The sequence below is a fragment of the Lotus japonicus genome, chromosome 2 (assembly GCF_012489685.1).
Source record: "Lotus japonicus ecotype B-129 chromosome 2, LjGifu_v1.2".
NCBI classification, from domain to species: Eukaryota; Viridiplantae; Streptophyta; class Magnoliopsida; order Fabales; family Fabaceae; genus Lotus; species Lotus japonicus.
Window position 1 is genome coordinate 14,133,993 of NC_080042.1, and position 144,179 is coordinate 14,278,171.

Sequence of the window (144,179 nt, forward strand, 5' to 3'; positions counted from 1 at the left end):
ACAAGAAAAATAAAAGAAAGATAAGAGAGGGAGAGAGAGCTCACGCAAATGCAGAGGAGAGGAGAGCTCTTGGTGTGAAGAAATGAGAGGGGGAAATGCTCTATTTATAGTGAGGGGTGAGAGCCAAGCATTAAATGCTTTTCTTTCTCCCCAAGGAGAAGCCCAAACCCACGAAATACTCAGCCCATATTAGGGTTTCTAGAGCTTTCCAAGCTCCCCATATTCAGCCCTCAAATTTAGGTTTATTTCCTAATTAAACCCTTAAGAAAATAGCATTTAAATCACTAATCATTTAAAATAAATAAATCTGAATCACAAGGGTTTTCAATCAGATTTGGAGAGATCCCTGAAAGTTTTAAAAAAATTAGAAATCAATCCCCCATCAATTAGAAAGTCAAAGAATCAAATCCCCAATATCTCTCCTTCATAAAACCTAGCTAAAAAAGGAAATTATTTGCAAAAGTATTTTATTTTCTTCCTCTACTAGGTTTGGCCGACCACACACACCTCATGCTCATATTTTTCACCAATTTTTTTTTAAAATAATAATTTAAATAAAAACCTCAAAATAATTAATGCATTAAATGCACCATTTCCCTCCTAAATGCATCAAAACTTCAAATTTTAAAAATAAAAATCTTTATCAATGATTTTGGCTCCAAAAATTCGTGCTTCAGCTCCATGATGCCTCAAAATATTTTTCAGAATTAATTTTGATTTTAAACCATAGGTTAAAATTATTTAAATGCATTTTATTTAAATAAAACCCCATTTTATTTAAATAAAACCAAGGAATATTCTCTCCTAGAATATTCTTAAAATCATGCCCAGCACCTCCCCATAAGGTGCGGCCCACGAAATCGTCATCGTCGACTCGATTCGCCAACTCATCGCTGCTGTCGGGTCGATTTTGACCTAAAAGTCGCCGTCGCCGAACCCTAGCAATATTATAGTCAAAATGTTCGTATCGTCGCGCTCATCAACGTCTAGAGGTTTCTAGGACTTAATATTGCTTCTAACAATTAATCACATTTTTAAAAGGCATAATATCACATATAGCACAAGTAATTCACAGAATATTATTTAATATTATTATTAAAATAGTATGCCCTAAAACCGGGTCTTACATTGGGCGCTTGGTTTGCTGTTTTATTTCTGCGACATAAAATTAAGACTCTAGGTTTGACTTTAGAGCCTTAAGAACAAAGAGAAAGAGAATTAATAATGTGGTGACTCGCTTGCAAGTGAAATTAATTAATTAGCGGACATAGGTCAGGTAGACTATGGTCCATGAAAACGATGGTACCTTGCACGCGAGGGAGTTATATGGGTTGACTGCGGTCTCCCGTGAACCTTGTGGGCCGGTGTGGCTTCACGTGATTTGGTTGACTGCGGTCACCGTGAACTTTTGTGGATCATTGCGGCTCCACGTGAATTGGTTGACTGCGGTCACCGTGATAACCGTACCTCTACGGAAGCACGAAGATGGCCATGGAAGGTTTGGTGGGTTGTGTGAAGTGAGGTTCCGTTCGATGATCTACTAACTATAGGAACCCTTATGTGAAACGATTAATTATTTAATTTGGAAGTTGAAATATTTATCTTGCTATGTGTTTTTCTTTTAGACCTGACCCTGCTTTTTGTGTTATGTGTTATTTGGGGGGGGGGGGGGTAGATGACGTCCACGACGACGACGCACGTCCATCACTAGACACTGAGACTTGATAGTCAGCTTGACGATCGGGCCTGGAGAGCCGACTCCTCCGGGATTCGAAAAGTCTATGTCGGGGATGTGAGTTTCATGGGGATGGACAGGGACGGAAACTTGGTGGAGGTCCGAGCGATTGAAGGGGGAGTCATTGATATGCCCTATCCGCCTGCTAGATTCCACCAACTTGAGGACGAGGGTTCGTGCTCGAACTCTCCGCAGAGGATTGCAGGAGGGGAGGTTTCTTCACGGGCGTTCGAGGCACCAGATTGGTGGGCACGCCTTGGCGACTTTCCAGCTCCGCCTCTCGAGTCCCTTCCAGTTCCTGCTGAGCCTATGGATGTTTTTGCTCCACGGTATGTTGCAGCAGCTGATGCACCTAGGGATGCCGAGACGGAGGGGCGTGGAGATGCACCGGAGGTCAGGGCTCCTGTGAAGAAGCGCCAGCGACAGTGCGGTTGGCTCGACGAGTGACTGATATTGCCATGCTGGGGGATGACTGTTCGTGGTGTTGAACTATCTTGATCAGTTTTGTTTTCCGGGTTTTGATGTATTGTTGACATAGGGCTTTAGCCCAAGGATTCATTTATGTATTTGATTATTCTTCCGTTTATTTATGAGTTATTTTATTCAGTAAAACATGTCTTATTTATTCCGCAGATTTATATCGTAAAGGTTTTCAAGAGCTTCGTAATAATTGAACTTTTGTCATTAATTCAAGATTAATAAGTGAATCGACGAAAACTCTTTACGAAAATTGGTTTATTAATTACTGTGTAACACTCGAGAAATCGGGACGTTACAAAACCTACAAGTGACTAACAATACACTGACTTAGCTCACACTAAGATTCACTCTCTTAGTCTTCTCTAGGATCCGATCAACCTTGATCTCCTAAAGGTAAACTAAACAACTGTTTAAAAGATATTGTTTACAAAGAGATTGCTTCTGAAAAGCTTACAGTAAACACAATGAATTCGATGAAGAAAGATTGCTTAGAAGATTTGAATATTGCTTGCGCGTATAAGTTTCTTCAACAGCATCATTCAGTCTTCAGCCTCTATATATACTCCAAGGATTAGGGTTTGAACATTGCATGGGAATGCTACCAATGGAGGGCAGATCTGGGATTTCCAGCTTCTACCGTGGCTGAGAATGTTAGGTTAGGTCGTCAGGATAGTACACTTGCTTTTGTACTTTGGATAGTGACGTGACCTTTAACCTTGTTGACTTCTGATCAGAGGAATGCTTCCTGTTGGAACTTGTGAAGCTTGTTGATCAGAGTCAGAGGGAAGCATGGATCCTCTGACCGTTGTATCTTCTGATTCTGAACTCAGAGGAGAAGTACTTGGTCTTCAGAGCCAGTTTGCTTCTGGACTTCAGAGACTACACTTTTCAGCTTCTGGATCTTCAGAGTCTTCTAAACCATCAGAGCTTCTGACCTTCAGAGTGTCTGGGTTATCAGAACGTCTGGATCTTCAGAACTTCAAGTGAGTTGAGTCCACATCAGAGCTTGACTATCTTCAGATCTTCTGAAGCTTTTTTACTGTTCAGTTTGAACATAGATGTAAGACCTGGATTTTCAGAACAAGCTAGTTTCCGACTCACGCGTAGAATCAGTGTAAGCGTGACAGGAGTTTGACATTTGAGGAAGATTAATGAAGAAGAAAGTTCAGGAATTGCTTGAGGAATGTTGCGTAGTTGTTTTCGGAGTTAGTGCGAGTCGTCTGCACACTTGCCTTAGGGCGAGCGTGTCCAGAATAGACTATTTCGCTCTTAAAGCAACGTTTTGAGTGAGATTTCGAACTCTCGGAAAATTTAAAGATTCTCTTTATTTTTCCATCGACCAGCGTTTCATTTCGGAACTCTGGACTGTACGCACGATAGGTTTCACTTTTCGGATGTCCGCCGACGCTAATTTCTTTGCTTCGAAACCCTATTTTCGAGCAATGGATGAAGACTTTTTCTATTCGGGACTTCTAACGAAGATTCCGTCCGCGTTGCCAGACTTGTTTCGACGTTTCCAATCTTTCTTCAGTTGGAAGTTTTGTCGTTTGAGCATCACAGCAAAAAGTAGTTTTTCGGGGCAGATTAACCGACACCGCTTTTGAGTTTTTCGATATCGTTTTTCCCAAATCCTAGATATTTGTTTTGAGTTCTGGAATTCCGACGCCAGAATCTCTCTTAGAATTTCTCGGTGATCGTGCTGCAAAAATCGGAATCGCGAAATTTTCATTTTCCCGCGATTTCACCCGCCTATAAATAGCGCGAAAAAGCAAAATCCTCTCATTTTCTTTCCATTTGTGGCTGATTTCGTGGGGAGCAAGGGGGGAGGGGATTTCCGCGAAAACTTGACCAATCTTCGTGCAGTTCGTCCCTACTTCTAGGTATCGAGGTAACTATCATGAATCCTGCCTCTGATTTCTGTTTCTGCTGAGTTTCTGAAGTCGTTTCTGTGCTCTAAGTTTTGAGCTTTTTCTAAAATTGTCCGATTTCTCTGATTTCTCGCTTGGGTTATGTTCCTTATGTTCCCCTGAGTCTAAAACCTCTGTCAGTAAACTCTGATTGCGATTCAGTTGTCCAGGATCTGAAAAATTGACTCAAAACTCTTTTTGTCTCACATTTCGAAACTTTATTGTCGAAAAGACTTAATCTGACTTCGTGCCTTTAGGATTTGTTGTCACGGATATCATGAGGATCGTTGCTGTCAAATTTGTTTTCAGAACTGATAACTTTGAAGTTTTGAGCCTTTATTTTGGACCAAAATGCCCCTGCGTAGTCGTATTTCGGCCCGATTGTCCGAAAATTGTTCTGACAGTTTCTTTGCCTTAGTTTTACCCTAAAACTACCTTGTAAACTGATTTGATCGAAGAAAAAGAGCCGAAGCCCTTTTCTCCTTATGGCCGTGGGTTTTTCCTAAGGGGAGGGGAGTTTTTCGTTTTCGAAAACTTGTCCTTTCGTACCCGTTTGTCGTATTCTGAAGCTTTGATGCTTTGTCTATCGTTTATGTATTGTATTGCGATCGAACTAATCGATTTTGTGTGGATTCTGCTTTGTTTTTCCTCCGAGGTTCAGTTGAAGGAACTTTGGAAGTTTCAAGGCATTCCTGTGAAGGAGATTTGATTTGCGAAGCTGGATCTGCTCGAGGTTAGGGCAACTTACTATATATTAGCTATGAATGCATGATAGGCGTCGATCAATTCGACTTACGCTTTACTTTGATGTTGATTATGTTGATGAACTGATGTTGTGATGTTGTGCTTTGTTGGATTGTGCGTTTTGACGCGACTTCGGAGTGGAGATTCATTGATCTGGTGATCTTTGATGTTTCGGGTTGGATGAACAACCCTAGGCAAGTCCAAATGTGGGGTTTGAGACTTAGCCATATGTTGGAATTCTTAGACTTTCTCCGGGAAATGTGTTTTGGGTGGTTGATCTTTGAAAACTTAGAATGATAGAGCTTTGAAAAACTAAAGACTTGGGAAACTTAGACTTTGAGAAATAAACTCATAACTTGACTAATTCGAATTGAAACAATTTTTATTAACGTTTAAGCATAGGAGAACTGAAGGGGAAGATATTTACGAAAGACGGGGAAAAGTCGACCTTTGCTGAGAGTTATCGGAATTGGGGAAAGCCACTAAGGTGAGCTATGGTGATGATTGAAGTCACCGAGTACTTAGTACTCTTGGGGAGTGTTGTGGAGCCGTGTTGTATTGACCGACACCTAGTGCTCTTGTTGTTTGGGCTGTGTTGTACTGACCGACACTAGACCCTCGTGTTTTCTTGTTGGAGTTGTGTTGTATTGACCGACACTTACTCCGAGTTGTGTTGTATTGACCGACACTAACTCATTGGGTTTGGTTGAGATTGGGTTGTGAGCTAGACACTTTCGTGGTAAGGGCGATTCGTTGTTTGGCTAACCACGTTGCATTCAATCGGGTGAATAACGGGAATGGTTCACCTGTGCATATCATGGTGAATAACGGGAATGGTTCACCTTGCATTAATGATGAATAACGGGAATGGTTCATCATTCGGTGAATAACGGGAATGGTTCACCAAGGATGAATAACGGGAATGGTTCATCCAGGATGGATTTCATCCAGGATGGATAACGGGAATGGTCCATCCATAGTGAAAATGCTTCACTTGTGGCGAACGGGAACGCGTCACAAATCCGGATACATATTGTGCATTTCACGCATACATTCATGCTGACTGAGATTGTGTGCTGTTTGTTTATTGAAGCAATGTTAGAGCCATAACATGCTAGGATTGTTTATATGTATATATATCAACATATATCTATACCCCATATCACATGTTGAGTGTATATCTACTTATTGCTGTGAGTTGACCCTAGCGCCTTGGCTTTGTTTGTATGTTTGTGTTTGGGCGGTCGGCCTGCTGCCAGATGTCGATGGCCGACTGGTGTTCGATGGTCTCTCCCTCGGGGGGGATCAGGTATGAGCTTGTGGATCGGGATGCCCCCACCGCTTGGGTGATCGATGTTGTGGGTCATCGAGCGACGTACCGGGGAAGGGTCATGGAGGACCGGACTGACGAGTGTGAACATCTGACGAAAGAAGTTCTACAACGCATGGAGCTGAGCTTCAACTTGCCGTCTTCAGTTCGCCGAGGACTCGGATGTGTGAGCAGTTATGGGTTGGTAGAGTTAGGCAGGCGTCATATTTGTGTAGAGCTCTGATTCGTTTTGCTTTTGGGACGGGGTAGGTTCCCGACGCATGGCTTTTGTGTGGTTCTCTTATTGAGGGATCACAGTGAGTCAGTCGGACTATAGGGGTCTTTGCTTAGGCCATTTTGAGGCCGACTTTCTCCCAGTGGATTGTAATTATAACCTTTTCACTCACACTTCTGGATCTGTAACTATTTGCCTACGGGCACACTACTTTGGAGTCACTGCGAGTGCGCGTGACATGGGAGTGCAGCTGAGGCTGTACATGTGTAAATATTTGTGTGTTGGTTGGGTTTTGTCTTTATTTTCTATTGCTTGATTTAAAAGGTATCAAACGAAAAAATTACCTGTTTTCAGCGTAAAGTCTATTTTTGGTTACTAAAGTGACACCTGGAAATCGGGGTGTTACAATAGAGATTGCGAAAGCGTTGCTAGGGTCACTCTTTAAGCAAAGTGCTTCTGATTTGTGTGAGATTATATCAAGGTCAGAGCCTGTCAAGAACACACTCAGAAAACACATTAGAGTACCATAATTATTCATACTAAAACGTTAACTTGTAATCATCAAAACATAGAGTTGTACTACAAGATCAAAACTTGATCTTACAGCAAGAGGGTCTGTGTCGAAAAGACTGTCAAGCTTCTCGCTAGACACATGAGATGAAGATCTGGTTCGTGAGGAAGTAGAACCCTCTTTAGCTTGGGGCGAGGGTCCAACAGTAGCAGAATCCTGTTTGGCCTTGGGAAGAGGGCTAGCTTGAGTCGAGGTCTGAATATGGACATTAACAACAACTGTCCTTGGAGGAGGCATTGCAATGATCACTTGATCAGGATGAACCGTCTGGGGCACTTCCTCCCCATCATGCCGAATTTCGACATGAGGTACATTCTCTCCGAGAATAGCTGAAGTTGTATCTGGGGATTCCTGTGGAAGAAAATCAGTAAGATTAGCTCGAGCCTCGTTAGTAAAATAAGGCTTACAACCAGGATGTAGCCAAGCAATTGGCTTTGAATTAAAATGGAACATCATATTGTCCCACACAGAAACTATCTCATTGGAGTCCAAACTACTCGAAGAATCCAAGCTACTTGAAGAGCTTGATGACCCGAGATTTAAGGTTATTTTCTAGTTTATTTGCATGCATTTTAATATATTATCTGAGATATTTTAGTCATTTTAGGATACTTTTGGCTTATTTCATGCATTTTAATGTTTTTATTTGGTTTTAGTATTTTTCTACATTTTATATTATTTTTAGTGATATTATTATGATTTATTTACTTTAATTTAGTATTAGATAATTTTATTTTAAGGTGTTATCTTATTTTTATCTCTTATCTATTTTTATTTGCTTTATTTTAGTGGAAGATAGAGAAAATTCGGAATTAAAATATAATTCTGGAGGCTGGAATCATGCGAAGCGCAAGTTCACGAGCTTACCATGCACCTGCTCTGGGATCGAGACACGTGGCGGACTCTAGAATTGGAATCGCAGGATCACGCGAGTGCACGGCTTTACGATGGGCGCGTCCGCGCTGAATCATCTGCTGCATTAGAAAAGACTAAATAGGCACAGAACACGAAAATCACTATAAAATCAGTTTTTAACCTATTTTTTGAGGAACCTTTTCATCTTTCTTTTCTCATAAACCTAATAAAAAACCTTTGAGAGACTAGGAGGCAATTTCTTCGTGGAGAGGAAGGTTAGGCCCTTGAGGGCCGGTGTCAGGGCCATAGAGGAGGTGACAGCTTCTCCGGACGTCCATGGCTCCGTTCTATTTTGGGTTTTGCTTTTCTCTTTACTTATTTTTGTGTTTTGACTCTCTTTTGATATTTGGAATGATGTTAGTTTGATTTTACTCTTACTCGAAACATCTTTATGCAATTATAAGTATGAATTTTCATTATTTGGTGTTTCTCTCTATGTTTAATGCTTCATTTGGTTAATTTGTGATTTAAAGAGTTTATATTCATTCATAAATAGATTGAGAAATTGATATGAGTTAATGTAGCTTAGTTCATAGAAAGGGGAAAAACACCTATGATTTAGGTTTAATAATTCTCTTTGCGCGTTCATGTATTTTTTACCAATATAATGATTTTTAGGATTTACATGACAATTGAGAAGTTGATGCAAATTTAGTTAATGAGAGAAACCACTATTGCATCAGTCATCTTAAGAAAGGAATGTCTAAGGTAGGGTTGAGGTTTTCTAGGCGACAATATGAGACATTAACTCTTAGGTATGAATATCATGAGTTGGGAAAGAGATCTATACCGCGTGACAAGTCGGGATACTCACCTCTCTAGGGTAGGATTATCTAGTAGGAACTATTAGGATTTCTCGAGTGATAGTCAGGGATTCTATCCACTAGGACATGAACTTCTTAGGTTAGGAACAGAGCTTGGGAATGTCTTATCGAGTATGTATGTGCAATAATGCTCCTTTTATGATCACTAGGGCTTAAGGAATTAAGGCTAGGTTCTTAATTGGTAGATTCACTTAGCTAAGGAATTAGTAGGTGAATAGCTCTTATCGGCATCTTAAATGCTAATTTCATCTTATAAAACTATATTGGTTGAGAATAAGTTGTTGGACTAGGCGAGACCCCAGGGTCCCTCGCCCAGGAGCGCTGGCCTCAGGCGAGGGGCACCCCTGAGACTTGGGCCTCCCTCCCCGAGGCCCAACTGGCCCATTAACGTACATTAGAGGTGCCAAGCCCAACTCCGTACCTATAAATAGGGGATGGTTACCAAATGTAAGGGACTCTTGGCTCATTTGTGAAATAACAAGATTGAAATTCAGTTATCCTTTCTCTCTCTAGCGATTAGAACCTCTTTCTCTAAGCATTCACATCACTTTCCCCACACTTTGGGTTCTATGCCCCTATTCTATGTTCTTGGATAGAACATTTGGCGCCGTCTGTGGGGATCGGTAGATTTCGATTCCCGGACTACGTGGGTCGTGATTCGGTTGAGAGGAGCTCGATTTTCTGTGCGATTTTCTTCAGTTTTCAAGATTTTCCGTTTGCATTCTTCGGTTCACTAGCGAAGCTCGATGGAAACGCGTCGTAGACGACGTGATGAGGATCAAGAGCGACGGCACGCTTCGCCACCGCGTCGCGTGAGAGGTAGGCCGCGACGCGAGCAAGTTCATCGTGAAGAAACGGATCGATTAACTCCTCCTCGTCCGCCACCGCCTCCGCCTCCACCTTCTCCGACGCCTCCGCTACCTTCTCCACCTTCCTCGCCGGAGCAGCAGAGGACGCCGGTGAATTCACCTCCGGCTTCGGGAGAAGAGACTCAGGCACCGATCTCTAGTCAAGATTGGAGGCACTTGATTCGAAGTGTCGATGACATACCCCAACGAAATGATTACTTACAAGAACAACTGGAGTACTATCATTTTGAGCAGCAGGACGAGGGGGAGCGCGAGGCAAAGGCCGTGGCTGAGTTCGAGCCGTTCTCGGCGGTAGTGAGGGAAGTTGCAATTCCGGATAATATGAAGAATATTGTCCTCGAGACATACAGTGGGAAGGCTGATCCCAAGGAGCACTTGCTATATTTTAACACGAAGATGGTAATCAGTGCCGCTTCCGATGCTGTAAAGTGCAGCATGTTTCCGGCTACATTCAAGGGAACTGCCATGGCATGGTTCACAACCCTACCCCGAGGATCAATCACGAATTTCCGTGACTTCTCATCCAAGTTCCTCGTCCAGTTTTCAGCAACTGAAACCTAGCAAGTGACAATTGAGGATTCGTACAATGTGCGCCAGTCCGAGAGCGAGACTCTGAAGCAGTATGTGAAACGATTTAGCGTCGCATCGGTGAAGCTTGAGGAGTCAGAGCCAAATGCCTGCGCCTGTGCCTTCAAGAACGGTTTGCAGCCTGGAAAACTGAATTGAAAATTAAGTCGCAAGCCCGCCCGGTCAATGGCGGAGATTCGAGCGTGGGCAAACACCTACATACTTGACGAGGAGGATGATGCTTTTAAGCGAAGGCGCGCGAAGGTAGAGAAAGATGGCGATCAGAGGGATGCATCGCCAGAGGACAAGCCGAGTAGGAGAAAGCGAAAGGAAGCAAGAGACAAGACAGGAAGGTGCGTGCGAGTGAAAAAGTGCCGAGGGAACCGTTGTACCCCAAAAAGGAAAATTTCGAGCGTCGCCGACCTTGGCATCAAGCCGATTCTTGCCGGCGAGAGGAGTCAGGGAAGAGTTTGAGTGCGCATCTGACAGAGCTGCTGCGTGAGGTTAAGGCAACACACGCAGTTGAGGAAGGCGAGAAAGAGACAGGCCCGCCCCGGGCAGCGTTAGATAAGACCAAGTGGTGCGAATACCACCGCTCAGTAGGACATGACACTGGGGACTGTTTTACTCTGAAGAACGAGATCAAGAGGCTTATCCGAGCGGGGCGTTCACAGTTGAGTGATCGTGGTGATCGCTGGAGCGGAGAGAAGCAAAGAGCAAACTGGTATCATGGGGCCCACCAGCAAGATGATCGTAAGCGAGAGGATCGCTGCCGTACCCCAAACGCTGACAAAATGGAAACACTGGCCACACAGAAAAAGGGGGCGGAGGAGACCTTCAATAAGGACCTTGAGCTCTCGGTTGGGACGATAAATACGATTGCAGGTTGTTTCTGTGGAGGCGGGGAAACGGCTTCGGCGAGGAGAAGACACGTCAGGGAGTAACGTCGGTACAGCAATATGAGACCCCTTTCGGCTTCCAGTATCCAGATATCGTGATATCGTCGACAGATTTTGAAGGAATAAAGACGCACAAGGATGATCCGGTGGTTGTCATGATAAGGATAAACAGCTTCAATGTGCGACGAGTTCTTCTGGAGCAGGGAAGCTCTGCTGACATCATTTATGGGGATGCGTTTGACCAACTGAGATTAACGGATAAAGATATGATGCCTTACACAGGGACATTGGTAGGTTTCTCGGGCAAGCAAGTATGGGTACGAGGGTATATAGATTTGGACACAATCTTTGGTGTCGACGAGAACGGCAAACTTCTTCGCTTAAGGTACCTAGTGTTGCAGGTTGTGGCTTCATACAATGTCACCATTGGGAGGAACACACTCAATCGCCTTTGCGCTGTAATTTCGACAGCACACTAGGCGGTGAAATACCCGCTAATGAGTGGTAGAGTGGGGAAGATCGTGGTGGACCAGAGAAGGGCGAGAGAGTGCTACAACAACTGTCTTAGCATGTACTAGAAGAAAGGAGCCGGCGAGGGACACAGGTGCCACGAAGTTGAGATTTTAAAAGACAAACGAGAAGGGTTGAGCGAGCAGCGACAAAGGACAGAACAGGTCGTTGACAGGAAGGTAAAAAGGCAACGAGACAGTTAGAGTCAAGGCAAGCAAGGTGACAAGGCAGGAAGGAATGGGCAGTTTACAGACATTCTGGCAGAGGAGAGCTGGGCAGGAATTATTGATGACTTGGAAAGGTATAAATTCAGTAGGAGGGTGCTGGCGATCGAGCCCAGGCTCACACCCGGACAGGAACGGCGATTGGAGAAGTTGGTAGAGGACAATTTTGACCTCTTCAGCTGGAGTACAAAGGATGTGACACTATGGGAACTTCCGCGGTTCAGGACACCAGCTCTTTCGAGCAAGGGACCGAACGAGCAGAAGGGGAAAGCGGCGATGAGCCGGGAAATGGACCCAGGACTTCTACAGCGCCAAGATTGCAAGCAAAGGGGAAATGAGGTGCTCGGGCGGTCCCGTGAAAAGCAAAAGGCGGGGAAAGAAGGCCCGACATACCACAGCGAGAATAAGGGGAAGGCTAAGGCGAAGCAGTGGCAGTCGGCGAGAACAATGATCCTTGAAAACAAAAAAGCCAAATGGAATGAACAAGAGAGTGAATCAGAGGCGCGCTGGCGAGAAAGTCAACTCCGCAACAATGGTGAGTGGGTAGCGAGTACGTCAGGCACGGAGGGCCAGGTGCTGGGCGTAATACTTTGACGTGGAGCCTTAGAAGCTTGGTGACAGGGGCGAGGATGCGGCCGAGGAACCACATCAGAAGGAATAGGACCAAAAATAAAGATGCACTCTTTTTCTCCATCTCGGGAGTTCTTTAATGAGGCATCCCTGAATGTAAAAAAAATCTTTTACGAATGAAATACAAAAGGATATTCACCAGCAATACTCCTAACTCAAACTGCAAAGATACGGTCGCCCGGTGGGAAAAATTCCCCGAAGGTGGTGATGACCCTATTTTAGTAGTGTTTTTAGGGTCATTTCTTTGTTTGTTTTAAGTCTTTTTGTTGAGTCTCATGTAGTGTTTCATGCATTCTCATGCACTTTTATCTTTCTTTGAGTCTTTCTTTTGTTTTGGTAATTTTGTAGTTTTATAGGGACTTTTCTTGCATTTTAAGTAAGTTTAGGACTTGCATGATTTTCTTATGTTATTTGAGGGTTCTCTTTGCTAACAAAGCTCTTTGAGCTTCTGGATATTTTCCTTGGCTTGTTGGTTAAGTTTGCAGATCAGAAACTGAAGGAGAAGGAAGGCCAAGAAGCATGGAATTGAAGGAGGACTTAAAGATGCTTGAAGAGGAGTTACAAAGAAGCTAAAAAGTATTTCCAGCGAAGCTTGAGCGCCTAGGCGCTGGGAATTGGCGCCTAGGCGCCAATTGCCTTCCAGAGGCATGTTTTTGCCATGGAATTGGCGCTCAGGCGCTCTGAATTGGCGCTAGAGCGCCCAGACTCGTGTTTTATGTCTATAAATAAGGTTTTAGCAATTTCTTGAGGGAGTTAGTCATTTTACTCATTTTGGGTCAAGTTTGAGAGCTGATGAGAACCTTGGGGCTGTAGGAAGGCTTCCAACTTGTATTTTTCTAAGGTTCTTATTACATTTTCTGTATGAATTCACTGGCCATGAATAGCTAGTTCCCTTTTTTGCTTTGGGTTAAGAGGTTCTATGAAGTTTTAGTTTGTTAAATCCTATCTCTATGCATGAGTTCTTGATTTAATCATGTATTTCAATTCCATTATGCATGTTTAGCTTTGGTGCACCCTTGCTATAGGCTAGATTATAATCAAACAGGAGTATGTTATGATTTACGGACATGAATTGAAATAGATTCTTCTATACTTGCTTCTAGGAATAGAGTGAGGGTAAGGTTTTGTTGGCCTGAACATATTTGCTTAAAAACCTCTTATGAATGATTAAGTACACAAGGAATTGGGCTTAACTTTCAGTTTGAGAGAATTACTTTTGTGAGTAATCAACTAGTAAGTACATAGGCTAAAGCAACAAGAGAGAAATCAAGATGTCACATGCATAGGATAGGTGAACTAAAGTGGATTAGATGATCAACAACCCAAGGCAATTATCCATCGATTGTTAATTCCAACATTTTCAACATTGCTCTTTTGCAAAATCATTGTTACCAACAACCAAAACCAATTTCTGAATTTTACTGTTTTAAGAACTTGCAAACTTTAGACTTAAATCCACAGTTCTCACTCGCAATCCCTGTGGTTCGATATTTTAAAACCCGGAGGTTTCTGTACACTTGCAGATTTACCAATAAGTTTTTGGCGCCGTTGCCGAGGATTGTTTGTGGTTTTCGGTTTAAGTTGAAGTTTTTGTTTGTTTGTGTTACTAAGCATTGTATTGAATAGGTGTTACTAACCTTTTCTCTGTTTTTGTGATTTCAGTTTATGCAAGGTAGACTTGGCACGGATCCATTGGTGTTTTGTTTGTGGTTTTCGGTTTAAGTTGAAGAGTTTGTTTGTTTGTGTTACTAAGCATTGTATTGAATAGGTGTTACTAACCTTTTCTCTGTTTTTGTGATTTCAGTTTATGCAAGGTAGACTTAGCACGGATCCATTGGTGTTTGATCCGGAGCCAGAGCGTGCTCTCCATCGTCGTCGAGCTCAGCAAAGAGCTGCTGAGATAGCCGCCAAGGCTGTTTATATGACGGAGGAGGAATTGCAAGCCCACATTGAAGAAAGGGTGCAAGAGGCTATTGCTCAAAGACTTCAAGAGCAAGAAGCGAAGAATGCCAATCGTTCTCTTAGAGATCTCACCTCGGCTGCCATGAGCTACGATTATCCGGGCAGCATAGTTTCCCCCGATGGCATGGGAATTTTTTTGCTGAGGCCGGCATTCATCAACTTGGTGAGCCAAAATCAGTATGGTGGAGGTGCTCTTGAAGATCCTCATGCACACATGGAGCGGTTCATCCGCAATTGCAACACCTATAGAGTTCAAAATGTTTCAGGGGACACCATCCGCTTGAGTTTGTTTCCTTTCTCTTTGAGGGACACTGCTGAAGAGTGGTTGAATTCACAGCCCCAAGGTAGCATTACATTTTGGGAAGATCTAGCCGAGAAATTCACCACAAGATTTGTTCCAAGAGCCCTCTTAAGAAAGCTCAAGAATGACATCATGACGTTTGCTCAATCCACCGATGAAAATCTCTATGAAGCTTGGGGGAGGTTCAAAAAGCTCTTGAGGAGGTGTCCTCAACACAACCTCACCCAAGCTGAACAAGTGGCAAAGTTCTATGATGGTCTTCAATATTCTTCGAGGTTTGGCTTGGATGCGGCCTCAAATGGAGAGTTCGATGCCCTACTTCCACAAGTTGGGTACGAGTTGATTGGAAAAATGCCAATAAGAGCCATGAACTCTAGTAATGAGCGCCAAGCCCGAAGAGGAGTCCTTGAGGTTGAAGCCTATGATCAGATCATGGCCTCCAATAACTCTCCAAGCAAATGAATGAAATTCAAAATCAAATAAAGACAACCAAGGTGATTGGTGGTCGAGTTGCCAAAGTGGAGTGTGTGACTTGTGGAGGGCCTCATGACAGTGAAGAATGCACCGAGACTAGACCGGAGGAGGAAGTGAAGGCCATGGGTCAAGCTCGGAATGACCCGTTTTCAAATACTTACAATCCAGGATGGAGGAACGACCCCAACTTATCTTGGAGGCAAAGCAACAATGGGCAAGGAAGTAGCTTTCAAAGGAAATTTCCTAGTCAAGGGTTCCAAGGCCAAAGCTCAAGACAACCTCAAGAGCAAGGAGAAGTTGAAGGTGGTGGTAGCAAGAAAAGCTTAGAGGAGTTGGTGGAAACTTTCATCAACCGAACGGAGAACAATTACAAGAACCAAGAGGCGGCTATCAAGAATCTTGAGAATCAATTTGGCCAGCTGGCCAAGCAAATAGCCGAGAGACCTCAAGGTAAGTTTCCTTCCGACACTATCCCCAATCCTAAGCAAGAAAATGCCTCTGTTGTGACCACTAGAAGTGGGAGAGTGATGAATGAATTGAAGAAAAAAAAAGAGGGAGAAAAGAGAGAGGAGATAGTTGAGGGGGAAGTAGTTGTGCCTATCAAGTCGAGAGAGATAATTGATCTTACTCCTGAAACTAGCAAGGTTCTGTTTCCTAAAGCATTGGATAAGAAGAGCTTAGATAAAAAGTTTTCAAAATTTGTTGATGTTTTCAAAAAGCTCCACATTAGTATTCCTTTTGCCGATGCTTTGGAACAAATGCCTATATATGTTAAGTTTATGAAGGATATTCTGCATAAGAGAAGAAGGTTGAAGGGAGTAGATGAGACAGTGTTGTTAATGGAGGAATGTAGTGCCATTTTGCAGCAGAAAATGCCAAAGAAAAGAAGAGACCCCGGAAGTTTCACTATTTCGGTGGAAATTGAAGGCATGGCGGATGTGGAAGCCTTGTGTGACCTAGGAGCGAGCATCAATTTGATGCCACTCACCATGTTTGAGAGGCTGAACCTAAGAGAAGTTACCCCAACCATGCTCTCCTTGCAAATGGCGGATCGATCCCTCAAGACTCCATATGGGATTGTGGAGGATGTCATGGTGAGGGTGGACAAGTATGTGTTCCCCGTGGATTTTGTTGTGCTCGATATGGAGGAGGATGTGAAGATTCCTCTCATTCTTGGTCGACCTTTCTTAGCTACAGGTAGAGCTAAGATTGACGTTGACAAGGGTCACCTCATTCTCCGTGTTGGTAATGAAAAGGTACGATTTTCTGTTTTTAATCCCATGATTGAGACTAACCATGATAACGATTTTGTTTGTGATGTGATTAGAAGCAAATTGAAGGTTCCAGAAGAGACCCCCAAAGCTAATGAAAAAGTTGATGAGTTCCATCCGGCTCTCATCAAGCTTGTTAGTGGTAAAAAGTATGGGGGGTCTAAGTACGAGAACTTGCATGCTCACATGGTCAAGTTTACCCAAGCTAGCTCCCTTGCTAAGATTGAGGGTGTTTCAAGTGATGAAGTGAAGATTAAACTCTTCCCTCATTCTTTGACAAGGGAAGCTAGGGCTTGGTTTGATGAGCAAAAGGACATTGCCTCATGGGAGGATTTACTTCAGAGGTTTTGTGCAAGGTGAAAATTGATCAATGGTAAGGAATTTCCTTCCTAACACCATAGGAAGGAGAGTCCACCTAGGACTAAAACCTAGGGCTAAATGGGAGACAACCCATTCTTTTTCTTTTTCTCTTTTCCTCTTTTATTAGTGTAGCATTTTAGGTGTTTAAATTCAAAAAAAAAAAAGGAAATTTTTCTGAAAAAACTGGGCTGAACGCCTAGGCGCCAATTCACCAGCGCCTAGGCGCCAATTAGTTACAGAGGCACTGCCTCTGGAACCACTACCTCTGGAACTGGCACGAGCGCCTGAGCGCTCCACTCGAGCGCGCGAGCGCTCTTGGTGCGTGTTTGAGCCATATTTTGGGTTTTAAAACCCCAACTTTTCATTTTCCCAATCTTAACTCTCATTTCTTCATAAAAAACGCACCCCACACTCTCCATATCCCATTTCTACTTCTCATTTCTCACTTGCACACACTTGGGCTCTCTCATTTGCTTCCAAGTTTTGCATTGCATCAAGCTCATTCCACTTGCACCCACTGATAAGCGCATAATTGATGCACTTTACATGTGTCTTTCTAAGCTTCATTATATACATTTTTGTGCTTAATTGTTATGACTTAGCCATGTTTTGACCATTAGTGCTTATTTGGATTATTCATGGAAAAGTGCTTAATTCTACACTTTTAGTTTCTGTGACTGTTTTGCTAGAACAGGTTGAACCTGGAGCTACAAATATCCAAATTGGGCGAATAATATGTCGTTGGAAAGCTAACTCGAATCCCTACAACTTTCATGTTCAGCATAATTCAAGAATCAGCCTCAAACTAGGTCAGAGTGTCCTTGCAAAGTTGCTGTCGCTAATTCTGCGAGTCTGAAACAGTCTGCACTAAAATGATCATATCTTGGGCTACAGAACTCCGAATTAGGATCCGATTGAAGGCCTGCGAAGCTGACTTAAAGTGCTACAACTCTCATGTTTACCTCAATTGAAGATTCAGACTTCTTGTGGGACCCGCGAATGCCTGATTGTTCAGCAGCTTACTCCTTTATGTGGGCCCGATTTTGTGAAAAGATTTAGATAACAAAGATTGTTACTTGATGAACAAGTTTATTTATTAGTATAAATAAGTGAGTTTAGGCTTTTGTTAGACCTCACCACCTCACCACCTCACCACATCTCACCATCACCTCCTCCCCTCTCATATCTTTCCCTCTTTTCTAATATGAGTTGCTTAACTCCCTAGTTAGTCTTAAGATTTTTAATATTCTCGTGTTTGCAAACTTGAGGTTCTGTTCTTAATGCAAATTCCTTCTTTATTAATTCTCTTCATCTCTATTTCTGATCTAGGGTTTGCTTAATTCCGTAGTTTTAGAAATAAGAGTTGATGCATGCTCGCTTAGTTCATGCACTACACCAGAAAAGGACTTTTACAGCGCCCCTATTACAGCGGTTAAGGTTGCAGCCGCTGTAAAAACGAAAACACGGAGCGGAATACAGCCTTTTATAGCGGTTGTTTTATGAACCGCTGTAAAAATCTTGATATTTAACAGCGGTTATGTAAAGAAACCGCTTTTAATAACAAAGTTCCACTTTTTACAGCGCTTACTAGCAAACCGCTGTAAATATCCACTGTTTAAAGAAAATCCTGTGGAAGAAATGTTCCATACGGGATTCGAACCCAATACCTTTAAAAATTTTATGACTCTTTTTCCACTGGGCTGGAGTGATATGTTGGTAACTCAAAGCAATTTATATATATATTATTCCTTACTGATTTCGTTAATTTACAGCCCCACTAACTTTACCAATCCCGTAACCGCAAGCCCTTAATTTTTATTAGTTCAGTTCCTCTCTCAAAGCTTGCTCGTACCTCCACCGTCCCTTCCGCGGCCGCCGCCGTTCCTGCTGCGTCGATGCCGCTCTTGTTTTGTGTCTCTTCGTCCATGTAGTTCGTTGCCCTGTCCTCATAAGGTAATTTTTCTCGTGCATTCCTTATTCTTCTCTTATCCTTATTCTCATGCTCTCATCGCCTTTCTGATTCAGCCACCAGCACCATTTCGCCGCTCATGGGTCTCTCAAAGGAACAACTTCTAGCACGGTTACAGGTTCGGTTCTCTCATCCAACTGGGTATTTTCATCTTTGATCAGTGCCTCTGTTATTCATTCCAAATAGACATGAACATAAGGAGATTTTCACAATTGGAACATCCTTACATTGCTGCTTGCAAAATTGTTGGCTTTATGTGTTATCCTAATGAATGTAGTGTACTGATTACTTAGTTTGTGCATGTTTGGATATACTGAAGATTTTCAGGCTGTAGGGAGAATGGGTTATAGGAGAAGCTACTCCTAGTAGCTTTTGTAGAAGCATAATTGATTCTAGAAGATCTGAATGAGAATCCAAACAATAACTTGCCATTAGGTTAGTAGCTTTCACGTGTTTCAGTTACAGTTTCTGCTACTCCATAGGTTAGTTGCCAGGGCACTGCTGCACTCATATTCATAAGAGTCAGTTTCTGCACTCAGTGTAATTTTTTATCTTTCGATTTTGATTTGATGGTATCTACACTACTCAGTCCTCCATGGTTAAGGACAAGCAAATTAGTTACACTTCTGGTATCATCATTGCTGCACCAGCAGTGATTCTATTGGATCCATTGCCGATTCCTGCTAGCTCGTTCTACATGACGGCCGCTAGGCTTTAGATGCAGAAGCATTGGGAGCTCTAATATCAACTTGAAAGGATTTAATAATAAGTAATTTGATTTAGTGGTTTGTACAATATACAAGGTCTAATATTCATAGCCTGTCGTACGTAATTTTAATTAATTAGAATCAGGAAAAAGGGAATGAAAATCTGTCCTTATTAGCAATATCTCGATGATATTTACAGAAGAGAAACAAAACAACGAAATGTTCAATCCTAAAATAGTGTCATGCATTTACAACATCCATATATTAGTTGCCTCGGCACTGCATTTGTATTAATGAGAGTCAGCTTCTCTGATCAGTGTAAATTTCTCTGAATCGAAGACAATTGTTTTCTCTCAATTCATCTTTCTTTGAGTTGATTTGATTATGCAATTTGAGTTACCCCTAGATTCAGCAGTAATTTTATTTATGCATGTTACTTCATGCTTGAGACTAATTGCTTCAATATATCTTGTCTTGTTTCCCCAGAAGCTTCAAATTGAATTTTCCCAGTATGAGCATCCAGTTGTTTTGACTGTTGAAGCCCAGGTAAAAAGCCTTTGAGTAATAATATATCTTGTATCTTGTATATCATGTTCATTGTTTTAATGATTTTACTTTTATGATTCGTTGTCCATTTTCCTTCAGGCAAAATATGTTGGAAATTTAGAGGGTGGCTTGAGTAAAAATTTATTTTTGAAGGTACGTTGAGATAAAGGCATTCCTCTTGGTGCATTCCTCTCCCCTTGACTAGTCAAATTTATTTTGGGGATGGTTTTTCTGATTGTCTTTTAGGACTGGCTTTTGTTTTATTTTCCTTGCTTGGGGTGTCTACTAGGGTAAATCAATGGTGGGAAAGCGTTCCATTCCCCACTTCTGCAGTGGTTGTTGTGTGTGGATCAATTTACTTGGTCTGTCTTCTGGTTGGATATGATTCCTTCACTGAGATATTCTTCTTGCCTTCTGCTGTTGTGTCACGGTTTCAAGGTATATCATTTTTCTTTCCAGCTCCATTACTATTGTTCAGTCAATGTAGATAATTGTTTGGGTATGCTTATAGTGGACTAATTGCTGCCTGTTTGAAGCAGTAGGCTCTTGTAGTTGTTTTAATCGGCTGATCCTCGGGTTATTATTCATAGATTTGGACATGTTTTAGTTGCATATTCCATGTTCTCATAGCACTGCTGGTGACATACAATCCTTTTGTTAAATTTGATTACCTCATGAATGAGTGTGTGATTGGTTTCTCAGGAGTATTTTCCATGATTGTTATAGAGACTAGCCTGAGTGGAGTTCAATCCAGGAGGTTGGGAATTCACCACTTTTGAAAAATGCAATTTAATTTGTTCATATTAATCACCTTTTTTCCTTTAAGATAATTTGGTAGAAACGATGTCCTGGCAGCACTTCAAGATGCTGAAATAGTAGTATTTTTAACAAGTTTTCATAGATTATGCTAATTATTTTGCTGATGTTCTCTCTGAAATGGGAGACTTGAAATTCTGTTTTATTAATGCACCTTCGGTGACCTGTTCCCTTTGCAATGATTTTGTTTGCTTGTTCTACTTAAAACACACTATACATTTGATATATGTGCTATGTTTCACAATGTGAATCTTTGAGGGTTTGCTAATATACTAACGTATTCTATTGATTCTGCAGTGTGTTTGGGTTGTTTAATGTGCCTCCCAAGTGGTGAGTTTGGTTTTTTATAATATTGTATTATTAATTTTATCTTGATCATTCCCTTTATGATAATGCTAATTGAACATATTATGTTGTAGGTATTCATTCTTTTTGTTGGTAGCATTCCAGCTTCTCATGCAAAATGTCTCACTACTTGGACACCTTTGTGGCATTTTATCTGGGTTTGCATGTCAGATTTCACTCCTTTTGCCTCCCTTCTTTTCATTTTCTAACTTTGCCAATATTTGAGCAATTGACCTCAAGTTTTATATTGGGTTGCTTAATGTTCCAGATACATATGGCTTGTTTAATTTCCTCATACCTAGGACATCTTTTTATTCATCCACTGAAGCCTCTTCCTTGCTTGTAAGTATCTTTCTGGAATTGGCTTTGGTACTGCACAAAGATGAGAAAACTTGCATTTGATTGCTTTCTATATCCTCTTGCTGTTATCATTAGACTTGATTCATATACATATCAAATCACATTTATAAATTGTACTTTTGATCTGTTTATAAACATGTCTATTTATTTACATGAAGTTTTCTATAGAACAGACTACAGAGATATCTGAGTTCACAACATCCATTTAGTCGTCTTTATTATTTTGCTTTTGTAGTGCCCTTGTCAGACTAATAGTGTTGATTGCGGATATTATGTGATGAAGTCACTCACCATCAACTTGTGATCCCAATGAGGGTAAGAAACTTTAATCTGCGTTTGCATTGGATTTTAAAAGCTCCAATTGTAACTTAACTCTATTTTTATGCTGTTTTGTAGTATTTTGAAGATTGTGAGTTCGTTTTCTATAATCAAGAGCAATTGCGTGAAGTTAAAGATGAGTGGGCCGCTTATGTAGTTAACAAATTTTTTTAGTAGTTAATCTATTAGATGTTGATATTATGCACTTTAGAAATTGTTTTAGATTTATGATGCTTTTGAAAATTTTATATATTTTAATATTTATTGGTATTGATACGGTGTAGAAAAAATGTTGATCTTATGGCTGAATAGGTGGGAAAATTCAGGGGCTGAAAAAAGAACTGTGAATAGTAAACTCAATTACAGCGGTTAAAGTTCAGAAACCGCTGTAAAAGAATATCCATTTACAGCGGTTACGCAAAAGAACCGCTGTTGTAGGCTAGTAATTACAGCGGTTAAACCTAAAAACCGCTGTAAATAATGCGTCTTTTACAGCGGTTAGAACCGCTGTTAAGGCTTTTACAGCGGCGAGATCTACAGTGGTTCTGGACCGCTGAAAACCGCTGTAAAAGGCTATTTTTAACCGCTGTTAAAGACCATTTTTGGTGTAGTGATGTTAGTTCGTAACTGTTTCTTAATCGCTTAGTTTAGGAAACTGTGAATTGATTTTCGCTTAGTTAATCAACTCTCACGAATTAGGGAAACAATGAGGAAGAATTAATCTTTTGTAACCAATGAAGGTTTGTTGCACTTGAATGTTATAATCCGATGACTAACACTTTCTTTTATCTGATTAAATCTCTTTTAAGTTTTGTTTGTTACTTTACAATCAAATCAATCAAACCCCCTTTTTAATTGCTTTGTTTTACTCTATTATCAATTAATACCTCACCGAGTCCTTGTGAGATCGATCCTGGATCCTGGTGTTCAACACCTTGTACTGCATTCAAAGCAGAATACTTTGGCACGCACCCGCGACAGTGCGTTCGTCAAATTGGTGCCGTTGCTGGGGACTTTGGTGATTATTAATTGTTTTTAGAGTATTTTTATTTTTATTTTTTTGTTTTATTTTCGTTTTTATAAAAAAAAACAAAAAAAAAGGGCTAGCGGTTAGGATTAGATTTTTTTTATATTAGATTTTTTTATTTAATAGATTGTTGGTTGTTTTTATTTTATATCTCTTGTATCTATATCTTACATATCTATCTTATATCTTCTATCTCAATCGCTTATCTTTTAATTCTCTTTCATATCTTCTATTTTTATATCACTATCATCTCTTTTATTTCTCTATCTTTCCTCTCTTTTATTTTAGTTTGCTATTTTTTCTATCTACTTTCCCTTCATTATTATTCTTATTATTATTATTACTAGATTATTTTTTGTTACTAACATTTTTTTTCCCTGTCAGATCTCGTTTAATTGTTTTTTTTTCCTAACATTTTTTTTTCTTCGTTACTTCGTTACTTTCTTATTTTCATTTTTTTTTCTTTGGTATTATTAGGTTCCTTTTATTCACGTTTTTGTTTTCTTAGTTAGGTTTTTGTTTTTTTTACTATCCTTTTGTTTTTTTTAGTAACTGAACACAAGTGTTAGTTGTGGAGTTTTTTTTGCAGTGATGGAAGCTAAACTTGATAAGCTAGAAGCCAGACTCGACGAGATACAATTTTCTGTTACACAAATGTTGCTCAAGAGCTATCAACAACAGTTTGAGTCACCTCAATGTTATCCACAAGAGAATTTTGAAAATATTTGGTGTGACCCACCTTGCTATCATCCACAAGGGCAATTCCAGCAGCCTATTTATTCACCACCATGCTACTATCCGCAGGAGGAATTTCAATATCCCTTTCATGATCCACATCATTCACAAGAGGAATTTCATCAACCTTGGAATGATCCACCCCAATTTTTGGAAGACCTTTCAAAGCAATATGAAGCAAACCAAGCCCAGTTTCAACAACCTCGACACGAGGAACCTTCCATATTGCAAGAAATTCAAGACATGTTGAACCAAATGTCTGCAAATCTCAATGCAAATGCTAATCAACACCTGCAAGATACTGCGAATTTACAAGCTCCAGTTAACAAGCTAGTTGCACACGCTCCCACATTGCAACATGAAGCTGATGCAAAGATTGATGATGAAGTTAATCCTTGTGTTGATACTCATCTTGATGCTAACACTGATGGTTCTGGTGATGTTAACGAGTTTGAAGTCGATGTTGCTTCTGATGCTGATTCTAATGATGAAGACAACAAACAAGAAAAACATCTCCCTCTTCCACATAGAACTTATGAGAGTGAGAAGATGTATCCTAGTGAAGAAGAAAATAAGTTGTTGGATGATTTCAAGAAGTGTTTTGCAGTGGATGAAGTTAAAAAGATGGATGTAGAACATGGATCTAAGTTAGCAATATTTCCACATAAGCCGCTTTTAGTTAATCTAGACATTTTTGAAAAAGTCGTGCTTATTGGAGAGTTTGTTGATTGCAAGAAGTCAACCTCAATGGAGGAATATTTTTCGAAACCTCTACCGAAACCTCAAGACAAAGTATTGATTGTTGAATGTACTGATTTTTCATTTACTCTTATTTCAGGTTGGGCAGATGCTCGAAAAAAGTTTTCACTCAAACTGAACATTGTCATGAGTCATGCTAAAGGTGCTAGAAAACAGTTTGAGTTTGTTAAGATTGTTGCAGATGAGATCCCTCCAAAGCCACCTGACTTGTGGATTGTTGCTGTTGTGCCTCAAGACTATGAGCTTCCTCTTAATGCAAGACCTCCACCGGACCCAGGTGATAGCAGATTCAGAGCATTACCAGGTTTCATGCGTCGCCAGCTTCCTTGATCCCTGGTTTTTCCTAACCTTTCTCTTTTATTACACTTGTCTAATTTATTTGATGATTTGTGTCTCACATTGTGGACAATGTATGATTTAAGTGTGGGGGTGGAAATCTTATTTAGGAGTAGTAGAACCTCAGTTAGGATAGTTTGCAATTTTATTTTAATTTATTTGCTTTGTTTTTATTCTTTTCAATAAAATAGTTCACACTTTTTCAATGAGTTTTAGAGATGCTGAGTTTGTGAGCAATGTAACCACTTTTCTGTTAAGTTTCATGTCTCTTTTGGATGAAGTTGCTTGCATTTTGAGTTCATCGTGATTTGCATTGAGAACTGATTTGTTGGATTCATTGTGTTATATGCTTGCCATGTGAGACTACCTTGTGAGATTTTGGACCAAACACTTGAATGGTAATATCTTTGCCATGATTCTCTTTTTTCTTGTGTGATTTCCTCATGTTTATATGCACTGCAGAACTTGACTTGATTCTGACTCAAATTGTTGTTCATTTTCATACTTTGATGTGATAAGGCATTCTTTTTCAATAAGCTATTGGCCGAAAAAGCTTACCTTGCATGTTTTAACCTTTGTTTTAACCCCTTTGAGCCTAATATCTCTATTCTTTTGTAGCTCATTACAAGCCTAAGTGAAAAACAATGATGATACCTTAACCTTAGGGAATGTAAGAGCTTTGGAATTATTTTGAGAATTAGTATTCAATAACTGTGGGGGTGAATTATTTGAATGCATGGTCTAATTTGCTCAAAAGAGGTACCTTCCTTGTGGATAAATTGTAAGCAAGCTGAAAAAAAGTTGAAAGAAAAAAATTGGAAATGCTGAAAAAGAAAGAAAAAAAGAGAAGTTACAAAGTGAAGGAAGGTACTAAAGAAAGAAAAGGAATTGGAAGTTAAAAAAATGAAGTTGTAAAAGGAAGAATGTGTTAATTCTTTGGGTTGTGAGTAAGTTTAATTTGATTTTTCCCCATTGCTCTTATTTTTCCTAAGGTCTTAACTCTGAATATCTTTCATAAATCCTTCCTTGACCTTAGCCTCATTACAACCTTCAAAAGTCCTTTGATCTTTGTATGCATTTGTTCAATTTAATTGGTTTGTTAGAATCTTGTCAAGCCTATGATAGATGCATGTTTTCATGAGATAATGAGAGTTGCTTAAGCATGATTAAACACAAGTCCAAACACTTGAGAGTAGAGAGTATAACACTTGCATCCAACTTTGACGTTCAATTTGAAATTTCTTGTTGGCCTGGAATGTAGGTGATGGAATCTAATTTGTCTAATCTTTGTGGAAAATGAAGTGGTTGTTTTCTTGCTCATAAATCTGAATTTCTACCTCTCAAAGATATGTGTGAGCTGAGTTTTTATGTTTTAGGAAGTACTTGTTATCATAATTGATTTTTTGAATCTTCTTTGAAGTTAAGTTTTGCCCAGGAGTGCAAAAGGTTAAGTGTGGGGGTATTTGATAAGCGCATAATTGATGCACTTTACATGTGTCTTTCTAAGCTTCATTATATACATTTTTGTGCTTAATTGTTATGACTTAGCCATGTTTTGACCATTAGTGCTTATTTGGATTATTCATGGAAAAGTGCTTAATTCTACACTTTTAGTTTCTGTGACTGTTTTTCTAGAACAGGTTGAACCTGGAGCTAAAAATATCCAAATTGGGCGAATAATATGTCGTTGGAAAGCTAACTCGAATCCCTACAACTTTCATGTTCAGCATAATTCAAGAATCAGCCTCAAACTTGGTCAGAATGTCCTTGAAAAGTTGCTGTCGCTAATTCTGCGAGTCTGAAACAGTCTGCACTAAAATGATCATATCTTGGGCTACAGAACTCTGAATTAGGATCCGATTGAAGGTCCGCGAAGCTGACTTAAGGTGCTACAACTCTCATGTTTACCTCAATAGAAGATTCAGACTTCTTGTGGGACCCGCGAATGCCTGATTGTTCAGCAGCTTACTCCTTTATGTGGGCCCGATTTTGTGAAGATTTAGAAAAGATTTAGATAACAAAGATTGTTACTTGATGAACAAGTTTATTTATTAGTATAAATAAGTGAGTTTAGGCTTTTGTTAGACCTCACCACCTCACCACATCTCACCATCACCTCCTCCCCTCTCATATCTTTCCCTCTTTTCTAATATGAGTTGCTTAACTCCCTAGTTAGTCTTAGGATTTTTAATATTCTCGTGTTTGCAAACTTGAGGTTCTGTTCTTAATGCAAATTCCTTCTTTATTAATTCTCTTCATCTCTATTTCTGATCTAGGGTTTGCTTAATTCCGTAGTTTTAGAAATAAGAGTTGATGCATGCTCGCTTAGTTCATGTTAGTTCGTAACTGTTTCTTAATCGCTTAGTTTAGGAAACTGTGAATTGATTTTCGCTTAGTTAATCAACTCTCACGAATTAGGGAAACAATGAGGAAGAATTAATCTTTTGTATCCAATGAAGGTTTGTTGCACTTGAATGTTATAATCCGATGACTAACACTTTCTTTTATCTGATTAAATCTCTTTTAAGTTTTGTTTGTTACTTTACAATCAAATCAATCAAACCCCCTTTTTAATTGCTTTGTTTTACTCTATTATCAATTAATACCTCACTGAGTCCTTGTGAGATCGATCCTGGATCCTGGTGTTCAACACCTTGTACTGCATTCAAAGCAGAATACTTTGGCACGCACCCGCGACAGTGCGTTCGTCACCCACTCACTCTCAAGTCAAGGTAAGTTCCATCTTCCACTTCCCTTCATCATAGTTCATGGGTTTGGTAATGCATGCTTCTTTTGGGTTAGGGTGAGTGATTTCTTGTTACTGCAAGTTGGGTGTGGGTTGTTTGTGTTCATAGTGGGTTGATTTTGTGCTTAATTAGAAAGGGGTTGTGAATTTGTGAGAGTTGGGTAGTTAGGATTTTGTGGTTTAGTGTAGTTTAGTTTTTGCTTACTAGGTGTTTGTTAGAATGCCTCAATGAGTTCTTTTAGTCGATTTTTCGCAATTGCTTCTGTGGTTGTCTATTTCTCTTTGCCAAAATCACTATGAGGCTTGTTGAGTGTTCTTAGGTAGTTTAATTTTTACTTTTGTACAAAGTTTCTCCTCTTAATTTCTTTATGTTTTTGAACTAACGTTACTAACATTTGTGGCTTGTGGATGTGCTAACAATTGTGCAAATGCTTACAAAAAGAGCAAGGACCAACACAAGAGCTGCAGCTTCTTCCTCCACCTCCCGGAGCTTTGATCGCTCCCGCTTCCTATCATTGACTAAGGAGGAGTTTTACCGCTCTCACCTAGCATACAAGGAGTGTGTGAAGGAGCGGGGAGTTCTTTATCGGGAGGAAATGAGAGACCTCTTGGGCATGCAAGAAGCCATGGAGAAAAGGAGGTGGAAAAATTGGGTCAACCCCATTCCCTTTGCTTGTGAGGTCATGGTGAGGAAGTTCTATGCGAACACCTACTCTGACAATCAAGAGGATAGGTCCAGGTCACCGGTGAACTCATCTTGGTTTAGGGGGGATGTGATTGAGTACCATCCTTCAATCATTCGAGAGAATCTTGGTCTCCTCACGGAGGACCAAGAGAAGGAGCGCTTCCCCGAGAAGGCCACCTATCATGAGCTCTTAAAGGAGAAGTCACCAGAGATCTTAGAAGACATGAAGGCAGTGCTTGTTAGGCCTGGGCGGGAATGGGAAGCAGTTGATGATGAGATTATTTTTGTGAGGACGAAGGATATGACACCGTTGGCCAGAGTTTGGGCTGAATTTTTGCAGGATTCCCTCTTTCCTAGCTCTAACAAATCTGAAGTTAAAGAGGTTGTAATGGTTGTCATCTACTTCATTGTGAGAGGCCATCCTATGGACGTGGCCACCATCATTTCTGCTAGGATTTATTCCCTCTACAATGGGAGTAAAGATAAGCATCGTCCCGTTTTTCCTCATTTGATTTGTTCCCTAATTCATGCAGTGAGGGACAAGGCTAGGAGGCCAGTCTATGTTATTGAGAAGAGGTTGTCGGTTGCACCTCAACTCAGTAAGGAGAGGATCACTCAGGTTTATCAAGAGTGGATGGCAAGAATGCCTCAAGAGGAAGAAGAGGAAGAGGATCCTGAGGAGCCATTGGAAGAAGAAGAAGATGAAGAAGAAGAAGAGGAGGAGGAAGAAGAAGAACAGAATGATGAGGTGGTGAACGAGATGGTTACTCCACCGCGTGCTGACCCTTCATGGAGGCCGCTTTCGGGCGAATGTTTTTGAGGCAAGATCGCCTACACAGGGATCTTGACCTCCATTGGAGGGGAGGTAGCACATCAGACCCCAGGTACAATGGCCCCATGGATTTCAATACCTTGAAGCAGGGGATGATAGATTTGAGCTTAATGCATGATGCCGGTGTTCATCCGGATTATGGTGATGGAAGGGGTGACCATGACCCCATGGAGTGACTATGTTGAGGTATTCCTACTCTTAGTTTAGGTCATGCATCTTTGGCATATATTTCAATTTGTAGATTTTTTTTTTCTTTTTATCATGCATTGTTTAGTTAGTTTTATTTTTCTTCGGTCTTTTACTTCCCTATACTCACATGCTTTTAGCTATAGTTTTGCTTCCCTACTTGTGCTGTTTTTGAAAATGCTTTTGTGAATACTTGTTGTTGTTTATGGGGATGAGTGATTGCATGTTTGGGGAAGAGAGGAGGAGACTTCGGTCTTCCGGGTGTTTCTTGAGAAAGGAGTCGGTGTGAGTCCGTTAAGGGTCTATCTTTAACCCATCACTTTAAAAATTCTCTAGAGGATCCTGACTCACTTGCAATTCTTGGTTCTTCATTAATTTCACTCATAGTATGCTTTTTGATTCTTGCTTCATTCTTGAGACTTATAGGATTTCTTGAGATTCTGAATTTGTTGGTTGAACATTATCCTTAGTTGTCCCATTTGAGCTTAATTGGAGAATTTGTTGTAGCCAAAAGATTGGAACGGATGTTTGGTTGGAATATTGGGGAGTGATGGTCCTTGATATATTTGTATGGAGCTGAAAAATTGGGAAATAATATCTTGCCCCAAGGAAGAAGTTATTGAAAAAGAAAGAAAAAGAACTCCTAAATGAAAGTTGGAGTTGGAAAAGAAAGAAAAAAAAAAGAGAAAAATTGAAAAGGGGGTGCAAGAGACTTGTGCTAAAATGTTTGTTGTGAAAAGCTTCGGGGTTATTAGAAGAGGACCACACTCAATGTGCTTTGAAGCCTAGATTTTCCTTAGGGACCAACCACCATCATGTTTTACCAAGCCAACGTTTCAACCCTTTTGAAAGTCTCTTTGAATATTTGCATGTTTGATCTTTGTTGCTATTGAGTGAATGACATTCAGGGCCTATGAACTTGCTTGTGTGCTCAGTGCACTAAATTAACATCTCATCCTAGGATTTTTAGATCTATATGCTTCCCTTGAATGGACTCTACACTCTTCTCTTTTCAAAAGATGCATGAAGTAGGTTGTTGGGTCTTTATCTTGGAACTAGCTGTGATTACTTTGTCCCCCTGTTTTTGTGAAGTATTCCTTGTTGAGAGCACTTGTTTGGGAGCATTTCTTGCGCTTGAGGGTAAGCGAGTGTTATTTACGCTCGAGGGCGAGCTGCCGTTGAGTACAGTGGTGTGATGACCCTATTTTAGTAGTGTTTTTAGGGTCATTTCTTTGTTTATTTTAAGTCTTTTTGTTGAGTCTCATGTAGTGTTTCATGCATTCTCATGCATTTTTATCTTTCTTTGAGTCTTTATTTTGTTTTGGTAATTTTGTAGTTTTATAGGGACTTTTCTTGCATTTTAAGTAAGTTTAGGACTTGCATGATTTTCTTATGTTATTTGAGGGCTCTCTTTGCTAACAAAGCTCTTTGAGCTTCTGGATATTTTCCTTGGCTTGATGGTTAAGTTTGCAGATCAGAAACTGAAAGAGAAGGAAGGCCAAGAAGCATGGAATTGAAGGAGGACTTAAAGATGCTTGAAGAGGAGTTACAAAGAAGCTAAAAAGTCTTTCCAACGAAGCTTGAGGGCCTAGGCGCTGGGAATTGGCGCCTAGGCGCTAGTTACATTTTCTGAGCCTCCTTGAATTGGCGCCCAAGCGCTGGGAATTGGCGCCTAGGCGCCAATTTCCTTCTAGAGGCATGTTTTTGCCATGGAATTGGCGCTCAGGCGCTCTGAATTGGCGCCTGAGCGCCGAGACTCGTGTTTTATGTCTATAAATAAGGTTTTAGCCAATTTCTTGAGGGAGTTAGTCATTTTACTTATTTTGGGTCAAGTTTGAGAGCTGAGAAGAACCTTGGGGTTGTAGGAAGGCTTCCAACTTGTATTTTTCTCAGGTTCTTATTACATTTTCTGTATGAATTCACTAGCCATGAGTGGCTAGTTCCCTTTTTTGCTTTGGGTTAAGAGATTCTATGAAGTTTTAGTTTGTTAAATCCTATCTCTATGCATGAGTTCTTGATTTAATCTTGTATTTCAATTCCATTATGCAAGTTTAGCTTTGGTGCACCCTTGCTATAGGATAGATTATAATCAAACGGGAGTTTGTTATGATTTAGGGACATGAATTGAAATAGATTCTTCTATACTTGCTTCTAGGAATAGAGTGAGGGTAGGGTTTTGTTGGCCTGAACATATTTGCTTAAAAACCTCATATGAATGATTAAGTACACAAGGAATTGGGCTTAACTTTCAGTTTGAGAGAATTACTTTTGTGAGGAATCAACTAGTAAGTACATAGGCTAAAGCAACAAGAGAGAAATCAAGATGTCACATGCATAGGATAGGTGAACTAAAGTGGATTAGATGATCAACAACCCAAGGCAATTTTCCATCGATTGTTAATTCCAACATTTTCAACATTGCTCTTTTGCAAAATCATTGTTACCAACAACCAAAACCAATTTCTGAATTTTACTGTTTTAAGAACTTGCGAACTTTAGATTTAAATCCACAATTCTCACTCACAATCCCTGTGGTTCAATATTTTAAAACCCGGAGGTTTCTGTACATGATTACCCTATTTTAGTAGTATTTTTAGGGTCATTTCTTTGTTAGTTTTTAGTCTTTTTGTTGAGTCTCATGTAGTGTTTCATGCATTTTTATCTTTTTTTGTGTTTTTACTTTGTTTTGGTAATTTCATAGTTTTATAGGGACCTTTCTTGCATTTTAAGTAAGTTTAGGACTTGCATATCTTTTCTACTTGAATTGAGGGTCTTTTATGCTAATAAACTCTTGGAGATCCTAGATATTTTCCTTGCTTTGTTCCCAAGCAGCTTGGTCTGAAAACTGATGAAGAAAGAAGGTCAAGAGGCTTGGAGAATTGAAGGGAGGCATAAAGAGGAGTTAAGAAGAAGTTCAAGAAGCTTTCTAGCATGTAGAGAGCGCTCAGGCGCTCGTGTTGAGCGCCTGAGCGCCAATTGATTCCTAGTTTCTGTCATGCTAGAAAGGAATTGGCGCCTGAGCGCTCCTGTTGAGCGCCTGAGCGCCAATTACCTCCAGAAGCTGCTTTTTCCACTTGGAATTGGCGCTCAGGCGTGCTTAATTGGCGCCTGAGCGCCCAGACTCGACCTGTTTGCCTATAAATAAGCTTTTTGTCATTTCTTTTGTAACTTTTGTCATTTCTTTACATTCCTAAATAAGTTAGAAGTAAGGTTAGGCTCAGGAGCTTGAGGAGAAGCATTCTCCAAGTCCATGTTCCAGGTTTTATCCTTCTTTTCTTGTATGGATTCTATAGCCATGCTGGGCTAAATCCCTTTTGCTTTGGGTTCTTTGTAAGACTTATGATGTTTTACTCTTAATTCCTATTTCTATTCATGAATCCTCTAGTAAACCCTTGAATCTCATATCCATGCTTTTGAAGGTGCGAAAAAAACTAGAAAGAGGGGTTTGAATAGAGTTTTTGAATAAAAGATTTACTTTTGAACTTTTTCAAAACTCAAGGATAAGAACTAGGTGCTGAAAGATATGAAGTAAAGCACGCAAGTATTTTATCCTGGTTCACTTGAGATAAAAGCTCAAGCTAATCCAGTCCACCCGTGAAGGTGATTTCTTCCTTCTTCTGATGAAGGCAATTCACTAAAATCAATGAGTGTTACAACTGCACTTTGCAACCTGCTAAGTGACTAACAATACACTGATTTTCTTACTAGTATCCTCTTAAGAAGCTGATCTACCGATCCTCTTAAGACTAGCTAAACACTGAATCAACCTTGATTCAGTCCTCTCAAGATCCGACCAACCTTGGTCTCTTAAGGAACTTTACAAAGTATTGTAAAAGGTTTCGGGTTTACAAGAATTGCTTCTAAAAAGCTAATGGTAAACTCAGATGTTTAAGAACAGTGAAGAAATAATGCTAAGAGATGATTCGAATAATTTGAATGGTTTCAGCAAAGTTTCTTAACTTCTTTCTTCCAACTTCAGTCCTTATATACTCCAAGACAAATGACATAGTCGTTGCTAGGGTTTTGTCCGTTGGAGTGGCAATCTAGTGAAATCAGACTGCTAGACTGAACGAGGTAGGTGGCGGGCAGGCTAGGACTGTACGGTGTGTACTATGACAGCGACCTGTCCTTTCACCAGCTGACTTCTGATTTGGTGTGCTTCAGATGGACGTTGGTGAAGCTTCTGATCAGTGTCAGACGGAAGCTTGGATGCTCTGACCTTGCAACTTCTGCTTCTGGACAAGTTCCTCAGAACTTCTGAACGCCAGAGCTAGAATAGCTTGGGTCTTCAGAGCCAACTTCTTGCAGGTCTTCAGAACTTGAGTCTTCTACTTCTGGATCGTTCCGTTGGAACATCTGGTCTTCAGAACTTCTGACTCCAGTTCTTTAGTACCTCTTGAGAGCTTCTATCTTCAGAACTTCTGAAGGATTTGCCACTGTTCTGAACGAGCATGGTAAGCTTTTCAACTCTCTTTTGGCTACTCTTGGGTCTTCGTCTTCTGATTGAATTGGCTTTGGTCAGAATCAGAACCTGTTAGTCACAACTACAAGAGACAAACGTTAGAGTACCATAATTGTTCATCCTCAAAAACCTTAAATGTAATCATCAAAATATAGAGATGCAACCACTGATCAAACCTTGATCTTACAGCTTTATGGTTCAAGTTAGAACATGTGCTAGATTTATACTTTTCTATAATAGAACGGAAGTTTGTTATAGATTAGGGACTTGTTGTGGGATTACCTCTTCTATGCTTGCTACTAGAAATAGAGGAAGGGTTGGGGTTTGTTGGCCTGAATTGCATGCTTAATGCCTTTAGCAAATGTTTAGGTTATCAAGGAATTGTGCTTATCTTTTGGCTTGAGAGGATTGTCTATGCGAGGCATCGATAGATGATTGATTAGGCTAGAACATCAAGGAGAGACTCAGAGTTTTGTGGATAGAATAGGTTGATTAGAACTGAGTTAGTCAAGCAAGAACCCAAGGCATTCTCACCATTGATTATCACACACTTATCTTTGTTAGCTTTCTAATTAAGTATCACAACAATCAATCAACCTTTAAAACTGAATTTTACTCGCTTTCCTACCGTGAACTCGAGGCTTAAACTGAATTGCCACACCAATTCCCTGTGGTTCGATAAATTTAAAACCAGGTGAATTTCGTACACTTGCGGATTGACCAATAAGTTTTTGGCGCCGTTGCCGGGGAATTGTTTGTGGTTTTTTTGTTTAAGTTTTTAGTTTGTGGTTTTATTTTTTGTTTTTATCTTTGTCTAGAATTGGTGCTACTAATCTTTCTTTGTTTTAGTGTCACACTTTCAGGTTAGTCTCACGGGAGACACCGCCATGGGTGGCAATATGACGGAGGAAGAGATGCAAGCCCACATTGAGGCAAGAGTCCAAGAGGGAATCACCCTCCGGTTACGAGTTCAAGAAGTTGAGAATGCTAACCGGTCTCTACGAGAACTCACTTCAGTTACTATGAGTTATGATTATCCCGGGAGCATTGTCTTTCCCGAGGGAGTGGGAAACCTTGAGTTGAGACCGGCATTCATGAACTTGGTGAGCCAAAACCAATATGGTGGAGGTACTTTGGAAGATCCACATGCTCACATGGAGAGGTTCATCCAAAATTGTAACACTTACCGGGCGAACAATGTTCCGACGGATGCAATTCGGTTGAGCTTGTTTCCATTTTCTTTGAAGGATGCAGCGGAGGAATGGCTGAATTCACAACCTCAAGGGAGTATCACTACTTGGGAAGACCTAGCAGAAAAATTCACAACAAGGTTCTTCCCGAGAGCTCTTTTGAGGAAGCTGAAAAAAGACATCATGAATTTTGTGCAAACCGCTGAAGAGAATCTCCATGAAGCTTGGGAGCGCTTCAAGAAGCTCTTGAGGAAATGCCCTCAACACAATCTCACCCAAGCTGAATTGGTTGCAACGTTTTATGATGGTCTACAATACCCTTGGAGGTTTGGTTTGGACGCGGCTTCTAATGGGGAGTTTGATGCTCTTCCCCCACAAGCGGGGTATGACTTGATAGAAAAGATGGCAGCTGTTGGTAAATCCGAAAGTGTACGGAATCCACCCGGTTTTAAATATCGAACCACAGGGATTGTGAGTGAATAGATTCAGTTTAAGTCTTGAGTATGAAGGTTTGTTTTATTGAATCAAGGATATGTCAAAGTAGCAAAGATAAAATAAACAAAAACTCAGAAAAGAACATGCTTTGGGTTCTTGCTCAACTAGTCAATTTAAGCACATCATTCTATGCACATGTTCTCATGGATCTCTCCTTGATGATATAGCCTAGTTACTCACTTATTGATTCCTCACATAAGCAATTCTCTCATACTAAAAGATAAGCCCAATTCCTTGTGTACTTAGTCATTTATATGAGGTTTTAGATCATGCAATTTCAGGCCATCAAACCCCAACCCTTCCTCTATTCCTAGTAGCAAGTATAGAAGGGGTAATCCCAAATCGGTTCCCTAATCTATAACAAACTTCCGTTCTGATTATAGAATAGTATAAAGCAAGCATGCATACAAGCTTAGATTGAAATTCAGAAAATGGGATTCAAGGGAAGAAGAAGAATATGTGGGAAAGAACTTAAGATTATAACTTAAAGATGAAAAGTCTTACACGAAAACCAAAGCATAAGAAGAGAGATTAGCCAAGCATGGCAAGAGCCATGCTTGGCTAAGAACCTGAATTACAAGCTTGGAAGCCTTCTCTCACTCTCCTAGATGATCCTCTACCTCTGAACTTTACAAAGTATGAAAAGACTACAAAAGAAAATGACTAAAATCCTATTTATAGGCAAAATTCCCGAGTCTGGGCTGTTCTGGGCGCTCAGGCGCCAATTCAGAGCGCCTGAGCGCCAATTCCATCCTGAAAACATGCTCTCTGGAGCTAATTGGCGCCTACCCAGCGCCTGCCAACGCCTAGGCGCTCCAGCTCGCTTGGAAAAGACTCTTTGGCTTCTGTAACTCCTCTTTCAATCCTCTTTAAGTTCTCCATCAATTCCATGCTTCTTGGCCTTCTTTCTCCTTCAGTTTCTGCTCTCCAAACCTAACCAACAAGTCAAGGAAGATTCTAGAAGCTCCAAGAGCTCATTAGCACAAGAGGTCCTTCATAAAACAAAAGAAAATCATGCAAGTCCTAAACTTAACTTAAAATGCAAGGAAACTCCCTATAAAACTACAAAATTACCAAAACAAAATAAAGACTAAAGAAAAGATAAAAATGCATGAGAATGCATGAAACACTACATGAGACTCAAGAAAAAGACCTAAAACTAACAAAGAAAAACCCTAAAAACATCATATAAACCCGGGTCATCAGCAGCGAGAGTAATGAACTCTGAAAATGATCGCCAAACCCGAAGGAGTGTGTTTGAAGTTGAAGCTTATGACAAGCTCTTGGCCTCCAACAAGGAACTTTCTGAACGAATGGCGGAGATTCAAAATCACATAAAGGTTACCAAGGTGGTCGGTGCTAGTGTAGCCAAAGTGGAGTGTGTGACTCGTGGAGGGCCTCATGTTAGTGATTTTTGTACTATGCCTAATCAAGGTTTCCGAGGTCAAAGCTCTGGACTTTTTCACCAAGTCCAAGAACAAGTTGGTGAAAATGGTGGCAAGAAGAGCTTAGAGGAACTATTGGAGAGCTTCATCAACTGCACGGTGAGCAATTAAAAGAGCCAAGAGGTGGCTATAAAGAACTTGGAGAACCAACTTGGCCAGCTAGCCAAGAAAATAGCCGAAAGGCCTCAAGGTAAATTTCCTTCCGATACTATCCCCAATCCTGAACAAGAAAGTGGTTCTGCTATGACTACTAGAAGTGGTAGAGTGTTGAATGGGTTAGAAAAGAAAGCAGAGGGAGAAAAAAGTGATAAGATAGTTGTGGAGGAAGTGAGTGTTCCTATTAAAACTAGAGTGATGAATGATCCTATTCCTGAGCTCAGCAAAGTTCCATTTCCTAAAGCATTGGCTAAAAAGAATTTGGATAAAAAGTTTTCAAAATTTTTGGAAGTTTTTAAGAAACTCCATATCGATATCCCTTTTTCCGATGCTTTGGAACAAATGCCTATCTATGCTAAGTTCATGAAGGACATTTTAAATAAGAGAAGGAAGTTGAGTGAGGTTGATGAAACTATCATGATGACCGAGGAGTGTAGTGCCATTTTGCAAAGAAAAATGCCTAAGAAGAGAAGGGATCTTGGGAGTTTTACTGTCCCAGAGGAGATTGAGGGTTTGACTGTAGTTGTAGCCTTGTGCGACTTAGAAGCGAGCATTAACTTGATGCCGCTTAGCATGTTTAGGAGGTTGGACTTAGGTGAGGTCACCCTGACCATGCTCTCATTACAAATGGCGGATAGATCCTTGAAAACCCCATATGGGATTGTTGAGGATGTGATGGTGAAGGTGGACAGGTACGTGTTCCCCGTGGACTTTGTGGGGTGCTGGACATGGAGGAGGATGAAAGATTCCTCTCATTCTAGGTCGACCCTTCTTAGCCACTGGCAGGGCCCCGAGTTGGTATGGACAAGGTAAGATTTTCGGTTTTCAATCCTAATTTGCAAACTAACCTTAATGATGATTTTGTTTGTGATATGATCAAAAGCTTGTCCAGGTCATCAAAGGAGACCCCCAATATAAGTGAAAATGATGTTGAGCTTAATCAAGCTCTCATCAAGCTTGTTAGTGAAAACAAGTATGGGGGGTCTAAAGATGAGAATTTCCAAGCCCACATGGCCCGGCTCACACTAGCTAGTAACCTTGTAAAGATGGAACGTGTGTCTAGTGATGAGCTCAAGATGAAGCTCTTTCCTCATTCCTTGAAGGGGGGAGCAAGGATTTGGTATGATGGTTTAGATGATACCCTCTCTTGGGAGGAGTAGTTCCAAAAGTTTTGTGCAAGGTTCCTACCTTGCACATGTGGAAGGAAGATTGATGGTAAGGAATTTCCTTCCTAACACCAAATGAAGGAGAGTCCACCTAGGACTATAACTTTCGGCTGCTTGGGAGACAACCCAAGTCTTGTTTTATTTGTCTTGCTTGTTTGTTGCATTTTGCAGGGAATAAGACATGGATTCTGGAGTAGGAGGTGTGTCTAAGGCCTCCATGGTAACTTGCAAAGGAGGTTGACTCTTTCCCTTAGTTTAGCCCATGCATTTTTGCATATTTTTCTTTTGTAGCCTTTATTTTTCTTTTATTCATGCATTGTTTTGTTAGAGTCGTTTTCGGGTCTTTACTTCCCTATACTCACATGTTTTTGCCCGTAGTTATGCTCTCAAACGTCTTGCTGGTTTTGAAAATGCTTTTATGAATATTTTTGTTGTCTTTTGGGGATGAGTGATTGCATGTTTGGGGAAGAGAGGAGGAGACTTCGGTCTTCCAAGTGTTTCTTAAGGATAGAGTTGGTATGAGTCCATAAGGGTCCATCTTTGACCCTTCACCATATAATTTCCCTGGAGGATCCTGACTCACTTGTACTTCTTGGTTCTGTATTGATTTCACTCTTTGCATGCTCTGTGATATCTACACTATTCTTGAGACTTGTAGGTTTTTGAGCTTCAGAGTTGTTGGTTTGAACATTTGTCCCTAGTTGTCCCTTTTGAGCCTATTGAAGATTTTTTTGTTAGCTAAATGATTGGGATGGATGATAGGTTGGATTTTGGGGAGTGTTGGTCCTTGCATTGTGTTGGAGCTAGTAATTAAAGTTGGAAATATCTCTTTCCCCAAGTGTAAAAAAAGAAGAAAAAGAAAAAGAAAAGAACTCCTAATCAAGAGACTTGTGCTTATCATGTTTGTTTATTGAAAGCTCCGGGGTTACTTAATTTGGACCAGACTCAAGGTGCTTGAAGCTTTAAACTTCCTTAGGGACCAACCACCTTGTACTTCACCAGGCCAACATTTCAACCCTTTGAAGTATCATTGAATTTGTGCATGTTTGATCTTGGTTGCTCTTGAGTGAATGATATCCAGAACCTATGAACTGCTTGTGTGCTCAGTGTGTAACGCCCCGATTTCTCGAGTGTCACACAGTAACCAAAACGACGTGAATTTTCGTCGTTTTATTAATTGATCTTCAATTAGTGACAAAAGTCGTAGAGTCTTCTCAACTTTAACGACAAATAATAAACATAGCGTCCCTTCGGCCTCATATTTCTTTACGAATGATCAAGTCTAGGGTTCCTATTTTGATTCAACATGGTAAAACTCTAAGCAAAGCATCCTCAATAAACATGGTTTTCAAGCACAAAGGTGCAGCAACATACACTTTCACATATCTCACACACAAACATGCAATATCACAACTTTCTCATGGATTTCATGGTAAAGAAAAACCCTAGCAACTACCCGTTTCCTAGACCAGCCCATACCTTGAATCCTTGTTCTGAAAAAGAGAAAAGAATGCAGGCTAGAACTTGGTCCCTTGCTTTCCAAGTCTCCTTCCTCCTCCCTCGCGGTCTCACTCTCTTTCTCGCGAACAACCTCCCTCTCTCGCGCAACTCGACCGGCGGTGGTGGCTTAGGGGACGGCGGCTCCTCCTTCTCTATCTCGGCTTCTCTCTCTTTTCCCCTCTGTGTTCTTACGTGACTGAGGTGTGGGTGCTGTTCTGTTTCTGAATGAGAGGAAAAATAAGGGTTTCCCCCCCCCCTACATCCCATGCAACCCGCGGCCACACATAACAAGTGGGCTAGGGTTTTCCTTCTTTTCACTTAAGTCCAAACCCATATCTACATTGACCCACTAATCAAACACTTAATCACGTCTGAACCTACTTAAAACTCAAACCCTTTTTAGTAAATTTACAGGCAAACTCGGAATTAAAAGAAAAAACAATTCACTTAATTCGCTGGCACTTTACAGCCAGAACCACGGTCACTAAAACGCAAATAGCTCGAGCTACAGAGGTCGGAATGACCTGATTCTACTTAGAGAATTTTCTTAACTTAACGGGCTACAACTCTCAAGAAGAAAATTTTCCCAAATGAGGTCGTTAAGACCCTTTACAAATTCACACAAGTTGACAGCCAGAATCTGCCAAAACTCAAACTTTGTCAAAACTTCCCTTTTCATTCAATTTTTCCACTTGAATAGTATAAAATGAGTTTAGGGCCTTACAATACCACCCTCCTTAAAATAGGTCTTCGAAACTGCTATAGGAAGACACACCACACTTCCATTGCGCACTCTGATACTCTCCACAAATTTCTCAGTCATCTCGACGCATAGGTTATTGTCCTTAGTCTCATCTTTCTGGTCTTCACATGACATCTCTAGTGGTCTGGTCCCGCATCATTTTCACAAAGGGAATACGTCTCTTCTTAACGTTCTTGTCACAGTCCAACACCAATTATCATTCCGATCACCATTTTCCAATATCAAGTTGATCAGGCTCAATATCCAAAAGATGGCAATTAGAAAAATAATTGGTAAGGATGTTCGACTTACTCACATTAGCCTATCTATAACATAGACACTCGTCACAGAACCTTACGAAATTCTTCCGTAAGAACACGACCCGGACTGCCTCATTGCAGTCACACTAAAACAACAAAAGTTTAAGTCAAACAGGTGTTATGCTCATGCCGGTACACGCTGGTCAACGTCCCGTCCAGGTGATCCAGATGTAATATTAACAGCTCAGACACGGGAAAACAAACTTTCCGGACACCGAGCTCAAAGGTTCCATCCACCAATTCACACGTTCGGTAGTTCCATCCACCACCTAGTCCATTCGACGGTTCCATCCACCATCTGGTTTGTCCGATCTATGGTTCCATCCACCATATACGATCGTCGGTTCCATCCACCAATCTCGTTTTCCTGATGGTTCCATCCACCATCTCGGTCTGACCAATGGTTCCATCCACCATTCCTGCTTCACCGATGGTTCCATCCACATCTCATCGACCTTGATGGTTCCATCCACCATCTTGATCGATGCACTCCGTTCACTGTCTCCATCCGCCATCTCATCGACCTTGATGGTTCCATCCAACATCTGGATCGACGCACTCTGTTCACTGGCTCCATCCGCCATCTCATCGACCTTGATAGTTCCATCCACCATCTCGATCGACGCACTCTGTTCACTGGCTCCATCTGCCTTCCTTTCTTAGCTCATGGTTCCATCCGCCATCTTTGCTTAGTGAGGAAAAATCAAGAGCGTATCACAATCACACAAAACACCACAAAAACGTAAGGAAGACATTGACTCGGTCATTGTTCTCCCCCGCCTCTATGACTCAATAATGAGCCTTTAGCACACCAAATCACATCACACACATAAATCACAAACCATTCACAAAATGAAATAATACCAAATATTATTTATTTTACCAAGTCTGACACAAAGTCTCGATGTGGTCAGGCGTGTCCCACTTGCAGCGTTCATTCCAACCTCAATCTTTGGTAAGCGACAACCCTTAATTAAAACATCCTTTCAATCCCTCACTTTTCTTCGAACTTACGAGTAGCGTCAGCACGCATCCCAAAACCTGGGAGACGTCATGCAAGTTCACCTCAAGGGTGACATACAAGGCAACAACAACCCTTAGATATCTAGCAATTATCTTCAAATAGACCTAGATATCACGCTCGTACTAGGGCACTAGGCGCCAAATCCAAATCCAATTGATCAACAGTTTATAAGCTAATCATCATCTCAATACCTAACAATCCTTACGTCATCTCTTGTTTCGGAACTATCCTCATTCAGACCTTAAATCAATCTTTCACTTATCCACAAGTCAAATTATAGCTTATTTTTAAGTCTGAAATCTCTGCATAACTCAGAATTCATTCCCTTCAAGATCTAACCATATACTGTGCCTCAAGGGACTTAGCCCAACTTTCGCTCCTTAGATTTTAATCTTCAAAGGTTCAACGGCTATCATCACAACTAAAACCATTAAATCTCTTATTCATACATGTCTCTCAACTCTCAGGGACAATCTTAACCCCTAAGGTTTTAATCCAGCTTAGTAAATCTCACTTAGTAATCCAAGCACATTTCTCACTACTAGAAAAAAGACTTTTCACATCGGGGTTTTCACATCGGTTAATCAATTACCTGATGTAAAAGATGACGCGGTGGCAATATTGAAATTATCGTGAAGTTTTATGATAGTTTTCACATCAGTTAGGAATATGTCTGATGCGAAAAGTAATTAGGAAACACTTTTTACAACGGTTGTTAGAATAAGCGACGTGAAAGCTAAATGCGGTGGCATTTTTGAAATTTTAATGAAGTACTTTTTACATCGGTTATAATATAAGCGATGTAAAAAGCTCATCTTTTCTTAAGTTTTCACATCGGTTATATTATAACCGATGTGAAAAGTCTCAGTTTTTTGAGTTTTGACATCGGTTTTGTTATAACTGTTGTGAAAGATCACCTTTTTTTTAATTTTTACACAGGATACAAAGATCAGTATTCGTTCAAAGTGCTTTCTTCCTCTTTCACCGTTGAAAACCTAAGTCGCCTACGCTCTTGCTCCTCTTTCGCCGTTGCTTGCCGTCGCTCGCCGTCGCTTGCCGTCGCTCGTGCGTTGTGCAGGTCCTGTTTCGCCGTTGTTCGCCGTCGCTAGCTCACCGTTCACCTCACTCTCATTCTCTCTCAGTCTCGCCGTTGTTCCGCAGTCGCTCGTCGTCGCTCGTGCAGCTCTGTGGTCCACTTTGATTCCTCACTGGTATAAATGAATAAATTGAAAGTAAGTTCTGATATGCATGTTTTTTTTATATGCATATATTGTAGGAATAATTATTGCTTAAGTGGAGTTGAGTTCGATTCAGTTATAGAAGTACCACTTTATTTCTACAGATTCGTTGTCCATTAGATTTTTGACTCTCTTTTGGTTGTTTTAAATTACAATGCATTGGGTTTCTATTATATAATATACTTTGGCTTGGCAGTATAATTTTGAAGGCAAGTGAGGCTTGGTTAAATTTGGGGAGGTAATAGCAGTAGCAGGGCCATATGTGCATCTCCGGATTGGTCTATACACTTGTTCTGAATGGAATTATGGGTAAGTTTAGATCTTTTGCATGTATGTTTTTTACTTAGAGGTTAAGTATCATAGCTAATCCAGGGCTTCAATTTTATTTTCTTCTGAGCAGTGGTTCCCTTATTTACTATTGTTCTTAAGCAGGGCTTCAATTTTATTCCAGGTTTACCCTGAGGGTAAGGTGTATAATTTTATATTCTTCTCTCTTGTCCCAAATACTGGTGTGTACCATGCATCTTTCCATGAATTTAAGATTCTTTTCAATGTGAGGGCGAGGGTGGTTCCTGATGAATCTAAGTTAATTCCAATGAATGGACTGTATCTTAAAAACTCAGCTAAGCTTGAATTGACAGTGGGAGAATGTGACTTTTTTTTTATCTCAAATGGCTACATCATTGCAAGAGGTGGTGTATGTGTTATTGATGTGGTTGTATCTCATTCATTCTGTTCATACAGCTTTGTAAGAAAATTTCAGTATCTCTTCAGCTCTATTGTTATGCCTCAAAGTCTTAAAATCTCAATTCATCTTAGGCCTCCTGTTGTCTACTATTAATAAAGTCTATTTTATTAGCCATTATTACTCTTCCCAACACTTGGCAGTAATTCTTCTTTAGGTAGAAAGAAAAGATTCCCCAATTTCCAATGACAGTTCTGCAATTGGTTCATGTCATTATTTTGTACATTTCACTTGGATGGTTGGATCAAGCACATGTTCTCCTTGATGTAATGCATCTAGATGGAGTTAAAACTGATTCAGCTTAACCAAGCTTGGTCCCCAGTACATACAATTTTACATTTCCCTATTATTTATTTTCTTGTCTAGAAAACATGAATATGTATAATGCTTTGACGTCACCAGATATGGACAGGGATAACTTAGAAAGAAGGGAAGATTATGGAGAACACTATAAATCAGTGATGAGCCTTAGCATGTTAGTCCTTTGTGAATAAAGAAAAAAAAATAAGCGTATGAAAAACTATTTTGATAATTGAGTTGGAGCACATTTCTCCAACAAACTATTTCCTTCTGCGTGTATGAAAAATCTTTGTGGGAGTCATATTTCTTCTGATCACATATCTGTGCAATTCATTCTGAACTGTGGTGGGGAGCATCTTTCTTGAAGTTTTTGTCTGACTTTCTTAGTGGGACTGTAACACATACTCTTATTTCACTCCATGCTTTTCACTGGATGTGGATGGTCAATGTGCTCTATGCTAGATATTGGGGCACTCATTCTAAGGATTATGAGAAGTAATGTGTTAAATTACAAGCTAGAACGATATTTCTAACAGGAACTGTCCCTCTTCAATGAAAAAGTTAGGAATTATTTTGGAAAAATTAATTAAGCATCTGAGGCAGAATCCATGCCCAATAGATACCAATGAAGATACCAATGAAGTTATGTCTGACTCACAAAGTTTTCCTTTTTTGTAGTTGATCATGGTTGTCTTTGTGGTTCCCAAGTCTGACAAGTTCGTCACTTTCCGATTGAAGGTTGAGCCAAAGGTCGTAAGAAAGTTATATAGACAATGATTTTAGTTGTTTATAGCTGTTTTAACCTTCCTCTTATTTGTTCTGTCATTCTGTTTTTGATGCAGCTATATTGGCCAGTGAATGAGCAATTTTGTGATTGGTGGAAAAAGAAGTTCGTCAATGGAAAAGTGGTGGTTAGGGACCCTGAAGGAAACTCTAAGTTAATTACGAGTGAAGAACTTGAATGGGAAGCATGTTTTCTATGATGGGATTCTGATGTTTATTAATTACTACGGTATTGGACAAGCATGCCATTGCTGATCCTGTAAGTGGTTTTTTCAAACCATTTAATTATTTCACACATCATGGAATAGCAAGGGTCTCAGCTTAAGACTAAAACTGCTACTGAACAATTTGTTTCTTTTGGGTCAAATATGTTTTTAGTCCCTGTAAAATAGATGTGAATTGAACTTGTATGATTTGAATGATTATGATACAGCAAGGTTGGCTCTTCATGGCATCGAGGCGGACATGCCATTGGCTGAATCAGAAGATGATGATGATTTTCACATATCAGAAGGAGGAGTTTTTAACTCTTTATCCTAGGAAGGATCTGAAAGAGCTCAATGAGACTGAGGAGGTTGTTTTAACTTAATCACTCTTAGTTTGTAGTTGATTATTTCCAATTAAATTGAAAGTTTATTATCAATTCATATCACTATTCACAGTTTATTACGAGTTCATTCTTTCATGTAGGATGGTGTGTTTACGGTTGTAGCACGAGTTACTGGCCTTGCTAAAGGGGAGAAGTGGTGGTACTCTGCATGCAGTTGCCACAAGGCAGTAACAATTGAGGATGGAACATTTTACTGTTCTGGTTGCTGCAAACCTGTACTGTCTGTAACTCTTAGGTGATGCATAGCACGGGTCACAATCCTAGTAAAGACTAAAGGAACATAAAGAACAAAGGGTATTGATAGTCTTTTTCTGCTGAAAATTCTGTTGTCTCCAATTATTGTTGCTGTTTGTGAGAGCTCAAGAGTATTGATAGTCTTTTTCTTTTGGATTTAAATTGAGAATAAGTTAAAGTCATCATAGTATTGATAGTCTTGTTTCTTTGCTTTTGTTTTTATCTTACCTTTCTTTTGCTGGCAGTGTTGTGTCATTTGTTTTCTAGTTTAGATAGTCTTTTTCTTTTGGCTTTGTGATGCCTTCTTATAGCGACTCCCTTTGCTTTTGTTTTTATCTTACCTTTCTTTTGATACTTTGCAGAAGCTTGGCACCTGTTGTGGAAAGGTACTTAGCTTGAGTTGAAAAAACAGTAGCAGCTGAGTTGAAAGGTACTTTGCAGAAGCTTACCTATCTAATATTCACTTTAAAACTATTTTAGGTTGTCTTTGAGCATGTCTTGAACATTGAAGTGTGATATTTTTCTGGTTGGATGGAGTAAATATTTTCAATGTAAGAGAGGTGTGTGATCAGAGCTCAAGGGTAGTTGGTTTCTGGGAATTCTTTTCCATGATATATTGTATTCTGTTAGAGTATGCAATATACTTAGTCATTACAAGCTGATAATTTATGATGTGAATAGACTCTTAGTGGGTTAGTTTCTGTACTCAGGCTCTAACTAATTCTATTTCTGTTAAAGAGCTCAACTTGTACAGGGATTTATATACCCTCATTCAAACAACTTATAGATAGGTAGTTCCTTACTGTCCTATATGACAGAACCTTTAATTACAGTGAAGAAAATGATAGTGTTTAGATTCAGTGATTAATTTTCCATTATTGTGTCACTAGATTGTCTTAGCCTGTAACATTCCTGATATTGTGTCACTGTGTTAGTTTTCCAGATATTAGTTGGCTCTTGTGCTAACCTTTTCTTCTCATTTTCCAGATATTACTTGGCTCTTGTGTCACTAGATTGTTGATCTCTGTATTTATTGCATCTGTTTATAGGGTTCAAAGTTGCTCACCTCCGCTGCTCTCCTAATTTATGCTTATGGTGCTGGTGGCTTTCCTGCTTGGGGCATTAATTTGCTGAACTGTTGCTGTTTTGCTGAATTGTTGCTGTTTAACTATTTTGTCCTAATTTCATGAGCAGTTGCTGTTTAAGTACATTTAAAGAACTAGAATTGCTGAATTGTTCTAGTTCTTTTAGGCTATTATGTTTTCTTTTTTGCTGGGACCTTGGATGTTTAACTCACTTGAGAGAGTGTGTTCTCAAGATCTCTTTTTATGTTAATAAATTTTCATTAAAAAAATATGTATATTCAGGTCAAATTCGTGTGGAAAAAAAAAAAGAAAAAAAAATTGTTGAGCATTCACATCGGTTTTCAGTCTAACCGATGTGAAAAGTATACTTTTCACATCGGTTTTTTGTCTAACCGATGTAAAAAGTATACACATTTCACATCGGTTTTTTGTCTAACCGATGTGAAAAGTATACATTTCACATCGGTTGGCTGACAGAACCGATGTGAAAAGTATACTTTTCACATCGGTTGGCTGACAGAACCGATGTGAAAAGTGTACATTTCACATCAGTTGGCTGACTGAACCGATGTGAAAGGTACCTTTCACACCTTTCACATCGGTTATAAACCCGATGTGAAAAGGTTAGGAGATACCACATCAACATTGTTTACATCGGATAAAAACCGATGTTAAAACTCAAAAATACCCGATGTGAAAACTAGTTTTTCTAGTAGTGTCTCTTAAATCCATATCAACACTCTCATGTATTCAACTTATGCTAAAACTTTCTCTATCTAACTTGATCACTATCACACCAATCAACTTCTTAATCTCTCAATCCAATTCTAACAAACTTTAAGTCCTACACAATTAGGACAAGAATTTATGGACTTAAAATCTAAACCTTCACCGAGTATGCACCAATAATGTCCTCTAATTCTTCAACACTTTTTAGATGAATATTCATTTCTTAGCACCACGACAACTTCACAAAGGGATCAAATACCTAACAAAACTCATCTCTCAGATTTGACCAACATCTATCAATTCTTATCAACCTTTCTATCATGGCCCATCACCAGCTATAATTCTGTATATCACCCCCCCTTCAATATTAAGTCGATTAGGCTTAATATGTCGAAGATGAAAATTTAGAAAAAACCACTGGAAAGGTCAATGAGTCCCTATCATCTAGTAGTCACATAAATTGAGGTCTTATCCAATCGATTCAATTTCTAGTACTTCAACCTAAAAATATATGTACCCTTGACATCTCATCTCTGGAATTCATATGTCATTCCACTAAGATCCATCCTTAGCTTCTACCTTCGCCTTTTGACACGTCAAACACGTTGATACATACTCGACTACTCGTTTCTTCATCCCAGGCCACCAGAAATGAAGTTTTAAGTCTTGATACATCTCCGTCATTCCCGGATGAATACTCAATCTACTCTTATGACCCTCATCCAAGATCAACATCCTCAAAATATCTTGACATAGAGTCAAACACTTAATCTCAAGTATCATGATAAGCCAATCTGCAAGTATACAGATTTGCCCGTAGTAATATAAAAGATATCGTACCCAAGGGATTGTGTTCAATTATCGATTCAGACTAATTCTATGATTTAGTATGCAAAAGTAAAATAAGATTGGGGGATTTGATTTAATTGTTCAACTGCAGGGAAAAATGAGAAAGCTAATAGAATTTGTGAAACTTAATTTGGAAAAATAGCACCTGGGTTAGCTTCGCCAATTATCACTTATGCCTAATCAAACTTGTTTGTGTGAAATAAAAATTACTCTCTATGGTGATCTAGCCTAAATTCTGAACTTGCTAATTCCTTAAACAAGACAGACTTTTAATATGAATATTAAGTCTGTTTTACGAGCACCAAAACCAACAGATTAAAGATAAAGTTATAATTCCGGCCACCACTATTAACTCCTACCCTCATTCCTAAGGTCGTAGAGAAAAGTTAATAAATTCCGTTCCCTTAAATCCCTAATTTCTAATCACTCTTCCAAGTCTCACAGAAATTAGTAAGGTATTTGCTTGCAATCAAATAAAATTATAAGTGAAACGGAATTCATAAATCATAATAGAAATCCTACACACAACCAAAGTACAAATTAAAGCATAAGATCCAAAGGACTAGGCATCCCAAGTGCTAAAAGAGAATTAGTTCCTCATAGACATGAGGAATAATTCAAAATCTAAGAAGAAACACATAGAAGATCAAAAAAAACCTGGAAAAATTCCTTCAAGAACCAAAATTTGGTCTCTGGCTTACTCAAATTCGTCCAAGGGTGCAACGAACCTCAAAAATTAGGTTTAAAACGCTATTTATAGTGTTTTTCACGTTCTGGTGGGGCTGAGATCCAGTGTGGCGGGGTGCAGCGTAAGAACATGCACCCTCGCAATTCCTGGCGTTTGATTCCAATCCGTTGGTGCACATGTGTGACGTACACTGTAACAGCATGTGCGCGCAGCAGCTAATCAGAGCCACGTTTTTGTCCTTTTCTCCGCTGGGAATAATCCGGTGCGGTTGCACGCGCGGTAAACTAAAATGGCACGGAATCTGGCGCGTTAATTCCAGCAAGTTGACAAGTGGCGCGATCGCGCCGCAAGTGCATTGTAAATTCGCGCGGTCGCGCGGCACACGATTCCAGCCTCCAGAATTTTTTTTTTAATTCCTTCTCTATCTTTTCCAAATCTTTCCCTAAAACAACAATAAAAATAAAATAAAATCATTAGAAGATAATAACAGAAAATAAATAAAATATAAAAATACTTATAATCCTAATAAATCCATAAAAATCATATATAAACTATAAAAATAACTAAAACATATTTAAAATATTAAAATGCATGAATTACTTCTAATGTGTCCTAAAATGACCAAAACATCCTAAAAAATATTTAAACTAAATGACAATAAACTAGGAAAATAGCTCTAAATCCCGGGTCATCACACCACTATACCCAACGACAGCTTGTCCTCAAGCGTAAACTTAAGGTTGCTTGTCCTCAAGCTCAAGAACAGAATTCCAAGTAAGATGCTAGTATACACATTTTCACAAGAGATACATGAGATGAGTTCCTTAAAAGTTCATGCAGAGAATGAAGCTTTAAAAATCGAGTGACCTTTAGTAAGTGCAAACAAGAAATATAGAAAATGCCAAGATGTGGGGTTTTACATTTTATTCCTAATTCCCCAACCCCATATTGAGAATCCACTAATGATGGCCACCAGTTTTATTTTATTCAGAGCACACACATGTTCTTTTCTTTCTTTTCAATTTTTTTTTCTTTCTCTACCCGTCACAGTTATTACCAACTCAGGGTGTAATTCTGTTCTCTTCTTTTTTGGCAAGGTCAGGATATGATTGGGGGTATGCTTAGTGGTGCAAATACTTCTCATTCCCTTACTCACATCCTTTCCCACTTTTAGCACTTCAGCTTTACTCTCACATGTGTGCCCCCTTTTTTTTTTAACCTCACAGCCAAAAAGAGTGTAGACTCAATATAAAGATTAAAAGGAAAACTACATCTTATGCATTATTCCCACTAACCTGACATCTTAATAACCTCACTGCACTTTTCCAAAATTCACTTAAGTCTTTATCACTTAACTCTCCACATGTTCCTCAAGTTTCACTCACACTCATGCATCAAACACTTTTCATTAAAATAACTAGCATCAAACCAAGAATAAATATTAAAAATACCAACAAGCATTATTCAAGCATAAAAGTGTGATTACCAGGAATTCAAGGCATGTGCATACTAGTGTGTGCAACTAAATAACTAAATTCTAAATGCATGTTCAGAAAATTAAATGAGATATGAGTGATTTAGTAAAACTCCCTGTACTCAGGTTAGGTGCAAAAAGTGATAGCACCAGGACACTGTCAGCTAGGCCCTCCAGCTCAATTAATTCCTGTAAAGTCACTTAGTCCTTGCAAAAATGAGCACACAAATCAAAATACCACAACATAACTCAATTAATTCAATGAGACACTATGACTCAACATAAAATAAAGACTCAAACTAAAAGGAAAATCTTTTTGATTTTTTTTTTATTTTTTTTATTTTTTAATACTTGGGTTGTCTCCCAAAAAGCACAATTTTATAGTCTTTGTTAGACTCTCCTCCCTATTCAGTTGGGAGGGTCAAGTTGCAGAGTTGTCTTACCTCTGAATATCTCTCCCCCATGGTAGAGTTTCAACCTCTGTCCATTGACAGTGAAATTATACTTTGAGGTTGGGTTTTCAATCTCAACAGCACCATGGGGAGAGACCTTAGTAACCACGTATGGTCCTGACCAACGAGACTTGAGCTTACCAGGGAACAATCTTAACCTAGAGTTATACAACAACACTTGTTGCCCAGGCTCAAACTCTCGCTTGGTGATCTTTTTGTCATGCCAAATTTTCGTTTTCTCTTTGTAGATTCTAGCATTCTCATAAGCTTGAAGCCTAAACTCATCTAATTCATTAATTTGTAAAAGCCTTTTCTCGCTAGCATCTTTCAAATCAAAGTTCAAAAGCTTAATGGCCCAATAGGCTTTATGTTCCAATTCAACAGGTAGGTGACAAGACTTCCCATATACCAGTTGGTAAGGTGAGGTTCCAATAGGTGTCTTAAACGCAGTGCGGTAAGCCCAAAGTGTGTCATCCAATTTTCTAGACCAATCTTTTCTAGATGACCCTACCACTTTTTCTAGAATTCTTTTGAGCTCTCTACTGGAAACTTCCACTTGCCCACTGGTTTGGGGGTGATAGGGGGTAGCAACTTTATGTTTCACACCGTATTTTTCCAAAAGGGAATCAAAAGCTTTGTTGCAGAAATGTGTACCCCCATCACTGATTATAGCTCTAGGCACTCCAAACCTTGTGAATATATTTTTCTTTAGAAAATTGACAACAACCTTGGCATCATTTGTTGAAAGTGCGGTTTCCTCAACCCATTTTGAAACATAATCAACAGCAACAAGAATGTACTGGCATCCATATGAAGGTGGGAAAGGTCCCATGAAATCAATGCCCCAAACGTCAAACAACTGAATTTCCAAAATGTTATTTAGGGGCATCTCATTCTTCCTAGATATGTTGCCAGTCCTTTGGCATCTATCACAACTTTCAACAAACTTCCTGCTGTCCTTGAATATGGAGGGCCAATAGAATCCGCTTTGTAAAATTTTTGCTGCGGTTCTCTCTCCACTAAAATGGCTCCCATACTCAGAACTATGGCAGTGCCACAGAATCTGCTCAACCTCTTCCTCTGGAACACATTTTCGAAGTACTCCATCAGAGCACTGTTTAAAAAGATAAGGTTCGTCCCAGAGGTAGTATTTAGCATCATGCAAGAACTTTTTCTTTTGTTGCCAGGTTAACTCAGATGGCAACACATCAGCAGCTTTAAAATTGGCAAAGTGAACATACCAGGGGAGTGTGTCGGATGCATTGAGAGCAACCAAATGCTCGTCTGGGAATTCTTCTTTGACTGGCACAATGCTGGAATTATCACCTTCCAACCTGGATAGGTGATCAGCCACTCCATTGTCTTTGCCTCTTCTATCTATGATCTCCCAGTCAAACTCTTGTAAGAGTAGGACCCATCTGATTAACCTCGGCTTGGAATCCTGTTTAGAAAATAAATGCCTCAAAGCGGCATGGTTAGTATGCACAATAATTTTAGAACCAATAATATATGACCGGAATTTCTCACAAGCAAACACCACAGGTAATAACTCTTTTTCTGTTGTAGCATAATTTTTTTGTGCTTCATTCAAAATCTTACTGGCATAATATATGGTATAAAGCACTCTCTCTTTCCTTTGACACAAAACAGCACCAAGAGCAATATCACTTGCATCACACATTATTTCAAATGGCAGAGACCAGTCAGGCGCCACAACCACAGGTGCCGTGACCAGTTTCTCTTTAATCAGTTTAAATGCACTCAAACACGCTTCATCAAAAATAAAAGGAGAGTCCTTCTCAAGAAGATTAGTCATAGGCTTGGAAATTTTAGAAAAATCTTTTATGAATCGCCTATAAAATCCTGCATGTCCAAGGAAACTCCGAACACTTTTCACATTTGTGGGCGGAGGTAGTTTCTCTATTACTTCAATTTTTGCTTTATCTACCTCTAGCCCATCCTCAGACACACGGTGTCCAAGAACAATCCCATCTCTAACCATGAACTGACACTTTTCCCAATTCAAAACAAGGTTAGTCTCTTGACACCTCTTTAAAACTAATGCTAAATTTTCCAAACAGCCATCAAATGTTGGACCAAACACAGAGAAATCATCCATAAAAATTTCAATGCAATGCTCAATTAAATCAGAAAAAATAGAAAACATGCATCTTTGAAATGTGGCGGGTGCATTACACAACCCAAAAGGCATTCTCTTGTAAGCAAAGACTCCATATGGACAAGTGAAAGCTGTTTTTTCTTGATCCTCAGGGGCAACACAAATTTGATTATATCCAGAATAACCATCAAGAAAACAATAATATTTGTGCCCCGATAATTTATCAAGCATCTGATCAATAAAAGGGAGAGGAAAGTGGTCCTTCCGGGTGGCTGAATTGAGCCTCCGGTAATTGACACACACACGCCAACCCGTCACTTGACGAGTGGGGATCAATTCGTTATTCTCATTGGGAACAACTGTGATTCCTCCTTTCTTGGGAACCACTTGCACAGGACTAACCCATGCACTATCAGAAATCGGATATATGATACCCGTATCAAGCAATTTAAGAACTTCTTTTCTGACAACATCTTTCATGACAGGGTTAAGTCTTCTTTGGGGTTGGACCACAGGTTTATATTCATTTTCCATCAGAATTTTATGCATGCAAATCGTGGGACTAATCCCCTTTATGTCACTGATGGTCCAACCTAAGGCAGATTTATATTCTCTCAAAACTCTTAACAACTTCTCTTCCTCTAAAGGAGAAAGAGAACTACTTACAATCACAGGTTTTGTCTCTCCCTCCTCAAGATAAGCATATTTGAGGGTATGAGGTAGAGGTTTCAGTTCCAATTTTTCAGATTTAATCGGAGTCTCCTCATCTTTTTTTAATTCCTCTCTCCAAACACTCCTAAGCGAGAGAGATGAGACTGACTCCAATTGGTTCATAGTTTCAATAACAGATTCTATATCACATTCAGGTAAGCTAGTTGACTCAAATCCTTCCATGATTACAGCTTCTAAAGGGTCTTTCATAGAAATCCTCACAAATTCCTCTCAAACAAACTCATCCACTACCTCAACACTAAAGATATTCTCATCATTCCTATGTTTCAACGACTCAAAAACATTAAACCTCACTTTTTCTTCTCCTACTTTCAAAGAAAGAATTCCCTTCCTCACATTAATTTTTGCATTACCAGTTGCTAAAAAGGGTCTTCCTAGGATGAGAGGTATTCTAGTATCTTCTTCCATATCTAATATGACAAAATCCACAGGGAAAATAAATTTGTCTACCCTAACAAGAACATCCTCTATGATCCCATAAGGAGTTTTGAGTGACCTATCAGCTAGTTGTAGGTTGATCATGGTAGGAGTGACCTCTCCTAAACCCAACCTCTCAAACATGGTGAGAGGTGAAGGTATGAAAAACGGTAGAAAGGGGGGGTTTGAATAACGTTTTCAGTATAAAACTTCCACCTTAAAGATTTTGACAAATCTTTCGAGAACTTAAGTGCTAAAGATAAGAGATAGAAAAGCACACAAGGAGTTTATCCTGGTTCACTTGATAAATCACTCAAGCTACTCCAGTCCACCCGTTAAGGTGATTTCTTCCTTCTTAGAATGAAGGCAATCCACTAATCAGGTAAGAGTTACAACTGCACTTGAAACCTACAAGTGACTAACAATTACACTGACTTATCTCACACTAAGATTCACTCTCTTAGTCTTCTCTAGGATCCGATCAGCCTTGATCTCCTAAAGGAACTAAACAAACTGTTTATCAAAGAATTGTTTACAAGAGATTTGCTTCTAAAAAGCTAATAGTAAACTCAATGAATTTCAGATGAAAGAAAACTTAGAAGATTTTGAATATGTCTTGCGCGTATGTGAATGCTTCTTCTAGCCGTTTCTTTCAGTCTTCAACCTCTTTATATACTCCAAGGATTAGGGTTGAGCGTTGCATGTGAAATGCTACCGTTGGAGGGCAGTTCTGGAAAATCCAGCTTCTGCTGTGTCTGAGACTGTTAGGTAGGTCGTCAGGAGGGTACAGTTGCTTTTGTACTTGGATAGCGACGCGACCTTTAAACCTAGGAGACTTCTGATCAGGGGAATGCTTCATATTGGAACTTGTGAAGCCGGTTGATCAGAGTCAGAGGGAAAGCACAGATCCTCTGACCAATGTATCTTCTGATTCTGAACTCAGAGGGAAGAACATGGCCTTCAGAGTTTCTTGCTTCTGGACTTCAGAGTTTCCACTATTCAGCTTCTGCAACTTCAGAGTCTTCTATACCATCAGAACATCTGAACCTTCAGTGTTTCTTGGTTATCAGAACTTCTGGATCTTCAGAGCTTCTAGTGACTGAGTCCACATCAGAGTTTGTATAACTTCAGAACTTCTGAAGCTTTTCCACTGTTCATACTGAACATGGTGAATGCGAAAGCGTTGCTTGGTTCACTCTTTAAGCACAGTGCTTCTGATTTGTGTGAGATTGAATAGAGGTCAGAGCCTGTAAATAGCACACTCAGAAAAACACGTTAGAGTACCACAATTGTTCATATCAAAAGGTTAACTTGTAATCATCAAAACATAGAGTTGTACTACTAGATCAAAACTTGATCTTACAATCTCCCCCTTTTTGATGATGACAAAACTAAGATTTTTGATGAACAATTCTTAAACATTAAACTGAATTCACTCAGAGTTTAGAGATATAGAATAATACTTATCCTGATGTGAACAGTTTATCTTGCTCATTCTGAATTCAAGTCACTGCTTGATTCTGAGCTTAGCTCCCCCTGAATCTAATACTTGATGAAAACGTTAGTAAAGTCTAGATTCTGAGCTAAATGATATAAGAGTTCAGAGTGAAAAACTTATGACATAGATGAAAATCGAGTAATCAGAGCGCATAAGTAATCAGAGTCACGGACAAGGTATCAGAGTCTTAGGTATCAGAGTCAACTTAGAATCTCTTCAGAAGAAGTGAAATGTATTCCTTGTATTTGCCCAGTGACACATCTATGGTCATGAAGGTGGAACTCTTAAATTCTCCAAAAGAAAAAATAAATCACACTAACACATCTTACACATCAAAAACTGGGTTTACTCCCCCTTTTTGTCATAAGCAAAAAGCTTGGAGTGTGAAAAACTTAGCTTGAAGTACAAGGTACTCCCCCTTAGAGAAGGTCTAAGTTTAAAGAAAATGAAAACGATGCAAGAATCAGAGTTAGGCGAAATAAATAGAAGAGTTAATGCAAGAGAAGAACGTTTACCACCGGTCAAGTGAGTAAAGAGAAGGGTCAGTTACCAAGAACTTAACCTCGAAAAACCGTAGGAGCATTAACTTTCAGAGAGAAAGTGAAACCTATATAAAGCGTTGGAGAGAAAGGTAAGCTTCACACCTCGAACAATCTTCAGTAAAAAAAAAAATGGCATCATACATCGTAGCACTAGAAGAGCTGAGGAAGAAGGCCTTTGAGGAGGACTTGTTCCTGAACATCAGGCATCCAGAGGGTACAACGACCATCGCGGAGCTGACACGGACACTGCTGGAGGAGGACCTGCGTCCAGAGTTGAAGAGAGACCTGAGGGAATTTCTTGCCTTCGTTGAGGAGGTGCAAGAACTCAGCCGGCTTGAACTCAAGCTGCTGGAAGAAAAAGAGAGTTTGGAAGAGAAGCTCAATACCGCAGAAGAGATTCTGGAGAGGGATGAGCTAAAGGACAGGCTCAACAACATCCAGTATGCACTGGAGCGTCTGGAGAAGGATAGGTCAGAGCAGCGCCAGGAGTGCAGAAGAATGAGGAGGGATCCTCCATTCTAGACTTTAGGGAAAGAGTGTATGATGTAAACATAAAGATATGATTAATAAAAAGATTTTTGCAAACATATGTGACACAAATATATATATATATATGCATAGATAATCACCAACGAACAAAGGAGAAGAAGTAAATAAAAAGAAACAGAGTTTAACAAAAAAAATAAAACAACGTTAAAGAAAAAGAAAAAACGAAGAGATCCTAAAACTAAGGTTTATCAGTTCGTCTCAGAAGTTCCATCATCATGTGCTTCATCTCAATCAGCATGGATTCATGAATGTCAAGACGCTGTTCCATGATGTCGAGTCTGGAGGAGCTTGACTGAGCAGAACCGGAAGGAACATTCTGAGCAGCTTGAGAATCTGGAATGGAAGCAGAAGCAGCAGGAGTAAACACAACTGGTGCAAGTGCTTGGCATCTAAGAGCTTCAGCCTTAGCTTCAAGTCGCTCTGCCTCTAGTCGGGCTTGTTCAGCTTGAGCTGCTGCTTGACGTGCAGCTGCTTCTGCTTGAGCTTTCTTTCTCTTGGCTTCTTCAATAGCTTCAAGAAGCTTATGTCTCTGTTCTTGTTCATGAAGAGCCACCCTTCGAGCAAACCTTTGCTTTGCAGCCTCAATGCTCTGACTTCCCTCTGCATGCAGGAGCTGCATCATAATTGGAACTTGAGCCACTAGCCAAGTGCCCAGATTGTTCCACTCATCAGCCACACGTTCAGCATTCTCACTGAGGTCAGTCTGACCGTGCACATTGCGTAGCATCAAAGAAGCTTCATGATAGAAAGTATTGATGCACTCAGAGAGAGATGTGGGTCGGAGGTGAGTGTAAGGAATTATGGAGAGGTTGGTTTCAGGAGAGGCTGGGTGGTTGCTGCTGTGAGCTTCAGAGGCACCTTGTGGAGAACCAATGTTAAACGTTTGAGCATTGGGTTCAGAGGTTCCAAGGTGAGGTTCTGAAGTTTCAACCAGAGGATGGAGTGATCTAACCGAGGATTGGTTAGACACTGATTGTTCGGGTTCAGGTTCTGGTTGAATAGGCTCTTGTTGGTCAGGGGCAGGGTGAGCTTGTTGAGCCAAAGGGTCTGCCTCTTGTAAAGGATTGGCCAAGATAGGTTCATCTGGGTCAACTAGACGTTCAGGTCTAGGGCCAGGATATCTCCTAGGGCTTGGACAAGTGAGGTAATACTCTTCTAAGGTAGACACCTTTTCTTTTCTGACCTCCATGAATTTTCTAATGGATTCAGAGTTATTGGAGGGAGAAGAATCAGCAACATTGGTTGGGAAGGATACAGGTGTATAGGCGGTGGAAGAGTCTGTATCCGTGGGTTTGACAGCCAGACGTTCTGATGCTCTTGGGACAGAGTGATCAGAGGTTCTGGGTTCAGGTTCTGTGTGGGTAGGCTCTGGTTGTGCATGAATGATGGGTTCAGAAGATAATGGGTTGTACGGAATGGTAATGGGAGAGGTAGGTTCTTCTGACCTAGAGGGTTGGTTCTGAAGCAAATTCCAGAGAGGTGCTTCAGTAGGGGAAGGTTGAAAGAATGAAGATCTTGGGGAATGTGGTGGAGAGGTGGTTTGTGCAGCTGGTTGGGATTCAGGAATAGGAGTGAGGGGATTTGAGGAGTGTTTGAGCATGGCAGATATAGGGAGTGCATCAAATAAATTCAAATCATTATCAGAAGCAAGTGCAGGCTTACTTGAATGTGCTGATGATCTAGTCACTCTGGCAGGAGGTTCAGTCCTTCTGACCACTTCAGCAGCTGGTTCCACCCGAGTAGGCTTCACCACGATTCTGACCTGCTTCTTCTTCTTCTTAGGAGGACCATCCTCATTATCACTATCATCACCATCATCAGGCTTTCTCTTCTTCTTTTTGACCAGAGGGACATCTGATTCCTCAGAAGATTCTTCTAGGACCATCTTCCTCTGAACTGTCTTCTTGGGAGGAGAAGGAAACTCTGGAGCTGGCGGTAGTCTGCTGACGAAATCATCAAGATCAATTTCGAATCCTTGAGCCCTTAGGTCTTCAACATAGCACCTGATGGCGTCAGGATTGTCTGCCTGTGTCCACAGAGGGTAGTCATTCAGAGGCATCCTTCTGCTTCTGATCTCAGAAGATGTGTCTTCATGAGCAGGGGCGATTTTCTTCTGGACCAAACCCATCTTCTTCAGAGAATTTGCAGTGAAGACATCACTGACAATGGTGCTCAGATCCTCTACACATCCAGCATTGACCAGATCTTGCACCAGGTTGCTTTCAATGAGAAAGTCTGAGAGCAGTCTCCCAAAGGGGATATACTTGATTGCTGACTTGATGGAGGCAGAGGTACGAGACTTCCGGATACATTCCTTCAAGTAGGAGAACAGGAAGTAGGGAAGGCAGATCTTCTTCTGGTCTTGGATGAAGAACAACATCACCTTCTGGTTGAAGTTGATGTAGTCTGGTGAACTGCCCTTTGGTCTCTGGTTTATGCAGTGGAGCAGAATTTTGTGCCAGATCCTGAGCTTGGGATGAAGGTCCATCACCTTGTAATTCGTCTTGCTCGGTTTGTAACTGGTGTACAGGGCCTGGTTGATTGTATCCTTGGTGCTGGGTTTCAGCTTCGATTCCGTGAGGTGGAAACGATACCCAAAAGCAGTGTCTGCACCCAGCAGATTCACGAAGGACTTCTCAGTGATGATGATCTTTCTTCCAAGAATGTGAGATACCACCTGAGTATCATCGCAGTCGGCGTGCTTCCAGAATTCCTTTACCAGTTTCTCATACACCGGTCCTCGAAGTCTGTTGATGTAATTTCCCCAACCTTGAGCTTGGACTTCAGGACGAAGATCATACCCATTTGTAGCCAGGTTGTCGAGGTCGAATCTCCATTCTGCCAGGACTTGGAGTTCCTCAGGAGCAAATACGCAGTGAACGGCACAGCCCCGTTCTGCAATTGGAACAATCTGCTCTTGAGCTTGACCTTGATCTTGTGTCGGATTCTCAGGGCCCCTTTGACCCGTTGCTAGACCAACTACCATGTGAGGGAACTGGGGTGCATCTGCAGTAGCTCTTCTGATTTGTCTCACCATTTTTGAAGCGGTTGAAGGTTTGAGGTAGAAGATGAAGGTTGAAAGATGAAGAGAGATCGAGAGAGAAAACGAGGATAAGCGGTTTCGAAAAAGCAGAGAGAACGAGAGTAAAAACCGGAAGTGAAAGAGATCGTGTGTGTATAGTGGGTTTTGGCAAATAACCGTTGTTGATTCAAAAAGCACTTTAAGATCAACGGTTGAAAATTAAAGATAGATAGTAACAGTAAAATACACAAATCACACACAGGAGAGAAGCATATCTACACGCAATCATAACAGACTGTCACACGGGCACAAGGAACTATGCATCAGAAATACTGACACACGTGTTGTTGTCTCAGCTTCAGAGTCAGTACCAGTGGGTACACACACTCTGATTGAGTTACCTTCTGGACTAGACATCTTCTGATCAAGAAGTATCATAGTCAGAGGTTCTGATCCATCTTCACTCTGGACAAAAGTCCATGTTTAGATTTTTCAGAATAAAATTAAATCTATCCTCTGCTAAGGGCTTTGTAAAGATATCTGCCCATTGATGGTCAGTATCAACAAACTTCAGAAGAAGTACGCCCTTCTGTACATAATCTCTAATAAAGTGATACTTTACCTCAATGTGCTTTGCCCTTGAATGCAGGATAGGATTCTTACTCAATGAGATTGCAGCAGTGTTATCACAATAGATTGGGATATTGCTCTCAAGGATCTGATAATCCTCCAGCTGATGTTTCATCCAGAGCATCTGAGTGCTGCATATTGCTGCTGAGATATATTCTGCCTCTGCAGTTGATAGTGCAATGGTTGATTGCCTCTTGCTTGCCTATGAGACTAGATTGCTTCCCAGAAATTGACAATTTCCAGAAGTACTTTTTCTCTCTGTTCTATCTCCAGCATAATCAGCATCACAATAACCTGAAAGCTTATACTCTGATGTTTTCTTATACATCAAGCCAAGGTTAGTGGTGCCTTTCAAATACCTTAGGATCCTCTTAACAACAGTTAAGTGGGTTTCCCTTGGATCTGATTGGAATCGAGCACATAAATGAACACTAAATAATATGTCTGGCCTAGATGCAGTTAAGTATAGAAGTGAACCTATCATGCCACGATAGAGCTTCTGACATACTTTACCACTTTTATCTTCTTTCTCCAGATTGCATGTAGGATGCATTGGAGTCTTGGCCACTGTAGATTCCAGCATATTGAACTTCTTCAGAAGTTCTTTAGTGTACTTGCTCTGATGCATATATGTTCCTTCTGGTGTTTGATCAACTTGTATTCCCAGAAAGTACTTTAATTCTCCCATCATACTCATCTCAAATTCAGCCTGCATCATCTCAGAAAATTCTTTGCATAGAGATTGATTAGCAGAACCAAATATAATATCATCAACATAAATTTGCACAATTAAGATATCATCTTTATAAGTCTTGCAAAAAAGAGTTGTATCTACTTTACCCCTTACAAACTCATTCTCCAGAAGGAATGAGCTAAGTCTCTCATACCATGCTCTGGGAGCTTGCTTCAGACCGTAGAGTGATTTCTTCAATTTGAACACATGGTCTGGTTTCTTCTCATCTTCAAAACCTGGGGGTTGATGAACATAGACTTCCTCTGAGATATAACCATTTAGGAAGGCACTCTTTACGTTCATCTGATGTAGAACTATGTTGTGATTTACTGAGAAAGAGATCAACAGTCTGATTGCCTCCAGTCTTGCTACCGGAGCAAATGTTTCAGTGTAGTCTATTCCTTCCTGCTGGCTGTAGCCTTGAGCAACTAGCCTTGCCTTGTTTCTGACTACATCTTCTTTCTCATTCAGCTTGTTTCTGAATACCCATTTCGTTCCAATAACATGGACACTCTCAGGTTTCTTCACTAAGCTCCAAACATCGTTCTTGGAGAATTGATTCAATTCTTCTTCCATGGCCAGAATCCAATCCTTGTCCTGAAGAGCTTCATCTATGGACTTGGGTTCAATTAAGGACACCAATCCTTTCAGACTGAGCAAGGTCTCTTCAAAGGGTCTGAAGGCAGATCTGGTTCTGACTGGTTCGTCTTTGTTGCCCAGAATCAATTCCTTAGGGTGAGCTGCAGTGATTCTGCTCTTCCTCAGAGTTTGTGAGTTAGAGGGACCAACTTCTTCCTCTGGTTCATCTTCCTCTGGCTCAGCTTCCTCTGGAGCTTTGCCTTTGTCAGAAACATTAATGCTTAAATCTGCAAACTTTTCAACTAGCTTTGACTGGTCAGAGTCAAGCTTATCGTCAAATCTAACATGAATAGATTCTTCAATAGTCTTAGCATCAGTATTATAAAATCTAAAACCTTTAGATCTCTCAGAATAACCGAGTAATAGACACTTAGAAGACTTAGCATCAAATTTATGCAATCTATCCTTAGTATTGAGAACATAACAAACACAGCCAAAAGGATGAAAATAAGAAATGTTGGGTTTTATGTTCTTCCACAATTCATAAGGAGTCTTATTCAGAATTGGTCTCACAGAGATTCTGTTCTGAATGTAACATGCTGTATTTACTGCCTCTGCCCAAAAGTGCTTAGCCATGCCAGTTTCTTGGAGCATGGTTCTAGCCATCTCCTGAAGAGTTCTGTTCTTCCTCTCAACAACACCGTTTTGTTGAGGAGTTCTGGGACAAGAGAAATCATGTGCAATTCCATAGGAATCAAACAGACTCTCAAACTTGTCATTCTCAAACTCTCCACCATGGTCACTTCTGACACGCACAATCCTACAAGCCTTCTCGTTTTGCACTTGAGCAATGAAGGTAGAGAACACAGCATGAGACTCATCCTTGCGGGTTAGAAACTTTACCCATGTCCAGCGGCTATAGTCATCAACGATAACCATCCCATATCTCTTGTCACCTATAGACTCAGTTTTCACTGGTCCAAAAAGGTCGATATGCAGAAGTTCTAACGGCCTTGAGGTTGAGACAACATTCTTTGCCTTGAAAGGGACTTTTGTGAATTTGCCTTTCTGACATGCTTCACAATGAGCGTCTGAAGCGAACTTCAGATTGGGTAAGCCCCTGACAAGGTTTAGCTTGCTCAGCTGAGAAATCTTTCTCATACTGGCATGCCCTAACCGTCTATGCCATACCCACTGCTCTTCATTAACAGACAGAAGGCACTTCACATTCTGAGCCTCCAACTCAGATAATCTGATCTTATAAATGTTGTTATTCCTCTTGCTGTTAAACAGAACAGAGCCATCGATCTGACTTACAGCCCGGCAGAACTTTTGATTGAATATAACATCATAACCCTTGTCAGCTAATTGACTTATAGACAATAAGTTATGTGTTAGGCCGTCTACCAATAACACATTATCAATGCATGGACTACTATCTACACAAATAGTACCAGTACCAACAATTTTACCCTTTTCATTTCCTCCAAAGCCAACTTCGCCTCCAGGCTTAAGTTTCAGCTCTCGGAACATACGCCTTTCTCCCGTCATGTGACGCGAGCATCCACTGTCCAGATACCATGATTGGTGTTTCAATGGAGCTATCAAGGATATCTGCAACATAGATAATCTTGTCCTTAGGTACCCACTTTCTGGGTCCTCTTTTGTTAGTTACCCCAGAGGTTCTGATCACCTTGGGTGTCTCAACATGATATTTTAAAGGAATATTTGCATGATATTTAGTCATAGAGAAAGATCCCTTTTTAAGAGGGTTTTTAGCAACTTTAGCAGGTACAGGATCAGGCAATATGGTACCAGAGGGAACAAAGCATTCATATAAAGATTTAGCTTTAGACACAGAGGGCTCATTTCTAATTGGTTTAGAATAGCCAATGCCATGCATTCCATTTCTGCTTACGCCATAGATCATTGAAGCCATTAAGCTTCTATCCACGCTTTTAGCTAGGAATCTTTGAAAAGACTTTTCATACTTAGATTCATTTCTACAATCAGAGGCATCACAGGCAACAATTTCTTCTAACTTAGCAATCTGGTTCTTAAGCACAGAGTTAGAATTGATCAAGGCATGATTATCATTTTTCAAATCAGAAATAATTTTCTCATGTTCAGAAGGAGTCTTGGAAACAGCAGATAAGTTCTTTTTCAGCTTCTTATGCTTAGACAATAAAGAGTTATACTTATCCATGATATCAGACAAGGCATGTTTTAGTTCAGAGGTAGAGAAAGAAGCGAATACCTCATTTTCATCGTCTGAGTTAGGATCTCCTTCTGATTCTGAGTCAGAGTCAACAGCTTCCTTTGACTCTGCTTCCTTGTCTTTGATAATAGCCATGAGTCCTTGGACTTCACCATCAGAGTCAACATCCTCTGACTCTGATTCATCAAATGTCACCATCAGACTCTTCTTCGTCTTGAAGTGCTTCTTTGGCTTCTTGTCCTTCTTCAATCTTGGACAGTCACTTTTGTAGTGCCCTGATTCTTTGCACTCGAAGCATGTGACTTCCTTAATTGAGGACTTCTTCTGGCCTGAGGATTCAGACTTTCCTTTTGCCTTTCCAGAGCCTTTGTACTTGCTCTGCCTGTGCTTTCAGATTCGGTTGAGTCTCTTGGAGATCAGAGTCAGCTCATCTTCATCAGAATCTTCTGATGCTTCTTCAGATTCCTCTTCTTCAGCTTGAAGAGCTTTTGACTTCTCAACCTTAGCCTTTTCAGATTTGGATTTCAAGGCTATGGACTTTTTCCTCAGATCTTGCATCTCTGAGCGCTTCAGCTCATGGCATTTCAAAATGCTGATGAGTTCTTCTAAACTCATATTCTCAACGTCTCTCGTGAGCTCTATTGAAGTCACTAAAGGCATCCAACTTTCAGGAAGACACCTGATGACCCTTATGACATGATCTTTTGTTGTGTAGCTCTTGTTGAGAGGTCGTATGCCAGCTACAAGCAACTGAAATCTGGAGAACATTTCTTCAATGGACTCATTTGGCTCCATGATGAAGGATTCATACTTTTGGATCAAAGACAATGCCTTTGATTCTTTGACTTTCTTGTTTCCTTCATGAGACATCTTTAGAGATTCGAAAATGCCTTTCGCAAACTCACGATCTGTAATCTTCTGGTACTCTTCATAAGAAATAGCACTTAGAAGAATTGCTCTTGCTTTGTGATGTTGTGAGTACAGCTTCTTTTGATCTGCAGTCATCTCTGACCTTGGGATCTTCTTGCCATCTGCATCAACTGGACGCTCGTAGCCATCCACAATAATATCCCAGAGATCTGCATCGAAACCCAGAAAGAAACTTTCCAGTCTATCTTTCCAATATTCGAACCTTTGACCGTCGAACATAGGAGGCTTTGCATTGTAACCATCTCTTTGAGTTTCACTGGTGGTGGCAGCCATTGTTTTTCACACCGGCCCGGATCACTGAACACTGTTAGGTGTGGTAATCAGAACTTGCGCTCTGATACCAATTGAAGGTATGAAAAACGGTAGAAAGGGGGGGTTTGAATAACGTTTTCAGTATAAAACTTCCACCTTAAAGATTTTGACAAATCTTTCGAGAACTTAAGTGCTAAAGATAAGAGATAGAAAAACACACAAGGATTTTATCCTGGTTCACTTGATAAATAACTCAAGCTACTCCAGTCCACCCGTTAAGGTGATTTCTTCCTTCTTAGAATGAAGGCAATCCACTAATCAGGTAAGAGTTACAAATGCACTTGAAACCTACAAGTGACTAACAATTACACTGACTTAGCTCACACTAAGATTCACTCTCTTAGTCTTCTCTAGGATCCGATCAGCCTTGATCTCCTAAAGGAACTAAACAAACTGTTTATCAAAGAATTGTTTACAAGAGATTTGCTTCTAAAAAGCTAATAGTAAACTCAATGAATTTCAGATGAAAGAAAACTTAGAAGATTTTGAATATGTCTTGCGCGTATGTGAATGCTTCTTCTAGCCGTTTCTTTCAATCTTCAGCCTCTTTATATACTCCAAGGATTAGGGTTGAGCGTTGCATGTGAAATGCTACCGTTGGAGGGCAGTTCTGGAAAATCCAGCTTCTGCTGTGTCTGAGACTGTTAGGTAGGTCGTCAGGAGGGTACAGTTGCTTTTGTACTTGGATAGCGACGCGACCTTTAAACCTAGGAGACTTCTGATCAGGGGAATGCTTCATATTGGAACTTGTGAAGCCGGTTGATCAGAGTCAGAGGGAAAGCACAGATCCTCTGACCAATGTATCTTCTGATTCTGAACTCAGAGGGAAGAACATGGCCTTCAGAGTTTCTTGCTTCTGGACTTCAGAGTTTCCACTATTCAGCTTCTGCAACTTCAGAGTCTTCTATACCATCAGAACATCTGAACCTTCAGTGTTTCTTGGTTATCAGAACTTCTGGATCTTCAGAGCTTCTAGTGGCTGAGTCCACATCAGAGTTTGTATAACTTCAGAACTTCTGAAGCTTTTCCACTGTTCATACTGAACATGGTGAATGCGAAAGCGTTGCTTGGTTCACTCTTTAAGCACAGTGCTTCTGATTTGTGTGAGATTGAATAGAGATCAGAGCTTGTAAATAGCACACTCAGAAAAACACGTTAGAGTACCACAATTGTTCATATCAAAAGGTTAACTTGTAATCATCAAAACATAGAGTTGTACTACTAGATCAAAACTTGATCTTACAAGAGGCATCAAATTAATGCTTGCTCCTAAATCACAGAGAGCCTTAGCAGCAGGTAGACCTTCAATTTCCACAGGAAGTGTGAAACTTCCAGGATCTTTCATTTTCTGTGGAAGTTTCCTTTGCAAGATAGCACTACACTCTTCACTCATCATTATGGTCTCATCTACCTCACTCAGCTTTCTTCTCCTAGAGAGTATCTCTTTCATGAATTTAGAGTATGTAGGCATCTGTTCCAAAGCTTCAGAAAAAGGAATATTTATTTGTAACTTTTTGAAAACCTCAAGAAATTTAGAAAATTGCTTTTCTAAATTCTTTTTCACTAAAGCTTTTGGAAAAGGTACCTTGCAGCAACTCTTGTCATTGGGGAAAGTAGTGCTTTCTTTATCTTTATTTTCTTCAGATTTATCATTAATTGTTTTCTTCTCACTCACTTCCCTATTCTCTTCCTTAGGTTTTTCTACTTCATCACCCCTCTTTTTTACTATCTTTCTTTCAGCATCTTTCAAAATTTTACCACTCCTAGTAGTTATAGCAGAAAGATTAGCTTGATTCTCAATAGTGTCAGAAGGTAACTTACCTGGACTCCTTTCTGAAAGCTGTTTGGCAATCTGACCCATCTGATTCTCCAAATTCCTGAGGGAAGCCTCATGATTTTTGTTGGTATTTCTGGTTTCAGTCATGAAGGACTCAGTGGTCTGAGCTAGTTTCCCCACAATGTCTTCCAAGCTCCTTTTCCCAGAGTTTTGATCCTGTTGAGGTTGTTGCCTCTGATCCTGATATTGTCCCCTTTGTGGATTGGAGTACTGCTTAGAATTTCCTTGCTGTGCATATCCATCTTGATTTCTGTAAGACAAACTAGGATGATTGGCCCAACTGGGGTTGTATGTACCAGTAGGAGGATCATGCCTAGAGCTTCTCAGATACTTGATCTCTTCATCCATTGCCTCCTTCTCAGTGTTCATCTTGCGATCATCCATCCTCTTGAACATGGCATCCATTTTATCTGAAAGTGCCTTGTTAGACGCCATTACATTATCATATGCCTGAATTTCATTGACACTGCCCCTGTTGCATCTATCATAGCTAGAGTGGGCTTCCCTTTCAGCCAAATTGTTGATGATTTCAAGAGAATCCTTAGTTGACAGATGATCAAAAGCTCCATTCTTGCCCGCAAGGTCCAACTTGACTCTTGTATCTCTGTTGAGAGCTGCATAGAACCTGTCTACCTGTGCTGATTCTTTCAAATTGTGGCCTGAACACTTTCTAAGAAGTCCCTTGAACCTTTCCCATACATCATAAAGATTCTCTGATTCCTTTTGATAGAAAGTATTGATGTCATGCTTCAGTTGCCTCATGCGAGAGCTAGGAAAAAACTTTTCTGAGAACTTCTTGGCTAGATCATCCCAAGAAATTATACTCTGTTGAGGTTGAGCCCTCAACCACTCTTCAGCAGCATCCCTCAAAGAGTGGGGGAAAAGTGTTAGTCTGACATCATCCAGACTTACTTGTTCAGATACCACGGGGGACACCTGCATAGTAAACCGATCCATGTGAGCATATGGATCCTCCAGTACGCTTCCTCCGAATTGATTCTGTGCTATCGAGTGCATTATGTGCGGTGGAATTTTGAAACCTCTTGGTAGGCCTGTTGGTTTGACAATGCTTCACTCAAATCTGAAACTGATTTGAGGTGCATTAAGGTCTTTCAGGGATCTCTCGGCCTCCAATGCAGCCTCATTCTCTTGATTCTGAATCAAACGAGCCTGTAATTCAGCTTCCATACGTTCATTAAATTCTACAGTTAATTGACCACGGAGCCTTGCCTCCATCTCAGCTGGTGACTCTGCAGCCATGGTACTTTCGGCCTTTTCTCTTGCTTTTTCTCTTCTTTGTTGAGCTCTGTTCTTGCGAGCAGTCTTCTCGATCTCAGGATCAAAAAGTAGAGAATTTGGATCTACAGTACCTCGCATACACTTGAGCAAACAAATTAAGAGCACCAATTTAAAAGCAAACAAATATTTTTTATTTTTTTTGAATAAAATAAATTAAAAGCAAGGCTCTAAAGAATAAAAACTAGCTTAAATCAATAAAATAAAGACAATCCCCGGCAACGGCGCCAAAAACTTGATAAGCCAATCTGCAAGTATACAGATTTGCCCGTAGTAATATAAAAGATATCGTACCCAAGGGATTGTGTTCAATTATCGATTCAGACTAATTCTATGATTTAGTATGCAAAAGTAAAATAAGATTGGGGGATTTGATTTAATTGTTCAACTGCAGGGAAAAATGAGAAAGCTAATAGAATTTGTGAAACTTAATTTGGAAAAATAGCACCTGGGTTAGCTTCGCCAATTATCACTTATGCCTAATCAAACTTGTTTGTGTGAAATAAAAATTACTCTCTATGGTGATCTAGCCTAAATTCTGAACTTGCTAATTCCTTAAACAAGACAGACTTTTAATATGAATATTAAGTCTGTTTTACGAGCACCTAAACCAACAGATTAAAGATAAAGTTATAATTCCGGCCACCACTATTAACTCCTACCCTCATTCCTAAGGTCGTAGAGAAAAGTTAATAAATTCCGTTCCCTTAAATCCCTAATTTCTAATCACTCTTCCAAGTCTCACAGAAATTAGTAAGGTATTTGCTTGCAATCAAATAAATTTATAAGTGAAACGGAATTCATAAATCTTAATAGAAATCCAACACACAACCAAAGTACAAATTAAAGCATAAGATCCAAAGGACTAGGCATCCAAAGTGCTAAAAGAGAATTAGTTCCTCATAGACATGAGGAATAATTCAAAATCTAAGAAGAAACACATAGAAGATCAAAAAAAACCTGGAAAAATTCCTTCAAGAACCAAAATTTGGTCTCTGGCTTACTCAAATTCGTCCAAGGGTGCAACGAACCTCAAAAATTAGGTTTAAAACGCTATTTATAGTGTTTTTCACGTTCTGGTGGGGCTGAGATCCAGTGTGGCGGGGTGCAGCGTAAGAACATGCACCCTCGCAATTCCTGGCGTTTGATTCCAATCTGGTGGTGCACATGGGTGACGTACACCGTAACAGCTTGTGCGCGCAGCAGGTAATCAGAGCCACGTTTTTGTCCTTTTCTCCGCTGGGAATAATCTGGTGCGGTTGCACGCGCGGTAAACTAAAATGGCACGGAATCTGGCGCGTTTAATTCCAGCAAGTTGACAAGTGGCGCGATCGCGCCGCAAGTGCATTGTAAATTCGCGCGGTCGCGCGGCACACGATTCCAGCCTCCAGAATTTTTTTTTTAATTCCGAATTTTCTCTATCTTTTCCAAATCTTTCCCTAAAACAACAATAAAAATAAAATAAAATCATTAGAAGATAATAACAGAAAATAAATAAAATATAAAAATACTTATAATCCTCATAAATCCATAAAAATCATATATAAACTATAAAAATAACTAAAACATATTTAAAATATTAAAATGCATGAATTACTTCTAATGTGTCCTAAAATGACCAAAACATCCTAAAAAATATTTAAACTAAATGACAATAAACTAGGAAAATAGCTCTAAATCCCAGGTCATCATATCACAGCAATGATACTAATCACAGACAATCTCACATCCAACAAACATCTTAGCAAACTAGTCTAACTAAATCTCACCGCAAAGCTTTGAAAACACCTTTATCAAAAACAAAACACAACGAGTTCGGAAACTCGTAAGCCCAAAACCCATTGTGCTCTGGTTTCTCAACCGGAGCTCTCATACCACAATGTAACGCCATGATTTCTCGAGTGTCCTTGGCTTTGGTTTCATGTTTGTGTTTGGGCGGTCGGCCTGCTGCCAGATGTCGATGGCGGATTGGTTTTCGATGGTCTCTCCCTCAGGGGGGATCAGGTTTGAGCTGGTTGACCGACATGCCCCCACCGCTTGGGTGATCGATCCTGTGGATCATCGGGCGACGTACCGGGGAAGGGTCATGGAGGACCGTACTGACGAGCGTGGACGTCTGACGAAGGGAGTTCTACGACGCATGGAGCTGGGCTTCAACCTACCGTCTTCAGTTCGCTGTGGACTCGGACTCTGACTCCGACACCGACGTTGACAGCTACTCGCCGAGCGACAAGGGGGAGGAGGAGGATATGTGAGAAGTACTGGGAGGGTAGGTTTAGGAAGACGTCATTTTTGTGTAGAGCTCTGATTCGTTTTGCTTTTGGGACAGGGTAGGTTCCCGACGCATGGCTTTTGTGTGGTTCTCTTACGGAGGGATCACAGAGAGTCAGTCGGACTATAGGGGTCTTTGCTTAGGCCATTTTGAGGCCGACTTTCTCCTAGTGGATTGTAATTATAACTTTCTCACTCACACTTCTAGATCTGTATATATTTGCCTACGGGCACACTACTTTGGAGTCACTGCGAGTGTGCGTGACGTTGGAGTGCAGCTGAGGCTGTACATGTTTATATGATGTACATCGGTTACTTTAGTTTGCGGGGTTATATCTTTATTTTCTATCGCTTTATTAAAAAGAGAAAAAGAATAAAAAAAATACATGTTTTCCGCGTAAAGTTTATTTTTGAGTTACTAAAGTGACACCTGGAAACCGGGGTGTTACATTTGCTTTCTGACAAGTTAAACACGCAGCTACATACTCAGCCACTTGTCTTTTCATTCCTGGCCACCAAAAATTCATCTTCAAGTCTTGGTACACCTTTTTCATTCCAGGATGAATGCTCAACTTGCTCTTGTGACCTTCGTCCATAATCAACCTCCTCAAGTCAGGGTTGTTAGGTACGCAAATTCTATCCTTACACCGTAGGATATTGTCACTTCCTATCTTGAATTCCGGGTCCTTACCCTGAATTACCAAACTCCTTTTTCCAAGTAGAATTTCATCTTGTAACTGTTGGTCTCGGATTTCTTCCATCAATCCATTGGCGATTCTAATCATTCCGAACTTCAGTTCTCCCTCGGACAATCTCACATCCAAGTTCAAATCTCGAAATTGTTCCAGCATTTGCAGCTCTTTAACCATCATTGACGAGATATGCATCTTCCTGCTCAAGGCATCAGCAACGACATTAGCCTTTCCAAGATGATATTGTAGGGTAAACTCGTATTCCTTGAGAAATTCCATCCACCGTCGTTGTCTCATGTTCAGCTCCTTCTGCTCAAACAAGTACTTCAAACTCTTATGATCACTGAATATGGTGAAATTGCATCCATATAAGTGATGTCTCCAGATTTTCAGTGAGAATACGATGGCAGCTAGTTCTAAGTCATGAGTCGGATAATTCTTCTCGTGAACCTTCAGTTGTCGTGAGGCATAAGCCACTACTTTCCGATGTTGCATCAGAACACATCCCAAACCTTGATGCGAAGCATCACAATACACCTCATACGGTTTCTCTGGTTGCGGTAGAACTAGTACAGGTGACGTCGTCAAACGTTCCTTCATCGTCTGAAAGCTAGTTTCGCACGCTTCGGTCCATGCAAAAGGTTGATCCTTCCTCGTAAGTTGAGTCGAAGGTCCAACAATCTTGGCGAAGTTCTCGATGAAACGACGATAATATCCCGCCAAACCGACAAAACTCCTGATCTCAGTCACAGTCCTTGGCCGTTCCCATGCCAATACGGTCTCTACCTTTGCTGGGTCGACAACTATACCCTCTTTAGAGATCACATGGCCTAAGAATTTGACTTCTTCGAGCCAAAATTCGCACTTATAAGGGTTGGCGTATAACTCCTTCTCCCTCAGCACTTGTAAAACCTGACGCAAGTGCCCCTCATGATCCTCAGCATTCTTTGAGTAAATCAGAATGTCGTCGATAAACACCACGACGAATCGGTCTAAGAATGTATGGAAGGTCCTGTTCATGTAGTCCATGAATATAGCAGGTGTGTTTGTCACCCCAAATGGCATTACCAGATATTCATAGTGTCCATAACGAGTTCTGAATGCCGTCTTCTGGATATCCTCAGTCTTTACTCTGATCTGATGGTAACCCGACTTCAGGTCTATCTTTGAGAATATCGCAGCTCCTCGAAGTTGATCCATCAAATCATCAATTCTAGGTAACGGATATCTATTCTTGACGGTTACTTTGTTTAGTTGTCGGTAGTCGACACATAATCTAGATCTCCCGTCCTTCTTCTTCACCAATAAGACTGGAGCTCCCCAAGGTGAAATGCTTGGTCGGATAAATCCCTTCGACAGAAGATCCTCTAGTTGAGACTTCAATTCCACTAACTCCGCAGGTGCCATACGATACGGTGCAATCGAAATCTACCCTGTTCCCGGTACGATGTCAATAGCAAACTCAATGTCGCCTACAGGCGACAATCCAGGTACATCACCCGGAAAAACATCTGTGAAGTCTCTCACAACTGGAATATTTTTCACTTCTGGGTTCCCTTTACTCTCTAAGCTTAGCAATACGGGGTACTCTTGAGATCCTCCGTTCAAAGAGATACTAATGTGATTGGCAGATAGATACTCAGAAAGATCCGAGTCAGGAAATACCACTCTCTTTCGGTTGCAGTCCAAAAGACAATGATAGTGGGACAACCAATCCATTCCTAGGATAACATCTAGGTTCTTGAGAGTTAGGCATACTAGGTTAGCACGATAGACTCTATCTCTATATGTTACCGGACAATACATACATGCAGCATTAGCAAGTAGAGTTTTGGCAGGGGTGGTAACTATAAGATCGAAACTCAAAGCAGTAATAGGATGTTTCAATCTGGTCACACATTCTCTAGAGATAAATGAGTGCGTTGCGCCGGAATCGAAAAGTACAGTTAGGAGATTACCGTCAATCTCGCAGTCTCCTCTGATCAGACCGTCGACTCCTTCCTTATCTTCACCATCCATGGTGTAGACTCTCGCTCTAGCAGCAGGACGCTTTCCACGAGCAGTGTTAACGGTTGGTTCCGTCTTGGGTGCCCTGCACTGAGCGGCAGTGTGCCCCAATTTGTTACAATTAAAGCATTGGGGTCTTGTGTCGGGACAAGCACGAGCGTAGTTCCCCGACTTTCCACACTTGAGGCAGGTCACCTCCCTGTTCACGGTTTGGTTCCCAGAACCACCAGCAGTACCCGCCATGGGTTTATAAGATCCTGAGGCAAACCCTCTCCCAGCAGGACGTTGATACGACCTCCTGCTCTGAAATTTCCCCTTGCCTTGAAAATTTTGCGAGCCTGACCTCATCGGCCCTCCAGTTCCAGCACGGTTCAACCTCTTATTCTTCATCAGCTCCACTTCTGTGGCTTTCTCAACCAACGACTGAAAACGCATGATTCCTAATGGCCTCACCGAGTCCTCGATATTAGGCCTCAGCCCATTAACAAAATGCTTACACATGTAGCGCTCATCAACGTGATCGTTGAAAAATTGGAAATGCTTCGCCAGAGATTCCAACTTGGAAGCAAATTCAGGTACAGACATACCTCCTTGACGCAGTGTCAGAAACTGTGCCTCCCGCTCATCCCGAGCACTAGTTGGAAAATACTTTTCCAAGAACGCAGTTCGAATGGAGTTCCAGTTGATCTCCTCATGATTGGCTTCCATAATCCCCCTGATTCCTCTCCACCAGTACTCAGCATCACCAAGCAGCAGATAAGTTGCCATGCCCAACTTGGAACCCTCAACAGTTTGCAATACACCGAATATCTTCTCAATCTCCTGGATCCAGAGATCCGCTTTGTCCGGGTCAGTACCACCCGAGAACTTTGGTGGATCGGGTCTCCTGAAATCATTCAGGCCCTTGTTCTGGTCCAGTGTCACTTCTCTCTGACGCTGATGCTGATCACGTGCCTCCTCAGCAGCACGCCTCATAGCATTGTCATTTGCTTGTGCAGTCACAACTTGGGCCATAGTGGCCATCATCTCAGCTAGTTGGTTAGTGTTCACCATGTTCTGTTAAGTCAAACAAACAGTTAGTACTCATCATAAGATAGCATCTAACATAACTATACAATATGATTAAGCAATAACTTCAATCAATTCTAAGCGAAAAAATCGCTTGCAGACAATCAATTTTCACTCTTTGCAGAGTCACACAACCTAGCACAGAAGACCAATTCTCCAAAGACTCCCGAAAAACTCGACAAGCTCTGATACAACAATGTAACACCCCGATTTCGGTGGCGTCACTTTAGTAACCAAAAAGAAATTAAAGCGGAAAAACGTGAATATTTTTTTTTAATTCGTTTAACTGATAAAACTACGAACTTAATGAAATAAAACTCAAAGATAAAGGACAACATGACTAATGTACAATATTTAATTACAGCCCCCGCTGTAAGTAGCGAACCACGTCACGAGTATCCTCCAGTGACGGGAAGTAACAGAAAGTAACGCCCGTAGGCAATATGTACAATCCAAAAGGAAAGGTCAAGTGTCCGCAACACAATCCCTCAAAAAAATGAGAATAAGTCAGCCCAAACGGCCTAAAACAAGACCCCCTAGTCCAACCAACTCTCTGTGATTTCCGTAGAGAAACCACACAAAAAGCTATCGGTCAGGAAACTACCCTGTCCCCAAATGAAACATGACGGTCAGAGCTATGACTCTACTCCTACACTAATCCTGTCTAGAGGAGCTCACATCAGCACTCACAACTACATGCTAGCATGATCATCGTCCGAATCGGAATCCAGAAAGACTAAGTCAATGTACACCATCCTCCCTCCTCTCGCTACCGCGACACGCTCCTGTGCTGGCCTCACGGGCTTAGGGCCCGAGCCATGGTCATCAATGACAGCAACAGTGGGTGAGCTAGACTCCGCAGAAGTCCCTCTCACAGGCTCCACCTCTGAGGGGTTCTCATCATCCGAAGATGACGGTGGTGGTGGTGCTCCTACACCGGGTCCGCAGTGCACGCCGGGTGGCAGGTTGAAGCTCATAGTGTATCTCCTCAGCACTCCTTCCGTCAAGTGTTCCAGACGGTCGACACGGTCCTCCATAATCCTCGCCGAGTAAGTCGCTCGGTGGCCAGCGAGATCGACCACCCATGAGCCGGGGTCATCCTGATCGAGCATCTCGAATCTAGTCCCCCCCGAAGGGTGAACCATCGTGAACCAGTCCGCCATGGACATCTGAAAAAGGGCGTAGTCCGTCAAAACACACACAGAAGACGCGAGGGTCAACTCCAAAGAATTATGTAAGTAATAACTCCAATAGATACAGTTAAGGGATAGCTACTTAGGCTTAGTAGTTAGTGATAGCATCATAACATTGTATATCTCCCAATGAATATAAATGACAATAATAGCAATTAACATGCATCAAGTAAGATTAACAAGTATCAATCACACTCGGCAACTAAGTCAGTATGCATGTTGCATGAATGAGATGCCGGTTGACAAGATGCATTCCGGAGGGATGGGCATCAACGGATCAGCCCTAACACCAGCCACGGTGGGACCATTTCGGCCCGCGTGCCTCTTACACCAACAACAACGGTAGTCAGATCAGCAGTAAACCCGAAGGTCTGCCATTTCGGTCTGCTACTAAGAATCACCGCAGTGTTCTTACGTGGAAATCCGGGTCTTATGACCATTTTGGAATCCACCGAGGTCCGACATCCCACCGTGTATTAACCTCTTAATGTGTGCATGAATGCAAAGTGATTAGCCAAACAACGTCTCCGACCTCACTCGACACGTCGCCACGTGTTCTAGCTAACTTATTGTCTCTAAAAGCATACCCTAAGGCAAATGTCGATTCTGCGACAAAAGACAATTAATTATAAATACATTACCTCATGATGATTTCTCGAATCATCCGACTCATCTCCATCTGATGGTTAAAACTGCTCAGCGAGCAAAGAGTATCAACATACTCGGAAACTACCCGTTTCCCGGCTTATCTTTTAGATAGCCCAACAACAAAACTGCTCCTCGAGCAAGAGAGTATCAAAATACTCAGAACTTATTAGTTTCCTCAACACTTGGACTCGACGACACTTCTCATTTTCCAAAACTAAGATTTGAATCCTAAGTTTTCCTTCGAGATTGTTATCATTATTTAAAGATTTAAAGGTTGTTTAATGTCTTATGAATTTTCCTTGTAAAATAGTTTCCATTTAGTTTTATCGCAATTCTTACGAGTTTCCAAGATCCCATAATCCCAAATAACTCTCAGAGAATGTCTCGATCCACTAAAACAATAACAAGGCCCGAATCTCTGTTCGTCCCGTCAAACTTCCCAAAATCTCATAATAAATTTGGCATAACATGCCTGTTATCCTCACTCGGTAGCACAACAGATATATGTGTAATTGCATAGTCAAATTAGCGCAATCCAACAGTCATGGCACATATATCAACACATCCTAGATTAACCATGTAGCACATAGCATATAGGGCAAATATCACACATCCTAGATTAACCATTTAGCTCAAAGCATGTAAATCAATCTCAAAAACAATCAAGAGAGGAATAATCATCATTGTCAGCCGAAGCCTCAGAAAACATTTTCCCAGTCAAACACAAACAAGTGCATAAACAGTAAATCAAGTCGAATTCGTCGACACCTAAAGCATTAACTAATAGTTCAGTGAGTAGCCCTCACGTGCAGTTCCTCCAGCGTTATCCTCAAGCATTCCTTCACACTCTACGCCTTCCTCTTCTTAAAACTCCTCAAATGAACCTTAGAGCAAAAACCACAGAATTCCATCATAATCAGTCAGAAACTCAGCACTCAATACTCACTAAGGTTACACGAAGTGGCATATACTCCGAATTACGATAATCTAACGCGATCGGACAAGTTTTCGAAAAAGGAATTTTCTCCCCTCCCTTGGAGAGCTCACGGCCACACACTTTAATTGTGTGCGCCGATTTTTCTTCGATCAAACTTGGTTCCTAGGTTATCATTAGTCGTAAATAAGGCGAATCTAAAGTCGGAAAAATTATCGGATTGAAAACTGTCGCAAGGGTATTTTGGTCAATATTTTTAGCTCAGAATTTCAAAATTGGAAATTCGAAAAACAAATTGGATGGGGACGTCACCAACGACGTTTATGACAACTAATCCTACTAGTGCTAAGCAAAGTCGAGAGTTTTCAGTATAAAGGATGAAACTTTGTCTAAATATGGGTATTTGGAGCAGAATTGAAACTCGGCGGCAATTCGGCGAGAATCGGCGAAATGTAATCCGCTAAACATGCTCTTGGGCACGTAGGGAAGAGGTTTAGATAGAAAGATGAAGTTATTTGGACAATTTTGCAAAAACCTCAAAACTTAGAGCACAGAAAGACATAGTGAAAAACGACGGAATTGGCGATCAGAAGTAAGGATTAGCATCTATACCTCGATACCTTCAAGTAGCAATTGTCAGAGCAACGATCAAGCAAGAAACGGCGAAAATCTTCTTCTTCCCTCCTTCTCCTTAAGCTCGCGGGTTTGTGGGTGAAATGGTGAAGAGTTTTTGGTTTTTCTCCTATTTATAGGGGATGGGAAAATGCGGGAAAATGAAAATTTCGCGATTTAGATTTTTCCGGCGCCATCCTCCGTGAATTCTAAGATAGGTTTTGGCGACAGAATTCCAAAACTCAAAAGTGGTTTCTTGGAATTAAGGTAAACAATCCAAAGTCGATGTAAATTTATTTTACCCAAAAAACTACTTTTTGCAGTGGATGTCGGAAGAGAAAACTTCCTTCTGAAGAAAGATTGGAAACATCAAGAGAAATGGGTGTGCGCGTGTGGAATCTTCATTTGAAGCTCTGAATAGAAAAAGTCTTCATCAACCGTTCATTCTAGGTTTCTTGAACTATTAGGGCTTTAGTTTCGGTAAACCTCCGAGGATTGGAATCGAACGTTCGTATATCTCAGCGTTTCGCATCGAAACGCTTGTCATGGAAGGATTAAGAGAAGTTCTAACATTTCTCTGAAGATTTTTGGAATTAGTTTCCATCGTGTCTTTAAGTGCAAATTAGCTATTTACTAGCGCTCTTGCCCTAGGTTTAAGCGTATACTAATCGTGCTATAACTTTTATCGACTTTGATACAATCCTTAGCCTTTTCCTGAACTTTCTCCTTCATAAATTTATTCCATTCAATAAACACTTCTTCAGGTTTTCTTTCACGATACATCAAACCTAATCGTGAAAAGGAATTTTATTCCCTTATTCTAAACTTAAAAAATTGGGTCTTACAGACCACCTTTGTTGCGAACTTCCTTGCAATCTTCACCTTTCCCGCCTCATTCCTTAAGTGTGCCTCCCGTCATTCCTTAAGTTTGCAAAGACCTTTAAGCCTTTCGCCTCATCTAATTTTTTCTTTAAGCCTTTCAAAATGACCTTGTTGGCTGATTCTGCCTGCCCATTTGTCTGAGGGCGCTCTACTGATGCAAATCGCATTTCAATTCCCAAATGTGCACAAAATTCTCTGGTTAAATTGCTTGTGAATTGAGTCCCATTATCCGCCCTTTCATTTTGGCTTCTTGGAATATGTTCTATCCTGATCTTCTCTATTTCCATCATTAACTTGTGCACCACTTCCAGGTATTTGGAAAGCTATGGATCCTTCACCTGATACTCTCCTTTTACCTGCTTAACAACCAATTGTGAGTCGCCTTTGATGAACAATTTCTGAACGCCTAATTCAATGGCGAGCCTTAAACCAGCGATTAATGCTTCGTATTCTGATTGGTTGTTGCTCGCCTTAAACTCGAATTTCAGAGATTGCTCGATGACCATCTTGTCCGGGCTTTCAATAGTTATTCCTGCCCCATTTCTCGTATCATTGGAGGATCCATCAACAGACATGACCCACTCTCCTTGAGTTTTCTCGCCTTCCGTGGGTGTTAATTCCGCCACAAAATCAATCAAGGTTTGGATTGTAACTTGCCCCCTTGGCTCATACTGTATATCATCTTCAAACAACTCGACTGACCAACTGACCAATCGCCCTGACAGATCAGGCTTCTGGAGTACTTGTCGTAAGGGAACGTCAGTTTTAACTTTGATTTGGAAACTTTGGAACTATGGCCTGAGACGTCTCGCCGATTTTAGAATTGCCAAAGTCGCCTTCTCAATTTTCTGGTATCGCAATTCAGCACCTTGCAGAGTATGACTCACAAAATAGATAACCTTCTGCTTTTTCCCCTCTTCTTGAAGCAATACCGTACTGACCGCCCTATCTGTAACTGCCAAGTAGAGCATCAAAAAAACGCTTGGCGTGGGTTTGGATAGTACTGGTAATGTTTTCAATGATTTTTTCAATTCAGTAAAAGCTTGTTCACATGCCTCAGTCCATTGAAACGTCGAATTCTTCTTCAAACAAGTAAAGAACGTAGCTGCTTTGTCGCCTGCTATTGGCAAGAAACGTGCTAAGGCATTTATGCGTCCTATTAACCGTTGTACTTCCTTGACATTTGTTGGACTTTTCATCTCCAGGATCGCCTTGCCTTTATCTGGATTTACTTCTATCCATCTTGATGTTATCAGGAACCCCAGAAACTTTCCCCCTTGAATCCCAAATGAACATTTCTCGGGATTTAACCTCATGCGGTATTTTCTTAGCTGAGCAAATGCTTCCTTGAGATCATCGCCATGTTCACTGGACTTGGCGGATTTGACAATCATATCATCCACATATACTTCCATGTTCCTTCCCCTTTGGTTCGTAAAAATTTTATCCATGAGGCGTTGGTAAGTAGCTTCCGCATTTTTTAAACCAAAAGGCATAGTTTTGTAACAGTAATTCGCCTGATTAGTCATCAACCCCGTACTTTCCTCGTCTAAAGGATGCATCATGATTTGATTATACCCAGAACATGCATCCATGAGACTTAAAAGTTCATTCCCAGAAGCCCCATCCACCAATTTATCAACATTGGGAAGAGGGTATGAATCTTTAGGACACACTTTGTTCAGGCTTGTGTAATCCGTACACATTCTCCACTTCCCATTAGCTTTCTTGACCATCACTACGTTGGCGAGCCAGGTTGGGTACTGCACTTCATGAATGAATTGGGCCTTGATTAACTTTTCGATTTCTACTTGCACCGCCTTGTTTTTTTCATCACTCATCCTTCGCCTTGTTTGGATGACTGGTTTCGCTCCTGGCCGTATTGCCAGTTTATGAGTGATTACATTGGGGTCAATCCCTGGTACATCATTAATTGTCCAAGCAAATAGATCTAGATTATCCCCCAAAAAGGCGATCAACCTTTCCTCCTGTTCCTTTGTCAATCTGTTGCCGATTTTTAAAACCGTATCCTTGATTTGTGCTGATTTAGTTTCTTCCAAAGGTTGTGGGCGGAAATCGTCAGCATCATCCCTTAGGTCCAAAGTAAACCCTTCTTGTGGAAAAATTTCTATGATACAGTTGCTTTCCTTGGCGGCCTTTCGCCCGTAGAGCGCCACACTTCTTAGGTAACATTCTCTCGCCGCATTCTAATCCACGCGAAGGACGCCAATCTCCCCGTTGCAGGCTGGGTACTTAATAGTTAAATGAGTGGTTGAAATCACAACGCATAACTTGAAGGTATGAAAAACGGTAGAAAAGGGGGGGGGGTTTGAATAACGTTTTCAAGATAAAACTTCCACCTTAAAGATTTTAACAAATCATTTCGAGAACTAAGTGCTAAAGATAAGAGATAGAAAAGCACTCAAGGATTTTATCCTGGTTCACTTGATAAATCACTCAAGCTAATCCGGTCCACCCGTTAAGGTGATTTCTTCCTTCTTAGAATGAAGGCAATCCACTAATTAGGTATGTGTTACAACTGCACTTGAAACCTACAAGTGACTAACAATTACACTGACTTAGCTCACACTAAGATTCACTCTCTTAGTCTTCTCTAGGATCCGATCAACCTTGATCTCCTAAAGGTAACTAAACAAACTGTTTAACAAAGAATGTTTACAAGAGATTTGCTTCTGAAAAGCTAATAGTAAACACAATGAATTCAGATGAAAGAGTGCTTGAAGGTTTTTGAATATAGCTTGTGCGTGTGTAATTCTTCCAACCACATCTTTCAATCTTCAGCCTCTATTTATACTCCAAGTATTAGGGTTTGAACGCTGCATGGAAATGCTACCGTTGGAGGGCAGTTCTGGAAATTCCAGCTTCTGCTGTGGCTGAGAACGTTAGGTAGGTCGTCAGGATAGTACATATACTTTTGTACTTGGATAGCGACTTGACCTTTAAACCTAGGAGACTTCTGATCAGGGGAATGCTTCATGTTGGAACTTGTGAAGCCGGTTGATCAGAGTCAGAGCGAAAGCACAGATCCTCTGACCGTTGTATCTTCTGATTCTGAACTCAGAGGGAAGTACATGGTCTTCAGAGTTTCTTGCTTCTGGACATCAGAGTTTCCACTATTCAGCTTCTGGATCTTCAGAGTCTTCTACACCATCAGAACATCTGAACCTTCAGAGTTTCTTAGTTGTCAGAACTTCTGGATCTTCAGAACTTCTAGTGACTGAGTCCATATCAGAGCTTGTATAACTTCAGATCTTCTGAAGCGTTTCTACTGTTCAGAGTGAACATAGATGTTGTGAAAGCGTTGCTTGGGTCACTCTTTATGCACAGTGCTTCTGATTTGTGTGAGACTGAATCAAGGTCAGAGCCTGTAAATAGCACACTCAGAAAAACACGTTAGAGTACCATAATTGTTCATACTCAAAAGGTTAACTTGTAGTCATCAAAACATAGAGTTGTACTGCTAGATCAAAACTTGATCTTACAATCTCCCCTTTTTTGATGATGAGAAAACTAAGATTTTTGATGAACAATTCTTAAACATTAAACTGAATTCACTCAAAGTTTAGGGATATAGAATAAGACTTATCCTGATGCGAATAGTTTATCTTGCTCATTCTGAATTCAAGTCACAGCTTGATTCTGAGCTTAGCTCCCCCTGAATCTAATACTTGATGAAAACGTTAGAAAAGTCTAGATTCTGAGCTAAATAATATAGGAGTTCAGAGTGAAAAACTTATGATATAGATGAATTGGAATAATCAGAGCGCATAAGTATTCAGAGTCAACGGACAGGTAACAGAGTCTTGGGTATCAGAGTCAAACTAAAATCACTTCAGAAGAAGTGAAATGTATTCCTTGTATTTGCCCAGTGACACATCTATGGTCATAAAGGTGGAACTCTTAAATTCTCCAAAATAAAATAAATCACACTAACACAGCTTACACATCAAAAACTGGGTGTACTCCCCCTTTTTGTCATAAGCAAAAAGCATGGGGTGTGAAAAACTTAGCGTGAAGTACAAGGTACTCCCCCTTAGAGAAGGTCTAAGTTTCAAAAAGAAGGAGAAATAAACGATGCAGGAATGAGAGTTAAGCAAATTAAAGAAGGGAGTTAATGCGAAAGAAGAATCGTTTACCACCGGCCACGAGAGTAAAGAGAACTTCAGTTACCAAGGACTTAACCTCGAGAAACTGTAGGAGCAATAACTTCCAAGAAGCGAAGGAAGCTTATATAAAGCGAGTTAGAGGAGGGTAAGCTTCACAACTCGATCAATTCCATAAAAAGAAGAAAAAATGGCATCATACATGGGAGCACTTGAAGAGCTCAGAAGGAAGGCCGTCGAGGAGGACTTGTTCCTGAACATAAGGCATCCAGAGGGTACAACGACCATTTCAGAGCTGACGAGGACACTGCTTGAGGAGGACCTTCGTCCAGAGCTGAAGAATGACTTAAGGGAATTCCTTGCCTTCGTGGAGGAAGTGCAAGAAATCAGCCAGCTTGAGCTGAAGCTGCTGGAAGAAAAGGAAATCATAGAGAAGAAGCTCAAGACAACAGAAGAGATTCTGGAGAGGAATGAGCTAAACGTCAATCTCAACAACATCCAGTATTCACTGGATCGTCTGGAGAAAGAGAGGTCAGAGCAGCGCCAAGAGTGCAGAAGAATGAGGAGGGATCCTCCATTCTAGAGTTTAGGAAAGAAAATGTATGATGTAAAAGCATAGTGATTATGAATAAAGAAAATTTTGCAAACACATGTGACAAATATATATATATATATATATATATATATATATATATATATATGTGCAAAGATAAATAGTAACTGACAAGGCAGAAGAACTAAAGTAACTTAAAGAAAAAATAAAAGGAAGTTAAAATAAAACTAAGTTAAGAGGGAAAACGAAAAGATCCTAAGACTAGGGTTTATCAGAGCGACGCAGAAGTTCCGTCAGAATTTGCTTCATGTCCATCAGCAGAGACTCATGAGTATCAAGACGTTGTTCCATGAGATCGAGTCTGGACGAGCTTGACTGTGTGGAGCTAGAAGGAACATTCTGATCAGCTTGATGAGCTGGAATGGAAGCAGAAGCAGCAGGAGTAAAAACCACTGGTGCAAGTGCTTGGCATCTAAGGGCTTCAGCTTCAGCTTCAAGTCTCTCTGCCTCTAATCTTGCTTGGTCAGCTTGAGCTGCTGCTTGACGTGCAGCTTCTTCTGCTTGCTCTTGCTTTCGTCTGGCCTCTTCAACAGCTTCAAGGAGCTTATGTCTTTGTTGTTGTTCATGAAGAGCCACCGTTCTTGCAAACCTCTGCTTTGCAGCCTCGATCCTCTGATCCCTTTCTGCAGTCAGATGCTGCATCATAATAGGAACCTGAGCTACTAGCCAAGTACTCAGACTATTCCACTCTTCAGCAACAGATTCAGCATTCTCACTCAAGTCAGTGTGACCTTGCACGTTGCGTAGCATCAAAGAAGCTTCATGATTAAAAACATTGATGCACTCAGAGAGAGAGGTGGGTCTGAGGTAAGTGTAGGGAACTATGGAGAGGTTGGTTTCTGGAGAGGTTGGGTGATTGCTACTGTTAGCTTCAGAAGCACCTTGAGGAGAGCCAATGTCAAAGGTTTGGACATGAGGTTCAGAGGCTCCAAGGTGTGGTTCAGAAGTTTCAACCAGAGGATAGGGTGATCTAACCGAAGAGTGGTTAGACACAGAGTGTTCTGGTTCTGGTTGGACTGGCTCTTGATGGACAGGGTCAGGCTGAGCTGGTTGAGCCAAAGGATCTGCCTCATGTAAGGGGTTAGCCAAGATAGGTTAATCTGGGTCAACTAGATGTTCAGGTCTAGGTCCAGGATATCTCCTAGGGCTTGGACATGTGAGGTAATACTCTGGGATAGCAGACGCTTTTTCTTTTCTGACCTCCATGAATTTACGATGTGACTCAGAGTTATTGGAAGGGGAGGAGTCAGCAACGTTAATTGGGAAGGATACAGGGGTATAGATAGAGGAGGAATCTGTATCAGTGGTTCTGGCAACCAGACGTTCTGATGCTCTGGGGACAGAGTGATCAGACGTTCTGGGTTCAGGTTCTGGTTGGACAGGAATTGTGAGTTCAGGTCCAGAGGGTTCAAGAATAATTGGTTCTTGTTGGATTGTGATGGGTGAGGTTGGTTCATTTGGACGAGGGGTTTGAAGCATATTCCACAGAGGGGCTTCTTGTTGGGAAGGTTGGAAAAAGGAAGACCTTGGGGAATTGGGTGGAGATGAGGCTTGGGCTGCAGATTGTGACTCTGGTATTGTAGTGAGTTGGGTGGATGTGCGTTTGAGAAGGGAAGAAATGGGAAGTGCATAAATAGAATTGAAGTCATCATCGGATTCAATGATAGCAGACTTACTTGTACGCACGACAGAGCGAGTCACTCTGGCAGAAGTATCCATCCTGATGACTGTAGCAGCTGGTTCCACCCGTGTAGGCTTCACCACGATTCTGACCTGTTTCTTCTTCTTCCTGGGAGGAGAAGGACCATCTTCATTATCACCATCATCACCATCATCTGGCTTGGTGGTTTCATCATGTTTCCTCTTGGGCTGGTCAGCCTTCTTCCTCTTCGTCAGAGGGACATCAGATTCCTCAGAGGATTCTTCTAGGACCATCTTCCTCTGAACTTTCTTCTTTGGAGGAGAGTCAAACTCTGGAGTGTAAGATCAAGTTTTGATCTAGTAGTACAACTCTATGTTTTGATGATTACAAGTTAACCTTTTGATATGAACAATTGTGGTACTCTAACGTGTTTTTCTGAGTGTGCTATTTACAGGCTCTGACCTCAACTCAATCTCACACAAATCAGAAGCACTGTGTATAAAGAGCAACCCAAGCAACGCTTTCGCATTCACCATGTTCAGTATGAACAGTGGAAAAGCTTCAGAAGTTCTGAAGTTATACAAACTCTGATGTGGACTCAGTCACTAGAAGCTCTGAAGATCCAGAAAGTCTGATAACCAAGAAACACTGAAGGCTCAGATATTCTGATGGTGTAGAAGACTCTGAAGATCCAGAAGCTGATTAGTGAAATTCTGTTGTCCAGAAGCAAGATACTCTGAAGACCATGTTCTTCCCTCTGAGTTCAGAATCAGAAGAAACAATGGTCAGAGGATCTGGGCTTTCCCTCTGACTCTGATCAACCGGCTTCACAAGTTCCAATATGAAGCATCCCCTGATCAGAAGTCTCCTAGGTTTAAAGGTCAAGTCGCTATCCAAGTACAAAAGCAACTGTACCTTCCTGACGACCTACCTAACAGTCTCAGACACAGCAGAAGCTGGATTTTCCAGAACTGCCCTCCAACGGTAGCATTTCCCATGCAACGCTCAACCCTAATCCTTGGAGTATATAAAGAGGCTGAAGACTGAAAGAAACGGCTAGAAGCATTCACATACGCGCAAGACAAACTTAAATTCTTCTAAGTTTTCTTTCATCTGAAATTCATTGAGTTTACTATTAGCTTTTTAGAAGCAAATCTCTTGTAAACAATTCTTTGATAAACAGTTTGTTTAGTTCCTTTAGGAGATCAAGGCTGATCGGATCCTAGAGAAGACTAAGAGAGTGAATCTTAGTGTGAGCTAAGTCAGTGTAATTGTTAGTCACTTGTAGGTTTCAAGTGCAGTTGTAACTCTTACCTGATTAGTGGATTGCCTTCATTCTAAGAAGGAAGAAATCACCTTAACGGGTGGACTGGAGTAGCTTGAGTGATTTATCAAGTGAACCAGGATAAAATCCTTGTGTGCTTTTCTATCTCTTATCTTTAGCACTAAAGTTCTCGAAAGATTTGTCAAAATCTTTAAGGTGGAAGTTTTATACTGAAAACGTTATTCAAACCCCCCCTTTCTACCGTTTTTCATACCTTCAATTGGTATCAGAGCGCAAGTTCTGATTACCACACCTAACAGTGTTCAGTGATCCGGGCCGGTGTGAAAAACAATGGCTGCCACCACCAGTGAAACTCAAAGAGATGGTTACAATGCAAAGCCTCCTATGTTCGATGGTCAAAGGTTCGAATATTGGAAAGATAGACTGGAAAGTTTCTTTCTGGGTTTCGATGCAGATCTCTGGGATATTATTGTGGATGGCTACGAGCGTCTAGTTGATGCAGATGGCAAGAAGATCCCAAGGTCAGAGATGACTGCAGATCAAAAGAAGCTGTACTCACAACATCACAAAGCAAGAGCAATTCTTCTAAGTTCTATTTCCTATGAAGAGTACCAGAAGATTACAGATCGTGAGTTTACGAAAGGCATTTTCGAATCTCTGAAGATGTCTCATGAAGGAAACAAGAAAGTCAAAGAATCAAAGGCATTGTCTTTGATCCAAAAGTATGAATCCTTCATCATGGAGCCAAATGAGTCCATTGAAGGAATGTTCTCCAGATTTCAGTTGCTTGTAGCTGGCATACGACCTCTCAACAAGAGCTACACAACAAAAGATCATGTCATAAGGGTCATCAGGTGTCTTCCTGAAAGTTGGATGCCTTTAGTGACTTCAATAGAGCTCACGAGAGACGTTGAGAATATGAGTTTAGAAGAACTCATCAGCATTTTGAAATGCCATGAGCTGAAGCGCTCAGAGATGCAAGATCTGAGGAAAAAGTCCATAGCCTTGAAATCTAAATCTGAAAAGGCTAAGGTTGAGAAGTCAAAAGCTCTTCAAGCTGAAGAAGAGGAATCTGAAGAAGCATCAGAAGATTCTGATGAAGATGAGCTGACTCTGATCTCCAAGAGACTCAATCGCATCTGGAAGCACAGGCAAAGCAAATACAAAGGCTCTGGAAAGGCAAAAGGAAAGTCTGAATCCTCAGGTCAGAAGAAGTCCTCACTCAAGGAAGTCACATGCTTTGAGTGCAAAGAATTAGGGCACTACAAAAGTGACCGTCCAAGATTGAAGAAGGACAAGAAGCCAAAGAAGCACTTCAAGACAAAGAAGAGTCTGATGGTGACATTTGATGAATCAGAGTCAGAGGATGTTGACTCTGATGGTGAAGTCCAAGGACTCATGGCTATTGTCAAAGACAAGGAAGCAGAGTCAAAGAGAGTTGATGAATCTGACTCAGAATAAGAAGGAAATCCTAACTCAGACGATGAAAATGAGGTATTCGCTTCTTTCTCTACCTCTGAACTGAAACATGCATTGTCTGATATTATGGATAAGTATAACTCCTTATTGTCTAAGCATAAGAAGCTGAAAAAGAACTTATTTGCTGTTTCCAAGACTCCTTCTGAACATGAGAAAATTATTTCTGATTTGAAAAATGATAATCATGCCTTGATCAATTCTAACTCTGTGCTTAAGAACCAGATTGCTAAGTTAGAAGAAATTGTTGCCTGTGATGCCTCTGATTGTAGAAATGAATCTAAGTATGAAAAGTCTTTTCAAAGATTCCTAGCTAAAAGCGTGGATAGAAGCTTAATGGCTTCAATGATCTATGGCGTAAGCAGAAATGGAATGCATGGCATTGGCTATTCTAAACGAATTAGAAATGAGCCCTCTGTGTCTAAAGCTAAATCCTTGTATGAATGCTTTGTTCCCTCTGGTACCATATTGCCTGATCCTGTTCCTGCTAAAGTTGCTAAAAACCCTCTTAAAAAGGGATCTTTCTCTATGACTAAATATCATGCAAATATTCCTTTAAAATATCATGTTGAGACACCCAAGGTGATCAGAACCTCTGGGGTAACTAACAAGAGAGGACCCAGAAAGTGGGTACCTAAGGACAAGATTATCTATGTTGCAGATATCCTTGATAGCTCCACTGAAACACCAATCATGGTATCTGGACAGTGGATGCTCACGTCACATGACGGGAGAAAGGCGTATGTTCCGAGAGCTGAAACTTAAGCCTGGAGGCGAAGTTGGCTTTGGAGGAAATGAAAAGGGTAAAATTGTTGGTACTGGTACTATTTGTGTAGATAGTAGTCCATGCATTGATAATGTGTTATTGGTAGACGGCTTAACACATAACTTATTGTCTATAAGTCAATTAGCTGACAAGGGTTATGATGTTATATTCAATCAAAAGTCCTGCCGGACTGTAAGTCAAATCGATGGCTCTGTTCTGTTTAACAGCAAGAGGAAGAACAACATTTATAAGATCAGATTATCTGAGCTGGAGGCTCAGAATGTGAAGTGCCTTCTGTCTGTTAATGAAGAGCAGTGGGTATGGCATAGACGGTTAGGGCATGCCAGTATGAGAAAGATTTCTCAGCAGACACTGCTTTTGGGTATCGTTTCCAACTCACGGAATCGAAGCTGAAACCCAGCACCAAAGATACAATCAACCAGGCCCTGTACACCAATTACAAACCGGGAAAGACGAATTACAAGGTGATGGACCTTCATCCCAAGCTCAGGATCTGGCACAAAATTTTGCTCCACTGCATAAACCAGAGACCAAAGGGCAGTTCCCCAGACTACATCAACTTCTACCAAAAGGTGATGTTGTTCTTCATCCAAGACCAGAAGAAGATCTGCCTTCCCTACTTCCTGTTCTCCTACTTGAAGGAATGCATCCGGAAGTCTCGTACCACTGCCTGCATCAAGTCAGCGATCAAGTATATTCTCTTCGGGAGACTTTTGTCTGATCTCTTCATTGAGAGTGGCCTCGTTCAAGATCTGATAAATGCTGGATGCACAGAGGATCTGACCACCATTGTCAGTGATGTCTTCACGGCAAACTCTCTAAAGAAGATGGGCCTAATCAAGAAGAAGATTGCTCCTGCCCATGAAGACACATCTTCTGAGATCAGAAGTAGAAGGATGCCTCTGAATGACTACCCTCTGTGGACTCAGGCAGACAATCTTGACGCCATTAGGTGCTATGTTGAAGACCTAAGGGCTCAAGGATTCGAAATTGATCTCGATGACTTCTTCAGCAGACTGCCGCCAGCTCCAAGGTTTCCTTCTCCTCCCAAGAAGAAAGCTCAGAGGAAGATGATCCTAGAAGAATCTTCTGAGGAATCAGATGTCCCTCTGATCAAAAAGAAGAAGGCTGGTCAATCCAAGAGGAAGCAAGATGAAACCAGCAAGCCTGATGATGGTGATGATGGTGATAATGAGGATGGTCCTCCTAAGAAGAAGAAGAAGCAGGTCAGAATCGTGGTGAAGCCTACTCGGGTGGAACCAGCTGATGAAGTGGTCAGAAGGACTGAAACTCCTGCCAGAGTGACAAGATCATCAACACATTCAAGTAAGTCTGCAATTGCTTCTGATGATGATTTGAATTTATTTGATGCATTCCCCATATCTGCCATGCTCAAACACTCTTCAAATCCCCTCACTCCTATTCCTGAATCCTAACCAGCTGCACAAACCACCTCTCCACCACATTCCCCAAGGTCTTCGTTCTTTCAACCTTCCCCTACTGAAGCACCTCTCTGGACTTTGCTCCAGAACCAACCCTCTAGGTCAGAAGAACCTACCTCTCCCATTACCATTCAGTACAACCCATTAGCTTCTGAACCCATCATTCATGAACAACCAGAGCCTACCCACACAGAACCTGGACCCAGAACCTCTGATCACTCTGTCCCAAGAGCATCAGAACGACTGGCTCCCAGACCTACGGATACAGACTCTTCCACAGCCTTTACCCCTGTATCCTTCCCAACCAATGTTGCTGACTCTTCTCCCTCCAATAACTCTGAATCCATTAGAAAATTCATGGAGGTCAGAAAAGAAAAGAGAAAAGAAAAGGTGTCTACTCTAGAAGAGTATTATCTCACTTGTCCAAGCCCTAGGAGATATCCTGGCCCTAGACCTGAACGTCTAGTTGACCCAGATGAACCTATCTTGGCCAATCCTTTACAAGAGGCAGACCCTTTGGCTCAACAAGCTCACCCTGCCCCAGACCAACAAGAGCCTATTCAACCAGAACCTGAACCAGAACAATCTGTGTCTAACCAATCCTCGGTTAGATCACCCCATCCTCTGGTTGAAACTTCAGAACCTCACCTTGGAACCTCTGAACCCAATGCTCAAATGCTTAACATTGGTTCTCCACAAGGTGCCTCTGAAGCTCACAGCAGCAATCACCCAGCCTCTCCTGAAACCAACCTCTCCATAATTCCTTATACTCACCTCCGACCCACATCTCTCTCTGAGTGCATCAATATTTTCTATCATGAAGCCTCTTTGAAGCTACGCAATGTGCACGGTCAGACTGACCTAAGTGAGAATGCTGAACGTGTGGCTGATGAGTGGAACACTCTGGGCACTTGGCTGGTGGCTCAAGTTCCAATTATGATGCAGCTCCTGCATGCAGAGGGAAGTCAGAGGATTGAGGCTGCAAAGCAAAGGTTTGCTCGAAGGGTGGCTCTTCATGAACAAGAACAGAGACATAAGCTTCTTGAAGCTATTATAGAAGCCAAGAGAAAGAAAGCTAAAGCAGAAGAAGCTGCACGTCAAGCAGCAGCTCAAGCTGAACAAGCCAGATTAGAGGAAGAACGACTTGAAGCTGAGGCTGAAGCTCTTAGATGCCAAGCACTTGCACCAGTAGTGTTTACTCCTGCTGCTTCTGCTTCCATTTCAGATCCTCAAGCTGCTCAGAATGTTCCTTCCGGTTCTACTCAGTCAAGCTCATCTAGACTCGACATCATGGAACAGCGTCTTGACACTCATGAATCCATGCTAATTGAAATGAAGCACATGATGATGGAACTTCTGCGTCGAACTGATAAACCCTAGTTTTAGGATCTCTTCGTTTTTCTTTTTCTTTAACGTTGTTTTATTTTTGTTAACTTCTGTTTCTTTTTATTTAATTATTCTACTTTGTTCGTTTGTGATTATCTATGCATATCTATATATTTTGTGTCACATGTGTTTGCAAAAATTCTTTTTATTCATCATCTCTTTATGTTTACATCATACATTCTTTCCCTAAAGTCTAGAATGGAGGATCCCTCCTCATTCTTCTGCACTCCTGGCGCTGCTCTGACCTATCCTTCTCCAGACGCTCCAGTGCATGCTGGATGTTGTTGAGCCTGTCCTTTAGCTCATCCCTCTCCAGAATCTCTTCTGCGGTCTTGAGCTTCTCTTCCAAACTCTCTTTTTCTTCCAGCAGCTTGAGTTCAAGCCGGCTGAGTTCTTGCACCTCCTCCACGAAGGCAAGAAATTCCCTCAGGTCTCTCTTCAACTCTGGACGCAGGTCCTCCTCCAGCAGTGTCCGTGTCAGCTCCGCGATGGTCGTTGTACCCTCTGGATGCCTGATGTTAAGGAAAAAGTCCTCCTCGAAGGCCTTCTTCCTCAGCTCTTCTAGTGCTACGATGTATGATGCCATTTTTTTCTTACTGAAAATTGTTCGAGGTGTGAAGCTTACCTTTCTCTCCAACGCTTTATATAGGCTTCACTTTCTCTCTGAAAGTTAATGCTCCTACAGTTTCTCGAGGTTAAGTTCTTGGTAACTGACCCTTCTCTTTACTCCCTTGACCGGTGGTAAACGTTCTTCTCTTGCATTAACTCTTCTATTTATTTCGCCTAACTCTGATTCTTGCATAATTTTCATTTTCTTTAAACTTAGACCTTCTCTAAGGGGGAGTACCTTGTACTTCAAGCTAGGTTTTTCACACCCCAAGCTTTTTGCTTATGACAAAAAGGGGGAGTAAACCCAGTTTTTGATGTGTAAGATGTGTTAGTGTGATTTATTTTTTCTTTTGGAGAATTTAAGAGTTCCACCTTCATGACCATAGATGTGTCACTGGGCAAATACAAGGAATACATTTCACTTCTTCTGAAGTGATTTTAAGTTGACTCTGATACCCAAGACTCTGATACCTTGTCCGTGATTCTGATCACTTATGCGCTCTGATTACTCGATTTTCATCTATGTCATAAGTTTTTCACTCTGAATCTAGACTTTACTAACGTTTTCATCAAGTATTAGATTCAGGGGGAGCTAAGCTCAGAATCAAGCAGTGACTTGAATTCAGAATGAGCAAGATAAACTATTCACATCAGGATAAGTCTTATTCTATATCTCTAAACTCTGAGTGAATTCAGTTTAATGTTTAAGAATTGTTCATAAAAAATCTTAGTTTTGTCATCATCAAAAAGGGGGAGATTGTAAGATCAAGTTTTGATCTAGTAGTACAACTCTATGTTTTGATGATTACAAGTTAACCTTTTGATATGAACAATTGTGGTACTCTAACGTGTTTTTCTGAGTGTGCTATTTACAGGCTCTGACCTCAACTCAATCTCACACAAATCAGAAGCACTGTGTATAAAGAGCGACCCAAGCAACGCTTTCGCATTCACCATGTTCAGTATGAACAGTGGAAAAGCTTCAGAAGTTCTGAAGTTATACAAACTCTGATGTGGACTCAGTCACTAGAAGCTCTGAAGATCCAGAAAGTCTGATAACCAAGAAACACTGAAGGCTCAGATATTCTGATGGTGTAGAAGACTCTGAAGATCCAGAAGCTGATTAGTGAAATTCTGTTGTCCAGAAGCAAGATACTCTGAAGACCATGTTCTTCCCTCTGAGTTCAGAATCAGAAGAAACAATGGTCAGAGGATCTGGGCTTTCCCTCTGACTCTGATCAACCGGCTTCACAAGTTCCAATATGAAGCATCCCCTGATCAGAAGTCTCCTAGGTTTAAAGGTCAAGTCGCTATCCAAGTACAAAAGCAACTGTACCTTCCTGACGACCTACCTAACAGTCTCAGACACAGCAGAAGCTGGATTTTCCAGAACTGCCCTCCAACGGTAGCATTTCCCATGCAACGCTCAACCCTAATCCTTGGAGTATATAAAGAGGCTGAAGACTGAAAGAAACGGCTAGAAGCATTCACATACGCGCAAGACAAACTTAAATTCTTCTAAGTTTTCTTTCATCTGAAATTCATTGAGTTTACTATTAGCTTTTTAGAAGCAAATCTCTTGTAAACAATTCTTTGATAAACAGTTTGTTTAGTTCCTTTAGGAGATCAAGGCTGATCGGATCCTAGAGAAGACTAAGAGAGTGAATCTTAGTGTGAACTAAGTCAGTGTAATTGTTAGTCACTTGTAGGTTTCAAGTGCAGTTGTAACTCTTACCTGATTAGTGGATTGCCTTCATTCTAAGAAGGAAGAAATCACCTTAACGAGTGGACTGGAGTAGCTTGAGTGATTTATCAAGTGAACCAGGATAAAATCCTTGTGTGCTTTTCTATCTCTTATCTTTAGCACTTAAGTTCTCGAAAGATTTGTCAAAATCTTTAAGGTGGAAGTTTTATACTGAAAACGTTATTCAAACCCCCCCTTTCTACCGTTTTTCATACCTTCAATTGGTATCAGAGCGCAAGTTCTGATTACCACACCTAACAGTGTTCAGTGATCCGGGCCGGTGTGAAAAACAATGGCTGCCACCACCAGTGAAACTCAAAGAGATGGTTACAATGCAAAGCCTCCTATGTTCGATGGTCAAAGGTTCGAATATTGGAAAGATAGACTGGAAAGTTTCTTTCTGGGTTTCGATGCAGATCTCTGGGATATTATTGTGGATGGCTACGAGCGTCTAGTTGATGTAGATGGCAAGAAGATCCCAAGGTCAGAGATGACTGCAGATCAAAAGAAGCTGTACTCACAACATCACAAAGCAAGAGCAATTCTTCTAAGTGCTATTTCCTATGAAGAGTACCAGAAGATTACAGATCGTGAGTTTGCGAAAGGCATTTTCGAATCTCTGAAGATGTCTCATGAAGGAAACAAGAAAGTCAAAGAATCAAAGGCATTGTCTTTGATCCAAAAGTATGAATCCTTCATCATGGAGCCAAATGAGTCCATTGAAGGAATGTTCTCCAGATTTCAGTTGCTTGTAGCTGGCATACGACCTCTCAACAAGAGCTACACAACAAAAGATCATGTCATAAGGGTCATCAGGTGTCTTCCTGAAAGTTGGATGCCTTTAGTGACTTCAATAGAGCTCACGAGAGACGTTGAGAATACGAGTTTAGAAGAACTCATCAGCATTTTGAAATGCCATGAGCTGAAGCGCTCAGAGATGCAAGATCTGAGGAAAAAGTCCATAGCCTTGAAATCTAAATCTGAAAAGGCTAAGGTTGAGAAGTCAAAAGCTCTTCAAGCTGAAGAAGAGGAATCTGAAGAAGCATCAGAAGATTCTGATGAAGATGAGCTGACTCTGATCTCCACGAGGCTCAATCGCATCTGGAAGCACAGGCAGAGCAAATACAAAGGCTCTGGAAAGGCAAAAGGAAAGTCTGAATCCTCAGGTCAGAAGAAGTCCTCACTTAAGGAAGTCACATGCTTTGAGTGCAAAGAATCAGGGCACTACAAAAGTGACTGTCCAAGATTGAAGAAGGACAAGAAGCCAAAGAAGCACTTCAAGACAAAGAAGAGTCTGATGGTGACATTTGATGAATCAGAGTCAGAGGATGTTGACTCTGATGGTGAAGTCCAAGGACTCATGGCTATTGTCAAAGACAAGGAAGCAGAGTCAAAGAGAGTTGATGACTCTGACTCAGAATCAGAAGGAAATCCTAACTCAGACGATGAAAATGAGGTATTCGCTTCTTTCTCTACCTCTGAACTGAAACATGCATTGTCTGATATTATGGATAAGTATAACTCCTTATTGTCTAAGCATAAGAAGCTGAAAAAGAACTTATCTGTTGTTTCCAAGACTCCTTCTGAACATGAGAAAATTATTTCTGATTTGAAAAATGATAATCATGCCTTGATCAATTCTAACTCTGTGCTTAAGAACCAGATTGCTAAGTTAGAAGAAATTGTTGCCTGTGATGCCTCTGATTGTAGAAATGAATCTGTAACACCCCGATTTCCAGGTGTCACTTTAGTAACCAAAAATAGACTTTACGCTGAAAACAGGTAATTTTTTTGTTTGATACCTTTTAAATCAAGCAATAGAAAATAAAGACAAAACCCAACCAACACACAAATATATACACATGTACAGCCTCAGCTGCACTCCCATGTCACGCGCACTCGCAGTGACTCCAAAGTAGTGTGCCCGTAGGCAAATAGTTACAGATCCAGAAGTGTGAGTGAAAAGGTTATAATTACAATCCACTGGAAGAAAGTCGGCCTCAAAATGGCCTAAGCAAAGACTCTTATAGTCCGACTGACTCACTGTGATCCCTCAATAAGAGAACCACACAAAAGCCATGCGTCGGGAACCTACCCCGTCCCAAAAGCAAAACGAATCAGAGCTCTACACAAATATGACGCCTGCCTAACTCTACCAACCCATAACTGCTCACACATCCGAGTCCTCGGCGAACTGAAGACGGCAAGTTGAAGCTCAGCTCCATGCGTCGTAGAACTTCTTTCGTCAGATGTTCACACTCGTCAGTCCGGTCCTCCATGACCCTTCCCCGGTACGTCGCTCGATGACCCACAACATCGATCACCCAAGCGGTGGGGGCATCCCGATCCACAAGCTCATATCTGATCCCCCCCGAGGGAGAGACCATCGAACACCAGTCGGCCATCGACATCTGGCAGCAGGCCGACCGCCCAAACACAAACATACAAACAAAGCCAAGGCGCTAGGGTCAACTCACAGCAATAAGTAGATATACACTCAACATGTGATATGGGGTATAGATATATGTTGATATATATACATATAAACAATCCTAGCATGTTATGGCTCTAACATTGCTTCAATAAACAAACAACACACAATCTCAGTCAGCATGAATGTATGCGTGAAATGCACAATATGTATCCGGATTTGTGACGCGTTCCCGTTCGCCACAAGTGAAGCATTTTCACTATGGATGGACCATTCCCGTTATCCATCCTGGATGAAATCCATCCTGGATGAACCATTCCCGTTATTCATCCTTGGTGAACCATTCCCGTTATTCACCGAATGATGAACCATTCCCGTTATTCATCATTAATGCAAGGTGAACCATTCCCGTTATTCACCATGATATGCACAGGTGAACCATTCCCGTTATTCACCCGATTGAATGCAACGTGGTTAGCCAAACAACGAATCGTCCTTACCACGAAAGTGTTTAGCTCACAACCCAATCTCAACAAACCCATGAGTTAGTGTCGGTCAATACAACACAACTCGGAGTAAGTGTCGGTCAATACAACACAACTCCATCCACAGAATACACAAGGGTCTAGTGTCGGTCAATACAACACAGCCCAAACAACAAGAGCACTAGGTGTCGGTCAATACAACACGGCTCCACAACAATCCCCAAGAGTACTAGAGTACTCGGTGACTTTCAATCATCACCATAGCTCACCTTAGTGGCTTCCCCCAATTCCGATAACTCTCCAAACCCACAACAAAGTCGACTTTTCCCCGTCTTTCGTAAATATTTTCCCCTTCAGTTCTCCTATGCTTAAACGTTAATAAAAATTGTTTCAATTCGAATTAGTCAAGTTATGAGTTTATTTCTCAAAGTCTAAGTTTCCCAAGTCTTTAGTTTTTCAAAGCTCTATCATTCTAAGTTTTCAAAGATCAACCACCCAAAATACATTTCCCGGGGAAAGTCTAAGAATTCCAAAATATGGCTAAGTCTCAAACCCCACATTTGGACTTGCCTAGGGTTGTTCATCCAACCCGAAATATCAAAGATCACCAGATCAATGAATCTCCACTCCGAAATTGCGTCAAAACGCTCAATCCAACAAAAGCACAACATCACAAGTATGGAAAAGCATCATAACATCAACTCATCATCAAAAACAACATCAGATAAAACATAAGTCGAATTTATCGACGCCTATCATGCAGTCATAGCTAATATATAGTAAGTTGCCCTAACCTCGAGCTGATCCAGCTTCGCAAATCAAATCTCCTTCACAGGAATGCCTTGAAACTTCCAAAGTTCCTTCAACTGAACCTCGGAGGAAAAACAAAGCAGAATCCACACAAAATCGATTAGTTCGATCGCAATACAATACATAAACGATAGACAAAGCATCAAAGCTTCAGAATACGACAAACGGGTACGAAAGGACAAGTTTTCGAAAACGAAAAACTCCCCTCCCCTTAGGAAAAACCCACGGCCATAAGGAGAAAAGGGCTTCGGCTCTTTTTCTTCGATCAAATCAGTTTACAAGGTAGTTTTAGGGTAAAACTAAGGCAAAGAAACTGTCAGAACAATTTTCGGACAATCGGGCCGAAATACGACTACGCAGGGGCATTTTGGTCCAAAATAAAGGCTCAAAACTTCAAAGTTATCAGTTCTGAAAACAAATTTGACAGCAACGATCCTCATGATATCCGTGACAACAAATCCTAAAGGCACGAAGTCAGATTAAGTCTTTTCGACAATAAAGTTTCGAAATGTGAGACAAAAAGAGTTTTGAGTCAATTTTTCAGATCCTGGACAACTGAATCGCAATCAGAGTTTACTGACAGAGGTTTTAGACTCAGGGGAACATAAGGAACATAACCCAAGCGAGAAATCAGAGAAATCGGACAATTTTAGAAAAAGCTCAAAACTTAGAGCACAGAAACGACTTCAGAAACTCAGCAGAAACAGAAATCAGAGGCAGGATTCATGATAGTTACCTCGATACCTAGAAGTAGGGACGAACTGCACGAAGATTGGTCAAGTTTTCGCGGAAATCCCCTCCCCCCTTGCTCCCCACGAAATCAGCCACAAATGGAAAGAAAATGAGAGGATTTTGCTTTTTCGCGCTATTTATAGGCGGGTGAAATCGCGGGAAAATGAAAATTTCGCGATTCCGATTTTTGCAGCACGATCACCGAGAAATTCTAAGAGAGATTCTGGCGTCGGAATTCCAGAACTCAAAACAAATATCTAGGATTTGGGAAAAACGATATCGAAAAACTCAAAAGCGGTGTCGGTTAATCTGCCCCGAAAAACTACTTTTTGCTGTGATGCTCAAACGACAAAACTTCCAACTGAAGAAAGATTGGAAACGTCGAAACAAGTCTGGCAACGCGGACGGAATCTTCGTTAGAAGTCCCGAATAGAAAAAGTATTCATCCATTGCTCGAAAATAGGGTTTCGAAGCAAAGAAATTAGCGTCGGCGGACATCCGAAAACCTATCGTGCGTACAGTCCAGAGTTCCGAAATGAAACGCTGGTCGATGGAAAAATAAAAAGAATCTTTAAATTTTCCGAGAGTTCGAAATCTCACTCAAAACGTTGCTTTAAGAGCGAAATAGCCTATTCTGGACACGCTTGCCATAAGGCAGGTGTGCAGACGACTCGCACTAACTCCGAAAACAGCTACGCAACATTCCTCAAGCAATTCCTGAACTTTCTTCTTCATTAATCTTTCTCAAATGTCAAACTCCTGTCACGCTTACACTATTTCTACGTGTGAGTCGGAAACTTAACTTGTTCTGAAAATCCAGGTCTTACAATACTCCCCTCCAAAAAGAAAGTTTCGTCCTCGAAACTCAGAGCTCTGCAAAAAGTTCGGAATACAGTTCCTTGATCTTATCTTCCAATTCCCATGTAGTAGTGCCTGTGTCATTGTTCCTCAAAATCTTTACTTAAGCAATCTGCCTTCCCCTTAACTGTTTCACTCTTCTATCCCCACTGCTAACTATCGGCGTCTCAAAAGACAAAACATCATTCAACCTCATGTCGTCTGACTCGATTACTTGCGTCGGACCTCTGCTTGAAATGATACCGGTTGGCATTCCGTGCAGTCGCACAACCTTAGCCACTTACTTCTTTACTTTCGGTCGTCCGGAATTCTTCTTAAACTCAGTGCCTCTCTGTCATCTCAAAGTAGATACTCAACTTGTCCTCGTGATCTTCATCTACAGTCCATCACTTGTTCGTTCGATAACTCTTAGACGAAACATTGCGTTGGAATCTAATAGTCCATTAACGTCACATCCAACTTCGTAACTATCATCACTCGCACAATGAAATCAATCTCCTACTTAGTCACCATTCGAATTAAAAATCGACTTATGTCCTTATTTCTTGTCCTTCACTAATCTTATCCCCTTCAACATCAAGTTATCAACAACTTATAAGATAATCCTCTTCTTAATATCTAACAATCCATTATTATCGTCTTCTTCCTTAGAACTTCCCTCACTCAAACCTATTTACACTTACTGAAATCCCTAACACTTCGCACGAATCGAGACTTATCCTCTAGAAGATTAAATCATAACTATACCTCAAGGGACTTAACTAGCCATTACATCTTCCGATCCTTCAACATTCTGAGATTTAACTCTTATCGTAACCGCTAACACCACTAAATCTCTTATGTGTACATGAATCTCAGCTCACTAGGTCAACCTTAGCCCTAGGATTCTCATTCAACTTTAGTAAAATTCACTTGTTACTCGTAATATGCATTATCAAAATCCATAACAAAGTCCCATTGACTCTTATACTCTACGAAACTCGTCAAAATATAACAACCTCAGGTATTCATCTTAATACTAACACCTTCCTTTCTGTGACTCAATCACCATCTCGTCAATCAACTTCTTAATCTCTCAATCAAATTCTGACAAACTTCGAGTCCTACACCTTAGACAGACATTCATAGATTTAAAACCTACACCTTCACCAAGTTTGGTCCTCTAATAACATTTAATCCTTCAATACTTCTTAAATGAATATCCGTTCCTTAAAACTATAACTCCTTCACTTACCCAAACGACCTGATAAGTGTCGTCATGCTTCCACACTCACCACTTGATCCTGCTATCCATAATCATAACTTATTATGCTAACATCATTCAAATCTTATCACATGGTCATGATGTCCGCAACCTCATAATCAACATCAATCGATCACCAACCTTAACACTCCACACAACCCAGAATTCCCTTACTTCAAGATCTCTCTTATACTACACCTCAATGGTCTTAACCCGAAACTCACCTTCAGGTCTTCAATCTTCTAAGATTCAACTCCTATTGTCACACCTACAACCATAAGATCTCCTACTCGTACGTGATTCTCGGCTCTCAAGATTCAATCTTAACCCTAAGATTTCAATCCAACTTAGTAAATCTCACTTAGTAATCTCAGCATATTTCCTTGGAATCCATATCACCAACCTCAAGTATTCAACTTATGCTAAAACTTTCTTTCTCCAACTTAATCATTAATTCAACACTTTTCAAGCGAAAATTCATCTCTTAAGACTATAATGTCTCCACATATTAATCCAACGCTTAGCAAAACTTATTCCTCGAACTCGACTATAACAATCTAGTTCAGAGTTAATTCTTCTCAATCTCGCTACCATCAAACAATCATCTATAACCGGATATTAAATCCAACCTATCTAATCTCTAATAATCCCACGTCAGAAATCACATAACCTATGACTTCATAACTTCCGAGAAAATACTTAAAGATTTTCCAACATCAATTCTATTGGCTTAGTCTACCTCTACTTGGAGTAATCACACGAACTAACCAATCAATGTCTATACGAAAATCATCAACTTCCAAAGGTTCAAATCTTAATCTTGTACAATCAAATGCTTAACACGAACTTTCCTCCCAAATCCGACTAATCCTCAATCAATTCAAATTCATCTTACCCGTCCTTCTATCAAAGTCCATAACCAGCTGTGATTCCGAATATCACCCCCTCAATATTAGGTTGATCAGGCCTAATACATCGAAGGTGGAAATTTAGAAAAACCCACTGGAACAGACAATGAGATCCTAACATCCAGTAACCACAATTATCCTGATATCAAGTTCCTAACGATTCCGCTACGGAACCACACACCCTCAATCCATGTAAAAGATTAATCCTTCCTCGTCAATTGAGTCAAAGGTCCAACAATCTTGGCAAATCCCTCAATGAAGCGTCTATAATATCCAGCTAAATCCACAGAACTTCTGATCTCTGTCACCATCTTCGGTTGCTCCCAAGCCAAAACAGTCTCCACTTTCGCCGGATCCACAGCTATGCCCTCCTTCGAGATAGCATGGCCTAAGAAATTGACTTCCTCCAGCCAGAATTCACACTTGGAAGGGTTCTCATACAGCTTTTTCTCTCTCAACAATTGTAAAACTTGGCGCAAATGTCCTTCATGTTTATTCGCGTCCTTCGAATAGATCAATATGTCCTCAATAAACACCACCACACGCCGATCTAAGAACTCCTGAAAGATGCTGTTCATGTAATCCATGAAAACAGCAGGTACATTCGTCACTCCAAACGGCATCACTAGGTACTCGTAGTGTCCTTAACGTGTCCTGAAAGCAGTCTTCGGTATATCCTCAATCTTCACTCTGATCCGACGATAGCCTGACCTCAAATCTATCTTGGAAAATACGGTAGCCCCTCGTAGTTGGTCCATCAAATCATCTATCCTCGGCAACGGGTATCTGTTCTTGATCGTTGCCTTGTTCAATTGTCGATAATCCACCCACGATCTCGACCTTCCGTCCTTCTTCTTGACTAAAAGCACTGGCGCTCCCCATGGTGAAACACTCGGTCGAATGAATCCCTTTTGCCGAAAGATCCTCTAACGACTCCGCTTCAAAACTAAACGCCCTAAAATCCTACGATTCGTACCCATAAGGAATTTCCCTGAGATCCTAGCTTCCTTATCAACGCCTCGGTAAAACAACTCCCTAGCTCCGCGTGCTATTCTAGATCTCGTGTAACCTCTATAGTTAAATCACGAGCAACTTCGAATAAGGTCCTACTAGGGATAATAATCATAGGATCATAGTCTAAGTAGTAAATACAAGTTAGGCGCGTCACACTCGCTTGAATATAAAAGAGTAAGTTATTCTAGAATACGAGAACAGTTAAAATATTACCATCGTTCCCACGTTCTTCCTCGTTCGACTCCTCAACTCTTGCTCCTCCCTTGATATGAATCCTTTCCTCTGTAGCAAGTTGTTTTCCTTTCCCAACATTCCCTGATGATTCGCCCCTGAGTGCCTTGCAATCTTGGGAGAAATGTCCCGGTTGGTTGCAATTGAAGCATAGACTTTCTTTGGTCTTGCAGTTCACAGCTAGATGCCCCTCTCGGTTACACTTGAAGCATCTCCGTCCAATCACTGAGCATTTGTTAGCAAAATGCCCAAACTTTCTGCAACGAGTACATGTCACTCCTTTGTCACCAACTGGCTTCCCCCCCAGTATCAGCAGTCGTCGATTTGTACTCTCTTGAGATAAGATTTCTTCCCTCGGAACGCTGATATGGTCCCCACTTATGGTAACTCTTCCTTCCGTTGTAGCCTTGGGAACCTGACCTCATTGGTCCCCCAGCTCCAGTTCGGTTCATTCCTCTTTGTTGATACATTGCTGTCGCCATCAGTCGTTGATGATGCTCACGTGTAGCCTCCGCCATCCGGTTAAGATCCACCATCCTATATCCCATCGAACGTCCGATTAGTACTAACCATACGGTAGCACTAGACAAACCACTCAATCCGATTGAGTAGTAACGCAAGCAATTAGAGCGAAAATCGCTCTGCAGACAATCAATTTTCACTCTTTGCAGAGTCACACAACCTAGCACAGAAGACCTATTCCCCAAAGACTCCCGAAAGACTCGACTAAGCTCTGATACCACAATGTAACACCCCGATTTCCAGGTGTCACTTTAGTAACCAAAAATAGACTTTACGCTGAAAACAGGTAATTTTTTTGTTTGATACCTTTTAAATCAAGCAATAGAAAATAAAGACAAAACCCAACCAACACACAAATATATACACATGTACAGCCTCAGCTGCACTCCCATGTCACGCGCACTCGCAGTGACTCCAAAGTAGTGTGCCCGTAGGCAAATAGTTACAGATCCAGAAGTGTGAGTGAAAAGGTTATAATTACAATCCACTGGGAGAAAGTCGGCCTCAAAATGGCCTAAGCAAAGACTCTTATAGTCCGACTGACTCACTGTGATCCCTCAATAAGAGAACCACACAAAAGCCATGCGTCGGGAACCTACCCCGTCCCAAAAGCAAAACGAATCAGAGCTCTACACAAATATGACGCCTGCCTAACTCTACCAACCCATAACTGCTCACACATCCGAGTCCTCGGCGAACTGAAGACGGCAAGTTGAAGCTCAGCTCCATGCGTCGTAGAACTTCTTTCGTCAGATGTTCACACTCGTCAGTCCGGTCCTCCATGACCCTTCCCCGGTACGTCGCTCGATGACCCACAACATCGATCACCCAAGCGGTGGGGGCATCCCGATCCACAAGCTCATATCTGATCCCCCCCGAGGGAGAGACCATCGAACACCAGTCGGCCATCGACATCTGGCAGCAGGCCGACCGCCCAAACACAAACATACAAACAAAGCCAAGGCGCTAGGGTCAACTCACAGCAATAAGTAGATATACACTCAACATGTGATATGGGGTATAGATATATGTTGATATATATACATATAAACAATCCTAGCATGTTATGGCTCTAACATTGCTTCAATAAACAAACAACACACAATCTCAGTCAGCATGAATGTATGCGTGAAATGCACAATATGTATCCGGATTTGTGACGCGTTCCCGTTCGCCACAAGTGAAGCATTTTCACTATGGATGGACCATTCCCGTTATCCATCCTGGATGAAATCCATCCTGGATGAACCATTCCCGTTATTCATCCTTGGTGAACCATTCCCGTTATTCACCGAATGATGAACCATTCCCGTTATTCATCATTAATGCAAGGTGAACCATTCCCGTTATTCACCATGATATGCACAGGTGAACCATTCCCGTTATTCACCCGATTGAATGCAACGTGGTTAGCCAAACAACGAATCGTCCTTACCACGAAAGTGTTTAGCTCACAACCCAATCTCAACAAACCCATGAGTTAGTGTCGGTCAATACAACACAACTCGGAGTAAGTGTCGGTCAATACAACACAACTCCATCCACAGAATACACAAGGGTCTAGTGTCGGTCAATACAACACAGCCCAAACAACAAGAGCACTAGGTGTCGGTCAATACAACACGGCTCCACAACAATCCCCAAGAGTACTAGAGTACTCGGTGACTTTCAATCATCACCATAGCTCACCTTAGTGGCTTCCCCCAATTCCGATAACTCTCCAAACCCACAACAAAGTCGACTTTTCCCCGTCTTTCGTAAATATTTTCCCCTTCAGTTCTCCTATGCTTAAACGTTAATAAAAATTGTTTCAATTCGAATTAGTCAAGTTATGAGTTTATTTCTCAAAGTCTAAGTTTCCCAAGTCTTTAGTTTTTCAAAGCTCTATCATTCTAAGTTTTCAAAGATCAACCACCCAAAATACATTTCCCGGGGAAAGTCTAAGAATTCCAAAATATGGCTAAGTCTCAAACCCCACATTTGGACTTGCCTAGGGTTGTTCATCCAACCCGAAATATCAAAGATCACCAGATCAATGAATCTCCACTCCGAAATTGCGTCAAAACGCTCAATCCAACAAAAGCACAACATCACAAGTATGGAAAAGCATCATAACATCAACTCATCATCAAAAACAACATCAGATAAAACATAAGTCGAATTTATCGACGCCTATCATGCAGTCATAGCTAATATATAGTAAGTTGCCCTAACCTCGAGCTGATCCAGCTTCGCAAATCAAATCTCCTTCACAGGAATGCCTTGAAACTTCCAAAGTTCCTTCAACTGAACCTCGGAGGAAAAACAAAGCAGAATCCACACAAAATCGATTAGTTCGATCGCAATACAATACATAAACGATAGACAAAGCATCAAAGCTTCAGAATACGACAAACGGGTACGAAAGGACAAGTTTTCGAAAACGAAAAACTCCCCTCCCCTTAGGAAAAACCCACGGCCATAAGGAGAAAAGGGCTTCGGCTCTTTTTCTTCGATCAAATCAGTTTACAAGGTAGTTTTAGGGTAAAACTAAGGCAAAGAAACTGTCAGAACAATTTTCGGACAATCGGGCCGAAATACGACTACGCAGGGGCATTTTGGTCCAAAATAAAGGCTCAAAACTTCAAAGTTATCAGTTCTGAAAACAAATTTGACAGCAACGATCCTCATGATATCCGTGACAACAAATCCTAAAGGCACGAAGTCAGATTAAGTCTTTTCGACAATAAAGTTTCGAAATGTGAGACAAAAAGAGTTTTGAGTCAATTTTTCAGATCCTGGACAACTGAATCGCAATCAGAGTTTACTGACAGAGGTTTTAGACTCAGGGGAACATAAGGAACATAACCCAAGCGAGAAATCAGAGAAATCGGACAATTTTAGAAAAAGCTCAAAACTTAGAGCACAGAAACGACTTCAGAAACTCAGCAGAAACAGAAATCAGAGGCAGGATTCATGATAGTTACCTCGATACCTAGAAGTAGGGACGAACTGCACGAAGATTGGTCAAGTTTTCGCGGAAATCCCCTCCCCCCTTGCTCCCCACGAAATCAGCCACAAATGGAAAGAAAATGAGAGGATTTTGCTTTTTCGCGCTATTTATAGGCGGGTGAAATCGCGGGAAAATGAAAATTTCGCGATTCCGATTTTTGCAGCACGATCACCGAGAAATTCTAAGAGAGATTCTGGCGTCGGAATTCCAGAACTCAAAACAAATATCTAGGATTTGGGAAAAACGATATCGAAAAACTCAAAAGCGGTGTCGGTTAATCTGCCCCGAAAAACTACTTTTTGCTGTGATGCTCAAACGACAAAACTTCCAACTGAAGAAAGATTGGAAACGTCGAAACAAGTCTGGCAACGCGGACGGAATCTTCGTTAGAAGTCCCGAATAGAAAAAGTATTCATCCATTGCTCGAAAATAGGGTTTCGAAGCAAAGAAATTAGCGTCGGCGGACATCCGAAAAGTGAAACCTATCGTGCGTACAGTCCAGAGTTCCGAAATGAAACGCTGGTCGATGGAAAAATAAAAAGAATCTTTAAATTTTCCGAGAGTTCGAAATCTCACTCAAAACGTTGCTTTAAGAGCGAAATAGCCTATTCTGGACACGCTTGCCATAAGGCAGGTGTGCAGACGACTCGCACTAACTCCGAAAACAGCTACGCAACATTCCTCAAGCAATTCCTGAACTTTCTTCTTCATTAATCTTTCTCAAATGTCAAACTCCTGTCACGCTTACACTATTTCTACGTGTGAGTCGGAAACTTAACTTGTTCTGAAAATCCAGGTCTTACAGAATCTAAGTATGAAAAGTCTTTTCAAAGATTCCTAGCTAAAAGAGTGGATAGAAGCTTAATGGCTTCAATGATCTATGGCGTAAGCAGAAATGGAATGCATAGCATTGGCTATTCTAAACCAATTAGAAATGAGCCCTCTGTGTCTAAAGCTAAATCCTTGTATGAATGCTTTGTTCCCTCTGGTACCATATTGCCTGATCCTGTTCCTGCTAAAGTTGCTAAAAACCCTCTTAAAAAGGGATCTTTCTCTATGACTAAATATCATGCAAATATTCCTTTAAAATATCATGTTGAGACACCCAAGGTGATCAGAACCTCTGGGGTAACTAACAAGAGAGGACCCAGAAAGTGGGTACCTAAGGACAAGATTATCTATGTTGCAGATATCCTTGATAGCTCCACTGAAACACCAATCATGGTATCTGGACAGTGGATGCTCGCGTCACATGACGGGAGAAAGGCGTATGTTCCGAGAGCTGAAACTTAAGCCTGGAGGCGAAGTTGGCTTTGGAGGAAATGAAAAGGGTAAAATTGTTGGTACTGGTACTATTTGTGTAGATAGTAGTCCATGCATTGATAATGTGTTATTGGTAGACGGCTTAACACATAACTTATTGTCTATAAGTCAATTAGCTGACAAGGGTTATGATGTTATATTCAATCAAAAGTCCTGCCGGGCTGTAAGTCAAATCGATGGCTCTGTTCTGTTTAACAGCAAGAGGAAGAACAACATTTATAAGATCAGATTATCTGAGTTGGAGGCTCAGAATGTGAAGTGCCTTCTGTCTGTTAATGAAGAGCAGTGGGTATGGCATAGACGGTTAGGGCATGCCAGTATGAGAAAGATTTCTCAGCTGAGCAAGCTAAACCTTGTCAGGGGCTTACCCAATCTGAAGTTCACTTCAGACGCTCTTTGTGAAGCATGTCAGAAAGGCAAATTCACAAAAGTCCCTTTCAAGGCAAAGAATGTTGTCTCAACCTCAAGGCCGTTAGAACTTCTGCATATCGACCTTTTTGGACCAGTGAAAACTGAGTCTATAGGTGGCAAGAGATATGGGATGGTTATCGTTGATGACTATAGCCGCTGGACATGGGTAAAGTTTCTAACCCGCAAGGATGAGTCTCATGCTATGTTCTCTACCTTCATTGCTCAAGTGCAAAACGAGAAGGCTTGTAGGATTGTGCGTGTCAGAAGTGACCATGGTGGAGAGTTTGAGAATGACAAATTTGAGAGTCTGTTTGATTCCTATGGAATTGCACATGATTTCTCTTGTCCCAGAACTCCTCAACAAAATGGTGTTGTTGAGAGGAAGAACAGAACTCTTCAGGAGATGGCTAGAACCATGCTCCAAGAAACTGGCATGGCTAAGCACTTTTGGGCAGAGGCAGTAAATACAGCATGTTACATTCAGAACAGAATCTCTGTGAGACCAATTCTGAATAAGACTCCTTATGAATTGTGGAAGAACATAAAACCCAACATTTCTTATTTTCATCCTTTTGGCTGTGTTTGTTATGTTCTCAATACTAAGGATAGATTGCATAAATTTGATGCTAAGTCTTCTAAGTGTCTATTACTCGGTTATTCTGAGAGATCTAAAGGTTTTAGATTTTATAATACTGATGCTAAGACTATTGAAGAATCTATTCATGTTAGATTTGACGATAAGCTTGACTCTGACCAGTCAAAGCTAGTTGAAAAGTTTGCAGATTTAAGCATTAATGTTTCTGACAAAGGCAAAGCTCCAGAGGAAGCTGAGCCAGAGGAAGATGAACCAGAGGAAGAAGCTGGTCCCTCTAACTCACAAACTCTGAAGAAGAGCAGAATCACTGCAGCTCACCCTAAGGAATTGATTCTGGGCAACAAAGACGAACCAGTCAGAACCAGATCTGCCTTCAGACCCTCTGAAGAGACCTTGCTCAGTCTGAAAGGATTGGTGTCCTTAATTGAACCCAAGTCCATAGATGAAGCTCTTCAGGACAAGGATTGGATTCTGGCCATGGAAGAAGAATTGAATCAATTCTCCAAGAACGATGTTTGGAGCTTAGTGAAGAAGCCTGAGAGTGTCCATGTTATTGGAACGAAATGGGTATTCAGAAACAAGCTGAATGAGAAAGGAGATGTAGTCAGAAACAAGGCAAGGCTAGTTGCTCAAGGCTACAGCCAGCAGGAAGGAATAGACTACACTGAAACATTTGCTCCAGTAGCAAGACTGGAGGCAATCAGACTGTTGATCTCTTTTTCAGTAAATCACAACATAGTTCTACATCAGATGGACGTGAAGAGTGCCTTCCTAAATGGTTATATTTCAGAGGAAGTCTATGTTCATCAACCCCCAGGTTTTGAAGATGAGAAGAAACCAGACCATGTGTTCAAATTGAAGAAATCACTCTACGGTCTGAAGCAAGCTCCCAGAGCATGGTATGAGAGACTTAGCTCATTCCTTCTGGAGAATGAGTTTGTAAGGGGTAAAGTAGATACAACTCTTTTTTGCAAGACTTATAAAGATGATATCTTAATTGTGCAAATTTATGTTGATGATATTATATTTGGTTCTGCTAATCAATCTCTATGCAAAGAATTTTCTGAGATGATGCAGGCTGAATTTGAGATGAGTATGATGGGAGAATTAAAGTACTTTCTGGGAATACAAGTTGATCAAACACCAGAAGGAACATATATCCATCAGAGCAAGTACACTAAAGAACTTCTGAAGAAGTTCAATATGCTGGAATCTACAGTGGCCAAGACTCCAATGCATCCCACATGCATTCTGGAGAAAGAAGATAAAAGTGGTAAAGTATGTCAGAAGCTCTATCGTGGCATGATAGGTTCACATCTATACTTAACTGCATCTAGGCCAGACATGTAAGATCAAGATTTGGTCATGTGGTACAACTCTATGTTTTGATGATAACAAGTATTTTATTTATGGATGAACAACTATGATACTCTAATGTTTGTCTTGAGTGTTTTGACAAACAGGTTCTGATTCTGACACTAGAAGATATATTCGTCAGAAGATCAGAGGATCAGAAGATCAGAAGATCAGAAGATCTGAGGATCAGAGGATCTGAAGATCAGAAGATCTGAGGATCAGAGGATCTGATGATCAGAAGATCTGAGGATCAGAGGATCTGATGATCAGAAGATCTGAGGATCAGAGGATCTGATGATCAGAAGATCTGAGGATCAGAGGATCTGAGGATCAGAGGATCAGAAGATCAGAAGATCAGAAGATCAGAAGATCAGAAGATCAGAAGATCTGAGGATCAGAAGCTCTGAAGGACCAGAGGCTCTGAAGGTCCAGAAGCTCTGAAGGTTCAGAAGCAGAAGTAACGAAGGTCAGAGGATCCAAGCTTCCCTCTGACTCTGATCACCAAGCTTCACAAGTTCCAACACGAAGCATTCATCTGATCAGAAGTCATTGGTTAAAGGCAAATGTCTCTATCAAGAAGTACAAGAGCAGTGTACTATTCTGAAAAGCCCTCCTACCAAGGTTCAGCCACAGCAGGTTCTGGAAGTTCCAGAAATGCCCTCCAACGGTCATATTCTCTCAACAGAAATATCCTTTGCACCTTGGACTATAAAAGGCTGAAGAAAAGAAGAAAGCTAAGAGAGAAAAACCAAGAGCTGCAATACAAGAAAAGATTCAAGCCTCTACTTTCTTCATCTGTTCTTATTTAGTTTACACTCAGCTTATTTAGAAGCAAACCTTTGTAAACACCAACCTCAAACAGTTGTTTGATTTTCCTTAAGGGACCGGGTAGGTCAGTATCCTTAAGAAGACTAAGAGAGTGAATCTTAGTGGTGATTCCTTTAGGAGATCAAGGTTGATCGGATCCTAGAGAAGACTAAGAGAGTGAATCTTAGTGATAGCTAAGTCAGTGTATTGTTAGTCACTTGTAGGTTTCAAGTGCAGTTGTAACAATTATCTGATTAGTGGATTGCCTTCATTCTAAGAAGGAAGAAATCACCTTAACGGGTGGACTGGATTAGCTTGAGGGATTTATCAAGTGAACCAGGATAAAATACTTGTGTGCTTCTCTCTTCTCTCTATCTTTATCCGCTGCACCATCTATCTTAGAGAAACCGAAAAGATTTACTTTAAATCTTAAGGTGAAAGTTTTTATATTCAAAACGCTATTCAACCCCCCCTTCTAGTCGTTTTTCACACCTTCAATTGGTATCAGAGCGCAAGTTCTGATTACCACACTTAACAATGTTCAGTAGATCCGGGCCAGTGTGAAAAACTCATGGATTCCACCACTACTACAAGCAAATATCAATACAGTGCAAGACCACCTATCTTTGATGGTCAGAGATTTGATTTCTGGAAAGACAGAATCAAAAGCTTCTTTCTTGGCTTTGATCCTGATCTTTGGGATTTTGTTGTTGATGGCTACACCCCTCCTGTTGATGTACATGGTGTAAAGATCCCAAGGGAGAAGATGAGTGAAGATCAAAAGAAGGAGTTCAGAGATCATCACCGATCAAGAGCTATTCTGCAAAGTGCCATTTCATATGAAGAATATGAGAAAGTTACTGATCGTGATTCCGCCAAGGGCATCTTTGAATCCTTGAAGATGTCTCATGAAGGAAACAAGAAAGTGAAAGAATCAAAGGCACTGTCTTTGATCCAGAAATATGAATCCTTCCAAATGGAACCTGACGAATCCATTGAGGATATGTTTTCCAGATTCCAGTTGATTATTGCTGGAATAAGACCCCTCAGCAATAGCTACACCACTGCGGATCATGTCATGAGGATCCTTAGAGGTCTTCCTGAAAGCTGGATGCCTTTGATAACTTCCTTGGAGCTAACTAGAGATGTTGAGCAGATGAGTTTGGAAGAACTCATAAGCATACTGAAGTGTCATGAACTAAAGCGTGCTGAACATCAGGATCAGAAGAAGAAGTCTATAGCCTTGAAATCCAAATCTGAAAAGGCTAAGGCTCTCCAAGCAGAAGCAGAAGAATCTGAAGAAGCCTCTGAAGATTCTGATGAAGATGAGCTGACTCTGATATCCAGAAAGCTCAACTGCATCTGGAAGCACAGGCAGAGCAAATTCAAAGGCTCATCAAAGGACAAAAAGTCAAAGAAGCATTTCAAGACCAAGAAGAGTCTGATGGTGACTTTTGATGAATCAGAGTCAGAGGATGTTGACTCTGATGGTGAAGTTCAAGGACTCATGGCTATTATCAAAGACAAAGGAGCAGAGTCAAAGGATGTTGTTGACTCTGACTCAGCATCAGAAGGAGATCCTACCTCAGACGATGAAAATGAGGTATTCGCTTCTTTCTCTACCTCTGAACTGAAACATGCATTGTCTGATATTATGGAAAAGTATAACTCCTTATTGTCTAAGCATAAAAAGTTGAAAAAGGACTTATCTGCTGCTACTAAGACTCCTTCTGAACATGAGAAAATTATTTCTGATCTGAAAAATGATAATCATGCTTTGATCAATTCTAACTCTGTGCTTAAGAACCAGATTGCTAAGTTAGAAGAAATTGTTGCCTGTGATGCCTCTGATTGTAGAAATGAATCTAAGTATGAAAAGTCTTTTCAAAGATTCCTGGCTAAAAGCGTAGACAGAAGCTTAATGGCTTCAATGATCTATGGCGTAAGCAGAAATGGAATATATGGCATTTTCTATTCTAAATCTTCTGAAGTTGCTGCATCATCTCTTAAGAAAGGAACTTTCTCTATGTCAAAATATCATGCTCAAATTCCTTTATATTATCCTGTTGAAAGACCCAAAGTTGTCAGAACTTCTGGGCTAACTAACAAGAAAGGACCCAGAAAGTGGGTACCTAGGGATAAGATTATATATGTTGCAGATATCTTCAATAGGTCCATCGAAACTCCAACCATGGAACCTGGACAGTGGATGCAGGCAACACATGACGGGAGAAAGGCATATGTCCCAAGATCCAAAAACTTGAACCTGAAGGTGAAGTTAATCTTGGAGGCATCAGTAGAGTAAGATTTGGTCAAGTCAAAGCCAGCTGAAAAAGCTTGCAGAGATGAGCATGACCGTTTCAGAAAGAAACAAAGACTCAGAACTTGTCAAACCAGAAGCAACAACATCAGAAGATGCTACTACAACTTCTGACTTGCGTCATCAGAAGAAGAGTAGGGTCATAGCTTCTCATTCTGAAGCATCTGAAGATGGAATTTTGTCCAGAATGGAGATGTCACCAGAACCACACTTCTGCTCTCATCAGTACCTATACTAATCAGAAGCCAAGTATCACTCGGTATTCCTTCTGAGGGGGAGTATTTCGTCTTATGCTCTTACTATTTTTTTCCACCTTCATTCTTTTTGCTTATGACAAAAAGGGGGAGAACTTATAGTATCTTGACAACTCCTATATTATTTAGCTCAGAATCTAGATATTACTAACGTTGATATTAAGTATCAGATTCAGGGGGAGCTTAGCTCAGAATCAAGCATGAGTCTTGGATTCAGAAGGAGCAAGATAAACTATACACATCAGGATAAGTTTTAACTCCGATACCTTATACTCTGAGTGTATTGAGTTTATTTGTTTAGAGTTGTTCATCAAAATACATGGTTTTGTCATCATCAAAAAGGGGGAGATTGTAAGATCAAGATTTGGTCATGTGGTACAACTCTATGTTTTGATGATAACAAGTATTTTATTTATGGATGAACAACTATGATACTCTAATGTTTGTCTTGAGTGTTTTGACAAACAGGTTCTGATTCTGACACCAGAAGATATATTCGTCAGAAGATCAGAGGATCAGAAGATCAGAAGATTAGAAGATCTGAAGATCAGAAGATCAGAAGATCTGAGGATCAGAGGATCTGAAGATCAGAAGATCTGAGGATCAGAGGATCTGATGATCAGAAGATCTGAGGATCAGAGGATCTGATGATCAGAAGATCTGAGGATCAGAGGATCTGATGATCAGAAGATCTGAGGATCAGAGGATCTGAGGATCAGAGGATCAGAAGATCAGAAGATCAGAAGATCAGAAGATCAGAAGATCAGAAGCTCTGAAGGACCAGAGGCTCTGAAGGTCCAGAAGCTCTGAAGGTTCAGAAGCAGAAGTAACGAAGGTCAGAGGATCCAAGCTTCCCTCTGACTCTGATCACCAAGCTTCATAAGTTCCAACACGAAGCATTCATCTGATCAGAAGTCATTGGTTAAAGGCAAATGTCTCTATCAAGAAGTACAAGAGCAGTGTACTATTCTGAAAAGCCCTCCTACCAAGGTTCAGCCACAGCAGGTTCTGGAAGTTCCAGAAATGCCCTCCAACGGTCATATTCTCTCAACAGAAATATCCTTTGCACCTTGGACTATAAAAGGCTGAAGAAAAGAAGAAAGCTAAGAGAGAAAAACCAAGAGCTGCAATACAAGAAAAGATTCAAGCCTCTACTTTCTTCATCTGTTCTTATTTAGTTTACACTCAGCTTATTTAGAAGCAAACCTTTGTAAACACCAACCTCAAACAGTTGTTTGATTTTCCTTAAGGGACCGGGTAGGTCAGTATCCTTAAGAAGACTAAGAGAGTGAATCTTAGTGGTGATTCCTTTAGGAGATCAAGGTTGATCGGATCCTAGAGAAGACTAAGAGAGTGAATCTTAGTGATAGCTAAGTCAGTGTATTGTTAGTCACTTGTAGGTTTCAAGTGCAGTTGTAACAATTATCTGATTAGTGGATTGCCTTCATTCTAAGAAGGAAGAAATCACCATAACGGGTGGACTGGATTAGCTTGAGGGATTTATCAAGTGAACCAGGATAAAATACTTGTGTGCTTCTCTCTTCTCTCTATCTTTATCCGCTGCACCATCTATCTTAGAGAAACCGAAAAGATTTACTTTAAATCTTAAGGTGAAAGTTTTTATATTCAAAACGCTATTCAACCCCCCCTTCTAGTCGTTTTTCACACCTTCAAGACATACTATTTAGTGTTCATTTATGTGCTCGTTTCCAATCAGATCCAAGGGAAACCCACTTAACTGCTGTTAAGAGGATCCTAAGGTATCTGAAAGGCACCACTAACCTTGGCTTGATGTATAAGAAAACATCAGAGTATAAGCTTTCAGGTTACTGTGATGCTGATTATGCTGGAGATAGAACAGAGAGAAAAAGTACTTCTGGAAATTGTCAATTTCTGGGAAGCAATCTAGTCTCATGGGCAAGCAAGAGGCAATCAACCATTGCACTATCAACTGCAGAGGCAGAATATATCTCAGCAGCAATATGCAGCACTCAGATGCTCTGGATGAAACATCAGCTGGAGGATTATCATATCCTTGAGAGCAATATCCCAATCTATTGTGATAACACTGCAGCAATCTCATTGAGTAAGAATCCTATCCTGCATTCAAGGGCAAAGCACATTGAGGTAAAGTATCACTTTATTAGAGATTATGTACAGAAGGGCGTACTTCTTCTGAAGTTTGTTGATACTGACCATCAATGGGCAGATATCTTTACAAAGCCCTTAGCAGAGGATAGATTTAATTTTATTCTGAAAAATCTGAACATGGACTTTTGTCCAGAGTGAAGATGGATCAGAACCTCTGACTATGATACTTCTTGATCAGAAGATGTCTAGTCCAGAAGGTAACTCAATCAGAGTGTGTGTACCCACTGGTACTGACTCTGAAGCTGAGACAGCAACACGTGTGTCAGTATTTCTGATGCATAGTTCCTTGTGCCCGTGTGACAGTCTGTTATGATTGCGTGTAGATGTGCTTCTCTCCTGTGTGTGATTTGTGTATTTACTGTTACTATCTATCTTTAATTTTCAACCGTTGATCTTAAAGTGCTTTTTAAATCAACAACGGTTATTTGTCAAAACCCACTATACACACACGATCTCTTTCACTTCCGGTTTTTACTCTCGCTCTCTCTGCTTTTCAAAACCGCTTATCCTCGATTTCTCTCTCGATCTCTCTTCATCTTTCAACCTTCATCTTCTACCTCAAACCTTCAACCGCTTCAAAAATGGTGAGTCAAACCAGAAGAGCTACTGCAGATGCAACCCAGTTCCCTCACATGGTAGTTGGTCTAGCAACGGGTCAAAGGGGCCCTGAGAATCCGACACAAGATCAAGGTCAAGCTCAAGAGCAGACTATTTCAATTGCAGAATGGGACTGTGCCGTTCACTGCGTATATGCTCCTGAGGAACTTCAAGTCCTGGCAGAATGGAGATTCGACCTCGACAACCTGGCTACAAATGGGTATGATCTTCGTCCTGAAGTCCAAATTAAAGGTTGGGGAAATTACTTCAACAGACTTCGAGGACCGGTGTATGATAAACTGATCAAGGAATTCTGGAAGCACGCCGACTGCGATGATACTCAGGTGGTATCTCACATTCTTGGAAGAAAGATCATCATCACAGAGAAGTCTTTCGTGAATTTGCTGGGTGCAGACACTGCTTTTGGGTATCGTTTCCAACTCACGGAATCGAAGCTGAAACCCAGCACCAAAGATACAATCAACCAGGCCCTGTACACCAATTACAAACCGGGCAAGACGAATTACAAGGTGATGGACCTTCATCCCAAGCTCAGGATCTGGCACAAAATTTTGCTCCACTGCATAAACCAGAGACCAAAGAGCAGTTCCCCAGACTACATCAACTTCAACCAGAAGGTGATGTTGTTCTTCATCCAAGACCAGAAGAAGATCTGCCTTCCCTACTTCCTGTTCTCCTACTTGAAGGAATGCATCCGGAAGTCTCGTACCACTGCCTCCATCAAGTCAGCGATCAAGTATATTCTCTTCGGGAGACTTTTGTCTGATCTCTTCATTGAGAGTGGCCTCGTTCAAGATCTGATAAATGCTGGATGCACAGAGGATCTGACCACCATTGTCAGTGATGTCTTCACGGCAAACTCTCTAAAGAAGATGGGCCTAATCAAGAAGAAGATTGCTCCTGCCCATGAAGACACATCTTCTGAGATCAGAAGTAGAAGGATGCTTCTGAATGACTACCCTCTGTGGACTCAGGCAGACAATCTTGACGCCATTAGGTGCTATGTTGAAGACCTAAGGGCTCAAGGATTCGAAATTGATCTCGATGACTTCTTCAGCAGACTGCCGCCAGCTCCAAGGTTTCCTTCTCCTCCCAAGAAGAAAGCTCAGAGGAAGATGATCCTAGAAGAATCTTCTGAGGAATCAGATGTCCCTCTGATCAAAAAGAAGAAGGCTGGTCAATCCAAGAGGAAGCAAGATGAAACCAGCAAGCCTGATGATGGTGATGATGGTGATAATGAGGATGGTCCTCCTAAGAAGAAGAAGAAGCAGGTCAGAATCGTGGTGAAGCCTACTCGGGTGGAACCAGCTGCTGAAGTGGTCAGAAGGACTGAAACTCCTGCCAGAGTGACAAGATCATCAACACATTCAAGTAAGTCTGCAATTGCTTCTGATGATGATTTGAATTTATTTGATGCATTCCCCATATCTGCCAAGCTCAAACACTCTTCAAATCCCCTCACTCCTATTCCTGAATCCCAACCAGCTGCACAAACCACCTCTCCACCACATTCCCCAAGGTCTTCGTTCTTTCAACCTTCCCCTACTGAAGCACCTCTCTGGACTTTGCTCCAGAACCAACCCTCTAGGTCAGAAGAACCTACCTCTCCCATTACCATTCAGTACAACCCATTAGCTTCTGAACCCATCATTCATGAACAACCAGAGCCTACCCACACAGAACCTGGACCCAGAACCTCTGATCACTCTGTCCCAAGAGCATCAGAACGACTGGCTCCCAGACCTACGGATACAGACTCTTCCACAGCCTTTACCCCTGTATCCTTCCCAACCAATGTTGCTGACTCTTCTCCCTCCAATAACTCTGAATCCATTAGAAAATTCATGGAGGTCAGAAAAGAAAAGAGAAAAGAAAAGGTGTCTACTCTAGAAGAGTATTATCTCACTTGTCCAAGCCCTAGGAGATATCCTGGCCCTAGACCTGAACGTCTAGTTGACCCAGATGAACCTATCTTGGCCAATCCTTTACAAGAGGCAGACCCTTTGGCTCAACAAGCTCACCCTGCCCCAGACCAACAAGAGCCTATTCAACCAGAACCTGAACCAGAACAATCTGTGTCTAACCAATCCTCGGTTAGATCACCCCATCCTCTGGTTGAAACTTCAGAACCTCACCTTGGAACCTCTGAATCCAATGCTCAAATGCTTAACATTGGTTCTCCACAAGGTGCCTCTGAAGCTCACAGCAGCAATCACCCAGCCTCTCCTGAAACCAACCTCTCCATAATTCCTTATACTCACCTCCGACCCACATCTCTCTCTGAGTGCATCAATATTTTCTATCATGAAGCCTCTTTGAAGCTACGCAATGTGCACGGTCAGACTGACCTAAGTGAGAATGCTGAACGTGTGGCTGATGAGTGGAACACTCTGGGCACTTGGCTGGTGGCTCAAGTTCCAATTATGATGCAGCTCCTGCATGCAGAGGAAAGTCAGAGGATTGAGGCTGCAAAGCAAAGGTTTGCTCGAAGGGTGGCTCTTCATGAACAAGAACAGAGACATAAGCTTCTTGAAGCTATTGAAGAAGCCAAGAGAAAGAAAGCTAAAGCAGAAGAAGCTGCACATCAAGCAGCAGCTCAAGCTGAACAAGCCAGATTAGAGGAAGAACGACTTGAAGCTGAGGCTGAAGCTCTTAGATGCCAAGCACTTGCACCAGTAGTGTTTACTCCTGCTGCTTCTGCTTCCATTTCAGATCCTCAAGCTGCTCAGAATGTTCCTTCCGGTTCTACTCAGTCAAGCTCATCCAGACTCGACATCATGGAACAGCGTCTTGACACTCATGAATCCATGCTAATTGAAATGAAGCACATGATGATGGAACTTCTGCGTCGAACTGATAAACCCTAGTTTTAGGATCATCTGAAATTCATTGAGTTTACTATTAGCTTTTTAGAAGCAAATCTCTTGTAAACAATTCTTTGATAAACAGTTTGTTTAGTTCCTTTAGGAGATCAAGGCTGATCGGATCCTAGAGAAGACTAAGAGAGTGAATCTTAGTGTGAGCTAAGTCAGTGTAATTGTTAGTCACTTGTAGGTTTCAAGTGCAGTTGTAACTCTTACCTGATTAGTGGATTGCCTTCATTCTAAGAAGGAAGAAATCACCTTAACGGGTGGACTGGAGTAGCTTGAGTGATTTATCAAGTGAACCAGGATAAAATCCTTGTGTGCTTTTCTATCTCTTATCTTTAGCACTTAAGTTCTCGAAAGATTTGTCAAAATCTTTAAGGTGGAAGTTTTATACTGAAAACGTTATTCAAACCCCCCCTTTCTACCGTTTTTCATACCTTCATTGTAAGACCTGGATTTTCAGAACAAGTTAAGTTTCCGACTCACACGTAGAAATAGTGTAAGCGTGACAGGAGTTTGACATTTGAGAAAGATTAATGAAGAAGAAAGTTCAGGAATTGCTTGAGGAATGTTGCGTAGCTGTTTTCGGAGTTAGTGCGAGTCGTCTGCACACCTGCCTTATGGCAAGCGTGTCCAGAATAGGCTATTTCGCTCTTAAAGCAACGTTTTGAGTGAGATTTCGAACTCTCGGAAAATTTAAAGATTCTTTTTATTTTTCCATCGACCAGCGTTTCATTTCGGAACTCTGGACTGTACGCACGATAGGTTTCACTTTTCGGATGTCCGCCGACGCTAATTTCTTTGCTTCGAAACCCTATTTTCGAGCAATGGATGAATACTTTTTCTATTCGGGACCTCTAACGAAGATTCCGTCCGCGTTGCCAGACTTGTTTCGACGTTTCCAATCTTTCTTCAGTTGGAAGTTTTGTCGTTTGAGCATCACAGCAAAAAGTAGTTTTTCGGGGCAGATTAACCGACACCGCTTTTGAGTTTTTCGATATCGTTTTTCCCAAATCCTAGATATTTGTTTTGAGTTCTGGAATTCCGACGCCAGAATCTCTCTTAGAATTTCTCGGTGATCGTGCTGCAAAAATCGGAATCGCGAAATTTTCATTTTCCCGCGATTTCACCCGCCTATAAATAGCGCGAAAAAGCAAAATCCTCTCATTTTCTTTCCATTTGTGGCTGATTTCGTGGGGAGCAAGGGGGGAGGGGATTTCCGCGAAAACTTGACCAATCTTCGTGCAGTTCGTCCCTACTTCTAGGTATCGAGGTAACTATCATGAATCCTGCCTCTGATTTCTGTTTCTGCTGAGTTTCTGAAGTCGTTTCTGTGCTCTAAGTTTTGAGCTTTTTCTAAAATTGTCCGATTTCTCTGATTTCTCGCTTGGGTTATGTTCCTTATGTTCCCCTGAGTCTAAAACCTCTGTCAGTAAACTCTGATTGCGATTCAGTTGTCCAGGATCTGAAAAATTGACTCAAAACTCTTTTTGTCTCACATTTCGAAACTTTATTGTCGAAAAGACTTAATATGACTTCGTGCCTTTAGGATTTGTTGTCACGGATATCATGAGGATCGTTGCTGTCAAATTTGTTTTCAGAACTGATAACTTTGAAGTTTTGAGCCTTTATTTTGGACCAAAATGCCCCTGCGTAGTCGTATTTCGGCCCGATTGTCCGAAAATTGTTCTGACAGTTTCTTTGCCTTAGTTTTACCCTAAAACTACCTTGTAAACTGATTTGATCGAAGAAAAAGAGCCGAAGCCCTTTTCTCCTTTTGGCCGTGGGTTTTTCCTAAGGGGAGGGGAGTTTTTCGTTTTCGAAAACTTGTCCTTTCGTACCTGTTTGTCGTATTCTGAAGCTTTGATGCTTTGTCTATCGTTTATGTATTGTATTGCGATCGAACTAATCGATTTTGTGTGGATTCTGCTTTGTTTTTCCTCCGAGGTTCAGTTGAAGGAACTTTGGAAGTTTCAAGGCATTCCTGTGAAGGAGATTTGATTTGCGAAGCTGGATCAGCTCGAGGTTAGGGCAACTTACTATATATTAGCTATGACTGCATGATAGGCGTCGATAAATTCGACTTATGTTTTATCTGATGTTGTTTTTGATGATGAGTTGATGTTATGATGCTTTTCCATACTTGTGATGTTGTGCTTTTGTTGGATTGAGCGTTTTGACGCAATTTCGGAGTGGAGATTCATTGATCTGGTGATCTTTGATATTTCGGGTTGGATGAACAACCCTAGGCAAGTCCAAATGTGGGGTTTGAGACTTAGCCATATGTTGGAATTCTTAGACTTTCCCCGGGAAATGTATTTTGGGTGGTTGATCTTTGAAAACTTAGAATGATAGAGCTTTGAAAAACTAAAGACTTGGGAAACTTAGACTTTGAGAAATAAACTCATAACTTGACTAATTCGAATTGAAACAATTTTTATTAACGTTTAAGCATAGGAGAACTGAAGGGGAAAATATTTACGAAAGACGGGGAAAAGTCGACTTTGTTGTGGGTTTGGAGAGTTATCGGAATTGGGGGAAGCCACTAAGGTGAGCTATGGTGATGATTGAAAGTCACCGAGTACTCTAGTACTCTTGGGGATTGTTGTGGAGCCGTGTTGTATTGACCGACACCTAGTGCTCTTGTTGTTTGGGCTGTGTTGTATTGACCGACACTAGACCCTTGTGTATTCTGTGGATGGAGTTGTGTTGTATTGACCGACACTTACTCCGAGTTGTGTTGTATTGACCGACACTAACTCATGGGTTTGTTGAGATTGGGTTGTGAGCTAAACACTTTCGTGGTAAGGACGATTCGTTGTTTGGCTAACCACGTTGCATTCAATCGGGTGAATAACGGGAATGGTTCACCTGTGCATATCATGGTGAATAACGGGAATGGTTCACCTTGCATTAATGATGAATAACGGGAATGGTTCATCATTCGGTGAATAACGGGAATGGTTCACCAAGGATGAATAACGGGAATGGTTCATCCAGGATGGATTTCATCCAGGATGGATAACGGGAATGGTCCATCCATAGTGAAAATGCTTCACTTGTGGCGAACGGGAACGCGTCACAAATCCGGATACATATTGTGCATTTCACGCATACATTCATGCTGACTGAGATTGTGTGTTGTTTGTTTATTGAAGCAATGTTAGAGCCATAACATGCTAGGATTGTTTATATGTATATATATCAACATATATCTATACCCCATATCACATGTTGAGTGTATATCTACTTATTGCTGTGAGTTGACCCTAGCGCCTTGGCTTTGTTTGTATGTTTGTGTTTGGGCGGTCGGCCTGCTGCCAGATGTCGATGGCCGACTGGTGTTCGATGGTCTCTCCCTCGGGGGGGATCAGATATGAGCTTGTGGATCGGGATGCCCCCACCGCTTGGGTGATCGATGTTGTGGGTCATCGAGCGACGTACCGGGGAAGGGTCATGGAGGACCGGACTGACGAGTGTGAACATCTGACGAAAGAAGTTCTACGACGCATGGAGCTGAGCTTCAACTTGCCGTCTTCAGTTCGCCGAGGACTCGGATGTGTGAGCAGTTATGGGTTGGTAGAGTTAGGCAAGCGTCATATTTGTGTAGAGCTCTGATTCGTTTTGCTTTTGGGACGGGGTAGGTTCCCGACGCATGGCTTTTGTGTGGTTCTCTTATTGAGGGATCACAGTGAGTCAGTCGGACTATAAGAGTCTTTGCTTAGGCCATTTTGAGGCCGACTTTCTCCCAGTGGATTGTAATTATAACCTTTTCACTCACACTTCTGGATCTGTAACTATTTGCCTACGGGCACACTACTTTGGAGTCACTGCGAGTGCGCGTGACATGGGAGTGCAGCTGAGGCTGTACATGTGTATATATTTGTGTGTTGGTTGGGTTTTGTCTTTATTTTCTATTGCTTGATTTAAAAGGTATCAAACAAAAAAATTACCTGTTTTCAGCGTAAAGTCTATTTTTGGTTACTAAAGTGACACCTGGAAATCGGGGTGTTACATTGTGGTATCAGAGCTTAGTCGAGTCTTTTGGGAGTCTTTGGGGAATAGGTCTTCTGTGCTAGGTTGTGTGACTCTGCAAAGAGTGAAAATTGATTGTCTGCAGAGCGATTTTCGCTCTAATTGCTTGCGTTACTACTCAATCGGATTGAGTGGTTTGTCTAGTGCTACCGTATGGTTAGTACTAATCGGACGTTCGATGGGATATAGGATGGTGGATCTTAACCGGATGGCGGAGGCTACACGTGAGCATCATCAACGACTGATGGCGACAGCAATGTATCAATAAAGAGGAATGAACCGAATTGGAGCTGGGGGACCAATGAGGTCAGGTTCCCAAGGCTACAACGGAAGGAAGAGTTACCATAAGTGGGGACCATATCAGCGTTCCGAGGGAAGAAATCTTATCTCAAGAGAGTACAAACCGACGACTGCTGATACTGGGGGGGAAGCCAGTTGGTGACAAAGGAGTGACATGTACTCGTTGCAGAAAGTTTGGGCATTTTGCTAACAAATGCTCAGTGATTGGACGGAGATGCTTCAAGTGTAACCGAGAGGGGCATCTAGCTGTGAACTGCAAGACCAAAGAAAGTCTATGCTTCAATTGCAACCAACCGGGACATTTCTCCCAAGATTGCAAGGCACTCAGGGGCGAATCATCAGGGAATGTTGGGAAAGGAAAACAACTTGCTACAGAGGAAAGGATTCATATCAAGGGAGGAGCAAGAGTTGAGGAGTCGAACGAGGAAGAACGTGGGAACGATGGTAATATTTTAACTGTTCTCGTATTCTAGAATAACTTACTCTTTTATATTCAAGCGAGTGTGACGCGCCTAACTTGTATTTACTACTTAGACTATGATCCTATGATTATTATCCCTAGTAGGACCTTATTCGAAGTTGCTCGTGATTTAACTATAGAGGTTACACGAGATCTAGAATAGCACGCGGAGCTAGGGAGTTGTTTTACCGAGGCGTTGATAAGGAAGCTAGGATCTCAGGGAAATTCCTTATGGGTACGAATCGTAGGATTTTAGGGCGTTTAGTTTTGAAGCGGAGTCGTTAGAGGATCTTTCGGCAAAAGGGATTCATTCGACCGAGTGTTTCACCGTGGGGAGCGCCAGTGTTGTTAGTCAAGAAGAAGGACGGAAGGTCGAGATCGTGGGTGGATTATCGACAATTGAACAAGGCGACGATCAAGAACAGATACCCGTTGCCGAGGATAGATGATTTGATGGACCAACTACGAGGGGCTACCGTATTTTCCAAGATAGATTTGAGGTCAGGCTATCGTCGGATCAGAGTGAAGATTGAGGATATACCGAAGACTGCTTTAAGGACACGTTAAGGACACTACGAGTACCTAGTGATGCCGTTTGGAGTGACGAATGTACCTGCTGTTTTCATGGATTACATGAACCGCATCTTTCAGGAGTTCTTAGATCGGCGTGTGGTGGTGTTTATTGAGGACATATTGATCTATTCGAAGGACGCGAATAAACATGAAGGACATTTGCGCCAAGTTTTACAATTGTTGAGAGAGAAAAAGCTGTATGAGAACCCTTCCAAGTGTGAATTCTGGCTGGAGGAAGTCAATTTCTTAGGCCATGCTATCTCGAAGGAGGGCATAGCTGTGGATCCGGCGAAAGTGGAGACTGTTTTGGCTTGGGAGCAACCGAAGATGGTGACAGAGATCAGAAGTTCTGTGGATTTAGCTGGATATTATAGACGCTTCATTGAGGGATTTGCCAAGATTGTTGGACCTTTGACTCAATTGACGAGGAAGGATTAATCTTTTACATGGATTGAGGGTGTGTGGTTCCGTAGCAGAATCGTTAGGAACTTGATATCAGGATATTTGTGGTTACTGGATGTCAGGAACTCATTGTCTGTTCCAGTGGGTTTTTCTAAATTTCCACCTTCGATGTATTAGGCCTGATCAACCTAATATTGAGGGGGTGATATTCGGAATCACAGCTGATAATGGACCTTGATAGAAGGATGTGTAAGATGAATTTGAATTGATTGAGGATTAGTCGGATTTGGGAGGAAAGTTCGTGTTAAGCATTTGATTGTACAAGATTAAGATTTGAACCTTTGGAAGTTGATGATTTTCGTATAGACATTGATTGGTTAGTTCGTGTGATTACTCCAAGTAGAGGTAGACTAAGCCAATAGAATTGATGTTGGAAAATCTTTAAGTATTTTCTCGGAAGTTATGAAGTCATAGGTTATGTGATTTCTGACGTGGGATTATTAGAGATTAGATAGGTTGGATTTAATATCCGGTTATAGATGATTGTTTGATGGTAGCGAGATTGAGAAGAATTAACTCTGAACTAGATTGTTATAGTCGAGTTCGAGGAATAAGTTTTGCTAAGCGTTGGATTAATATGTGGAGACATTATAGTCTTAAGAGATGAATTTTCGCTTGAAAAGTGTTGAATTAATGATTAAGTTGGAGAAAGAAAGTTTTAGCATAAGTTGAATACTTGAGGTTGGTGATATGGATTCCAAGGAAATATGCTGAGATTACTAAGTGAGATTTACTAAGTTGGATTGAAATCTTAGGGTTAAGATTGAATCTTGAGAGTCGAGAATCGCATACGAGTAAGAGATCTTACAGTTGTAGCTGTGACAATAGGAGTTGAATCTTAGAAGAATGAAGACCTGGAGATGGGTTTCGGGTTAAGACCATTGAGATATAATATAAGAGTGATCTTGAAGTAAATGAATCTTGGGTTGTGTAGGGTCATAAGGTTGGTTATAAGTTGGTGATCGATTGATGTTGATCATGAGGTTGCAGACATAATGAGCCATGTGATATGATTTGAATGATGTTAGCATAATAAGTTGTGGATGTGAAAGCATGACGACACTGGTCAGGTCGTTTGGGTAAGTGAAGGAGTTATAGTTTTTAAGAAACGGATATTCATTTAAGAAGTATTGAAGGATTAAAGGACATTAGAGGACCAAACTTGGAGAAGGTTTAGGTTTTAAATCTATGAATGTCTGTCTAAGGTGTGAAGGACTCAAAGTTTGTCAGAATTTGATTGGGAGATTAAGAAGTTGATTGACGAGATGGTGGTTGAGTCCCAAAAGGAGGGTGTTGGTGTTAAGATGAATACTTGAAGTTGTTATGTTTGGACAAGTTTCTTAGAGCTTAAGAGTGGATGAAACTTTGTTATGGATTTTGATGATGCATATTACGGTTAACAAGTGAATTTTACTAAGGTTGAATGAGAATCCTAGGGCTAAGGTTGACCTAGTGAGCTGAGATTCATGTACACATACGAGATTTAGTGGTGTTAGCGGTTACGATAGAGTTAAATCTCAGAATGTTGAAGGATCGGATGATAAGATGGCTAGTTAAGTCCCTTGAGGTATAGTTATGATGTAATCTACTAGAGGATAAGTCTCGATTTATGCGAAGTGTTAGGGATTTCAGTAAGTGTAAATAGGTTTGAGTGAGGGAAGTTCTAAGGAAGAAGACGATAATAATGGATTGTTAGATATTAAGAAGAGGATTATCTTATAAGTTGTTGGTAACTTGATGTTGAAGGGGATAAGATTAGTGAAGGACAAGAAATAAGGACATAAGTCGATTTTTAATTCGAATGGTGACTAAGTAGGAGATTGATTTCATTGTGCGAGTGATGATAGTTACGAAGTTGGATGTGACGTTAATGGACTATTAGATTCCAACGCAATGTTTCGTCTAAGAGTTATCGAACGAACAAGTGATGGACTGTAGATGAAGATCACGAGGACAAGTTGAGTATCTACTTTGAGATGACAGAGAGGCACTGAGTTTAAGAAGAATTCCGGACGACCGAAAGTAAAGAAGTAAGTGGCTAAGGTTGTGCGACTGCACGGAATGCCAACCGGTATCATTTCAAGCAGAGGTCCGACGCAAGTAATCGAGTCAGACGACATGAGGTTGAATGATGTTTTGTCTTTTGAGACGCCGATAGTTAGCAGTGGGGATAGAAGAGTGAAACAGTTAAGGGGAAGGCAGATTGCTTAAGTAAAGATTTTGAGGAACAATGACACAGGCACTACTACATGGGAATTGGAAGATAAGATCAAGGAACTGTATTCCGAACTTTTTGCAGAGCTCTGAGTTTCGAGGACGAAACTTTCTTTTTGGAGGGGAGTATTGTAAGACCTGGATTTTCAGAACAAGTTAAGTTTCCGACTCACACGTAGAAATAGTGTAAGCGTGACAGGAGTTTGACATTTGAGAAAGATTAATGAAGAAGAAAGTTCAGGAATTGCTTGAGGAATGTTGCGTAGCTGTTTTCGGAGTTAGTGCGAGTCGTCTGCACACCTGCCTTATGGCAAGCGTGTCCAGAATAGGCTATTTCGCTCTTAAAGCAACGTTTTGAGTGAGATTTCGAACTCTCGGAAAATTTAAAGATTCTTTTTATTTTTCCATCGACCAGCGTTTCATTTCGGAACTCTGGACTGTACGCACGATAGGTTTCACTTTTCGGATGTCCGCCGACGCTAATTTCTTTGCTTCGAAACCCTATTTTCGAGCAATGGATGAATACTTTTTCTATTCGGGACTTCTAACGAAGATTCCGTCCGCGTTGCCAGACTTGTTTCGACGTTTCCAATCTTTCTTCAGTTGGAAGTTTTGTCGTTTGAGCATCACAGCAAAAAGTAGTTTTTCGGGGCAGATTAACCGACACCGCTTTTGAGTTTTTCGATATCGTTTTTCCCAAATCCTAGATATTTGTTTTGAGTTCTGGAATTCCGACGCCAGAATCTCTCTTAGAATTTCTCGGTGATCGTGCTGCAAAAATCGGAATCGCGAAATTTTCATTTTCCCGCGATTTCACCCGCCTATAAATAGCGCGAAAAAGCAAAATCCTCTCATTTTCTTTCCATTTGTGGCTGATTTCGTGGGGAGCAAGGGGGGAGGGGATTTCCGCGAAAACTTGACCAATCTTCGTGCAGTTCGTCCCTACTTCTAGGTATCGAGGTAACTATCATGAATCCTGCCTCTGATTTCTGTTTCTGCTGAGTTTCTGAAGTCGTTTCTGTGCTCTAAGTTTTGAGCTTTTTCTAAAATTGTCCGATTTCTCTGATTTCTCGCTTGGGTTATGTTCCTTATGTTCCCCTGAGTCTAAAACCTCTGTCAGTAAACTCTGATTGCGATTCAGTTGTCCAGGATCTGAAAAATTGACTCAAAACTCTTTTTGTCTCACATTTCGAAACTTTATTGTCGAAAAGACTTAATATGACTTCGTGCCTTTAGGATTTGTTGTCACGGATATCATGAGGATCGTTGCTGTCAAATTTGTTTTCAGAACTGATAACTTTGAAGTTTTGAGCCTTTATTTTGGACCAAAATGCCCCTGCGTAGTCGTATTTCGGCCCGATTGTCCGAAAATTGTTCTGACAGTTTCTTTGCCTTAGTTTTACCCTAAAACTACCTTGTAAACTGATTTGATCGAAGAAAAAGAGCCGAAGCCCTTTTCTCCTTTTGGCCGTGGGTTTTTCCTAAGGGGAGGGGAGTTTTTCGTTTTCGAAAACTTGTCCTTTCGTACCTGTTTGTCGTATTCTGAAGCTTTGATGCTTTGTCTATCGTTTATGTATTGTATTGCGATCGAACTAATCGATTTTGTGTGGATTCTGCTTTGTTTTTCCTCCGAGGTTCAGTTGAAGGAACTTTGGAAGTTTCAAGGCATTCCTGTGAAGGAGATTTGATTTGCGAAGCTGGATCAGCTCGAGGTTAGGGCAACTTACTATATATTAGCTATGACTGCATGATAGGCGTCGATAAATTCGACTTATGTTTTATCTGATGTTGTTTTTGATGATGAGTTGATGTTATGATGCTTTTCCATACTTGTGATGTTGTGCTTTTGTTGGATTGAGCGTTTTGACGCAATTTCGGAGTGGAGATTCATTGATCTGGTGATCTTTGATATTTCGGGTTGGATGAACAACCCTAGGCAAGTCCAAATGTGGGGTTTGAGACTTAGCCATATGTTGGAATTCTTAGACTTTCCCCGGGAAATGTATTTTGGGTGGTTGATCTTTGAAAACTTAGAATGATAGAGCTTTGAAAAACTAAAGACTTGGGAAACTTAGACTTTGAGAAATAAACTCATAACTTGACTAATTCGAATTGAAACAATTTTTATTAACGTTTAAGCATAGGAGAACTGAAGGGGAAAATATTTACGAAAGACGGGGAAAAGTCGACTTTGTTGTGGGTTTGGAGAGTTATCGGAATTGGGGGAAGCCACTAAGGTGAGCTATGGTGATGATTGAAAGTCACCGAGTACTCTAGTACTCTTGGGGATTGTTGTGGAGCCGTGTTGTATTGACCGACACCTAGTGCTCTTGTTGTTTGGGCTGTGTTGTATTGACCGACACTAGACCCTTGTGTATTCTGTGGATGGAGTTGTGTTGTATTGACCGACACTTACTCCGAGTTGTGTTGTATTGACCGACACTAACTCATGGGTTTGTTGAGATTGGGTTGTGAGCTAAACACTTTCGTGGTAAGGACGATTCGTTGTTTGGCTAACCACGTTGCATTCAATCGGGTGAATAACGGGAATGGTTCACCTGTGCATATCATGGTGAATAACGGGAATGGTTCACCTTGCATTAATGATGAATAACGGGAATGGTTCATCATTCGGTGAATAACGGGAATGGTTCACCAAGGATGAATAACGGGAATGGTTCATCCAGGATGGATTTCATCCAGGATGGATAACGGGAATGGTCCATCCATAGTGAAAATGCTTCACTTGTGGCGAACGGGAACGCGTCACAAATCCGGATACATATTTTGCATTTCACGCATACATTCATGCTGACTGAGATTGTGTGTTGTTTGTTTATTGAAGCAATGTTAGAGCCATAACATGCTAGGATTGTTTATATGTATATATATCAACATATATCTATACCCCATATCACATGTTGAGTGTATATCTACTTATTGCTGTGAGTTGACCCTAGCGCCTTGGCTTTGTTTGTATGTTTGTGTTTGGGCGGTCGGCCTGCTGCCAGATGTCGATGGCCGACTGGTGTTCGATGGTCTCTCCCTCGGGGGGGATCAGATATGAGCTTGTGGATCGGGATGCCCCCACCGCTTGGGTGATCGATGTTGTGGGTCATCGAGCGACGTACCGGGGAAGGGTCATGGAGGACCGGACTGACGAGTGTGAACATCTGACGAAAGAAGTTCTACGACGCATGGAGCTGAGCTTCAACTTGCCGTCTTCAGTTCGCCGAGGACTCGGATGTGTGAGCAGTTATGGGTTGGTAGAGTTAGGCAGGCGTCATATTTGTGTAGAGCTCTAATTCGTTTTGCTTTTGGGACGGGGTAGGTTCCCGACGCATGGCTTTTGTGTGGTTCTCTTATTGAGGGATCACAGTGAGTCAGTCGGACTATAAGAGTCTTTGCTTAGGCCATTTTGAGGCCGACTTTCTCCCAGTGGATTGTAATTATAACCTTTTCACTCACACTTCTGGATCTGTAACTATTTGCCTACGGGCACACTACTTTGGAGTCACTGCGAGTGCGCGTGACATGGGAGTGCAGCTGAGGCTGTACATGTGTATATATTTGTGTGTTGGTTGGGTTTTGTCTTTATTTTCTATTGCTTGATTTAAAAGGTATCAAACAAAAAAATTACCTGTTTTCAGCGTAAAGTCTATTTTTGGTTACTAAAGTGACACCTGGAAATCGGGGTGTTACATTCATGGAGCTGGGGGCAATCTTCTGAAGAATTCATCAACATCAATCTCAAACCCTTGTGCTCTTAGATCTTCAACGTAGCACCTGATAGCCTCTAGTTTGTCTGCATGTGTCCACAGAGGGAAATCATGTAGAGGCACCCTTCTTTGTCTAATTTCAGCAGACGTATCTTCATGGGGCAATTTTCTTCTTGACCAAACCCATCTTCTTCAAAGAGTTGGCAGTGAAGACATCACTAACGATGGTGGTCAGATCCTCTGTGCATCCAGCCTTGATCAGATCTTGCACAAGGTTTCTCTCAATGAAGAGATCTGATAGCAATCTCCCAAAGGGAATATACTTGATGGCAGACTTGATGGAGGAAGTAGTTCTTGACTTTTTGATGCATTCCTTCAAGTAAGAGAACAAGAAGAAGGGGAGGCAGATCTTCTTCTTATCTTGAATGAAGAACAACATCGCCTTCTGGCAGAAGTTAATGTAGTCTGGGGAACTGCCCTTTGGCCTCTGATTGATGCAGTGTAGCAGAATCTTGTGCCAGATTCTGAGCTTGGGATGAAGATCCACCACTTTGTAGTCAGTCTTGCCCGGTTTGTAAGTGGTGTACAGAGCCTTGTTGGTTTCATCTTTCGTTTTGGGTTTCAGCTTCGATTCAGTTAGTTGAAATCGATACCCACGTGCAGTATCTGCACCCAGCAGATTCACAATTGACTTCTCAGTTATGATGATTCTCTTTCCAGCAATGTAGGAGACCACCTGAGTGTCATCGCAGTCGGCATGCTTCCAGAATTCCTTGACCAATTTGTCATAAATTGGTCCTTTGAGCCTGTTGAAGTATTCTTCCCATCCCTGAACTTGAACTTCGGGACGAAGATCATACCCATTTGCAGCAAGGTTGTCGAGGTCGAATCTCCATTCTGCAAGTACTTGAAGTTCTTCAGGAGCATACACGCAGTGAACGGCACAGCCCCGTTCTGCGATTGGGATCATCTGTTCTTGAGCTTGACCTTGATTTCTCTGAACATCAGGCCCTGCCTGTCCTGTAGCTTGACCAACTACCATGTGAGGGAACCTTGTTGCATCCGTAGCTTCAGTTCTGGTTTTTCTCACCATTTTTGGAGCGGTTGAAGGTTTTGGGTAGAAGATGAAGATGAAAGATGAATAGAGAGCGAGAGAGAGATCGTGGGTAAGAGGTTTAGAAAAACTGAAGAGAGAGAGAGTAAAACCGAAAGTGTAGGAGATCGTGTGTGTATAGTGGGTTTTGACAAATAACCGTTGTTGATTCAAAAAGCAATTTAAAATCAACGGTTAAAAATTAAAGACATGATAGTAACAGTAAATACACATATCACACGCAGGAGAGAAGCACATCTACACTCATTATGACAGACTATCACGCGGGCACAAGGAACTATGCATCTGAGATACTGACACACGTTTTACTGTCTCAGCTTCAGAGTCAGCACCAATGGGTACATACACTCTGATAGAGTTACCTTCTGGACTAGACATCTTCTGATCAAGAAGTATCATAGTCAGAGGTTCTGATCCATCTTCACTCTGGACAAAAGTCCATATTCAGATCTTTCAGAATAAAATTAAATCTATCCTCTGCTAAGGGCTTTGTAAAGATATCTGCCCATTGATGGTCAGTATCAACAAACTTCAGAAGAAGTACGCCCTTCTGTACATAATCTCTAATAAAGTGATATTTTACCTCAATGTGCTTTGCCCTGGAATGTAAGATAGGATTCTTACTCAAAGATATTGCAGCAGTGTTATCACAGTAGATTGGGATATTGCTCTCAAGGATCTGATAGTCCTCCAGCTGATGTTTCATCCAGAGCATCTGAGTGCGGCATATTGTAAGATCAAGTTTTGATCTAGTAGTACAACTCTACGTTTTGATGATTACAAGTTAACCTTTTGATATGAACAATTGTGGTACTCTAACGTGTTTTTCTGAGTGTGCTATTTACAGGCTCTGACCTCTATTCAATCTCACACAAATCAAAAGCACTGTGCTTAAGGAGTGTCCCAAGCATCGCTTTCGCATTCACCATGTTCAGTATGAACAGTGGAAAAGCTTCAGAAGTTCTGAAGTTATACAAACTCTGATGTGGACTCAGTCACTAGAAGTTCTGAAGATCCAGAAAGTCTGATAACCTAGAAACACTGAAGGTTCAGATGTTCTGATGGTGTAGAAGACTCTGAAGATCCAGAAGCTGAATAGTGGAAACTCTGATGTCCAGAAGCAAGAAACTCTGAAGACCATGTACTTCCCTCTGAGTTCAGAATCAGAAGATACAACGGTCAGAGGATTTGTGCTTTCCCTCTAACTCTGATCAACCGGCTTCACAAGTTCCAACATGAAGCATTCCCCTGATCAGAAGTCTCCTAGGTTTAAAGGTCAAGTCACTATCCTAGTACAAAAGCAACTGTACCTTCCTGACGACCCACCTAACATCCTCAGCCACAGCAGAAGCTGGAATTTCCAGAACTGCCCTCCAACGGTAGCATTTCCATGCAGCGTTCAAACCCTAATCCTTGGAGTATAAATAGAGGCTGAATATTGAAAGATGCGGTTGGAAGAATTTACACAAGCACAAGCTATATTCAAAAATCTTCAAGCATTCTTTCATCTGAATTTCATTGTGTTTACTATAAGCTTTTTAGAAGCACTTTCTTTGTAAACAAGAACTTCATATACAGTTGTATAGTTTTCCTTTAGGAGATCAAGGTTGATCGGATCCTAGAGAAGACTAAGAGAGTGAATCTTAGTGTGAGCTAAGTCAGTGTATTGTTAGTCACTTGTAGGTTTCAAGTGCAGTTGTAACACATACCTGATTAGTGGATTGCCTTCATTCTAAGAAGGAAGAAATCACCTTAACGGGTGGACTGGAGTAGCTTGAGTGATTTATCAAGTGAACCAGGATAAAATCCTTGTGTGCTTTTCTATCTCTCATCTTTAGCACTTTGTTCTCGAAAAGATTTGTTAAAATCTTTAAGGTGGAAGCTTTATCTTGAAAACGTTATTCAAAACCCCCCCCCCTTTCTACCGTTTTTCATACCTTTAATTGGTATCAGAGCGCAAGTTCTAATTACCACACCTAACAGTGTTCAGTGATCCGGGCCGGTGTGAAAAACAATGGCTGCCACCACCAGTGAAACTCAAAGAGATGGTTACAATGCAAAGCCTCCTATGTTCGACGGTCAAAGGTTCGAATATTGGAAAGATAGACTGGAAAGTTTCTTTCTGGGTTTCGATGCAGATCTCTGGGATATTATTGTGGATGGCTACGAGCGTATAGTTGATGCAGATGGCAAGAAGATCCCAAGGTCAGAGATGACTGCAGATCAAAAGAAGCTGTACTCACAACATCACAAAGCAAGAGAAATTCTTCTAAGTGCTATTTCTTATGAAGAGTACCAGAAGATTACAGATCGTGAGTTTGCAAAAGGCATTTTTGAATCTCTAAAGATGTCTCATGAAGGAAACAAGAAAGTCAAAGAATCAAAGGCATTGTCCTTGATCCAAAAGTATGAATCCTTCATCATGGAGCCAAATGAGTCCATTGAAGAAATGTTCTCCAGATTTCAATTGCTTGTAGCTGGCATACGACCTCTCAACAAGAGCTACACAACAAAAGATCATGTCATAAGGGTTATCAGGTGTCTTCCTGAAAGCTGGATGCCTTTAGTGACATCAATTGAGCTCACAAGAGATGTCGAGAATATGAGTTTAGAGGAACTCATTAGCATTCTGAAGTGCCATGAGCTGAAGCGTTCTGAGATGCAAGATCTGAGGAAAAAGTCTATAGCCTTGAAATCCAAATCTGAAAAGGCTAAGGCTGAGAAGTCACAGGCTCTCCAAGCTGAAGCAGAAGAATCTGAAGAAGCATCAGAAGATTCTGATGAAGATGAGCTGACTCTGATCTCCAAGAGACTCAACCGCATCTGGAAGCACAGGCAGAGCAAGTACAAAGGCTCTGGAAAGGCAAAAGGAAAGTCTAAATCCTCAGGCCAGAAGAAGTCATCAATTAAGGAAGTCACTGAAGGTGTGAAAAACACTAGAAAGGGGGGGTTTGAATAGAGTTTTTGACTCTCGAGTATACTTTTTGGCTTTTTCAAAACTCAAAGATAAAAACTAAGTGCTGAATGATAGGAAATAAAGCACACGAGTATTTTATCCTGGTTCACTTGAGATAAAAGCTCAAGCTAATCCAGTCCACCTGTGAAGGTGATTTCTTCCTTCTTCTGATGAAGGCAATCCACTAAAATCAATGAGTGTTACAACTGCACTTTGCAATCTGCTAAGTGACTAACAGTACACTGATTTTCTCACTAGTATCCTCTTAAGAAGCTGATCTACCGATCCTCTTAAGACTAGCTAAATACTGAATCAGCCTTGATTCAGTCCTCTCAAGATCCGACCAACCTTGGTCTCTTGATGAACTTTACAATATGATGTAAAAGGTTTCGGGTTTACAATGAGTGCTTCTAACAAGCGAATACTAAACTCAGAAGTTTAAGAACAGTGAAGAAATAATGCTAAGAGAGTGGTTCGTATATGTTGAATATTTTCAGCAGAGTTTCTTCGCTTCTTTCTTCTTTCTTCAGCCTTTATATACTCCAAAACTTGTGATGTAGCCGTTGCTAGGGTTTTATCCGTTGGAGTGGCAATTCTGTAATATCAGACTGCTAGGCTGTACAAGGTAGGTGGCGGACAGACTGAGACTTGTACGACGTTGTACTGTGATAGCGACCTGTCCTTTCACCAGTTGACTTGTGATGAAGGAGCTTCAGATGAACGTTGATGAAGCTTCTGATCATCGTCAGATTGAAGCTTGGAGTCTTCTGACCATGCAACTTCTGCTTCTGAACAAGTTCCTCAGAACTTCTGATGGTCAGAGCTAGAATAGCCTGGGTCTTCAGAACCAACTTCTTGCAAGTCTTCAGAACTTGAGTCTTCTGCTTCTGGACCGTTCCACTGGAACATCTGTTCTTCAGAACTTCTGACTTGAGTTCTTCAGAACTTCTTGAGAGCTTCCATCTTCAGAGCTTCTGAAGTATTTGCCACTGTTCAGAACGAACATGATAGATTAAATAGCTCTCTTTTTAGTAACCCTTGGTTCTTCTTCTTCTGAACGAGTAGGCTTGGGTCAGATTCAGAACCTGTTTGTCACAACTTAAAAAGACAAACGTTAGGGTACCACAATTGTTCATCATCACAAACCTTAATTGTAATCATCAAAACATAGAGATGCAACCACTGATCAAACCTTGATCTTACAATCTCCCCCTTTTTGATGATGACAAAACAAGTATTTTGATGAACAATTTTTTCACAATAAACTGAATACACAAGAGAGAAAGGATCAGAGATTAAACTTATCCTTGTGTAACATTTTGCAATGCTCTTTCTGAATCTGGGTTAAAACCTGATTCTGAGCAAGGGTCTCCCCCTGACTCCCCCTGAATCTATGACTTGATGAATTTGTGAAGAATCTAGATTCGGAGTCTGGTTATGTGAGCAGAATATACGCTTGAAAAGATGTATACTCATCAGAAGTGATGGTTTCAGAGCTTAGCGAATCTCACATAATAACATAGAGTCTTGTCCAGATATAATTGGAATAAAGAGTTAGAAGCAAGATTAGTTCAAAATGTATTCCTTATCTGAGACGCTTGACAATCTCACATAATAACATAAGTATTGATAAACAGTTTGTTTAGTTCCTTTAGGAGATCAAGGCTGATCGGATCCTAGAGAAGACTAAGAGAGTGAATCTTAGTGTGAGCTAAGTCAGTGTAATTGTTAGTCACTTGTAGGTTTCAAGTGCAGTTGTAACTCTTACCTGATTAGTGGATTGCCTTCATTCTAAGAAGGAAGAAATCACCTTAACGGGTGGACTGGAGTAGCTTGAGTGATTTATCAAGTGAACCAGGATAAAATCCTTGTGTGCTTTTCTATCTCTTATCTTTAGCACTTAAGTTCTCGAAAGATTTGTCAAAATCTTTAAGGTGGAAGTTTTATACTGAAAACGTTATTCAAACCCCCCCTTTCTACCGTTTTTCATACCTTCATGGAGCTGGGGGCAATCTTCTGAAGAATTCATCAACATCAATCTCAAACCCTTGTGCTCTTAGATCTTTAACGTAGCACCTGATAGCCTCTAGTTTGTCTGCATGTGTCCACAGAGGGAAATCATGCAGAGGCACCCTTCTTTGTCTAATTTCAGCAGACGTATCTTCATGGGGCAATTTTCTTCTTGACCAAACCCATCTTCTTCAAAGAGTTGGCAGTGAAGACATCACTAACGATGGTGGTCAGATCCTCTGTGCATCCAGCCTTGATCAGATCTTGCACAAGGTTTCTCTCAATGAAGAGATCTGATAGCAATCTCCCAAAGGGAATATACTTGATGGCAGACTTGATGGAGGAAGTAGTTCTTGACTTTTTGATGCATTCCTTCAAGTAAGAGAACAAGAAGAAGGGGAGGCAGATCTTCTTCTTATCTTGAATGAAGAACAACATCGCCTTCTGGCAGAAGTTAATGTAGTCTGGGGAACTGCCCTTTGGCCTCTGATTGATGCAGTGTAGCAGAATCTTGTGCCAGATTCTGAGCTTGGGATGAAGATCCACCACTTTGTAGTCAGTCTTGCCCGGTTTGTAAGTGGTGTACAGAGCCTTGTTGGTTTCATCTTTCGTTTTGGGTTTCAGCTTCGATTTAGTTAGTTGAAATCGATACCCACGTGCAGTATCTGCACCCAGCAGATTCACAATTGACTTCTCAGTTATGATGATTCTCTTTCCAGCAATGTAGGAGACCACCTGAGTGTCATCGCAGTCGGCATGCTTCCAGAATTCCTTGACCAATTTGTCATAAATTGGTCCTTTGAGCCTGTTGAAGTATTCTTCCCATCCCTGAACTTGAACTTCGGGACGAAGATCATACCCATTTGCAGCAAGGTTGTCGAGGTCGAATCTCCATTCTGCAAGTACTTGAAGTTCTTCAGGAGCATACACGCAGTGAACGGCACAGCCCCGTTCTGCGATTGGGATCATCTGTTCTTGAGCTTGACCTTGATTTCTCTGAACATCAGGCCCTGCCTGTCCTGTAGCTTGACCAACTACCATGTGAGGGAACCTTGTTGCATCCGTAGCTTCAGTTCTGGTTTTTCTCACCATTTTTGGAGCGGTTGAAGGTTTTGGGTAGAAGATGAAGATGAAAGATGAATAGAGAGCGAGAGAGAGATCGTGGGTAAGAGGTTTAGAAAAACTGAAGAGAGAGAGAGTAAAACCGAAAGTGTAGGAGATCGTGTGTGTATAGTGGGTTTTGACAAATAACCGTTGTTGATTCAAAAAGCAATTTAAAATCAACGGTTAAAAATTAAAGACATGATAGTAACAGTAAATACACATATCACACGCAGGAGAGAAGCACATCTACACTCATTATGACAGACTATCACGCGGGCACAAGGAACTATGCATCTGAGATACTGACACACGTTTTACTGTCTCAGCTTCAGAGTCAGCACCAATGGGTACATACACTCTGATAGAGTTACCTTCTGGACTAGACATCTTCTGATCAAGAAGTATCATAGTCAGAGGTTCTGATCCATCTTCACTCTGGACAAAAGTCCATATTCAGATCTTTCAGAATAAAATTAAATCTATCCTCTGCTAAGGGCTTTGTAAAGATATCTGCCCATTGATGGTCAGTATCAACAAACTTCAGAAGAAGTACGCCCTTCTGTACATAATCTCTAATAAAGTGATATTTTACCTCAATGTGCTTTGCCCTGGAATGTAAGATAGGATTCTTACTCAAAGATATTGCAGCAGTGTTATCACAGTAGATTGGGATATTGCTCTCAAGGATCTGATAGTCCTCCAGCTGATGTTTCATCCAGAGCATCTGAGTGCGGCATATTGTAAGATCAAGTTTTGATCTAGTAGTACAACTCTACGTTTTGATGATTACAAGTTAACCTTTTGATATGAACAATTGTGGTACTCTAACGTGTTTTTCTGAGTGTGCTATTTACAGGCTCTGACCTCTATTCAATCTCACACAAATCAAAAGCACTGTGCTTAAGGAGTGTCCCAAGCATCGCTTTCGCATTCACCATGTTCAGTATGAACAGTGGAAAAGCTTCAGAAGTTCTGAAGTTATACAAACTCTGATGTGGACTCAGTCACTAGAAGTTCTGAAGATCCAGAAAGTCTGATAACCTAGAAACACTGAAGGTTCAGATGTTCTGATGGTGTAGAAGACTCTGAAGATCCAGAAGCTGAATAGTGGAAACTCTGATGTCCAGAAGCAAGAAACTCTGAAGACCATGTACTTCCCTCTGAGTTCAGAATCAGAAGATACAACGGTCAGAGGATTTGTGCTTTCCCTCTAACTCTGATCAACCGGCTTCACAAGTTCCAACATGAAGCATTCCCCTGATCAGAAGTCTCCTAGGTTTAAAGGTCAAGTCACTATCCTAGTACAAAAGCAACTGTACCTTCCTGACGACCCACCTAACATCCTCAGCCACAGCAGAAGCTGGAATTTCCAGAACTGCCCTCCAACGGTAGCATTTCCATGCAGCGTTCAAACCCTAATCCTTGGAGTATAAATAGAGGCTGAATATTGAAAGATGCGGTTGGAAGAATTTACACAAGCACAAGCTATATTCAAAAATCTTCAAGCATTCTTTCATCTGAATTTCATTGTGTTTACTATAAGCTTTTTAGAAGCACTTTCTTTGTAAACAAGAACTTCATATACAGTTGTATAGTTTTCCTTTAGGAGATCAAGGTTGATCGGATCCTAGAGAAGACTAAGAGAGTGAATCTTAGTGTGAGCTAAGTCAGTGTATTGTTAGTCACTTGTAGGTTTCAAGTGCAGTTGTAACACATACCTGATTAGTGGATTGCCTTCATTCTAAGAAGGAAGAAATCACCTTAACGGGTGGACTGGAGTAGCTTGAGTGATTTATCAAGTGAACCAGGATAAAATCCTTGTGTGCTTTTCTATCTCTCATCTTTAGCACTTTGTTCTCGAAAAGATTTGTTAAAATCTTTAAGGTGGAAGCTTTATCTTGAAAACGTTATTCAAAACCCCCCCCCCCCTTTCTACCGTTTTTCATACCTTTAATTGGTATCAGAGCGCAAGTTCTAATTACCACACCTAACAGTGTTCAGTGATCCGGGCCGGTGTGAAAAACAATGGCTGCCACCACCAGTGAAACTCAAAGAGATGGTTACAATGCAAAGCCTCCTATGTTCGACGGTCAAAGGTTCGAATATTGGAAAGATAGACTGGAAAGTTTCTTTCTGGGTTTCGATGCAGATCTCTGGGATATTATTGTGGATGGCTACGAGCGTATAGTTGATGCAGATGGCAAGAAGATCCCAAGGTCAGAGATGACTGCAGATCAAAAGAAGCTGTACTCACAACATCACAAAGCAAGAGAAATTCTTCTAAGTGCTATTTCTTATGAAGAGTACCAGAAGATTACAGATCGTGAGTTTGCAAAAGGCATTTTTGAATCTCTAAAGATGTCTCATGAAGGAAACAAGAAAGTCAAAGAATCAAAGGCATTGTCCTTGATCCAAAAGTATGAATCCTTCATCATGGAGCCAAATGAGTCCATTGAAGAAATGTTCTCCAGATTTCAATTGCTTGTAGCTGGCATACGACCTCTCAACAAGAGCTACACAACAAAAGATCATGTCATAAGGGTTATCAGGTGTCTTCCTGAAAGCTGGATGCCTTTAGTGACATCAATTGAGCTCACAAGAGATGTCGAGAATATGAGTTTAGAGGAACTCATTAGCATTCTGAAGTGCCATGAGCTGAAGCGTTCTGAGATGCAAGATCTGAGGAAAAAGTCTATAGCCTTGAAATCCAAATCTGAAAAGGCTAAGGCTGAGAAGTCACAGGCTCTCCAAGCTGAAGCAGAAGAATCTGAAGAAGCATCAGAAGATTCTGATGAAGATGAGCTGACTCTGATCTCCAAGAGACTCAACCGCATCTGGAAGCACAGGCAGAGCAAGTACAAAGGCTCTGGAAAGGCAAAAGGAAAGTCTAAATCCTCAGGCCAGAAGAAGTCATCAATTAAGGAAGTCACTGAAGGTGTGAAAAACACTAGAAAGGGGGGGTTTGAATAGAGTTTTTGACTCTCGAGTATACTTTTTGGCTTTTTCAAAACTCAAAGATAAAAACTAAGTGCTGAATGATAGGAAATAAAGCACACGAGTATTTTATCCTGGTTCACTTGAGATAAAAGCTCAAGCTAATCCAGTCCACCTGTGAAGGTGATTTCTTCCTTCTTCTGATGAAGGCAATCCACTAAAATCAATGAGTGTTACAACTGCACTTTGCAATCTGCTAAGTGACTAACAGTACACTGATTTTCTCACTAGTATCCTCTTAAGAAGCTGATCTACCGATCCTCTTAAGACTAGCTAAATACTGAATCAGCCTTGATTCAGTCCTCTCAAGATCCGACCAACCTTGGTCTCTTGATGAACTTTACAATATGATGTAAAAGGTTTCGGGTTTACAATGAGTGCTTCTAACAAGCGAATACTAAACTCAGAAGTTTAAGAACAGTGAAGAAATAATGCTAAGAGAGTGGTTCGTATATGTTGAATATTTTCAGCAGAGTTTCTTCGCTTCTTTCTTCTTTCTTCAGCCTTTATATACTCCAAAACTTGTGATGTAGCCGTTGCTAGGGTTTTATCCGTTGGAGTGGCAATTCTGTAATATCAGACTGCTAGGCTGTACAAGGTAGGTGGCGGACAGACTGAGACTTGTACGACGTTGTACTGTGATAGCGACCTGTCCTTTCACCAGTTGACTTGTGATGAAGGAGCTTCAGATGAACGTTGATGAAGCTTCTGATCATCGTCAGATTGAAGCTTAGAGTCTTCTGACCATGCAACTTCTGCTTCTGAACAAGTTCCTCAGAACTTCTGATGGTCAGAGCTAGAATAGCCTGGGTCTTCAGAACCAACTTCTTGCAAGTCTTCAGAACTTGAGTCTTCTGCTTCTGGACCGTTCCACTGGAACATCTGTTCTTCAGAACTTCTGACTTGAGTTCTTCAGAACTTCTTGAGAGCTTCCATCTTCAGAGCTTCTGAAGTATTTGCCACTGTTCAGAACGAACATGATAGATTAAATAGCTCTCTTTTTAGTAACCCTTGGTTCTTCTTCTTCTGAACGAGTAGGCTTGGGTCAGATTCAGAACCTGTTTGTCACAACTTAAAAAGACAAACGTTAGGGTACCACAATTGTTCATCATCACAAACCTTAATTGTAATCATCAAAACATAGAGATGCAACCACTGATCAAACCTTGATCTTACAATCTCCCCCTTTTTGATGATGACAAAACAAGTATTTTGATGAACAATTTTTTCACAATAAACTGAATACACAAGAGAGAAAGGATCAGAGATTAAACTTATCCTTGTGTAACATTTTGCAATGCTCTTTCTGAATCTGGGTTAAAACCTGATTCTGAGCAAGGGTCTCCCCCTGACTCCCCCTGAATCTATGACTTGATGAATTTGTGAAGAATCTAGATTCGGAGTCTGGTTATGTGAGCAGAATATACGCTTGAAAAGATGTATACTCATCAGAAGTGATGGTTTCAGAGCTTAGCGAATCTCACATAATAACATAGAGTCTTGTCCAGATATAATTGGAATAAAGAGTTAGAAGCAAGATTAGTTCAAAATGTATTCCTTATCTGAGACGCTTGACAATCTCACATAATAACATAAGTATTGATAAACAGTTTGTTTAGTTCCTTTAGGAGATCAAGGCTGATCGGATCCTAGAGAAGACTAAGAGAGTGAATCTTAGTGTGAGCTAAGTCAGTGTAATTGTTAGTCACTTGTAGGTTTCAAGTGCAGTTGTAACTCTTACCTGATTAGTGGATTGCCTTCATTCTAAGAAGGAAGAAATCACCTTAACGGGTGGACTGGAGTAGCTTGAGTGATTTATCAAGTGAACCAGGATAAAATCCTTGTGTGCTTTTCTATCTCTTATCTTTAGCACTTAAGTTCTCGAAAGATTTGTCAAAATCTTTAAGGTGGAAGTTTTATACTGAAAACGTTATTCAAACCCCCCCTTTCTACCGTTTTTCATACCTTCATGGAGCTGGGGGCAATCTTCTGAAGAATTCATCAACATCAATCTCAAACCCTTGTGCTCTTAGATCTTCAACGTAGCACCTGATAGCCTCTAGTTTGTCTGCATGTGTCCACAGAGGGAAATCATGCAGAGGCACCCTTCTTTGTCTAATTTCAGCAGACGTATCTTCATGGGGCAATTTTCTTCTTGACCAAACCCATCTTCTTCAAAGAGTTGGCAGTGAAGACATCACTAACGATGGTGGTCAGATCCTCTGTGCATCCAGCCTTGATCAGATCTTGCACAAGGTTTCTCTCAATGAAGAGATCTGATAGCAATCTCCCAAAGGGAATATACTTGATGGCAGACTTGATGGAGGAAGTAGTTCTTGACTTTTTGATGCATTCCTTCAAGTAAGAGAACAAGAAGAAGGGGAGGCAGATCTTCTTCTTATCTTGAATGAAGAACAACATCGCCTTCTGGCAGAAGTTAATGTAGTCTGGGGAACTGCCCTTTGGCCTCTGATTGATGCAGTGTAGCAGAATCTTGTGCCAGATTCTGAGCTTGGGATGAAGATCCACCACTTTGTAGTCAGTCTTGCCCGGTTTGTAAGTGGTGTACAGAGCCTTGTTGGTTTCATCTTTCGTTTTGGGTTTCAGCTTCGATTCAGTTAGTTGAAATCGATACCCACGTGCAGTATCTGCACCCAGCAGATTCACAATTGACTTCTCAGTTATGATGATTCTCTTTCCAGCAATGTAGGAGACCACCTGAGTGTCATCGCAGTCGGCATGCTTCCAGAATTCCTTGACCAATTTGTCATAAATTGGTCCTTTGAGCCTGTTGAAGTATTCTTCCCATCCCTGAACTTGAACTTCGGGACGAAGATCATACCCATTTGCAGCAAGGTTGTCGAGGTCGAATCTCCATTCTGCAAGTACTTGAAGTTCTTCAGGAGCATACACGCAGTGAACGGCACAGCCCCGTTCTGCGATTGGGATCATCTGTTCTTGAGCTTGACCTTGATTTCTCTGAACATCAGGCCCTGCCTGTCCTGTAGCTTGACCAACTACCATGTGAGGGAACCTTGTTGCATCCGTAGCTTCAGTTCTGGTTTTTCTCACCATTTTTGGAGCGGTTGAAGGTTTTGGGTAGAAGATGAAGATGAAAGATGAATAGAGAGCGAGAGAGAGATCGTGGGTAAGAGGTTTAGAAAAACTGAAGAGAGAGAGAGTAAAACCGAAAGTGTAGGAGATCGTGTGTGTATAGTGGGTTTTGACAAATAACCGTTGTTGATTCAAAAAGCAATTTAAAATCAACGGTTAAAAATTAAAGACATGATAGTAACAGTAAATACACATATCACACGCAGGAGAGAAGCACATCTACACTCATTATGACAGACTATCACGCGGGCACAAGGAACTATGCATCTGAGATACTGACACACGTTTTACTGTCTCAGCTTCAGAGTCAGCACCAATGGGTACATACACTCTGATAGAGTTACCTTCTGGACTAGACATCTTCTGATCAAGAAGTATCATAGTCAGAGGTTCTGATCCATCTTCACTCTGGACAAAAGTCCATATTCAGATTTTTCAGAATAAAATTAAATCTATCCTCTCCTAAGGGCTTTGTAAAGATATCTGCCCATTGATGGTCAGTATCAACAAACTTCAGAAGAAGTAC

The 144,179-nt window shown here is 41.0% G+C and overlaps 3 protein-coding genes, 1 long non-coding RNA gene and 2 other non-coding genes across 7 annotated transcripts; 3 read left to right on the forward strand and 3 right to left on the reverse strand.

The window, feature by feature from the left end:
- Positions 1 to 14,796: 14,796 nt before the first annotated feature.
- LOC130741623 (small nucleolar RNA R71) lies at positions 14,797 to 14,903 on the reverse strand. Its single transcript, XR_009020511.1, has one exon. It is a non-coding gene; the product is annotated as a small nucleolar RNA R71 (small nucleolar RNA).
- Positions 14,904 to 18,585: 3,682 nt separating this feature from the next.
- Positions 18,586 to 20,321, forward strand: LOC130735266 (uncharacterized). 2 transcript variants are annotated; one of them, XR_009018357.1, is made up of 5 exons: positions 18,586 to 18,740; positions 18,813 to 18,874; positions 19,950 to 20,009; positions 20,109 to 20,162; positions 20,299 to 20,321. It is a non-coding gene; the product is annotated as an uncharacterized LOC130735266 (long non-coding RNA). The 2 variants fall into 2 exon arrangements; XR_009018358.1 differs by having other exon boundaries at positions 20,256 to 20,316.
- A 2,539-nt stretch (positions 20,322 to 22,860) lies between these two features.
- LOC130735267 (uncharacterized) lies at positions 22,861 to 24,727 on the forward strand. The gene has a single exon (XM_057587339.1). It carries the CDS (start codon positions 23,467 to 23,469, stop codon positions 24,697 to 24,699), a length of 1,233 nt encoding a protein of 410 aa, XP_057443322.1. The 5' UTR covers positions 22,861 to 23,466; the 3' UTR covers positions 24,700 to 24,727.
- A 10,244-nt stretch (positions 24,728 to 34,971) lies between these two features.
- LOC130741536 (small nucleolar RNA R71) lies at positions 34,972 to 35,078 on the reverse strand. Its single transcript, XR_009020429.1, has one exon. It is a non-coding gene; the product is annotated as a small nucleolar RNA R71 (small nucleolar RNA).
- A 3,171-nt stretch (positions 35,079 to 38,249) lies between these two features.
- On the forward strand, positions 38,250 to 45,569 carry LOC130736090 (uncharacterized). Its single transcript, XM_057587941.1, has 6 exons — positions 38,250 to 38,288; positions 43,344 to 43,640; positions 44,616 to 44,690; positions 44,780 to 44,848; positions 45,154 to 45,294; positions 45,411 to 45,569. The coding sequence occupies exons 1-6, from the start codon at positions 38,250 to 38,252 to the stop codon at positions 45,567 to 45,569; spliced, it is 780 nt and encodes a 259-aa protein (XP_057443924.1).
- An 8,333-nt stretch (positions 45,570 to 53,902) lies between these two features.
- On the reverse strand, positions 53,903 to 67,976 carry LOC130736091 (uncharacterized). The gene is made up of 2 exons (XM_057587942.1): positions 66,366 to 67,976; positions 53,903 to 54,244 (listed from the first exon to the last, which is right to left on the reverse strand). The coding sequence occupies exons 1-2, from the start codon at positions 67,974 to 67,976 to the stop codon at positions 53,903 to 53,905; spliced, it is 1,953 nt and encodes a 650-aa protein (XP_057443925.1).
- Between the last annotated feature and the right edge of the window lie 76,203 nt (positions 67,977 to 144,179).

Excerpts from the sequence above, each read along its gene's own strand:
- LOC130736091 (XM_057587942.1), bottom strand. The coding sequence starts at position 67,976 with ATGCACTCGATAGCACAGAATCAATTCGGAGGAAGCGTACTGGAGGAT. Across the intron at positions 54,245-66,365 it reads GCATTAATTTGATGCCTCTT|AGGTTGGGTTTAGGAGAGGT; the intron begins GTAAGATCAAGT and ends ACCATGTTTGAG.
- LOC130735267 (XM_057587339.1), top strand. The coding sequence starts at position 23,467 with ATGGAAGCTAAACTTGATAAGCTAGAAGCCAGACTCGACGAGATACAA.
- LOC130736090 (XM_057587941.1), top strand. The coding sequence starts at position 38,250 with ATGGATTCTGGAGTAGGAGGTGTGTCTAAGGCCTCCATG. Across the intron at positions 43,641-44,615 it reads CATTCTGTTCATACAGCTTT|TTGATCATGGTTGTCTTTGT; the intron begins GTAAGAAAATTT and ends CCTTTTTTGTAG. Across the intron at positions 45,295-45,410 it reads AGCTCAATGAGACTGAGGAG|GATGGTGTGTTTACGGTTGT; the intron begins GTTGTTTTAACT and ends TCTTTCATGTAG.